We start from the raw sequence: 144,179 nt of genomic DNA on the forward strand, positions 1-144,179 counted from the left end.
TGCCCGCTTGTGTGGCAGCTTTTGCACACGATAAAGCCAACTCTGCTCAATCGTGTGCCCTGCTAGCCGAGATTCGTGCTATGAAGACAAACACACACCACCCTAATCCCCCTGATTCCGTTGCAGCCTGCTGAGTCCGCCCGCTATTAATTGCTTGACTTCATACACGCACACACGATACCCCGGCTCGCGAACTGGTGCCATATGAGGCCTTCAGAGCCCACAAAATCTGCCTCTCCAGGGCTGGTGCAAGGTGAGGGTGCCCCAAGAGAACACACACACACACACATCTTAGATCAACCCCTTGCATTTCGCCTGCCGCCCTACCCTGGTTCGTAGCTCATCGACAGAGATTTTCGCTTCCATTTGAAGCTCTCGTACCTCCATGCGAGCTATGGATTCCTGGTCTATCTCTCTCCCTTCCCCAGCCCGTTGCAGCCCCACCTGCCCCGTCGATGAGCGTAGCAGACAATTAAAGAAATTAAAAAGTCGTTATATTTTTCTCAAGAAGAGGTTCCCGCCACAAGCCCATTGGGAGTGAGTAAAATCTTTTATTAAAAAAAAAAACCAAAAAAATATTCAGCAGTTTAAGTGGGGAAACAATGCCTTGGCTCAAACTCGAGAGTCAACAAGGGAGAGAAAATAATTTTTTAGATCTTGTGACAAACGCTTGAAATAACAAAAAACATCACCAATTGGGACCACTTGAGGGAGCTTTTTAAACTCGTTTCTCTGATATGTATGTCATATTTGCTATGTAAGAGCAAGCAGGAAGGCGTCGAATGTGTGCTATGATTTTATAATCATTTCCATACATACATGAACTTGCATTGCACCAAATTTTGGCTTGTGAATGGTTTAGTGCTTGGTTTCATTGGCATTATTGTTGCACTGAAAGAAAAATTCTTTTTGGCATGCACTATGAAATCATTTGAGAGTTACATTGATGATATGTTCATGCTTGATGGAGACTTTGTGTTTGGACTTGATTAGCTTGTTGCGTGTTAGTATCTGATTTGAATGCAAAATTCACTACATAACACTAACCATTGAAATTGCTCAAAGGACCATTGAATTATGAATGAGCATGATGTGGTGTTTGGTTTGGTCAAGAGCTATTTACACTAAAAGACAAGTTCATTTTTACATGCATGTAAGCTTCACTTTTGAGAAAATGATGCATTGATACTTGGTCTTGAGTGTGTGCATTGTTGGATACAATTTTAGTGTTTAATTCCAAAGAAAATTTCTTGCATAGCACTAACCATCATGCTATTTTGGTGACCATCAGATATTAAAAATATTGGCCTTGTGATTGAGCATGCTTTTAGTGCTTGTGTTGAATTTCCAAGCACTTAAGAGCACTAATGATTTGAATTGTTTTGAAGGGTTGTGGGTAGAAGTGTACTTTCATCGATCCAAGAAGGGGTCATCATTGCAAAATATTGCAAAATTTGGCTACTTAGAGCCATTCCAATTGTTTGGATTAAAAGTTGTATACATGCTAGCTCGTAGCTTGGTCAAAAGTTAAATTTTTTCATTTGAGCTAGTGTTTAGCCAACTTTTTTGAGAGCTTTCAAGTACAAAAATTGGCTATTAAGAGCCATTCATTTACATTTCATCAAGATGAAGTCATCTCTAGCTCATAGCTTGCTCTAAAAAATGTAAAATTTCATGTGAGCTATTTGTTAGCCAACTTGTTTGGAGCTTTAAATTGTAAAATTTGGCTATCGATTGCCACTTCATTTCATCAAAGTTGCATTATTTTTCAGCTCTTGGCTTGTTTTTAACTCCATATTTCATTGAGCTAGAAACTAATCAACTTTTGAATCATGCATGAAAGGTTGTAAAATTTGTAAATTTTGCTTATGTAGAAGCTCATTTTATCTCTCATGGTTGTTATGTATGCATAAATTTTCTACAAAGAGCATCATGTGCATAACCAAAGGTACTTTTTTCCCTTGGGTTTTTTCCCTTTGGCAAGACCCTAGCTTTAGGTTTTCATTAACGTTTTTTGTGTGCTTTTTGCTTTCAATAATTAGCTTTTGTAGCTTGTGTTTACACTTAGCTTCAAAAAGCTTCTTTTGAAAATAAAAAGATCAAGAGACTTCTCTACACAAAGGGGATGCTTGCTCAAGGATACTCAAAAGAGCATGAATAGGTGTATTCCTTCCATGTTTTTGCTCTTTTGTTCATCTCTTCATTCTCTATGCTTGGCTTAAGTAATTTTTGCTTTTAAGCTATGGTTTTTTCATGTTCAAAGGCTAGGCATCCTAAAGTTTCAACACTTTGCTTTGTGAATATTAACTCATCAAAAAATTAGGTTTTATGTGTGCTAATTATAAGTAATTGTCCTTGACCTTAGATTAATGTACGTTCATTTCTCATTAGTCCTACACTCTTAGTGATAGTCTTAACACTCCATTCATTTTAACATGACCTAGTACTATGATTAGGCTTTAGTCTTTTAGTCCAATTGCCATAAGCATCTCATAATGGAAGCAATAAAAAGTGCTAAAAAAATGAATCAATGAAGCAAAAAAGTGTCAAGAAAAAGTAACAAAAATGCTACTAGACACATGAAAATCAAAATTTTTATGTTATGTTGTGTCTTTGTGAGGCCTAGCGCTTTATTGGCACTTGGCAGGCGAGGGGAATCACCTTGGCTCGCTTGGTCAAGGCCCTAAACCAATGCCTTGGGCTGCTAGGGGTTAGCCATCACCTGGTAGGCTAGTAGGCTTTTGGAACACCTTCTTGAGGGTTCAAGGAGCCGAGAGTCGCACCTAGACTTGCCTTGGGGAGGTAGCCTTGTATTGTGCTTTACTTTTTTCAATGAATGACAAAAACAAAACTTCCATGAGGTTCAAAATGCTTTGACAATGTACTAATAGATAAAGAGATTTTTTATAGCCTGTAGACATGATAGACTTGAATGATTTATTAATATTGGTCACATAGTTTTTAGGCTAGTAGGTTTATGAACTTGCATTAGCCTAGGGTCATAATTGATTGCTTGTGTTTCATGCATAAAACTAAAATTTCAAGTGGTATAATCTTCACGATAGTTTATGTGTTTTCTTGCTTCATGTTGTCTAGTTTTTTACTATGATTCACCCATCTTTTAGAAGCAAAAAATTCACTTTGCATGATTGTTCATTGTACTTTATGTTTTGTATCCTTGTTGGCCTTTGATGCTCATTACTTGTTCTTATGATTTACAGTTCAACATTTCTTCCATGGACTTGCTTTCTACCATGTCACTGTGTCTTGCTTCACCGGCACACGAGGACATGCGCCAAATTAGGAAGGGGGGAATGTTAGCAGAGACTAAAATAGGCTACACCGAATATGCATCAAGCGAGAGATATCTATGGATGTCACAATATTTCCCACTCACTTTGTATAAGTCTTGGGCTCACTTGAGTTCCAAAGTTGTATATGGTAGTTTGAGGGCTCAAGCTTAAACCCATAGTAGAAGGGATTGTGGTGAAAGGCCTTAAAAGGAAGCTTTTAGGCAAGGAGGCTTCATTCTTGAGTATCCACTCTTGAGGATCCACTTTTGAGAGCTCCCTCTCTCTTGAGTGTTCACTCTTTGGCCTAGCCTTGAGCTGAATGCCTATGCTTGAGAGGCTAGTGCTAACCATTGTAATTAGAGTAGGCTCTTCTTGATTAATCTAATCCTTATTTTCTCATTAGTCTACTTCTTCTCTACATTTTATCTTGTCATGAAGTAATATTACACTTTCATTATTCTAGATTTGAGAGATGTATGTACTTCTTGCTAGTAACCACTCCTCTTCTTCCATAAGCATTTCGATTTGTGATATTTAGCATCACTAACTAGGTTGATTAAGTTGGGTCTTAATCTTGTAATTAGAGTGTGTGCCCTATTGTTTGCTTGTGTGTAGATAGGTTTTATGAAGCTCTAGCACCATTCACTTTGTGTGTGTAGCTATTTATGAAGTGCCGTGATTGACATGTGGTAATTAGCGTGTGATTATCATTAGTGTGCTTGGGATTTCTAGTCTATGGTAAGTCGGACTTTAGGGGACTTGATGTGTGTAGGAGTTGTTAGATTAGTGATTAGAGAATGATAAGAGTTAGTCTTGCCATGGCTAATCTCTACTTGCATTGGAGAGGTGATCTCTTGAATCCTCTATTCCTGTTCATCCGATGCTTGTGCTTCCATGCCATCGCCGGGTTGCCGATCCACGGATTTGATAATTTTGTGTGGGTTGCAATTAGGTCCTGCTACAACGCCTCCCAACATTGCTCCAGGAGATCGCTACTATAGGTGGCTAATATCGCTTCTACAAATCTACCTGTAGGCCTCTTGAAATTGTTCCTGACTTTTAGATACTTTTCCTACCCGACTGCTTGGTAGTTACTGTAGACTCTTTCCACGTGTAGATGGTGTACCTCATGCCATAACATCATACTTGAGTCCATGTTGACTCACTTCCATTATGCCTTTATCCTTAGCCCTTGTTCACACATGTAGTAGAGATGATGTGAACTTGCATATTGCAACTTGAAGTGCTTGCTAGTGCCCCATGAGCAAAACAAGAGGGAATTTTTGAGAAATGTTATTACACTCCTTGAAAGTGGCAAGCAAATTAATCCCTCAACCCGGCCTAGCACCTTTGACCTCTCTCTTTGTCTAAACGGTGCCCATAGAGTGCGGTACAACATTGTAATAGTTTCTGGTCTATGACTAGCTGATGACTAATGTAAAAATAAAATCATGATTTGTCGATCTTTGTCTTGCATCTCGTGGCAATGTAAATTATATAATTGAATAAGTGATTTTATCTCTGTCTTGTAACATGATGTTAGATATAATTGAATAAGTGATTTCACAACGATGACATGTTGACTTGATCGTTCAAAACTCTAATCATGAAATGTTAAATTGATTTGAACATATAGAAGAAGAACTCAACCATGCTGAAGCCTGAGATATTTAAAGAAGAGAGAGAGAGAGAGAGAGAGAGAGAGAGAGAGAGAGAGAGATGGGAAAGAGGAGGACCTCGCACCTATTGCCAACATTGAAGAGGATGAATATTGGTTGCAAGGCAAGCCACTAAGCCTCAAGGAGTGCACTAAGCTTTTCCCAAATCACTTTGTGCAATAGCAATTATTTTGAATCAGTAGCAAAGCAAAAGATACATCTCTATTGAAGCTATCAAATTTGGCAACACAAAGGGCTAGCACGAGTATTGCATTACGAAGATTCATAAGATGAGAAACATGTATGCCAAACAACCACCAAATGGTAGTCTACTTCATATAGCAATGCTATGTCTACCACACCCTAGGGAGGTGGGTTGATTGGTCGAATTGCCTAGGGGCTGCTAGCATTGGCCATGGTCGCATTCCAAAAAACGTGGTAGCACGCAATGCAAATAACCCAATGCCTCCATGCAAGCGGCCTATAGTTCTACTTCCTAAAGAGTCAAAGACACTGATTGATTTAGCCATCCAAGGACAAGACCTTGCAAGCCAAGGGGAGACACTAGACATGCTACATGGTTGAATCCTTGAGCTTGAGATAGAGCTAGCAGAAGCCCAAGTGAGGCTTAATGAAAAAGAGGCAAAGATTCAACAATATGCCTCCTTCTATGGACCCCTGCCAGACAAGGGTGGTACTTCCGCAACAAACACATGCAAACCAATACTCTCAGCTTGGAAGTTCAGAGTTTCACATAGATGACATACTAGAAAAACTGGCACGACCAATAGCTTAAGTCTCAAAACTCACAACTACACTTTTAACCCCTCACCTCCTTGTATCTATTTTCTCAAAATGTAAGACCTAGGGGACTAAGATGTAGGATCCTCCTCCCTACCGGCCTTTATATAGGCCTAGCTCCTAGCTCTTGCCCTAAGCGGATCCCTAGTCCACACTGGTCCAGTCCAGGCCCTTGGCCTAGGTCCCTGACCCCCTAGGTTGGGCCTTGCCCCGTAGGACCCTTGTCCTGACATTACTCCCCCCTTAAGGAAGAGTTTTCTTCCTTGAAAACAAAAGTGGGAAGGTTTTTCTGAAGAACACTAATGTTCTCTCAAGTGGCATCCTTCATGGATCCAAGTGTTTGGTTGACCGGAACGCAGTTCCGCAGGAGGTTCAATGAAACCAAGAGTAACATCTTGGATTTCCACATTGTTGTCCATTTGTAACCATGTAGTGTGTAGACTCCATTTAGAACGCACATGAGCATACTAATTAAACGAGTTATCACGACAAAGATATACGTGAAAGAGTATCGCTTTTCACTTTCTGTGAAGTAACTTGCTGACCTAAATCATCAGCCAAGTGTAAGTCCTTGACTTGTTCTCAAATTGCATCAGTAAACAACCCCACCTTAACGAGTGTCAAGGTTGAGAACCTGACTTATACATGAAGAGACTACCGAGTCGCAACATGCATTAACTGATAGTAAGTAAACTCCAAGAAGAGCAATAAATGCTTACTAACTGGATCGCTTGGTGCTAATGTACGCACTTTGCTTATCCTTCAGCACAAGATTACTCTTTGTAATCTGCCTATCCCCTTGGATAACTGACAGTACTAAGGTGTGTTTTCCTCACGGTTACAGACAGTCGCCCCAGATGACTGGTAAACGGGGAATCACAGTAGTGTATAACATCGGTGAGGATTCAACAATGTCTGAAATAACCATCGAGGTTAACTTGGAAAAATCCACAAACACCCAAACCGAGCCATGGCCTCTATTGGTGATTAGTAGACCCAAAAGTAATCTCCTAGAGATATTGCACTTAGAGTGCAAAATGCTTCATAAGCAACAACTTGAGGAATATGTATGCCGTTCCAAATCAGCCTTTGCTAAACACTAGGGCCCATAACACCTAGTGTGCATGCATTTAGCAAAAAGCAGATCCGAACCTGTATATCCATGATCATCCTTGCCAATATTTATGGCAAATGTGATGCGCCTGGCACACATTAAAAAGGAATGTAAATAGTTCTGAAGAGTAACTAAATACTTTCAGGTGCAAGCTTTTGCAAGCCTTGCTGAAACGTCTAAATCACAGACAATGAAACTTTTTCATTAACAACTTATAGCCTTGCTATATGTATAAACAACTATCTGTAATGTTGTTTAGTAGTACTTGCAACTGAACAAGTCATTCTAAGTATCCGAAAAAAAATTTCCACTGAAATTGCTCCTGATACGTCGTGCTGAAAATGGTCTAGAAAGCAGACGTGACCAGCACCTAGGGACTTTGTCGTGACACATATTTGAAATAGGGGGCGCCAATGTTAGTCCCAGAGACTTATATTCGCCACATGTGGAATATGTCTCAACTAAGGATGTCTGAAAAAGAACATCTTTAAGTAAAAAGATTATTGCTCATGGTTAATAAACCTCAAGCTAGACATCCTTAGAAAGTTTTCCTCCAAACCATATAAGACCAGAACATCTGGTGCAAAAAACCAGTAAAAGATACTTCAATAGAATGTGGACCTGAGAAGCACCATCCTTTTCTACTAGCTCCATGGTTTAGACGGTAGGCAAGCCTCCACGAAAGCCCTCAAATCTCTCTTTACTCCAACACAAACACCACGCAAAAGACAAGACTGAGTGAGGGGCTTAGGGCCATCCTCACCTTATATAGTACTCCATCAATGGGAAGGAGTGATGAGGCAGACCTTCATATATGATTCCATTTGAATTCTACTCAGCTCCCAAAGCGCATGGCTATAGATGGAAACCGCCATGGCCCTCTACATAAGTGATAGAGTGGGAGAGAAGAGAGGAAAAAAACATCATCATGCAGCGTGCAGGTGCACAGAGATCATTCGGCAGCAAGGCCGTGAGGTAGAGAAGGTAAGGGGACGAGCGTGAAATTCTTACTCGATGCATACTACAGTCATTTAATTCGGTATCCAAGTAATGAAGCACCATTTACCCTATTTTGGGGTAGTGTCCCATATTTCATGCGCCCTATGAAGGGTAAGGGACCATATATGCTTGAGAGGCCAAAAAAAACTTGTCAAAGAGGTGTGGGAGGGACCAGTCCTGAGGAGGGGGGGGGGGGGGATTTGTTTTGAGGGGTTGCAGGGGTCAAAAAATACCAATCCTAAACCAAACCTAGTATAGAGTCAGCCTTTGTACTAGGTTAATATTAGCTGTATAAGAAGTGTGTGTGTGTGTGTGTGTGTGTGTGTGTGTGTGTGTGTGTGTTGCAAGGTCATGGTACAACACGAGAGCATGTTGCAGTGAAAACATATCTTATGCTCCTCGTGTTGTGCAATAGGGAGTCGCGCCCAATGCGGTGAGTTGTGAAATGCTAGATATACCCATGGCACATCGCGTTGTGGTGTGACTGCCACATGGCAGTAGCACCACAATGCGATGAGCCATGGATATGTTGAACATCTGACACCTCATCACGTTATGGCACGACTGCCACGTGTGCTAGTCACACCACAACGCAATGGGCTGTGGGTATGTTGAACATCTCACACCTCATCATGTTGCGGCACGACTACAACGTGTACCAGTCGTGCCACAATGCGATGGGCCATGGGTCTGTTTAACAACTCACTCGCCATTGCCTTGTAGCACGACTGCCACCTGTATTTTCAAAAAGCAAAGATTTCTCTAAAAGTGGCCAAATAGCATTTTTTAACAAAAGGATCTTGGATTGTGTATATCCATAGCATTTAGAACATGCATGCAAGATTCCAAGCTGTTTGAATCACAAATCTCTAAAATTAGGCCAAAAAGAGAGAAAAAAAACATAGTTTATGGGAAAAAAGGCAATTCTCTCCTAATGTGGTCGATACATAATGTTTTTCAAATTTGATAAGTTTTTATGTATATGCATAGTACGTAGGCCTAGCACACCAAATATCAAGTCAATCAGACACCAGAATCTCCAAATTTGGGTTGAAAAGTGAAAAAATCAAAGAAAAGCTGAGATTTCTCTTAAACGTGACCAAATGGGTTTTTTTGACAATGTGATCTTGGATTGTGTATATCCAATGCATTTAGAATATGCATGCAACATCCCAAGCAGCTTTGATCGCAAAATCTTTGAAATTAAGCCGAAAACAAAAACAAAGCAGTTTTTTAGAAAAACAACAATTCACTCCTAATGTGATCAAGGCATAACTTTTTCCAAGTTTGATGAATGTTGATGTATATCGATAGTAGACAAGCCTAACATACCAAATATCAAGTCTTGAAAGTTAGACCACGTAAGACAATAGTGCGCCATACCAACTGTAAAACAGTAGTGCGCCATCCCTACGGCATGCTCAAGATGCTCGCCCAATTGTGCCTCTTACTTGGCTTGATACCAACTAATGGCAACACCCAAAAGATACATGGTAGTAGTCAAAAATTTATCGTTACTATTTTTCTTGTTAGTAGCAAAATATGCATTGAATTGATGCAACCAAGAATAAAAGATAGAAGCATCCACGTTGCAGAGAAAGAGAGCAAGCAAACCATACATTCAAGAATGAGATAAGAGTTAGGGTTCAAAGCCCTTATGTGAGTCGTCAACCACACTTGGGCACCCACACTTGGATGACGGTCAGTATGCTCTCTCTCTCTCTCTCTCTCTCTCTCTCTCTCTCTCTCTCTCTCTCTCTCTCTCTCTCTCTCTCTACTAAATGTGGCGTGCGCCTATCATCGGTGATCACCCATGAATACATGTGTGGAGCCAACAAGCCCAGTCCATAGCTCAATAATAATAATGAAGACAACCAAAGTTAACAATCTGATAGTGCTATTGGGTTCTTTTTCTGTTGCAATGTTTGGTGAGAGCAATTTGAAGCATTGCATTGAATTTAACTCAAAGCTGAACAGCGTTACAGAAGGAAGTACATATCGTTGGCTTCTTTTGGAGCGTTGCATGAAGAGAGAGTAAGACTCCTCATGTGTGAGCAGGTGAGAGAGAGAGAGAGAGAGAGAGAGAGAGAGAGAGAGAGAGAGAGAGAGAGAGAGAGAGAGAGAGAATTTCTCATCAGCATGTGTGCGTAGAGAGAGAGAGAGAGAGAGAGAGATTTCTAGTCATGTGTGTGTGTAGAGAGCAGAAATATCACCACACATAGTGTGTGTGGACTTCTCCAACATCGGCTTTGTCTCTTTGACTCCAAACTCTCCAACATTGAGTCCGACTTCTCCAGCTCCGACATTGACACACACAACGTGTGCATGCACATCTTAGCTTTCGGCATCGACTCTACTCGATCTCAGCTTTTCGGCATCAACTCCACTCGATCTCAGTTTTCGGCATTGACTCTACTCGATCTCAATTTTTTCGACATCGACTCTACTCGATCTCAGTTTTTCGGCATCGACTCTACTCGATCTCAGCTTTCGGCATCAACTCTCATCGATCTTGATTTTCGGCATCAACTCTCATTGACATCGATTTTTACTGCATCGACATCATTCTCAGACACAGACAAAGATTGGATGTATGTCTTTTGTGGTTTATTGATGCATACACATGTGGATTTTGCATGAGTCCACAATGCCCACTACGAGCCAGACTTTTGCTTGATTAGTGGGACATGGAGAGCAGCTACTCTCTGGCGATCTCTCCAGAGACGCAATTTCTTGAGCACGCTGTTCAGAGGCGTAAATTTGGCATCGACACTACATATGGTGTTAGCGTTGGACATCCATCACAGATCACTTTTTTTGGTCAAGACATAGCATTCTACATCGACATTGCAGGTGGAGTCTTACAGGTTTTTTGATACGCACAAGTACAACGTCTTTCAGGCACTCTTGGCAGTCATTTTGGCACCAGTTTCTCTGCCTGATGGTCATTCATTGAGGGATGCATATTTTCTTGAGCATACACAATGCTATTGAGCTCTTTTGAGAGCAGATATCCTCATAAGGATTTTTGCATGCAGCAGTTTTCGAGCACCTATTTGTGCGTGATTTCTCATGTACGTCGAGTTGCGGTTACTGCCTATTGTACATCGTGTGGAACCATTTTTTGGTGATTTTGGCATTTTTCTTGGCCAATCTTGAGACTCGGACTGGAAGAGCCCTTTTTGAGGCAGTGGCTAGTCTTGAGTGTGCTTAGCCTTTGGAGGGTCGTTTACGTGAGGTTTTCTTGAGTGGTGGGGTGTTCTCAAATTTTGAAACACTTTCTTTGATACAGGTTGTTGGAGTACCCCTCTTTCGGTATCCTCATCATAGGCTATGTATCTGGACGGATATTTCTGCTTTTGATGTCGAGTTGACGATCAGATGACAATTTGTTACATCAATCTTATGCCAGTGGTTGCTTTTGTCAGTTTATGCGTTGATTGTCTTATCAGGTTTGAGACTTTTCTCCTCGTACAGAGGAGACTCTGCCAAATTTTTTCCGCGAGTCGACCATATGCGTTCTTGGCACATTTGACTGCTTGCAACCAGTGATTTTGACACATTTTGTCTTTAGTTTCTACTCCTATCTTAGGGAAATGGCTGCAAATATTCTCCCATCAATTTTTGCCATAAATCTTTGGTCATTTTCTCTTGACTTATGGATGCTATTAGTGCTTCAAAAAGGGAAGACTACTACATAAAGAAGTTCGATGGCAAAAATTTTACGGTTTGTAAGCAATGTATGCTTGATGGCTTGGTCAACAAGGGCCTGTTAGCACCATTGAAAGAGCATAGAGAGAATACTTACACTAATGATCAGTGGGAAAGCTGGATGCACGTGCTATGGCCACAATTAGATTACATCTTGGTGAGATCATATTCTTCACAGTTATGGACAAGACTACAACACAAGAGCTTTGGGACTCTCTATGTGCAGCTTAGGATGGAAAAACTACTTCTAACAAAGTTTTCTTGATGAAGAAACTTATGCGTTTGAATATGAAAGAAGGTAGCAGTGTTAATGCACACTTGAATGAGTTCAATAGCACATTTTCTTAGCTGACATCAAAAGGGTTGGATTTTGATGATGAAATAAAGGCCATTTTCTTGTTATGCTCGTTGCCTTCTTCTTGGGATGCATTCAATACTACGATTAGTAACTCCACACCAGGTGGTAAACTGAAGTTCAATGATGTTATTAGTGCATTGCTCAGTGAAGAGATTAGACATCAATCTCTCGATAGTGGTGGGCATGGAGATGCATATATGGCAAGTGGCCATAATCGCTATAGGCAAAGAGGTGGACGTAATCACAGTCACGGTCGTTCACATGATCGTAAGGATCGCCACAATCGTAAGCAAGAGTCGAGGTTTTTTTTGCACCGACATTGTAGTGCCTTAATTGTTACAAAGTTTGCATTTTACGAGAGACTGATCAGCCCATGTCGGACACTCCTGAGATTGAGGTTGAAGATGTTGGCCGAATTGTCATCTATCTCAAATAGGGACATCTTGCAGGTAGTTGCTATCGCTATGGAAAAGTTGGGCACTTCTCAAAGAATTGTCCCACGTTGATGGTAACCAACGCCGACCTCATCCCCTTGTACCTAGGAAGTAAGCATATGGTCCCCAGGGAGAAATTTTTTGGTAAACTGAATGCCACATCTATTGGGGATCACAGTCCCCACACCCCCTTCAAGTCAAAAACCCGCCTCTTATGCTCACCCTCTAGGAGGCAAACCAGTAGCACAATGTGTGCCTAAAGCTATGTCGCATGCAGGTAACAAGGAATCTTCATTGAGATCCCCAAACCTGGAAATTGACATTGATGGTTTTCAACTTGCTAAATGGAACCTTCAAAGTTAGGAATACATAGACAACCTACATCTTGTCTACCATGTATGATGTACTACATGACATCCCTTCCCCAAAAACATTTGTTGCCATTGACTCTTTGGTTAGTAAATACAAACCATTCAAGACAACTGATCCCTCACGTATTAACTAAGAAGTCATGATGAATGAAGTGGAAGAGGACACACAAGTTGTTCTTTCCACTAGCCCTAGTACCCTACATGTTTAATCCATGAAGGTTTGCACCTATAATGTAAGGGGTTTGAACTACCCCGATGAATAAGACACTTCCTTCACATGATGGATGTCAACAACGAATGTGGATGTCATTTGTATCCAATAAACTACACAAGCAGGCAGGAAGGATGATGCATTACAAAGGATATCATATGTTTTATTTGGGTGGTATTGACAGGTATTCAGGTGTCTTGACATGTATTAAAGCTTCACGTAAACCACAATGTCTCCTAGACTATGCAAATGTGGGATTGGCTAAGTTCTTTGCAATTGAATGCATACATCCTAGATGGGGACTTTAATGTAGTTGTGAAAAAGGAGGACTCCACATCCATTGGCTTAGTAATAAATTGAGAGATGGCGATGTGTGGGACAGTTGGCCTTCGCTCTTCAACTACAAGATGCTTGGCTAGGATCTTCTCACAAAAGTCTTGGTTTTGCTTTTCACTTGGATACTCATGGCTCCTCCTAGTCAAGATTGGATTGGAGGTACTAAATGAAGGACTCGTGCTTACCTTCAAGGAACAATATGGAAGTTGATGTTTCTATGGTCCTTTTTTATCGTTTCCCTTTGAATCTGTAACTCTCACATAATGACCCCCGTTCACAACCTAGAACACAGCTCCGGAGACCTCTTATGGTTAATAACTCTCTCTGTAAGCATGCATTGTTTAAACAACATGTTTATGTACTTGATATGTATTGTGACGACTACATACGGTAATCCCTTGCTAGCCTGGATACACCACATCTAGAATGCAGGAATGTATTCGGTGAGTTGGCAAACATGCACTTGAGAAGAGACATAAGATAGAGAGGCACTGGCTAGTATCAAGCAAGTTTCTCTTAAGGTAAATCTCATAGCATTGACATCCAAGGATGTTCATGATTACAAAAGGTCGGAGATATAATAAAAAATGAGAGATGTAATAAAAAAATGTGGAATAGAAGTGCTAAAGAAAGCAAGATTTTTATGCAGGCACCATGCACTTAGAGACGCTAATGATGTATCTAAAGGATTCTTTATGAAGCTTAAATCTAAACACTCATCTTTGGGAGAATTGCATACTGAAGGCGGGACTGTATTGTCCACACATGCGGACATTTTCTGTTATATTCTTGGGCATAAGGAAGTGATATCTTCACACAAGCAGAATTCTTTTAACACTCTATTGGCCACGGTTAATCCATGTATCGAGGTCTCTAATGCCGAGCAATTGGAACAAATTTTTGGTTATATTCTTAGGCATAAAATAGTGATGTCTTCACACAAGCAAAATTCTTTTAACACTCTATTGGCCACGGTTAATCCATGTATCAAGGTCTCTAATGCCGAGCAATTGGAACAATTTTTTTGCCAAGGAGGAACTCCACTTTGCTCTAAGCAAATTGCCTAATGACAAAACTCTAGGACTTTGTGGTCTATCAAAGGAGCTCTTGCTATAATTTTGGCCTTCTCTCAAGGCAATGGTAGTATCTGTCATTAATGCATCTTGGAGATCTCAATGTTTAGATCCATGTCTCAAAGATGTTAGATTTACACCACTCTGCTCCACATAGGTCTATGGCATACTTGTACGGCTTGTAATTGTCCAAGTTGGCCACCCATGTATAGGTTGCACTTTTGTCCAGCCACCCAGGTTTGGGGCAGACATCCACCTAGTGTGGGCTCCCTTGGGCACTCATATATATGGGGCCAGGGGAGTACCCACTTCTCAGTCTATACCCCCCTCTCAATCTGACATCCGATTGTACTGATCTCTTGTTTTGGTAGTCACGGGGGGCTGATCGCCCCCTCTTTCCCTACACTAGCGTTTGTTGTGTCTATACTCTCTCTCTCTCTCTCTCTCTCTCTCTCTCTCTCTCTCTCTCTCTCTCTCTCTCTCTCTCTCTCTCTCTCTCTCTCTCTCTCTCTCTCTCTCTCTCTCTCTCTCTCTCTCTCTCTCTCTCGCACACATGCACTCTCACATGGTATCAGAGCTTAGGCTCTCCATGGTCTGTGCACCTTCTGCATCCCTCCCAAGAAGAAGATTAGCCATAGTTTTTTTGCAGATTTGCCATCATTTTGCAAAAGCCATGCATGCAATGGAATGTGGAGTTTTCTGTCATAGAGGACCCCACCTCCACTTGCATTTTTATCTCCACAAATAGCGATCACTAGTTCTTGCTGTCAATGCTACCCTTTTGGGCACTTTCCTTGCGAAAACCCCCTCCCTCCACCTGCACTTTTTGGCCAGATCTGTGTTTTTGATTGATTCACCAGTGTTTTTGCAAGAGAGGTGGAGTGCTAGCCACACCCATCTGGATCTTGCCTTCCTACCCAGCTTGGCATCCGATGCCTTGCCGGTGAGAATCCTCTTCATGTGCTACAGATTTCAGCTATATACACCTACTATTTTTCTCTATTTTCAGCCCACCTAAAGTTGTTACTTTGATTCCCCACCCTCCCCACACCCTCTGCACCACTCCGAACCATGCCGGGGGCATACGAGCATGTTCAAAATTGTTGGACAATGGCCTTTTCATCACTTCAAATTTGCATTTTTGGGTGGACAGTAGCCACATGGCTTGTGTTTTTCATAGAGGATGAACTTACCTCCTGCCAAGACACCATTCGATGGTGGTATGTGTGGTCTCTCAGTTGCACTGGGTTGTAGGTTCATGCATTGACAGGCTTCCGGTCATTCTCATGATGGTTCTTGGAATTCCCCATTTTCTCTAGACGGTTTGACTATAGACACCACAGATCCTTGGGGCAGGACACTTGCAGGTCTATTGGCACTTCTTTCACAACAAGGAGTTGTTTTCACACTGAGTTTGGGACCTTCATGCAATATCTTCACACTACATTAGCAAAGTACAACAGTTTGCTACACTGCTTGTGATGACACTTTACCGTGGAGATCTCTTGGAGGTTGGGACACCCCATATTGCTGCTACACTCATGGAGTATCCTTCACTGGACATTGCAGCCGGCATCTTCATCATTTGCCCCACATCTTTGGCTTCATGCGGTTTGTTCAACATCCGGTGTTGAGAGGGGGTGTTAGATTTACACCACTCTATCGCTTCGCATAGGTCTAGGACATACTTGTATATATGGGGCCAAGGGGGGTACCCACTTCTCAGTATGACATACGATTGTACTGGTCTCTTGTTCTGGTAGTCGTGGGGTCTTTCCCTACACCAGCATTTGTTGTGTCTACTCTCTCTCTCTCTCTCTCTCTCTCTCTCTCTCTCTCTCTCTCACACACACACACACACACACACACACACACATGCACACTCTCACATAGTATCAGAGCTTAGGCTCTCCATGGTCTGCGCACCTTCTACATCAGGTTCTCCCTCTCAAGAAGAAGATCAGCCATCATTTTGCAAAAGCCATGCATGCAATGGAATGTGGAGTTTTTTGTCGCAGAGGACCCCACCTCCACTTGCGTTTTTATCTCCACACATAGTGATCACTAGTTCTGGCTGCCAATGCTACCCTTTTGGGCACTTTCCTCGCAAAAACCCCCTCCCTCCACCTGCATTTTTTGCCAAATCTATGTTTTTCATTGATTCACCAGTGTTTTTGCAAGAGAGGGGAGTGCTAGCCACACCCATCTAGATCTTGCCATCCTACCCAGCTTGGCATCCGATGCCTTGCCGGTGAGAATCCTCTTCATCTGCTATAGATTTCAGCCATATACACATGCTGTTTTTCTCTAGCCCATCTGAAGTTGTTACTTTGATTCCCCACCCTCCCCATACTCTCTGCACCACTCCGGACCATGCCGGGGGTGTACGAGCATGTTGAAAATTGTTGGATAGTGGCGTTTTCATCACTTCAAAGTTGCATTTTTGGGTGGACAGCAGCCACATGGCTTGTGTTTTTCATAGAGGATTAACTTACCTCCTGCCAAGACACCATTCGATGGTGGTATGTGCGGTCTCTCGGCTGCACTGGGTTGCAGGTTCATGCATTAACAGGCTTTCGATCATCCTCATGATGGTTCTTGGGTTCCCCATTTTCTCCAGATGGTTTGACTATAGACACCACAGATCCTTTGGGCAGGGCACTTGCAGGTCTATTGGCACTTCTTTCACGACAAGGAGTTGTTTTCACACTCAGTTTGGGACCTTCATGCAATATCTTCACACTGCATTAGCAAAGTACAACAGTTTGCTACATTGCTTGTGACGACACTTTACCATGGAGATCTTTTGGAGGTTGGGACACCCCATACTGCTGCTACACTCATGGAGTATCCTTCAGTGTACAGTGCAGCAGGCATAATTCATCATTTGCCGCACATCTTTGGCTTCATGCGGTTTGTTCAGCATCCGGTGTTGAGAGGGGGTGTTAGATTTACACCACTTTGTTTCTTCACATAGGTCTACAACATACTTGTATATATGGGGCCAAGGGGGGGGGGGGCGGGGGGGGGGGGGGGGGGGGGGGGGTACCCACTTCTCAATATGACATACAATTGTACTGGTCTCTTGTTCTAGTAGTCGTAGGAGGTTGATTCGCCCCTCTTTCCCTACACGTGCATTTGTTGTGTCTTCTCTCTCTCTCTCTGTCTCTCTCTCTCTCTCTCTCTCTCTCTCTCTCTCTCTCTCACACACACACACACACACACACACACACACACACACACACACACACACACACACACATGTGCACTCTCACAAAAGAGGGTGTCGTCAAGTTACTTTTTTCCCAAGAAAATGACTGAATGGAGACCCATCAATGGGGATAGTGTACAAGATCTTTGCTAAAGCTTTGGCACTTAGGCTCTCATATTTTCTCAAAAAGCATGTACACAAAAGCCAATCAGGATTTATTGCTGGTAAATCCATATATCACAATATTCTTACAGTCAAACTGGATGTTGAACATGCTTTAGATTAGGCCAAGATATGTTGTCATGAGTTATTAAGAGGTAAATAGTGTTGACATTGGTCTCCAAATTGAGAACCTAGTGATCATATTAGTTTATGTGTCTATGTAGCATAATAATCATTTCAAAAAGTCTTTGACTCTACATTTATTATATGAACACTAGGTCCCTCACAATTGCCAATGCGCTATGACGATCGATGAAAATGGTGATGGCACCATCACCCAAATCATTCATAAGGCATCAAAGCCAAACTCAATTGTAGCTATTAAAGCTTTCATGTACTCACCTCCACACTAGAAGTGACAACAACAGGTTGCTTCTTGCTCAACCACAGTATGCATGAGTTACCAAGCATGAAGCAAAAACCACTCGTGGACACATGAGTATCATAGCAAGCAACCCAATCTATGGAAATGGTCCGCCCTTGCGATAGGACAACCCAAGACATAAAGCTCCACTCAAATATTGCTTCATAGTCTAGTAATGCTTAAACCCTAGGGTATGCACAAATCTGCTCTCTCAATTTTCTTAGACCCAGCACGAGGAGCTTGCTTCAAACCATGCAAATCCTTTTTCAATATGCATACATCAATCTCTTGGTTTATTGGAAGAAAAATCACAAGACTATAATACATATACTTCCTCGTCTAGATCATCATTCAAAAGCATAGTATTTATGTCCAACTAATGTATTTCAAGCCATCATGAGCTATAACGGCATAAATGTTATAAATAGCAGGTATATAGTTAGTAGGTATATATTTATGTCCAACTAATGTATTTCAAGCCATCATGAGCTATAACGGCATAAATGTTATAAATAGTAGGTATATAGTTAGTGGGAGAAAAAGTATCGCCAAAAGAAACTCCTTAATGTCTTGCACATAAACTTTTCCTACAAGTCTAGCCTTATAGCGATCAATGTTTCCATCCACGTTATGTTTCAACATAGAGACCTAATTATTATTAATGGCCATTTTGCCTAAAGGCAAATCACACAAAGACCAAGTTTCATTCTTCAAAATAGCATCGTACTTAGTTTGCATAGTTCTATCCAATTTTTTAAATATTTGTCTTGTCAAACAAAATAGGCTCCTCCACATCACACGTTTTCTTTAAAAAAAAGCATAACAATCTCATGCATAAGAGGGCTACACTAGCCATTTTCACATACTTCTAGTGGGATGTTGGCAACAGGTGTCTCCATGGTCGGCCATCTATGAGTAGCTCTATCAAGATCTCCTCTCTAACCCATAAGCCTAAAATCGGGCTAATCTTCATCCAATCATCCTAGATATATTCATGTCGTATATATAGCCCTTTCTTCCAGCATCCCTTCTTGAGGGGTCTGATAAGGGTTATCATATGGTATCATGTGAGTGTAAGAGAGAGGGGGTTGAGAAAGGGAGGAAAGGTATATCTACAAAGCGTGGTCTCATATATAGGGGTAAACTAGGGGCATCCATTGCATGTAAGTGATGTCTTATTTATTGTCACTAATGAATCCACTCTACACACACGCCTTAGAGTGATGTCTCCGATAGGCCCCTTGTTCTAATACAATCATTCCCTTGATAAAAGTTTACAATCACTCCCTTCTATAAAAGTTTTTGTCCTTAGAAACAAAAGTAAGAAATCTCTTCTTGAGAACGTTGAGGTTTTCTCAAGTGGAACCTTGCTTAAGTCGGTCTTTCCATTTGACAAGCACCTGCTTTCTTATATCACGTTGTGTATGCTACTCATGGTAATCCAGAATACATTTTAACCCATAGGTTTGAACTAGAGGCTCAATAAAATCTATGACATGTGTGTGTTACCACATTGTGTATTATGCTAAGCCATTTCCTTGAATGACTCACACGGAACATTAGATGGGCATAAGGGTTAGCAAGCAATTGTAACTGGTTGATAGTTTCACCTAATTTTAAAACTATTCGAAAATGTTCATAAGTGTATTTCTCTGGTCTTCATATTTTTGACCCTGATTGCCTTTGTCAAAGATAATAGGTCTTCTGTTCTCATTCGCATATCATTTGTAAGGCCTTTTCTTGCCACACATTGTGACGAACAATGCATAACATATCCATATGCTCCATGGAGAAAATACTTTAAATTGTTGGATCTTCTCTGTGGCTAACCCCTTGTGACAAATGATGTAGATTGAAAGTCATCCTTTAGCATAATTGGACTAAAGCTTGTCATTACTATCAAATTTGATGATGCAAAAGCGTTGAACCAAGGAGAGAAACACGAGAGAGAGAGAGAGAGAGAGAGAGAGAGAGAGAGAGAGAGAGAGAGAGAGAGAGAGACTTCTCAACAAACCAAACTTGGCAATGCATTATTATGTTTTACAATGGGGGCTAGGTGTGCTTATTTGCTCACCTTAGCAAATTTTCCCTACCAGAGATTTGACAAATAGTAAAAATATATACCTAAAGCAAAAATAAATATTTGGATCACAATGGGCTATTCACTCGAGATGTTGTAAACTTCAACACCCTCTTTGCAACTCATAGATGACATAAATAATGAGCCCAAGTCAATGAAGAAGCTACCATGGACACTCCAGCAACAACTATCATTTTGGATACACCTTGGATTTGCTATTATCAATGTGTCACTTGAGAAGAATGCCGTTTTGAGCACCAATTGCCTTGTAAAAATTGTAGACCACACTACATCCACAAGTCCCCATTCGTTAATTGTGATCACATCACTCTTTTTGAGAAAGGTACAACAACCTCTTCTTATGGTCATGAGTAATCCGCATACCCGAAATGTGATTGGCTTCACCCAAATCTTTCATGTCAAATTGACTTTTCAGCTTGGTTTTCAAGTCAGCAATGTCCTTCTTAGAATGACCAACAAATAAGCATGTCATCTACATAAAGAATAAGCATAATAAGTTGTCCATTGGGTTGTCTTTTCACGTAAAGACCCATATCCTCATTATTGTGCTTATAGCCTAGGGAATGCATAAATGCATCAAACTTTTGATACCATTGTCTGGATGATTGCTTCAAGCCATAGAGACTTTTCAGAAGCTTACAGACCAAATGTTCCTTGCCCTTTAGAACAAAACCTTCATGTTGCTACATATAAACCTCTTTCTCGAGATCACCATGTAAGAAAGCTCTAATGACATCCATTTGATCAAGCTCCATATCTTCAGTGGCAACCAAAGCAAAGACCCAAACATGCCGCGTTGCATCGTCAATGAATGTAACATAATAGGACGCATCACCATGGGATTTAGAAGGCATAGGCCCACATAAATCATTGTGCACAAGCTCTAAGGGTTTTCTTTCCTTGTCAAAAGAATGTGTACGTGTCCGTGTTTGCTTTCCATATCGACAATGTTCACAAAAGGGAAAACAAAAAAATGACAAAGACAGTAAGTATCCCAAACGAGAGTGTCTCCATTCCCTTCTTTGATATATGCCCTAACCGGCTGTGCCACAAAGCAACGATTGACAGCTCGGTTACAGAAAGAACACTGTTTTTATCAGATACATAAAGAGGATAAAGTGAACCAACTTTAGAACCATGGGCTATAATAAGACGACCCTTCGCAACTCGCCAAGACTACTGATGAAAAGTGACTTTGTAACCCAAGTCATCAAAACGTCCGACCGAGATCAGATTGCATATCAAGGCTGGAACATGAAGCACATTATGATGATAAGCTTCACCCCATTTGCCATAACCATGACAATATCACCTACGCCAACAATGTCACAAGAGTAAATGTCACCAAGTGTAACAGAGCCAATGATTTCCTCGTATGTAGTAAACCAATGCCTATGAGGTGAGACATGCAACGTAGCACCCAAATCAAGAATCCATGTATGGGATACTTCACCACTAACAAGGAGTTCAGTTGGCATATAACTCTACAAAGATAGAGTTTCCTGTGCATCATAAAAGACATCATTATTTTCAGTCAACATATTAATGTCTTGCACATCACTGTCATCCTGAACTATGTTTAGCTCTTCAATCTTAACCGAACTCTTTGGTTTCTCCTCTTTATCATCATGATCTTTGCCTTTATCATTGCCCTTCTCTTTGTCACGCTTCCAAGCATAACAATCCTTCTTTATGTGACCAAACTTATCACAATAATGTTAGGAAATAAGACGTAGCTAAATAGATAATTGAGTAGATTACTTAATGGAGAGAGACAGATTTATATACACGAGATTATAGAGTAGAGAGAGAGAGAGAGAGAGTACACACGATATACGTGGTTCACCCAATGTGGGCTATGTCCACGGGAAAGCAGCCACTCAATGGCTTTAGTACTTCAAAACAAGAAGTAGCTTACAAAGGGATTATACCCTTAATGGAGCTCCCGCCTTGCTTCACTCTCACCACCTCACACTCACCTTGTTGCATCAACTTCACACTATGAAATGTGTGTAGAAATGGCCTCCTTTTATAGGCCAAAAGGGCTGCCCTCTCTTATGAGAGACAGCCATGTGTAGCCGCCCTTGTGCGAATAAGTCCAAATCGGACCCTCCAATCCGCCCATGTGTGGCCGCCCTTGAGAAGACAAGTCCGCTTTTGAATTCGGCCACCGGCCATTGACTTCCGACCACCGGCCACTGGCCAACCGACTGGTTGTTTTTCGACCACTTTTCGGCCGCCGTCCGGCCATAATATTCCGGCGAAACAAAAAGTCTCGGGGGCCTCCGCCCCCGAGGCCTTTAAAGTTGCCCCTGATTCTTGTCCGTGAAAATTTTGGTTTCCGGTGAGTGATTTTCCTTCACGCACGATGGCTTCTCCTCATAATGGGGGCCTTACAAATGTGCGCTTTTACCACAGAAAATTACAAGGGTAAATCAGGCTCCATACTTAACAAATAATGGCATTGAACATTGCGGCGACCACGAGACTTTGATCTACCCTTTGATGCATCTCTATTGCCCTCTTTCTTGGACTCATGTTGCAAAGAATGGCCCTTGCATTTCTTATCATCCCTTTGCACATAATGAGCTTCACCATAGTGCGAGCTAATCATGGTCTTTCGACGCATCTCCTCTGACAAAAGTGCACGAGTAACATCATCGTACTTTAGCGTACCATTAGGAGCAGAGTTATTAATAGTTGTGCAAAAGATATCCCAAGAGGGTGGCAACGAGCAAAGAAAAAAGATTTCTTTCATCTCATCATCAATGGTCATGTGTTGTGCACGAATCTGGGCAAAAAGAGAATCAAAATCATTGAGATGGTTGGCAATGCTAGCTGACTCCTTCATACGAAGGTTGAAAAGTTTTCACATCAGGAAAACCTTAATGCTAGCCGTATCCTTTTTGTAAGTGTCGCATAATTTTTGCCATAAAGCATGAGCAATCTCGCATTTTAACACTGAAAAGTACACCGACTCACCAAGGTATAGTCTAATCGCAGACCTGCATAGCTCATCAAGCTCCTCCCACTGAAACTGAGTCATATGCATATCTTTAGTTCTAGCCGCATAGGCAATAAGCAACTTTTGCTTCTTTTGGACAAGCACATCATGCATTTGGTTCTTCCAAAGCTGAAAATTAGTGCCATCAAACTTCTTTATGTCATAAATGTCATGGTCTTTGCTAGTAGACATGGTGACAAAACTACAAAAAGATTTTGGGAAAATTTTGACAAAGCCTCCTTTGTATTTGGACTATGTCAACCAAAAAACGAGACAAAATGACCAAGTATGTCACTCACAAAGCATAAAAGAGGGCAATGCCTCTCAAAAACACACTGTATAGAGACCAATTGAGGCACATATATTGTCAAACTGACCATAGACCGCCAACTCGGCGTCCAAAAGCACCTATACCACTCTATACATGTCCTATGGCGAGGCCTCGTAAGAGATGCTCCAACTACCTGTATCACCGAAGGTATTTCCACATTGAGAATACCCCAGCTCAATGAAAACCTCATGCTATCGACCCTCAACAACGTAGGTTATGCAGCAAAACGTATAGCCAAGTCTTAGAAATGGCTATCATCCGGACCAAGTTTAGAAATGGTCAAGACTGCCGTACTAGCCAAAAGATGGCTCCACAAAAGCGTACAATGGCAACATCCACAAAGACGTACAAGTCTAACATGACGCTCAAACAAGCGCCAAAAGCATGTGCATGCAAAGAAATATCCCTGTGAGGAGTCAAACTGCTCTCAAAAGATCTCAAACACTGTCAAAAGTGCCAACATATGCATGTACGCATGAAAAATTGCTCCCACTGGAACCAGAATATCACAAGCACTGAAACTTGTAGCCTGTGAGTCGATGCCTATGCCTATGCCGAAGCCAAAATCGAGGTCGAGAAGCACAGAGAAAGCTAACCAAGCCGCTCTATGTACCTGTACCTGTATCTGTAGTCGAAGAAGACAATGTCGTTAAACTCCCACTCTATGTATGTGTATGAGACCACTCTGAAAGAGGCTACACACTCCTGAATGAGCCGTGTGCTCTCGTAGATGGAAGAGACTGCGACAATGGTACCTATAATGTCTATGGAAGCTCTGTAGCACAAATTACCAAAAGAAGGCTGAAAAATGCAGATCCTGAACCATAGCTCGAATGAGGTTTCTGATGGCACGAATGGCTCTGAAAGGGGGGTAAAACTATAGGACACTTGCTGGAAATGCTCTCGAAATGCTGAATTTACCGATGCCGAAGCCGGAACCCTGTTTGCACTCTTAAAAGTCGTGCACGCGGAAGCGATTTCGAGAATGAAACAACTCTGATACCAGATGAAGGAGAGGAGCTAGGAGCACAACGGAAGAGGAAGATGAATCACGCACACACACACACACACACACCACCACCACCATAGCCTCACACACATGTTGGAGGGGGAGAGCCAACACACACTGTGTGCCCCCTTTCTTTCTTCTCTATCTTATGCACTAAGGCACAATACACGCTATACTTAGTGTTAGTGGCTCACACAAGTGTATAGCTGTACACTTAGGGTTAGTAACAGTTAGTGATGGGTGGTTGGCCACATGGCCATTAAACCTAACAATCCACAAATCCCCATTCGTTAACTGTGAACACATCACGTCCAAACTTTCCTACACAATGAAATTTGAAACACATACTGTTCATAATCTAGCCAACAAAATGAATTGGCATGCACATCCATAGTGTTTTAGTAGATACGTCGCATTGGTCCCTTGCCAAATGCATGTGCATTGAACTCCGACACGGGTTCAAATACCAATAACTTGAAGTCCAACACATGGGTTCAAATTATTTGTAGGGAGCATTGTTTGCCCCTCTCTGCCACTCTGAAGCTAGTCGCGGCAACGACATCCACTTGACTAGAAGCCTAGAGTCCTTGCTAGTGTAGTCACACCAACAAACTCCTAATTTCCATTACTTGAGTCATTAGCACCACTTGACTAGAAGCCTAGAGTCCTTGCTAGTGTAGTCACACCAACATACTCCTAATTTCCATTACTTGAGTCATTAGCACAACTTCCCTCATCATGCTTGCCTTTGTCTTTGTCCTTTGTAGAGCTTTTTTCTATGCCTTTGGATGTGCAATGCAAGGCGTTGTAGCTTCACAAATACACATTTGATGCAATCCAATGCCTATTTTGCAGCCTAATGAACATTAATCTATGGTAAGCTACATTTTTATCTACCGTTACTTTGTTGTACTTGGATAACTAGCATGGTAATTTGGAAAATTTAATCTCTGTAGATATTTACATACTTCCTTCCCACAATTTTTGGTTAAGGATGGTTGACATGCAATGTTTGGAGAAATAAATTAAAATGGCATTTTACAAAATGATATACTTCTGTCAGTACGAGGCTCCTTTTCCTTTTGCTCACACCAAGTCATGAGTTTAAGACTCTTAGTCTAGGGTTCCTTTTCCTGTTGCTCTTGCACATGATGTCTTAAGGTCATGACTGGTTGGATAGATCTTTGAGGTCTCTTGGGATGGAACCTCTGATGTTATAAACTCTCTTTCCTACTCAAAGGGAATTGAGGCAAAAAATTTCCAACTGCAAGTCTCTCGAGCCTTCCTTTTGTTAAAAAAATGCATTTAAGTTGTTTTAGGTCAAGTCTGCCTGGTGAGAGGAAGGATCGATCACTATACCTTAGGCCCAATTTAGACGAGGCAGAGGCAAAAGAAGGCTTTGCAAGGTGGAGCAAAAGTATTAGAGAATTAGAGAACGAGAGACTTTCGAACCCACCATCTTACTCCCCCCCCCCCCCCCCCCCCCCCTTTTCGAAAGAGCGAGCTATTGTGCTGATGACACTAGAGTGCCCATCTGTTGTGCCAACAAGGCTTGAGGCTACTATCTAGACCAGTAGTCATTATCAATATAGTGCCCATCTATTGTGCCAATAAGGCTTGAGGCTGCTACCTAGACCTACGGATGGAAAACCATCTTTGTTGCTCAACATATCCGCTCTGCTCGTCCAACACTAATCCTTTGAAAGTCTCACCTGCCTTTCAAGTTTTAAAGGGCCCTTCCAACATTTCCAAGCTCAAAGTCTAGGTCTCTTCTCTAGCATGGACGGCTTCGGCTCTTCTGCAGGCGGCTCCCCTCCACTCTCGCCGGAGGCTGTTATGGAAGAGCTTAATATGAAGCTCGCAGAATTATATGCGCAGAAGACTTTCGAGGTTTGTTTCTTCTCTCTCCGTTCTCCCACGAGAGAGAGAGAGAGAGAGAGAGAGAGAGAGAGAGAGAGAGATGCGTGTGTGTGCGCGCGCGCATGTGGTTGCCTCTTGCTCGTGATTGTGCGAACTTAGATGAAGGGTGCCTTGATGGAGCACACAATCTAGATAGTTGGGAATGTAGTTACTCTTCGTCTAGATGTTTGAGCTCTTTTTCTCCACATGTGTCCCTTCATACATGCCATGAGTGTTTTGGTACTTGCTAAGCTCAAAGTAGCATAAAAGTGCAATTAAAATCAGTAACATCGTAGTGTTGCATCATAGATTAACTAGCTAAACATTTTTACTTCTTATGCTGTTGCTCAATAAGCAGTCATGAGGTGCTTTTCTTTAGCATATTTTGACCAAGAAGGTTGCTCCAGTGGATTGAGGTTGCCCTTTATTTTGAACTTTCATAGACATTATCTGGTACCTTTCTTGATTTCACGTGCCAAATTGAATCTGGTCACCATGATGAAATTTTCTTGGACTCATGGATCAAAGAAAATAAGCATTGAGTGTGATCACTTATTTTGCCCCAAACCTTTGTTAGGCTTCTTGGATGCAAAAGAGGGGACGGAGAGAGAGAGAGAGAGAGAGAGAGAGAGAGAGAGAGAGAGAGAGAGAGAGAGAGAGAGAGAGAGAGAGAGAGAGAGAGGTGCTGCTGCTGCTGCTGCTCTGCACACTGCTTGCCTTGCCCGGCATGCTTGGCATGCTCTTTCCTTCCCTTTAGTCACCTGGGGTTTTCAACCTTCTTCGGGTGACTTTGGCCCAACAATGCATACTCTTGGGCCTGCAACAAACATTGGCAATATAGGTGTCTAAATTGAGTCCCTTTTTACTGGTTTTTGTGGAGGTGCAACAATTGCTCAACCTGACGAACGCCCAATATAGGTTGATGGATTGGTTTGCTTTCTTTTTGCCTGCTTTGTTTGTTACTGGGTTTTTACTTGCTTTTCTATACTCTGCTTTATGTGTGTGGGATGTATATATAGAGTTTGGTTCTGCAAGCTTTGTTTTCCTCGTGCTCTATAAACTGACTTTTGGGGGTGTGAATGTTTGTGTGTGTGTGTGTGAGTGGATGCAAAGACCAACAAATTTTGCATACTGTGGGACCCTGATAAATCCACCTCTGAAGGCATGATGTTGAATTGTGGTGATTCGATTCTTGGTAAAAGACCATTCAAGCTGAAACGGGGAAAGTTTATAGGAGCATGTTTTAAATGTCGAAAATTTGGTTATATGCAGTTTGAATGTTCTAAACTTGATATGCAGCCTCCACCTTCTGCCATTCCTTCTAGTATTAAGACAAATAATGAGGCTTATTTTGTTCCCATTGATGAGATAGCCTTGGGATCAAGGATAAGGCCTGGTGAATCTTCTATGCAATCTATGCTACAAAGTAGATGGCAGGAAGTTTCTTTCAATTGCAAGTCCTCAACTCTAAACAGTTTCAAATGACTAAACTTGTAAAGACATGCCTTTAGAATTCACATTTTGATTTGATTGAGCCTCAGATTGCTTGCCTTTACCTCTGTCAACTTGTACCAAAGGAAAGTCATCGGCTACCTTAGATACAATTGTAAAGGATAATAAGGTTTTAGCAGAAGCTTTGAGTGATTACACCCTCACATAAAGTGATCTTGTTAATGGTCTCGTGATGCTCGAGAGAAAGCCCATGTGATTGAGCAAACATCGGTGTCCATTGATCCAAAGCAATTTGCTTTACCTAGATAGGAACCGTTTGTGAATGGTCAAGGGAGTGATGAATAGACTATGTGTTAGACCCTTACATTACCTACTTCATATCTTGTCTATTTTGGAGGTGGCTCAATGTTTCAAGCTATTGTTGGACCTTCTATAGGTTTGGGAGGTTATATGGTAGGGAATGTGTTTGGGACAATGCAACTAGTCATGGTTAACCCTATGTATGAGAACATAGGTGTCCAACCAGGTTTTCAGGGTGCCTATGGTCCTTTATGCTTGGAGCACAATTTGGTACGTCTGATTTTTCACAGCCATATGCCCAAAATGCAAATATGACAGGTACAATAGGTGATGCGAGTGCTCGAATGGTCAATTCTGGAGCACCACTTTTACGGACACCTGTTTATGACAATTGACTCCTTTGAGCCATCCCAAGGATCCTAAGGATTACAAGGAAAGTGGGCAGGCAGTGAAGTTTAAAACTTTCAAGGGAATCGAGGATCAATTGAAGGCTTTGACCTTCATAAATCAATTTGATGCAAAAAACGCGAGCTCGCTACTGCTGCTCCACCTGCGCACGCCTAGCTTCACACACCCCCCCCCCCCCCAGCCCGCATCCTCCCCGTTGCCCGCCCCCGCGTTGCCTGTCTATCTGCCCCGCCCGCCCACTGCCTGCCCGCGTTGCCTCCAGTCCGCCCGTTGCTTGCCCTTTGCCGCCCTTTGCCGCCCCCCCCCCCCCCCCCCCCCCCCCCCCCCCCCCCCCCCCCCCCCTTGTCACCCCCTCCTCCTGCTGCCGCCAACATTTCCGCCTTCCCCAACCCGCTGCCCCCCCCCTCCCCCTCCCTCGGTTTCTCCTCGTCAACCACTGCAGTTCGGCCTCCTCGGCATTGCTTCCTTTTTTGGGGCAGTGTCTCCTGTGCTTGATTGCAGTGTCCGTCCGTCGACCTCTTCTTACGACACAGCAGTAGACACAGATGGAGGCTCCAGCTTTGCCAGAGAGGGACTCGCCAGAAGCCCCCTCGCCCGACCCGGCTGAGCCCACCATTTGACTTGCTCTATCGCCGACAGAGCAAGCGAGCCTATCCGCTGAGGTAGTGTGATTGCAGGCGACTTCGATCATCTGCAAAATTCTCGGCACCCGACCTAGCAGAGGAGAGCTGCGAGACCTTCTCCAGGCCCGCCTTCTCGCAGAGGTGGGCAAGATCTTGGATGTCCAGATTCTCGGACGGGGATACTATCAGATCGAGTTCGAGACCTCCGAGATGGCTTCCAAGGTCATAGCTATGAGTCCACTGGCCATCCGAGCATCACGCGCGTCCACTTTCGACAGTGGCGACATGGTTTTGACCCGACTTCGGATGTGCTAGTAGAGGAGGCAGACATCCCCATCTCAGTCTGCTTTCCGGGTTTATGGAGGGAGTACCTACCACTTCTTTCCAGGATTGGCTCCGCCATCGGGACTGTCCTGGAGACACCTCGTACGGCAGCATCAGTAGCTGCCAAGGCGGCTGACATCCCCTCAGTTCGAGTTTTGGTCAGAGATACCCACACGCTCCCGAAGGTCATTCTTCTGCCTCGGGTGAGTGGGGGTTGGTTTAGACAAAGTGTGGAGCATAGTGGTCTCGTACAGTCCCGTACATTTTGTACACGTACGATGATGTGCGGTACTAAACGAACTAAAAAATATTAAGATGTACGATGACGTTACGTACGTTCAAAATAAAAAAACAAAGAATTCTTACGTCTAAGGCTTAGGCCCTTGGGTTTAAACTTTACACTTAAAGAAACTTGACGTTATGAGATCTTCAATGGGAGCTTGAGAGGGAGAACCCAATGGAGAGAAGATGGAGAGGCAAGACTCTAGTCTCTAGAGCTTGTCACTTGAGAGCTAGAACATGGAAGCATTGAGCATTGAGAGCTTGAGAGCAATGAGCATTGAGAGCTTGGAAGTGTTGGAGAACAAGATGGAGAGGCATTGCTTAAATAGGAAGAGGCTAGAGCATGAGAGAGAGAGAGCATGGATGATGACTCTTGATGAGAGAGGGAGAGCGTGGGGGAGAGGGAGAGCATAAGAGAAGTGGAGCCCTAGCACATAGAATCCAATGTTTGAATGTGGCTTAAGTGCTTGAATTGGCGCTCCAAAATGGCCCCAAAAGTTGCCCTCAATGGCCCTTAGTCAACAGTCAAGAGCTGCCAATGGCTATAAACAGCCATTTAAATTTTTTTGGGTTGCTCAATATAATCCACTCACAATTGTGAGTTTTGCTTTTTTTTTTTAAAATTAAAAAAAAAAAAAAACGTACAGAACGTACTAAACGAACGAGACGGTACGTGACCCGCAGTACGGAACAAGACGTTCCGTACGTCGTACGAAAACTACCCTGGTGTGGAGTACTTGGGTCTCCCGAACCAATGCTTCATTTGTTGACAGATGGGCCACCTAGCGAAGGCCTGTCCACGGAGGAGGCCACGACATGCACCCCAGCCTCAGCCTCAGCCTCAGCCTCAGCCTCAGCCCCAGCCTGCTAAGGCTGGGCCGCAACCACAGTCAGCGGCACAACGCACAGATTCAGAGCCACCCTCCGAGCCCGGGGCTCCAGCGGAGGAGGGGTGGCGTAGGCGCGTGGCCGTCGATGCCAGGGGCCACAGCGACAGCCTGGCACTCAGGTGCCTACTCAGCAGCAGTGGGTTCCCTCGGGGAACCGCTTTGGTCCTCTTGAGCAGGAGGAGTCCCCTACACCAGCCTCCACCTCCGCTTCACCCTCGACAGCCGCTCCCCCTTCAGAGTTCCCCTCCTCCTCCTCATCCTCCCCCCACCCTTTGCTCTCGTCCCCTCTCCACCTCGCCCCTCTACCTCTGTCGACCCACCCCGCTCCTCTTCCCCTCCGCTCCCCCCAGCTCCTTCTCCCCCCCCTCCTGCTCCAGTTCCACAGTCGACTCAGGAGACTGGTCCCTCGCTGGCGGCTAGGAGATCTCTTGGCAGCGCGTTTGCCACGAGTCGCCTAGCGAGAGAGGGTCGGCCCTTCTTGCGGCCCCCTCTACAGATTCAGACATCTTCCCTTGCAGCTATCCCTTGTGGTCTGACGAGCATTGACCTCTGACGCCGCTGGGATTTCTTCGACTACGGGTTCACTCGCTTTCTCGGCGATTCCGTTGCAGACCACGAGGCAGCCTGCTCAAGGTCCATGCTTTGTTCCTCGCCGCTAGGGGGACAGAGGCCTTGGACTCAATAGTGGTTTCTCCTTCCCCCTCTGTGGTAAGGCCGAGACAGAGTGGTCCCTCGACTCAGTGTTGGGATGGTTGCATACACAGGTTCTCGAGTTCTCTCATCACATGGGAGAACTTGGAGTTATAGATTTGCTGCAGACTTTGTGGCCACTGGCCAAGTTTGTGGTGACGCCCCCAGACTCAACAGGATGTAGGCACATTGTGGTGTACTTTTTTGCTGATACGCAGTGTTTGCCTTGCTATGTATACATTCATGAGGACTCCTGGACAGAGGAGGTTGCTTTACGCACGGCTCGCTCTGCTTGGGCTTGGGCTAGGCATTCACTGCAGTCTCGCCTATCTAGAGGACGCTCGGATGCGGATTACTCCCCATCCAAGCCAACCTCGAAGATAGCCCGTCTTGCTGCTGCAGCAACATCTGTTCTCTCTCGCTCCCCATGAGGATCGTCTCGTGGAACGTGCAGGGACTAGGTGGGTTCCAGTTTCAACGACAACGAGCCGATTGCGTCAGGAGCTTCAGCGTTGCCTTGTGGGAGGAGAGATTGATCTCCTTATGCTTCAGGAGCACCATCTATGTGAGAGCCGTATTCGACGATGTGGTCAGATTTTGCGTGGACGATATGATACCTTTTGGTCAGTTGCTTTTGGACCTGGAGGCATCCAGGGTGGGGTATGTATGACTATTGCGGTTTCATTGTAGCAGGCCATTGTGGGCAGAGGGATTATTGTGCCAGGCAGGGCTCAGTGGATTACTATGCAGGTTTAGGGTAGCCTTGTGGGCTTTCTGAACATCTATGCGCCCAATGTGGCGAGTGCTCGTGCAGAGCTTTGGTCAAAGATTGTTGAGTCTTTGCCGCAGGCTGACCATTGGTGTGTAGGAGGGGACTTCAACATGTTGGAGGATCCTTCTGACAGGATTGGAGGCAGCCATGCTACTGTGCATGGAGTCGAGTTAGCAGCTTGGGAAAGGTTGTGTATGACTTTGAGGGTCTCGGATACATGGCAGCACTTGGCTTTGTGAGGCCTCCAGCCAGTCTTGCCTTCTCTAGATCAGATCGCAGAGTGGGAAGAGTGAATCTATCGCGGATAGATCGCTTCTACACTAGTGACCACTTTAGTGACTTGGGGGGATCAATGGACATCCTGGCAGGGACATCCTACTCGGACCATGCACCAGTGATCCTCACAGTGGCAGACAGACAGAGGAGTGGGAGCACGATGCTTCGCATACTAGAGCGGGTCTTGTTGGACTCAGCACTCAGAGAGAGGGTAGAGGCTCTCTGGACAGAGGGCATGGACAGTCTGGTTCTACCTGCAGACAGAGTGGCCTTAGGCCTAGCTCAGCTTAGCCACTTTTTTCTCCAGGAGTCTCTGGCTCGCCGGGCTGCAGCGAGAGAGGAGGAGCAGTGTCTCAGACGAGGCATTGCTTCACTACAGAGGATGCAGGAGCAACATCCAGACAGTCCATGGTTGGAGGAGCAGTTACAGCAGGCTCGACAGGAGCTTGCTAGCACAGAGGAGAGGCGTCATGAGTTTGCCTTTCACCGACAAGCATCTCAGTGGACTCAGGTGGGTGACAGAGTGACAGGTGCTTTTTTTGAGACAGTGGGACCTCAGCACTCGCATGCCAAGGTCAATCAGTTGAGGAGACTCGATGGGTCAGTTTTCTGTGAGCTCGAGGATATGCGTGTAGTTGCTATTGACTTCTACTGTGAGTTATTGTCGGCTGAGCCCCAGTGAGAGTGACAGGATGCATGCAGGGAGCAGGTTTGGGCACAGATGCCTTGTCTTGTGACTGAGGAGATGCGCCAGAGGCCAGAGATGCCACTTCAGCTTGAGGAGCTACACACGGCTCTTAGGGCCCTCCCTCGTGGTAGCTGTCCAGGTGAGGATGGACTGACTCCCAGCTTTTTCTTGGAGTACTGGGATCTGCTTGGCCCAGATCTTTGTAGTGCCTTTCAGTACATTTTGCACACAGGAGTGATGTCGGATAGCATGAGTGAGGGCCTGATTTACCTCATTCCAAAGGAGGGTGGCTCCTTGGATGAGATTCGACAGTGGCGCCCCATCACCATCCTCAACTCAGCCTACAAAATTCTTGCCAAGGCTCTGAGTTTGAGGATTCAGCCACTCTAGGAGAGCCTTATACATGGGACTCAGACAGGTTTTGTCAAGGAACGCAGTATCCTTGACAACATCTTCACTTTCTGGGAGGCTTTTGCCCTAGCACGGCTCCGTGGTAAGGACCTTGTGATTCTTCTTCTCGATTTTGAGAAGGCGTACGACAGAGTTGATTGGGACTTTCTAGAGGGCACTCTACGCAGGATGGGCTTCTCAGATGCTTGGATCAGAGGGGTGTCAGCTTTGTACAGACAGGCTCACAGTCAGGTGCTTTCGGCAGGAGGTAGAGGTGAGCGCTTCATGCTCACACGCTCGGTCAGACAGGGTTGTCCTCTTGCCCCCTTTCTCTTTCTGTTCTATGCGGAGGCGATGAGCAGATTTTTGGTGTCACAGCAGGTTGGTCTGAGGGGCTTAGCATTCCCTATTCGGGGAGATGAGCTACTGGACATTGAGTTTGCCGATGACTCAGCCTTGTACTTAGAGGGCTAGGAGTCCAATCTACACAGATGTGAGCAGGCTTTGGAGACCTTCTGTTGTGCATTGGGCGCACTGATCAACTGGAGAAAGACAGTGGCTTTCTCGGTTGGCAATGCTCCTGTGCCAGATTGGATGCTAGGAGAGGGTTTCAGGTGGATTCCCCCAGGGACTGCAGTTCGGTACTTGGGTTGTCAGGTTGGTTTGGACTTGTCCCCCGAGCAGCAGATTGCTCCTCTTCTCCTGTCCATCAAGAGAAAGCTGTTACATTGGAGCTCAACACGACTTTCGCTGGCTGGTAGAGTAGTAGTTGCCAACCAGATGTTGTTGGCGACTATGTGGTACATCACTTCTTGCTGGATCTTCTCGAGTTCTTGTATCAGCCAGGTAGAGAGGCTGATCAGGAACTTCCTTTGGTCAGGTCGTGACACTCAGATTGCCCGAGCCAAGGTGGCTTGGTCGGTAATCACATTTCCTTGTTCTCAGGGAGGGCTTGGGATCATTGATCCAGCACAGCAGAGCAGAGCCCTTCTTGGGAAGTTCGTAGTCAGAGGACTTCTTTCAGGAGAGGAGCCTTGGAAAGAGTTCTTGCTTCTGCAGAGGCTTCGTGCCAGGGTGCCTCAGTCAGGAGGCCCTTGGCAACCTTCGACCAGGTGGATCTTTACAGAGTTGCGCCGAGTTGGTTTGAGCAGGAGACTGGAGGACCGCTTTGCTGTGAGTTTGCTTCGATCTGGGGAGCTCTTATGGCGTGGCCTAGAGCAGAGATAGCCGACGTGCACGGAGGAGCGCCTACGGCAGCCCCTCGTCTGGAATACCATGGTTAGCACTCAGAGAGGCCACTTGGTTTGTAGTCGGCCTCATGTTTCTTGGGGTCCCATGGCAGCAGGTCCAGCGCGCTCTCTAGGTGACTGGCTAGAGTTCGTAGGTTTGTTAGAGGAGGTGCAGGGTTTCCAGCTACAGGGCATGAGAGGGGTGCAGAGCATGTGTCAGGACATCTCAGAGTCAGTTCTAGCTGAGTGGCTCATGCCTCTCGAGCCAGTAGCACCCCGGTGGATGGGAGCCTTCACACGACTGGAGGTTTTCATTTCAGTCAAGGTCTGCTCAGAGTTTGTCTCAGCCCTGTTCTTCGAGCTTCAGGGTGGGGGACGACTACAGCGAGTTGCAATAGAGGCCCCGCAGGTTGCAGAGTGCTGTTTTCAGAGGATCCGAGTAGTGGGCATCTGTGGACGGACCTGCGGCAGACCTTGACCCAACAGTTCTTGAGACGACACTGGAGGCTATGGGCTTGGGAGCATTGTCCGTTGGCACGAGTAGAGTGGGATCCTGGTAAGTGGCTATGGAGGGACCCCTTCTCTTCTGCAGACCACCTTGGAGTCCCGTTCTTTCAGTACACTGTTCGACTGGGACGTCATATACTAGCAGCACAGAGAGAGGCCCTCCCCGCTGCAGCACGTCATTGGCAGGAGGAGGGTCTCACAGTCGAGTTCTTGGCAGACATTTGGGAGAGGTTGTGGGACTCCAGACAGCCGAGGCGAGTCACCTTGTTTCAGTGGTTGGTCGCACATAGAGCCACAGCAGTAGGGAGCTGGCTAGTGCATAGTGGTCTCTCGGCCACATGTGCAGCTTGTGACCATTTGGTGGAGAGTCAGCGTCACTGTCTTTGGGACTGTCCCTCGGCCCAGCAGGTGTGGCTACGAGTTCTTCGGCTGATGCCTGCTCTCTCCACGGCTCGACAGTACACTTGGGGGGCAGCGGCTTGGTCCACCCTCACGGGCCTTGCACTTCAGTTTGAGCTATCTTCCACCAGCAGGATGATAGTGATGCAGGGGGGGCGACCTACACTCAAGCCTGCTACAGAGCTTACTCCACAGGAGTGGTGCAGTGAGAGAGAGGAGTGTTGGGAGCTCATCAGTGGCCTGACACTTTGTTCATCTGGCGGGCCCGCTGTTTCCGCATCTTTGAGGCTCGCCCTGTGCCACCAGCAGAGACTGTTCGTGACTTTTGGCTAGAGCTGATCCATACTCTCAGAGGACAGCTTGAGGGACTATAGGGCAGCTCCGACCGCATGCGGGAGCGTCGCAAGGCTTTCCTTTGACTCTGGCGCCCTGGGCCTTTTTACACCATAGTCCAGGGGGTGCTCAGATGGCACTACTGTCCACCTGTGTGGCTCTTCCCTCCTCCCATCTCTTGATTTAGCCTCATTGTATATTTGCTGTTTTTTCATTGGGAGAGTCTCCCCATCATGCTTGTTGTAGCCCTCTCTTGCAGAGGTGGTTGTAGCCCTATGGGCAGTTTTCATTAGCTAATAGAAGGATCTTTTTCTCGGATTTTTTTTTAATCAATTTGATGCAGCTTATGTTGCAGGAAACTTATCAGATTCTTCAAATATAAGCAAGGTTGCCACTTTCTTGAAAGGAAATGTTTGTAGTGGTGGATCGCATTGCCGAACCAAGGTCAAGCACGTACAACATGGGTCCAATGCAAATAACTTTTTTGCACGTACATGGCTTACCAACACTTTTGAAGTGGATGTGATGACAGCATGGCACTTGGAGTTAAATGTGGCTAAGTGTGTGAAACTTGAAGAGTACAATAAGCCGCCTTGTTGCCAGTAAGCTTCTACAAGTTTGTGCCATTGTCAGAACAGATATAAAAGTATTGTTGTGGAATGCCCAACAGAATCAACGACTACTGTACAAAGACTAGTGTCATGAATATACGCTCTGCCACGTTAGCAAGTCAGAGCAAAAAGCGCGATTTCCGTACAGCCTGCCACGTCAGCAAATGTCAACGCCAGACGCGAAAATCTGTACTACCACGTCAGCGTGTCAATGCATTATCCGAGCGTCTGTATTGTTGCCACATTAGCATGCTTGTGGTGTGTGTGTGTATGTCCGTGTGGTTGCCACTCCATCAGTTTGTGACAGTTCTAGTGCAGAATGGCCGTGTAGAGCAGAATTCTCTCGAAGACTGAAAAGAACTTACAAGTTGATTTTTGATTCTTTTGTGTAGTTTTCAAGAGCATAATTGGTCAAATTGTTGCAGGAGCTTTAAAGCTTTCTTCCGATCTCTCACTCCCGAAAAGGTGAAAAATTTTACTGTATAAGTCCTTGGATTGATGCGGTGCAAGTCCCAGAGGTGGATAATAGGGGCAGGCATACCAAGGGGTGGTGGCAACGGTAGCGGCTAAGGAGGTTGCATCGGGTAGAAGTGGGATGGTTGCACCATATATCTAAATACTCTTCCGATCGGAAAAGAAGACTGTGTAGGTTTTCAAGAAGAGGTCCTTGTACTTTCTAGTACCGGAGGAGGAAAAGTGTGAGGCAATAGAGGTGGCAACATGTAATTCAGAAACTATTGGAAGCTCTACAGAATTGGGAGGTTATGTTGAGGGTGCTTCGAGAGTACGTCGCAGAGTTCAAGACTTTGTAGAATCAAGAAGCGCCATCTTGTTGTGTCTGTTTGGGAAGGGATCGATGTGCTCTCAGAAGAGTAGACACCTGAAGCTTCGATACCACTGTAACATGAGGGCACCTCATGTCAACGAGAGAGAGAGAGGTGGGCCTTGGACACAGTGGATTGATTTTCCACTGTGACGAACGGCTCCCCACCTTAAGCAACCACTGTACTTTTACCTACGGTGGTCGCCTAAGGTTTTCTGAACCGCAAATGCTCTACTTGGCTGCGTTCACCAGATATTGTTCCCCTCTTATGTCATGTACGCAGCTTGGGTTGGTTTCTTTCCTTTCCTTTTGTTTGCTTTTCTTACGCAGGTATTTTTCTTTGTTTCTCATGGTTTCTATATGCTAGCTTGCTTGCTTGTATGTGCCGTCACAAGACGGGGCACCACCTGCCAACGGAAAAGAACAAACTTTTAGCACTTCAATAACAACTAAACTGAAATAGAGAGACGACACAGAGAGTGGCGAAGTTCCACTCCAGAGAGTATTGGCCCCAAACCTTGGCGCCCCTTTTGGTATTTCTTTATATTACTTGAACTCAATACAATGCCGATACTCCACCCTCTGCACCTTTGTACTGAAGCATGCCAGAGAATGAGCCCTTGGCTCATATTTAAAGGCCCTTGGCCATAAAAAGTAGTTACATGAAAATCTTTCAAACTCAAAAGTGACCGGTCTTCAAAAGTAGGTGCTCAAAAGCAGAAATCTGTACAACTTTTCCACATCAGCAACCAGCGTGAAACGCGAAATTCCGTACAATTTGCCACATTAGTAGGCCAACGCAAAATGTGGAATTCCGTACAATGTGCCACGTCTCCAAGCCAACGCAAAATCCGAAAATCCGTACAACAGTTGCCCCGTCATCAAGCTACTCGCTTTTTGTATGTGTGTGTGGGTTGCTTTACTCTAGGCCCCATCGGACGTAAACCTTAAGTTGGTTGGATCTTCTTTTGCTGCTTCTGTGCTTCTCTTAGGGTCTGGGCTCCTCGGTCGAGATCTGTAGGTTGGCTCCATTCTTTAGTGGCTTGACACATCAGCAATTTGTGACACGTGTCTTATTTCTATTATGTGTGATGTATGTGCTTGTGGATCTTCATTTGCTTGGGGTGAGTGCGTTCTACATGATTGCTTGTGGTTGAGGTGTGTGCGCGTGTATGTTTGCCTGTTCTGCTTGTTTATTTCTTTTTTTTCTCTTGTTTGATGGGTGATTCAGGTTTGGAACTAGTTTGGTGAGTGTGGGTTGGTGGGTGTGTTGGGCAGTTCCGACCTCGCCTTCAAATTTGCACCATATACTACTTCTACTTGCAGGTTGAAGAATGTCATAGGCTTGTTGATCATTGCCAGGATGGCTAGAGGCTATCTCTTTCCTGGATTTTTGGTGCAGAGCTGGTGATGTCTCTTGTGCTGGGATGTGTTGATGTATACGGCCTTGGCGATCTGAAGCTGGCTATCGGAGATTCTTTGGTGGAGTTTTCGGCCTCCTCTCGACGTCATGGTGGCCTGTTTTTGCTTCAACACTACTGCTTTCTTCCCTCACTCCTGTGCTCCTAGCTTTTGTTGTATCACCCATCTTTTGTAACTTGCATCAATGATCGTTTTTCCCCTATGGTTTGTAATCATTGAATATCTCAGGGGTTTTTTTCACTATCAGATCCGTTATGTGTATATGCCTACGGGCATATCATGCCAAAATATTGTAAGATAGTCCCTTTCCAATGTGAATCAACCCCAAAATCTCTTCTACACTAGACACAAGGGCCAATAAGCAATCGTATCATGCCAAAATATTGTAAGAGAGCCCTTTTTCAAGGTGAATCACCATTCCATAGATCAGTAATGTACTTTCAGAGAAAACTTCTAGAAAGACTAGGAAGCATACTCTAATATAGTAAGAAGGAATTTTTTTTGTTAGCATGACATTAAATAATAACTATTCAGCCAGAGAGAGTTCAATCTCCCAAGCTTCCAAACGAAAAAATATCAAAATACCCAGTCAACAAAATAATACAAGTGTTCGAGATTTTTTGCAAATGTTAGTCCCAGCAGCAAATCAAAGTACAATACAAAAGAAGCATTAACTTAGAGATCTTAAGAGTGAGACCAAACGAATGTCAATAGAAAATCCAAGTAACTTTAAATCAAGAATTACCTACTAGTGTTACCTACTGGTGATTATCAAAGCTACCACATCAAGGCCAAGCATCAGAATCCAATAGAGTCCTCATGCAAGATCTTTTCCTAAGAAGAAGATAAAGGGTAGTATTACCACCAAGAGCTCAAGAAGAGGGGACAATTTTATATAAGCATGCCCATAGATCTACATGGAGATCTCCAAGCGAGGAGAAGAGACGAAAAGGGAGATTGTACTATTTTGCATGCTATAATGAGATGGTAGCTCACCTATTTGGCCATTTATGGCCCATGCTTACTCTTTTCACGGACTGTTGTTTGACTTCTGTGTGTCGAAGCCTCTTTCAAAGTACTAAACTAGAACTTTGGGAGTTCTGTAGACATGAAGTAGCTTGTCCACGTACATATAGGGTTAGATTTGCATGTGACATCCCCTCCATTTTAAAGTGAGGTATTGGTACCGATCTGTATGGCGTCGAGGGAGATCGCCAACATCGTTTGGAATCTTAGAAAGGACTCTTCGCCGGCCCACTCTGATGCGTGGGTCATGCGATACTTGAGCTTCATAAAAGTCTGCAACGCTTGCTTCTTTGGGCCGCGCCGAAAGCGACACAAAGTCATTTGTGACTCCTTCAATGCTTCAACTTCGTCTATAGTCACGCGTCTACGCTCTTCAAGAATCTCCGAGGATGAAAATTCCTAAAACCATTTCCAACGCAAAAACATAAACATACCCATTCCATGTAAAGTGATTGGAAAAATTCTAGTCTTCTTGAAAGACTGTGCATGCAATGTAGATGAACATATAGACGGAGTGCCAAACCGTTTATCAAACACATGCAAACAATGGAATCGAAACTTGTCTTTTTGATCTAAATCAATCAACTGTGGCAAATCACACTGGAAATGCCGATGCTTGATGCTCAATCCTTCTTGTGCTCTTTTGGATCTGTGTCATGCCAAGGAAGAGACATGGAATGTGAATTCCTTGAATGCAAACATTTCAGCTTTTCATGAGTAATCCGCATACATCCGTGCTCATTCATGAGTGAATCGTATTTATCGTGCAATATAGCATGCCCGTGAAAAAGGATCACATAAGGACGGTGACTAAAATACAAGAAAGCATCACGAATGAAACACTCGAAAAATGTGTGCTGACTAATCATTCGCACACATAATACTTCTTGTGGGGATTCTTTGGACCTCGACTCGAGAGCCAAGATCGGTTCTTCGTGATTGATCGAATCTGCAATGAGGTTAGCTTCACTAGACAAAGTATCAACTAAACCATCATCCTTGTGAACAATCACATCTTTATCCTTTAATTCATTATGCTTGTGAATAATCACATTATTATCATGCAATTCATCATGCTTGTGAATAATCACATCTTGATTATGCAAATCATCATGCTCGTGAATAATCACATCTTGATCATGCAAATCATGTATGTCGTGCTTTGGAGAAGAAAAGACTGAGAAGGTTTCCTTCTCCTGATTCTTTTCAATCTGCGCCTGCACATTAGAAAATAGTAGGACCAACTCTTGCATGTGTTGGTCTCTTTGTGCTTCACGCTCTAACTCCAAGGCCGCTCGTCTATCTTCGGCCACCAAGCGCACTTGTTGGCGCTCACGCTCTAGGGCTGCCATTCGTTCTTCGTGTTCACGATCCCATTCTACCTTTCTTTCTTCGCGCCACGCTTCTTGTTGTCTCATCATGTCCATCATCGTCTTGACCAAAGCCTCCATAGGATTTGGTGCAATCCTTGGCGTAGATGGGTAAGGGGAAGGGTTGGAAAAACCTCCTGGTGAGGAAAATTCTTCTTCGCCACCTCCATGCTCATCACCTCCATGCGAATTATCCATTCCGCTTTGAGTGATGACCATACACTGAAGTCTTGAGTTCTTAAGTTCACGAGGAACTTAGTTTCCTGTGGTTCTTGGGTTCTTGAGGTTCTTGGGGGTCTTCAGGTTCTTGAGGGTCTTCAGGTTCTTGAGGGTCTTTCTTTAGCTTGCAACCTGTGTTAGAGAAGGATCTTCTCTTACCCGAGCTCTTCTCTTTCCCGCGGGCGCACCCCTTAGCGGCCTTGCGCTCACACCAAGGTTGCTTTTTCCCACCTCACGTCGATTGGCCGGCCGCTAAGTGCACGGTCCGCTATCAATGAGTGAAAAGAGAAACAAGAGGAGGTTGGACAAGCCCTTCTTTCTTGGGTTTTTTGTCACTCTTCACAAACATGATTAGGAATCGACACGCCCAAGTGGACTTGGGTTACGTGTGATCGCAGCAAGCAAAAAAATTCTTGTGGTTCTTTTTTCGAGTGATACAGAACATTGCCAAAGCTCTGATACTAATGTAAGGTGCAGTGGAAGTGAATGTTGAACTTTGCTCAAGATGAGTGCTCCGAATTGTGGAGCCTTCCGTTCCTTTAGTGAGAGAGTGCAAATGATCACAAACAAAGTGGATAAACACTGTGAATGAAGGTGCTGAGACTGAGAGATAGAGAGAGAAGAATACGACACCAGAATGTTGTCAAACCCTCCTCCTAAGGCCCCACTCTCTATGGTGAGAGCGGTCTACTATTGATTGCACAAATCTCTACAATGCAATGGACTTGCCAACGATGTCGACGACGATGAGGACGACGACAAGACGGACTGAAATCTGAAAACTCTATGGGTTGAAATCTGCAAATCTTGTATCTGTTGAATTTTGACTCTTTGTCGATGACGACGGGGATGCGCTGAAAACACAGATGCTGAAATCTGCGAATAGCGGGCTGAATCTGCAAACTCTTGCCGATCTGACTGTGTGGCGAGGATCTGTTGCAGGAAGGTGAGATATGCGAAGTTAGGGGGCTGCGATACGGAATCGTAATGCTGAAATCTGAAAACGCTGATGCAGAAAAGCTGAACTATCGCCGGGAATCTGCAAAACGCTAGGTGCTCTGCTGTCCCAAAAACGCTAGGGCTAGTCTGATGTCTGATGCAAAAACGCTATGGATTCTGCTGTGTCTTGCTATTGCTAGGCTGATCTGCAAATGCAAACGCTGGGCTGATCTGCAATGCTGAAAAACGCTAGGTTACTTGCCGGGGGGTCTTGTTGAGAAGGTGCACTGTCGGACGCCTGGTCCCTGCTGCCTCTTCTCAGCAAGAAAGTGCTAGCGCTAGGTTTCCTTATATATTTGCTCAGCCAATTTGCCCTACCCAGTTTCCCAACAAAGTCACTTATTAGGCTGAAATATCGAAAATAGGTTCTGTGCACTGTAAAAATGCTCCTGATGGGTTCTAATGGTAATCTGATGATCATGCTGTGTGCAACCAGAGGATATGCATCTACTCTAAGTGCTTCGGCATGCATGGTCTGCGAACAGACTCACAAAAGTGCCAGAACACTTCCTAAGCTAAGCTAACTGAACTGAACCCTAGACATGAAGTAGCTTGTCCACGTACACAAAGGGTTAGATGTGCATGTGACAAACTATCCTCAAAGGCACCTACATCAAGGCGTAGAGATCCATTAGAGTTCTAGTCGGCCACCTTTAATTTAGTCCCATAGGTTACGCACCGTCATGTGGAGCGTCGCTCCATTATCACGACCCTCCCATCTCTATAAAAAGCAGTCTTCCCTTTTTCCCTTGCCACTTCAATCTTTGCATTACCTTCTTCATTTGAGCAATCTGCGAGAGTGTGAGGCCGTCCCAAGAAAAATACCGTTTCTTGTTAAGAGTCTGTCTTTTCTTCAAAAAATCCTTCTTTGCTTTGAGAGATGGGAAGCGGAGGATAAGCGCTCTTCCTTGGAAGTTTCCCCCTTGCTTTCACTTCTCTTATTACCTACTTGCCAGTAGAAACATGAGCTTGTTGACCTCTTCCGCAACATTATTTTGGTCTTTTGAGGCCGGTAATCCTCACATGTAAGGAACGCAGATGCCTCCTTTGCTCCTCTGCTAGAGAGAGAGAGATTGAATAACTGTCCGCAGAGGCCAAAGGCAACTGGTCTATGAGATAAAACCTTGTACAAACTGTCGGTGTGATTTGGATGCCATCAGATACAATAAAAAGAGTCTCCGCAATGATGTAGCTATGCCAGACTGTGGATGGGGTTTTGGGTATGGGTAGTATACAAGGCTTAAAATGGTGTGGGGGGTACTCAAGGGCAGGATGCAGCTCTACTCAATTATCAGAAGGGTCTTTTTTGCAAGGTCTTTTCCATCTTACATTTGTCCTCGTGCGGGTAAGTATCGCCATTGGAGGCGAGTTAAAGGCTACCTGTGGTCTTTCACAGACCAGCGTATAGGCTCTTTCTTGGCTGCTGGTGGTGACATTGCTGATCTTTGAATCGATCCCTCTAGGCACAACCGTGAGCTCTACATGACACATTGACATGCAAAAGGGTGCATTCTGAAGTTCAAATAACACATATTCTGAAGTTCAAATAACATACTGTCTTCAAGGCTAACTATATTTTGCTACATTGTCTCTGTGTTCTTATCCGACCTCCGGCATATGGATCGTACACATATCGACAGGGCTTATCGCTTAAGGAATATGTCCACCAAGGAACTCACATTCTTTTAAACCATTAATGTCGTTTAAGGTCAACAAAATTTTAAAAACCTCATGATGCATACGTTGTTGCCATGCCTATGTAAATTGAGCTTATTTACTGTGCAGGAAGGAGTGTGAAAGCGAAGTGTGTAAAATCACAACCTTGCACAAACAGATTACTGTATTGGCCAAATTCTCTATGCTTCGCTTATCACCTGCCCATGAGCACATGGCTTTACCCATATGCACATTTTTATTCAAGTGAGATGAGGTAGTGTCGATCTATGATTTCAAGAGACGGTGCACATGGATTAAAAATTTTATGCAGTGGGTAGTGATTAAAGAGTTGAAAGCCTGTACTGACGCCTTGGGTCAATGCTCTTTTTGTGAACAGACAATCCTTGACAAGTGTTATTCAAAGTGTGTAACAAAGCCCAGTTCAAGTTTGAGTAGCAGTGAGAGTGGCTGTGTTTCAAAGTGTTCAGAGCGTTACATAGAAGCCATTAGCATCATAAGCAAGGAAATTATGAGTCGAGGGCTTCAGTAAGTGGGCTTGTGAACTTACTTTTACCACAAGGTGGCAATTTCATGGAGTACATCTTGGACTCAGCTGTGACTGGCTATATGGCATTAAATGTGCACCAAAATTGTTGTTACCATGCAAATTTTGCTATTGCAAGAAATATTTCTGATGAGAAGAGTGAATATTGAGGATCTGATGTTCCTAGTTTCAAAGTGTCAAGGCTAATAAGGAATGTTCTCGTTATACCTTGAGTAAACTTTGAAGGTGTAGATCGAAGCAATTTTTCTTTCATCAAGAGTATCTGGGATATCTCTGGTTCGCCTAGTCTTCCCATTTTTTTGTTTAAATTTGTACAAGTTTTACTCGTGCTTCGTATCAGTGTCAATTTTGGATGAGCTTAAGCCCGTACAAGGAAAGATTAGAGCCAGTGAATTAGCCAACGTCAAAGAAGCAAGAAGGAATGGAAAGTGGGCAGTATGTAGAGGGGCTTTGCATGTTGGTCCTCGTAAGAGCTTTTCAAATAACATTTTTTCTTTACCACCAACTCGTGGCACCTTGTGGGAAGTGGAGTAAATGGCAATTGTCCAAGTTTATATATCAGGTTGTTGTCTTTTACTTTTCCTTCCCACCTACAATCGTATGTGGTCTGGCAATACTGCTGAATGGCTGATTGTTGAGGCAATTTTACCGCGTGGAAAGATAATGGTATTTCTTCTCCAAGTTCTCTTTGCCACTAATTACTGGCACCTTGTGGGTAGTGCTGCAATGCTAATGTGAAATCTTGTGGCAGCATAGCTCATAAGAAAGATTTTGGCATTTATCTGGTAACTTTTAGAGTTTGTACACTGGCATAGTAACTAAGACTTTTGTTCTTCCCGTTAGGGTTGAAGAGGGTTGTGGTCGAAGCTCAAAAAAAGTTAGACCTTATGCTATCTTCATATTTCATGTACACCCTTAATAAGCCTTCAGTTTCAAATCAGCACCAGCATTCAATATTCTTACATTGAAAGTCACCTTGATTGCTACTTTCGAGTTGAGTGATAATGTGCAGCACAACTGATTTCAAAATTTTCCTTAGTTTGTGTGTGTGTGTGTGTGAGAGAGAGAGAGAGAGAGAGAGAGAGAGAGAGAGAGAGAGAGAGCTTTTTAACATCTATGTTAGGCCGAAGTTGGCCTATGAGACAAATCGAATATACATGCCTGTCCTCTGTCTATTGGAAAAGACAATAGTTCAAACTGGAACATGATGGAGCTAGCTAGATCGATGCATTTGCATGGTTGTACTACCCTGAGCATATAGACACACATTTCCCTAGTACTAGAGCTCCACCCATCCCCATAGATCCCATCATCCACCAGAATTCCTTGGCAACAGGTAGTCCCTTGCCTCTATCAATGTTTCGTTCTTGGCTTTACCTTAATCCAAAACAAAAGTGCTCTTTATTGTAGGTTTTGAATAAAATGTTGTGCACATCTGAGAAAGAATCCTTGTTAGAACCCTCTTGTACATTAACCATAGTATCTCTAAAAGATAGGTTACCTGTATAAGGTAGCCTCCCAAGTATTGATGTGACCAAACTTTAACTATTGGAAGATTGTTTCAAAAGGTTAGCTTCTTAAACAATGTAGGAAGTTTGTTATATTGCATGGGTTCATAGCAAAAATTTCATACACGAGTATCTACAGACATGTTCCTTACATCAAGTTGGCATCTTGCTATGTAAGGGACTTCATAGTGGCCAAAACAAATAAGTCCTTTGCCTAAGGTGTAGCGGGCTGATCAAAATAGCGGGCAAGCAATGTGGCATTGGTAACTCCATGCAACAGGTCTGCCAACAGTGAGGAACATACCCCTCTTATTGGATGCCAGAGCCAATGCCAAATATGGGCAGCCTTGAAGTGCCGTCCAAAATCATTGAGAATTTGGCACTTGCTTGGCTACCAGCAGAAATTTCATCGTGCGCCATTTCACAGTGTAGCGCTGAGGTCGCCAATTTCCCCGAGGTGCATTGTGTAAAGGTTCTAAACATCTAACATTGCCAAAATTGTGCAAATGAGAACTTTTTGTCACCATCATTAAATCAAGGAATTAATTGACATGACTACCATATGTTTAACTGAGGCGATTGCAAATTGTAGGATTTAAGAGAGATTTTTTCTTTTTCAGTATCTATTCATCAATGAGGATTCAAATGATCATGTCAAGTACAAAATTTCCAAAAGCAAAAATTATTTTTTCAGAAAATAAAAAGTCGTAAACCTCTTGATGTAGTATTACTGACCTAGAAGAATATTATTAATACTTTTTTTCATCATCAGCTACGACGATTAGGATTTCAAGCATGATCTTTTCTCTGTCTATTACTAGGAATTCATATAAACATGTCAATTACAATTTTCAGAAGTACAGCTGCTGTCTCTTGAGAATCAAAGCCCCCCCCCCCTTCCCACCTCACTACCATCCGATGCCTCACCTACGCCATTAAAGATCCCTCTACTCGCACTAACAGAGCTGCCCACAATTCCCACCGTCGTTACTCCAGCCGTGTTGAACTGACATGCTGTATACTGCCTGCATTGCCCTCCACCTGTGTGCAAATTTGTGCGTTGCCTTCACCAACACCTGCTTTGCTGCATGGCCACACAGGCCCTTGAGCATCTGCCCCCACCAAACACCTTACGACTCTGGCTAATAACTCTGCGGGACGAGCCAGAGAGAGAGAGAGAGAGAGAGAGAGAGAGAGAGAGAGAGAGAGAGAGAAATGAAATGTAATATTAATGTCTTCAAAAAGCCAAAATGACCTATGAGACCAAAAGGTTACATGTGGTGAATCTAATACAAGGTCTGGGTACAAAAAGTACAAAGGATTGAAAAGAAAATAGTGGGCAGAGGTGGGGTGAAAGCTGATACAAAGGGAATACAAAGGGTGAGCCGATACAATGGAGCTCTCTGACAATTGAGGCATCATATACATATACATCAGTATCTGGGACAGCTTCTATGTCGCGCTAGTATAGTATGGATCCTCTCTCGCAATTTGCGTCGATATCGAGAGGGCCCCCTCATCCGTGGGCGACGGGGCCGCCCCAACTCTATCGCCCAATCAAGCAGTATGCCTCTGGTGTTGTTATGCTGTGGGGGCTGCTCGAACTCCTCTGTCTGTGACTGAAAGAAATCTGTAATCTTCCGCTGTTGCTGGATCTGTCTCATTGTGCCCCTCTTCGTCCTCTCTGTGTTTGCGAATCTCCAGTAAGTATAATCCGAGGCATTTTTGATCCTGGTATCTCATGACTCTCGTATCTCATAGTATACTGGGTAGTGACATATGTAATGTAGCTCTGTCTCTAGCTCTATTTGGCACACCTAACAAATCCTAGACTCAGCGGGTACTACTCTAAATCTGCCTATCTCGATCTCTAGCTGATATGAGGATGTGCGTATCTGACCAATAGCACATCATATCCCATGGGATAGATGAGTATCCATGTATCCTGGTTTGATCACAAAACCATCCTCTGTGAGTTGGAGAAGATACTCTCTATAGAAAGTCATCTTCGTACCTAGCTCATGTGTGGGCTGTATCCATGTCCTCTTCGTAACCAACTGAATCAAGTCTTGTCTGATGACCCTGGTAATCTCTGCCCTAGTGAGGGAGATGGAGGGTGCATCTAGAGTATACTGAAATGGGGGTAGCCGGTCCATACTAAAGCCATGTAACTGAAACCAAGATGCCATCTCTGCATACCAACATGATCTATCTCCCTATAACGAGAGAGAGAGAGAGAGAGAGAGAGAGAGAGAGAGGCAAAATCAACAAGCGTCATCTAGAGATGAACTACCAATCTACCATGCAAAGAAGTCTGCACACATAACCAATCAAACTGCAGTGAGTAAAAAATGGGACCTAGCAAGATTCCACTGCAAATTTATTTTTGGAAAAACCGCCCATGGGTACCCTCTTTATGTAAAGTTCACTGAATTTAGCCTTACCAAATGGTTTGACATAATCAATATTCTACCAATAAAGGAAAGGCAAACTTTTACTGCCACTGCAAATAAATACTGTGCGGCCGATATAAAGCACACAAAATGAAAGGGCAAGTTCAAGAGCTCTGCATCAATATGTATGAAGTGTGAAGAGCAATGTTAGAAAAACACAAGTGGAGGCTTACTGCGCATTTAGGTTAACATTCTTCATATTAGTTTGACAAGCAGGAAATGGTGATTCTCGATATCACTGCCTGACACGGTACAAGAAATCAGTCTCTGTTATGAACCCATTTGCATAAACTACTAATATTGAACACGTTACATTACCCACTACTATCCAGACACTAGATGAAATGTCACGTAATTACAGCCTACTCTAAAGAGACCTTTGTGATGCCTAATTTTGGGACCACTTCAGCTAGATTAGTCCCAAGCAATTGATGAAGATTTCACAATTTTCTTGCTTAGCTGTGGTATATTATACACAGAAGGGCGACTTAGTAAAAGTATCATAAAAATCAGCTCGATGACCTCCTAGCAAAAGCCTTGCTGGCTCATGAACTTCCTATGGCTTCCATGGACTCGGGCAAAAATAGACCACCAATTTATTTGATGGTTATGTACCTGTTAGTACCATGCTTTGCCCAATAGTTTCTCAGATCTACAGGTTCTGAAATGTCCACCCCCTCTGTGACGAGCCTTTCTAGAAGCTTGCTGAACGCACCGCCACTCATCTTGCGACCTGGTACCCGCGAGTTTCGCTTTGTTGTACTCATTGGAAGCGGGTACATGGAGAGGAAGTTGGTGCAGCATGCTGATTGCCACCCCCCTTTACCCCACCTATAGCATTGCTGATTGGATCCTGTGCAAGAGCAGTAAGGATGGGGAGGGGCACCGGATAGGAAGAAGGGAGCCATTGCATCAGAAACGTTACCTACAATGGCTTCTTGACCATCCTTTCCAGATGCAGTTATTACATCTTGAAGAGCTTTTTGCTTCCGCTTCCTCTTTGATTGTGGTGTCAAATCTTTGCTCCCTTGACCTGCAGCTGTGATTCGCTGGGTCTCCTTATTACCATCCTGTTTCTTTCCGTGACCAGTGGCGGCCATTGGGATCCCCTGTCCATTATTCTCTTTTCCAACTCTCATCATTGCAAGAACTGCGTATGCTGCATCACGCTCATTCAATGCTACAGTTCTATCAGCATATGCCACCTCTCTTTGCAGGAAAGCGGCATCCCTCTCAACAAGAGCAGTCTTCTTTTCTGCCATTGCTGTATCACGCACCGCAACGGCAGCATCTCGCTCTGCCACCATGTCCATTAATTTCATTGCAGGGTGATCCTTCAGACAATCTTTTAAGTGAGAGCAGTCGAAGCCGGCCCAATGCTGCATACTCATTCTTCCTGACTCATTCATGATAGCAAGACCATTACATAGGCCACTTGTAAAAAGGTCACTGGCCAGATCTGCCTGGGAAATCGTGCCCAGTCGTAACCTTGTAGCCCTTTTCTTGTCAAAACCACAAACCCCCCTGCAAAAATTCAAACATTAAAAAAATTCAAGTCAATGAACTGGAATGACATTCAATCAACTGCCTCTTGTGTCAGGCTTTGTGCCGTGCATGCGAATCTGGTAATACCACAAGTATTCGTGAATTTTTTGCCTATGTCTATTGCAGATTGAGAATGAAAACAGTGTGACCATCAATCGGGCCAAACTTATCACATGACATCGAAGAATCACCAACTGAATTCAGTGATGCACTGAAGGACCAACCAGGAGGGATGGACCCTTTTCGCTGCAGTCAGCACCGAATCTGCTTTGGTACTCAGGGATTTTCATCGATGGCATTAAGTACAAGGAATCAAATATGACCCCAATGTAGTCCAGTTCAGAACCCAAATTCTGAGCATTTCACCAAGTTTGCAAAATGCTGACCATCAAACTATAGTGCCCAATTTTCACGTCGAGTTTCACTTGACGTGGACAAATTTAGGGCACAGGCGAGTTCAAATATGATATTTTGTGCTGCCTTTATATAGTGACCCTTCTAATTATTGCATGTCCGATTGCTTTGGATGGTATCAAGGTGGATAGGTACGATAAATATGGTGGCAATCACTACCAGTACGCAAAACACACTAAAAACTGATTACAAATAGACGTCATGTCTGCTTATGCATGGTTGTATACATGTAAATCTGCATGCATACACACTGACATACATGCATGTATGTGTACTAGTGAATGCGCATAAGTAACAACCAGTATGTTCAGTACTAATACCAGTACGTGTATTTATCTTACAGTATGGAAAGAATGATAAGTACCGAGTTTGGAATGCAACCTTGCATACCATTGTTATTAATGCATAGTTACTCCTTGCAACTTTGAAGAGGATGCCCTCTAGTTTCAAACTCAATGTGGCACCATGCTTGCACTTTGTTTCAACACGATATATTTCTTGTGGCCTTCACGACACAGGAAAAGAGGATAATGAAGCAAGACTAATCCAAAATTAATCTCATTTGTTTGAACTTTAAAAACCAACAAATAGACGTAGCAACTACTTAAGAATGACTTTAGACAACAGATCTAACATAATAGAAAGAAGTTACCATGCCAAATTTTAAAGACATTCACAACAAGGACAAGATGATGCAACAACATAATTCCTACATTTCAAACTCATACAGCAACACAAAGTTCAAACACAAGACAAACGATCAAAATTTTATTAAATGCTAAGTATTGCTTGTTCTTTGAGATAACATCTCTATTCTAGAGACCACATCCTGCATCGTTACACCTGGCGTACCAGTCAAACTCAGCAAAGATCCTGAATAGCCACTAGCCCATTGCATGCTTGGTGAGACCACCTCCGTGCGCAACTTGCACACTCATGCACGAATAAAAGATGGAAACCCTCCTGTGGAACAGTGTACGTTGAAGGAATGCATCCACCCTTTGCGGTCCGGGATTAGCTCCATAGTGCATCACTGTGATTAGGAATCGCCGAAAGAGAAAACCACAATGTCGCTACATGTTGGACAAAAGATCCTTCGGAGGTCTCATGTGCCGAGAGGCACCACTATCAAGAATCCAATCGTGACCCTCCAAATGCAATAATGGTCTCAACCTCTGATGTCGTAGGAGAAGTCTTAAGAGGGAATCTTGACTGCACTCAAAGAAGGGGACTCTCCAGCACACTTCGGACACATCCACCCATAATGGCCTTTCTCGCGACAATTGTAGCAATGTTGCTCAGATTTCAAAGCTTCTTGCTTACCATTTATCTTCTTGTTGTTGTTGTTGTTGCTCCTTTTCTTCTCTGCCTTTTGCTTCCCTTTTGAAGAAGAACCACTGTAGGCTTTGAAGCCAGGCCTCTTGGCTGCATTGGCCTGCTCCTCTTGGCCCAATCCTAGAGTTATCGTACAATAAAGTACGGTGTGGTTTTGTACGGATAAATACCATGCAATCTATATCGTACAAGTGTGTTCTTTTGAAAAACTATTAAGAACCATCAAAATATTTTGCAGATTACCTCATGACTTAGGACTGGCTAAGGTTAAAGGGCCTACAAACTTATAAAAAATGGCCTAGGTAGGGGGCTCCAAGAGCCAATACTTCGGGCACAACCTGCAAATTTCATTATAAAAAAGACAAACCATTTTTTGCATCCGTATGGCCGTACGGTAGGACATCCGTATAATGTATGAACTTTCATGTCCAATACCATTAAGAATACTATCTCCTTGCAAGTAATCGTATTCAATCGTCCACTGTTGATCAAACGAAGAATAGAGGTTGGTACAGCAAGGAGGCAATTGAGCCAAAACCTAATGGCAATGTCCTTTGAATTCAACTAATTCCTCACGTGAAGTATCTCAAGTATCTCCTGCTGGAGCTCTTGCATCTTGTTGATGTGTTCCCTCATGGTTGTTTTGATTGGCATCCAGGCAAGGTCCTCAATTGCACCTCCAAAGCAGCCCGCCTCATTGGAGCCACTAGATTATATAAGGTAGCAAGTCAATTCCAAACCATCTTCACATCCTGATGTGATTGATGACCAATGGCGTACTGTTTAGGATAATTGTAATGTACAGCGGAAGTGATTGATGGTGAATGCTCAAGATGAGTGCTCAATGCATACTCAAGGTTCCATGTACTTCATGAGAGATATGCAAAGACTAGAGAAAAAAGAGAGAATGATACTATGAATGAAGGTTCAGAGAGAGAGAGAGTGTAACCGGCTTGTTCAATCCAAAAAGGGCGGTAGACTTTACTTCAAACCTTGATTTAGCTTTCACCCATTATTAGTCGTCTATTATACCTGCGCTATAGTGACACAAGAGAGGGGAATGGGATACAGATGCTAGAATGCACCTGTATGAGAAGACCGACACTAGATTGGCCCCTAACTTAGGCGCCCCTTTCGGTATTTCTTTATTCTTCCAAAGAGGGAATAAACGCTGTGGATCCCTACAAGCTGCCCCGCACAAACTTGGCTGAATTTCAACTGTTCCGGCCCGATTTTGGCAACATAACTGTACTAGGACCCTTCACAGTCAGTATTCCCACGCATTGAGTGACTTTCCCGACGCATACGGGCACTTTGCAAGACTTGGCGAGAATCTGCAGCACGCTGAATTCTCTGTTTTCAGCCCCGAAAATGCGCCAGATCGCCTGTACAACGGTCCCCTTGCGTCCCCGAACCTCCTGGGGGTCTTAGGGTCCGTTCAGGGCCAAAACCCTAAACCTGCAAAAATACACAGCAGGCTGTAATTCACTGTTTCGGGCTCCGTTTCGCGTGCCGGTCGCATCCGTAGCAAGTCCTCGAGCTCCTGCACCTGTAGGGCTACTTGCCCTTTGAATCGGACGAGATTTCTGGCGTGAAACCTCTCCGAATTCACCTGTACCTGCGGGGGGATTAGCCGCTAGCTAATCCAGTACCCGTGCAAGAGGCTCTTGCCTCGGCAATCGCGCATGAACCCACACAACTGTACATTGGTCAAATGAAGAGCCCACTAGAGGGGCATAACATACTGCCAAAGGGGAGAGAGAGGGCAATGCGTAGCGTGCAGGGCATCACTCCTGGCACCGCACTGTGCATAAGAGGGAAAGCAAGCACTCCATAGCTCTTAACCTGTGACAAATTCTGAAAATCAGCCTCCTCTCTCATTTTAGGCGCCCCCTCTCTGGCCAGGAGTAGCAGAATGCTCACAGAGTGCCACATGGCACATTTTCCGACTTTGGGCATTCCCAGCTAAAAATATCTCAACTTTTTTAGCTCAACTGGTGCGTCAGTTGACTTTGCAGCAGAGCAAGAAAATGTTCCCTTTGTCATTCCGGAGGTAATGACGTCCACACATTTTCAGGTCTCAAAATAGCAGTTCCCTAAATTTTAGGAGATGCTGCCATTGTATCTTTCTAGGTCATCCGACCCTCTTTGTACACTGCGGCCACATCCAGAACTGAAATGTAGCCTCTGTAGCAAAGGACCACTTTGGCTAGTTAATAACCCCACTTGGCTAACCATAGTCCTTGTCCAACCTTAGTGCTCTCTTGCCCTCAGGCCTGGACTCCCTCTAGACAGTTCCACACTAGCTATGCAATGCAGGGCAGTTAGATTTCCCGAGGGGTGTTTCCAAAAAGTGAAAGTAAATAGATAATAAGAAAGAAATCAACAAAAAGGATAGATAGTAGTCACACGCGGGTGACATACCCCCCTCTTGAAATCTTAAACGTCCTCGTTTGCATCTATGTCGTACATGCTCCTAGTCAACACTGATGTATTCAACACCTGTCGACACATGTACGACACATACATGCTCATTGTCAACCCTGGTGTATTCAACACCTCGTCAACACATGTATTGCCTACGTGTGAACCCTGTCCCAATGACATAGTGGTAGCTTCGCACTCTACCATTGCTTTGAGTCACTAACTTTCCAATGACAAAATGGTAGCTGCACATTTTGCCACTGTCTTATAGTACACGTTGGATCCCGTAACACTTTCGAGCATACCCAAACCGGCAGTTTAAGAATGCAGTTACACATGTACTCTTAAATAGAAGCAACTATTGTATCCTTGACAAACTGACAAGAAATACTCACTTCTATAGCACTAACCAAACTTTTGGACATTCCATAAGAGCAATTGCCAAATTGACAATCTGTACAGCTCTAACATTCATGTAACAGGTATTTCATTTGAGCTCACTTTAAATACCATGTACATCATTTGTTTCAAAAGCCATTGTCACACTGACAATCCATGTAGCTCTGAAACTCATGGGGTCAAGGTAGGTTGCAAACCGAAGGCTTCAAGGTAAAGTGATAACACAGTTGGTGACTCTGCAAGTTCACCTTCTTCCATCCACTTAGCATCCATTGGTGGATAGTTTCTGAACTTTACCAAGTAACGCCTAGCAACCTTGCCTTTCACTTTCCTTTCTTTGTGTGCCAAAATCTATTCAGGGACCAAGATCTCGTCAAGTTCCTCGACTTCTGGCTGATCTTCAGCTGGCATATCTTCTGGCACATCACCCACATAGGGTCTGAGAAGACTCACATGAAACGCATTGTGTATCTTCCAACTGTCAGGCAATTTCAGCCTATATGCAACATCACTGATTATGTCGCACACTTGAAAAGGCCCATAGTAACGCATGCTGAGCTTTGGAAACGGTCTTTCCTTGCCCTTCATCTTCTTTAACCTTGCCTTTTCAAAGCGTAAAAGCACCCAATTACCAAGTGAATATACCACTTCACGACGGTGACGATCAGCTGCTTTCTTTTGCTTTGCCTGAGTCTTTTCCAAGGCCACTTTGACCTTCTTGTACATTTCATCCATGTCCTGAACATACTTATCGGCTTCAAATATCTTGTCCTTTGTATGTAGTATGGGAGGAACTTTCTTGCCACCTTCAACTATCTCAAAAGGTGCCTTGCCAATTGATGAATGCACTGTATTATTGTATGCATACTCCACCAATGGCAAATACTGCTCCCACTTTCCTTTATGCTCTGACACATAACACTTCAGCAGATCTAGGACAATAGAATTTGCCTCTTCTGACTGCCCATCTGTTTGAGGATGAAATGATGAAGAGAATTTGAGCGTTGTGCCCATATTCTCAAACAAGCCTCTCCAGAACAAACTTGTCATGCGTGGATCACGATCGCTAACAATCGACTGTGGCATGCCATGATACTTGAAAATATTGCTCATAAACAAGCGTGCCATCTGATCTGGCTTTATCTTCTTCCTGACACGAATAAAATGAGCCTGTTTGCTGAATCTGCAAATGATGGTCCAAATACCATCGTTTCCTGTCTGCGTTCTCGGAAGATCAAAGATAAAATCCATAGCAATACTTTCCCATGGTTTATCTGGAATAGGTAGTGGTTGCAATAACCCTGGTGCCTTTTGCTTGTCAAACTTGACCTTTTGGCATATTAGGCATTCTCGCACAAAGGCATCCACATCTCTTCTCAATGTAGGCCAATAGAAGAATGTCTCAACCGCTTTAACTGTAGCATCGATGCCACGATGCCCTGCATACGGTGGGACATGACTCTCTTCCATAACTTTGCGTCGCAATGGCTTTGTGACACACAATCTGCCATGCATCATCATGAACCCATCTTTGAGAAGATAGTGTTCATGACGTTGTCCTTGCATTAGTTGCTCGAAGACCCTTGCAAAATCTTCATCATTTTCTTACTGTTCTCTCATATCATCAAGTTCATGATGATAAGGAATTGACACAGCTGAAATTTGTGGCTTCCTAGACAAGGCATCAGCCACAACATTCTTCTTGCCTTCCACATGCACAATCTGAAAATGGAACATGGACAAGATATTTGCCCATCGCATATGCTTCTCAGATAACTTTGTCTGTGTCAAGAAGTACCGCAAGGTCTGATGGTCCGTTTGGACAACGAAATCTGCACCTAGCAAGTAGTGTTTCCAACTTAAGAGCGCATGAATCACAGCCAGTAACTCTTTCTCATAGACCTGCATGGTCATCTCTGGCCCTTGCAAAATTCTGCTCTCATAGGCTACTACCCTGCCATCTTGCATTAGCACTGCACCAATGCTACTACCACAGGCATCGCACTGGACCACAAATGACTTCCTAAGATCTGGCAACACAATGATTGGATCTGAAGTCATCTTTTCCTTTAAGAGATTAAAAGCTGAAATCTCTTTCTGTGTCCATCTAAAGGTGACTGCCTTCTTTTGAAGAGCATGTAAAGGTGAAGCAACCTCAGCGAAATTTCGGATAAACCTTCTGTAATAGGAGCATAGTCCCAAGAAGCTTCGGACATCATGCACCGTCTTCAAATTTGGCCATGACTTGATCGCTTCAACTTTTGCAGGATCCATTCTGACACCATCCTTTGAGACAATGTCTCCCAGAAAGTGAATCTCTTCCAGAAAAAACTTACTTTTCTTTGCATTGATGAGCAACCTATGACTGCATAGCTCTTTGAACACAATGGCCAAGTGATGCCTATGCTCCTCTTCATTCTTTGAGTAGACTATCATGTCATCAAAGAATGTACCAACAAACTGTTGGTGTGGATGGAAAATTCTGGCCATCATCCTATTGAACGTAGCAGGAGCATTTGTGAGACCAAAGGGCATCACTAAAAATTCGTAAAGGCCAAACGTCGTTCTAAAAGCAGTCTTGTGCACATCCTCTGATCTAATGCGGATCTGATGGTACCCACTCTTTAGATCTATCCTGCTAAACATAGCTGCTCCTTCTAATTTGTCCATAATATCATCAATTCTAGGTATAGGGAACCTATTCTTGATGGTATTCTTGTTCAGTGCACGGTAGTCTATGCACATACGCCATGAGCCGTCCTTTTTCTGCACCAACAACACTGGAGAACAGAATGGAGATGAACTGGGCTGAATCAGCCCCTTTTCTAACAACTCCTGTACTTGGCCCATTATCTCTTTCTGCTGAGCCGCACTAACCCTGTACGGAGGCTTATTTGGTGGGCTACTGCCTGGCACCAAATCTATCGCATGGTCCTCGGGTCTCTCTGGCAGTAATTGAGACGGTAATGAATCGGAAAAGCAGTCACTATACTGTTGTAAAAACATTGACCTTTCTTTATCTAGCACAGATAAATTTGATTCATCACAATCTGACACTTCACGTGCAAAAACCAAGTACGCAGAAAGATGCTTTTTCATTACAGAAGTAATAGCAGAAGCTGATACAGTGGGAATAGACTCCCCTTTAAGCTTTACATCCAGAATGTGAGTCTTTCCCCTGCTCTGTACAGTGATCTTTTTGTTGTAGGCATCCATGATTCCCTGTACACGAAACAACCAAGGAATACCTAACAACACATCACATCCGTCCAGTGGCATGATGTAAAATTCTTCAGCATCTACATAGGACTCGATGTGTAGACGCAACTTTCCAATGATGGGTGTCACAGCCTCTGTATGGCCAGGACATGCCAAACCTGCCTCTGCTGTATACCCCATCTCTTCAGGTCTGATTCCCAACTTTGAAGCCAATTCTGGGGAAATGAAGTTGGCTTTGGCACCTGGATCAAAGAAGATAAGCACTGTTTGATCCCTGACCTTTCCCCATGCTCTGCAAAGCTCACTTGCATCTGAATTTGGCTTGTCGCCCACCATATCTGGCACTAGACCAGCCATGGGCTTCTTTCCTTTCTTGTCTTCCTTGTCATTAGAATCAGCTGGCCTTTTCTTTGTAGGACAATTGTAAGCAATGTGGCCACGCTGTGTCCTCAGGACCTTCTTTTGCTCTTCTGACTTGCGAGGAAAATGTCTTTTCCATTTCTTTGCTGGTCCCTTTTCTAATTCAGCCATAGGTTTATCTTTCCCTGCGTTGGCCGACTCCTGAGTCCCTTTAGGAGCCTCATTGGGAACGTGCTTCTTGGCTGAATTTTTCTTGCCTGATCCTGCCTTGACGCCAGTGTTAAATTCACAGTCTTCTCCCTTGAGCAAACCATTGCCAGTGTTTGCTACCTCGATGAGCTGCGTCAAAGTAGTGACTTTTGTCTTCGTACAGTACTTTCTCAATCCTTTAGGTAGGCCACAACAGTATTTTTCAATCTGTTCTGTCAATGGCACAAACCTATAGGAAGTTACTGGAAGTAGAAATTTCCAAAACTTCCGATTGTAATCATCCAGATTTCTGCAAGTGGCAGCATTAAGCTGGTGCCATTCTGACATGACATCTGCTTCAAAGTCATTAGATAACCATGCTGCTGCAAAAATCTGCTTGAAGTAAATCCATGTGGACGGAGCTTGCCCTTGAAGCAATAAAGTTGTCCACCATTGTCCCGCATTCCCTGTCAAGAAAGTGGTTGCCTTGCGGACCTTTGAAGCCTCTGTAAAGTTTCCCCCTGCATAGGCCTTGTCAAACTACTGGAGGAATGAGAGAGCCTTCTTCCTGTCATCAAACCCTGTAAAGGTCGTGAATGACACACCTTTGCCACCTTCTTTGTACGGAGTTGGCCTCTCCAGCGGCGTTAAATTGTCATATGGAAGTGACTGAAACATGGGAACACTATTAGGGTTCATCTGTGTTCCTTGGCCGCTATTAACTTGACTTGGAAATGCCATTTTTGGCTGCTGATTTGTAATTCCAGCCATACCAAAATTTGCCTGCGGCATCCCAAATTGGCCCTGAGTGCTCTGAAACCCTGGTAGCATGCCCGTGACACAAGGCATGGGGTTAGGCATCATCGTTTGAGCACCCCCGAACACTGTTCCTGGCGTGTAAAACTGATTTCCAGGTGCATGACCAGCCATGCTCTGGAATACCGATCCACCTCCAAAATAGCCAGGGTGTACTGAAGGTGGTGGGAAGACCTGTTGCATAGCTTGTAGGTTGCTTCCCTGCCCATTAGAACCAGCTATAGGCTGCTGAAAGGTGGCGGGCTGAACTGGTACAGCTTGAAAGACTGGCATCTCAGCCACCTGTTCTTGCACCTTAGGCACAGGTTGTGGAGACTGCATGTTCTCCGTCAAGTGTACAGGTGTTTCCATTGACTGTGCGGTATGAATCACCTGTGCTCGAGCCTTGACAGGCTTTTGAATACGATCTAGTGACCCAACTTGCCGAGACGGAACAGGAGGTTGCAGAAAGGCTAAAAACCTCGGGTTCTGCATTACTTGTGTGAACATAGCCACAGCAGTAGCCAACTGGGTCCTGAATATATCGTCATCTGTCTGTGGTGGCCTTGAGGACTCACCCACTTCATGTGTCTGTTGACCCTGTGAAGAGGAAACCTCTTCAGTCACATCATCTGGTCTGTCAGCCATAATTGCAATTCCCTGTGTCTGGTCTATGATCCCCTGTGTCTTCAAGCCCAAAACTGACCAAGGCTCACTTCTATGGGAAAAAGTGATTTAATCCTGTTGATGGAACCATGTAACCGGCCTGTTCAATCCAAAAAGGGCAGTAGACTTTACTTCAAACCTTGATTTAGCTTTCACCCATTATTAGTCGTCTATTATACCTGCGCTATAGTGACACAAGAGAGGGGAATGGGATACAGATGCTAGAATGCACCTGTATGAGAAGACCGACACTAGATTGGCCCCTAACTTAGGCACCCCTTTCGGTATTTCTTTATTCTTCCAAAGAGGGAATAAACGCAGTGGATCCCTACAAGCTGCCCCGCACAAACTTGGCTGAATTTCAACTGTTCCGGCCCGATTTCGGAAACATAACTGTACTAGGACCCTTCACAGTCAGTATTCCCACGCATTGAGTGACTTTCCCGACGCATACGGGCACTTTGTAAGACCTGGCGAGAATCTGCAGCACGCTAAATTCTCTGTTTTCAGCCCCGAAAATGCGCTAGATCGCCTGTACAACGGTCCCCTTGCGTCCCCGAACCTCCTGGGGGTATTAGGGTCCGTTTAGGGCCAAAACCCTAAACCTGCAAAAATACACAGCAGGCTGTAATTCACTGTTTCGGGCTCCGTTTCGCGTGCCGGTCGCATCCGTAGCAAGTCCTCGAGCTCCTGCACCTGTAGGGCTACTTGCCCTTTGAATCGGACGAGATTTCTGGCGTGAAACCTCTCCGAATTCACCTGTACCTGCGGGGGGATTAGCCGCTAGCTAATCCAGTACCCGTGCAAGAGGCTCTTGCCTCGGCAATCGCGCATGAACCCACACAACTGTACATTGGTCAAATGAAGAGCCCACTAGAGGGGCATAACATACTGCCAAAGGGGAGAGAGAGGGCAATGCGTAGCGTGCAGGGCATCACTCCTGGCACCGCACTATGCATAAGAGGGAAAGCAAGCACTCCATAGCTCTTAACCTGTGACAAATTCTGAAAATCAGCCTCCTCTCTCATTTTAGGCACCCCCTCTCTGGCCAGGAGTAGCAGAATGCTCACAGAGTGCCACATGGCACATTTTCCGACTTTGGGCATTCCCAGCTAAAAATATCTCAACTGGTGCGTCAGTTGACTTTGCAGCAGAGCAAGAAAATGTTCCCTTTGTCATTCTGGAGGTAATGACGTCAACACATTTTCAGGTCCCAAAATAGCAGTTCCCTAAATTTTAGGAGATGCTGCCATTGTATCTTTCTAGGTCATCCCACCCTCTTTGTACACTGCGGCCACATCCAGAACTGAAATGTAGCCTCTGTAGCAAAGGATTCCACTTTGGCTAGTCAATAACCCCACTTGGCTAACCATAGTCCTTGTCCAACCTTAGTGCTCTCTTGCCCTCAGGCCTGGACTCCCTCTGGATAGTTCCACACTAGCTATGCAATGCAGGGCAGTTAGATTTCCCGAGGGGTGTTTCCAAAAAGTGAAAGTAAATAGATAATAAGAAAGAAATCAACAAAAAGGATAGATAGTAGTCACACGCTGGTGACAGAGAGAGAGAGAGACTAACACCAAATGGGGTCCCAAATCCCTCTCCAAGGGCCACCCTGTCACAAAACGGCAGCGTACACGAGCACTTGAAAATCTGAAAATTAAAATACTTTGCAAATGTGAGAGAAGGGAGAAGATCGACACAGTATTGGGGACCAGAAGATGGGCTGGTCCCCCCCCCCGTTAAGAGTATTCTTTTATTCAGGGAGAATTCGTATACAAGCACGAGAACCCGAGGAAACCCCTCCGTTCTGTAATCTTAGACCCGAAGGTCGTGCTTTCCCGTAAAGGGCTTGGGCACAAGGCCGTTCCTTCCCGTATGGGACTTAGGCGCGAAGCCGTACTTTCCCGTAAGGGACTTAGGCGTGAAGCCGTACTTCCCGTGAAGGGCCTTCCCGTAAGACGGGAGATTCCTGCAAAACAAACCACACAAACACGCGACAACAATTCGTATGGCGAATCCACAATAGATACCTGTTGTTCTTGCGCGGGAAAAGCGACTTCCGTGCTTCGTAGTCTCGCGATCTCTTGCGGCAGAGTCTTCTCTTGCTGATGTTGGTACCTCCTGTGAGTGAGGGCATGTGGTGCTTTTATAGCTCCCTGGCCACGGCACGAATAGCTGCTTGCGTAGAGATCGCGGCCGGGTTTTTTTTTTTTTTTTGGCGCTGTTCTACCCGAAATAGGGAGAGAGAATTCGCTGTCTGGTTTTGTTGCTTTATCTTCTAAGTAGCTGCCCACTTATTAAGTGGGCGGCCGGCATATTTTAAAATTGGTCTGAACCTGCCCAAAAACTCAATAAAACCTTATAAGTTAAAACCAATGCATTTCACAACACTTCCCAGGCGTCCCTGGATGCAACCACATGCACGAATGCAATGCAAACATAGATTCCTCGCGGGAAAGCGTCTGCCTTCCCGCAATTGTTCCTGCTTTTCGTAAAAAGCTTCATTGAACCCATCTTTATTCTTGTGCTTGCCTTCTTAGTACTTACGCGTATTTTCTTACTCAGTTCGGATTTCCTCCTTAGCCTGCGGGATGCCCCCTTACTGATGCACCCGTCACCCATCATGTGACGCATCAGGGGCACTCGTAACCCGGCCCTTTCCACCGAACTTACGGAAACTCCTTCGCGATGTTTACCGTCACCCATCAAATGACACATCAGAGTTGTCCGTTTCTGATGGCAGTTCCTGTAGCTACAATCTTTTTAACAGTTCTTAGTGCACATAATAAAATATCCTTAAAAAAAGATTAATCATTAAAAATAAGAAAATAGTCCAATTAGCAACACACCCTCTCTATCGCTAGAGAGGTATTTGCTTTAGATTGCACAAATGCTGATACAATGGTCCTAGGTGTTGAGATGCTGATGGGATCTTGCTGTGAATGCTTCGTTTTGCGAGAATGCAAAACGATAGGGATTCTGACTGGAATCTGCAATCTTGACAAGGCTATGTGCTGATTTGCTATGGCCGACGTCAAGGATGGGCCGAAACCTGAAAATGCTGGCTGATCTGAGGGTTGAGTCTGAAAACGCTGGCTGATCTACTGTCTTGGGCTGAAAACTGAAAATGCTAGTACTGATTGCTGGATCTGCAACGGTACGCCAGGTTCTAGCTGAAATCTGAAAACACTGGTGCTGATGGGATGTTGTAGGTTAATCTGGTGCAAAAACGCCAAAGGTGTTGAGGTACACTGGTGCTGATGGGATGTTGTAGGTTGATTTGGTGCAAAAACGCCAAAGGTGTTGAGGTACTGCGGGTACTCGGTGTTGGTACTGAGGGTACTGACTTATGCTTGAGAAGTGACTCCTAGGGTCACTTAGTACTAGTGCAACTGTATGGAACCACTCCCCAATGCCTATATGCAGCAGACAGTGTCACAAGACGGGCACCACGTGCCAATAGAAAAGAACAGATTGAACAGACTTTTAGCACTTCAATAACAACTGAACTGAAAGAGAGAGAGACGACACGTGTCACGCGACACGGAGTGGCGGAATTCCACCCCAGAGAGTATTGCCCCCAAACCTTGGCGCCCCTTTCAGTATTTCTTTATATTGCATCAACAAAGTACAAGCCGGTACTCCAGACTCTGCACATTCTCCAGGAAGCATGCCAGAGAATGAGCCCTAGCCTCATATTTAAAGGCCCTTGGCTTGAAAAGCAGTTCCAGTAAAAAGCATTTAAAACTCAAAAGCTTCTGTCCAAAAGCAAAGCCAAAAAGCTACCAACGTAAATCACGGAAATCCGTACAGCCTGCCACGTCATCAACCAACGCAATTTTCAGAAATCTCCCTGTTGCCCTTAGGGTTAGGGTTAGGGTTTCTACAGTTTTAGGGTTTTTTAGCAACAAAATTAGGGTTTGCAGGTTTTAGGGTTAGGGTTTTCAAAATTAGGATTTGCAGGTTTTAGGGTTAGGGTTTCCAGAATTAGGGTTTCAACAGTTAGGGTTTTTGGTAAAAATTAGGGTTAGGGTTTTTGCTCTCGGGCAGCGACGTCAAGGCAACCACGTCATCACTTTGTGACAATTTAGGCCCCTCGGCCACATCTGTAAGTTGGCTCCATTCTTTAGGCTTTGACACGTCAGCAGTTTGTTACATCTCCCCTTCTTGAAAGAGAGTAATCGTCCGCGATTACAGCATATCTGCAAAACAACTCAAGTTAGCTCAAAAATTTCCGAGGATCATTCCGAGAAACAATCAGTTTGCTCTTTTTATTAAGGAGTTAGCTTCTTCTTTCTGCTCCTTTGATCAAGGAGTTAGCTTCTCCTTTCTGCTCTTTTGATCAAGGAGTTTCTCCTTTCGTCCACATCGGAACTCTTGATATTCCGGCGCAGTAAAATTAGACATCACACCCAGACCGTACTAATCTTCCATGGGTGTCTTGATGCACTAAAATTACATACCCGGGCAATCTCATCCAATTAGGAATATTCAGTAGCTGGCACATCACAATGCAACACAAATGCTTACATATGCATGTTACAAGACATAGAAACATAAAGCCGTCAATGAACACTCCTCCCGCATAACCTAACAAGGTCCAAGCCGGGAGATATTCAACGACTCCCTCGTCACTCCTCCCACATAACCTAAAAAGGTCCGGGCCGGGAGATATAGAGAGGCCTTTTACAACCAAACGCCCCCCAGACCGCAACCTGCGTCGTTTGGAGGTGTTGAGAGTAACCACTGCTCAGACTTCTTAATACTCCTCCCGCATAACCATCCAGGTTTGGGCCGTGAGTCACAACAACAATTATTTTACAAGCATACAACCAAACGCTCCCCAGGCATCGGCCTGCGTCGTTCGGAGGTTTTCAAACATACAACGAAACGCTCCCCACGCATCGGCCTGCGTCGTTCCAAGGTTCATACAATACCAAAACAGTATTTCTCACTTCTCCACCCGGGAGTAAAATTACCAACCCTTGAAACCAGTATCAAACCAGAGTCAAACAATTCAAATCGGCACCAAAACAGGTTCAAAACAGATACTATCCATTTCAAACAAATTTCGAACAGGACCACCAAACAAGTTCTCAAACAGATTTTAAAATTAAAAAGCAATCTCGACATTAGTCGAGCTCGAAAAGTCGACTGACTTTCCATTTTGAAACCTGCATAAAAAATTAGGGTTAGGTTCATTCCATAGAGTTGTAGCTGAGCACAACATGGTCCATCAGCTCTTGGACACACAGTGTTTCTTTGGCGGCGATGGTAGTCCCAAGATAGCAATCACACTAAACCTCCAAGGTCATCTACTGAGAGATGTCGAGAAATTTCAAGTTATAATCTGCTAGGGTTCCATGGCAAAGCATTTCAGGATACCCCACTCTGCCAGAAGTTGCACTCCGAAGGAAGATGTCAGAAACCATATAACTTCGGGCAAATTCTTTATTGAAAGCTTGCCAAGTACTTGGAGTATGCTGCTGGGTAGCTATCACATCTGCATGGCAACGCCTCTGAGAAAAACAGCAGCTCGAAACAAATCTTGGATCCTTCTCTTGCAAGTGATCTTAATGGCTTATGCCCTGTAAGACATGAGCGGTGAAGACGGGAGCACGCCCGATGCGCGATGAAGTAAGGATGGGAGTGGCTAATAAGTCCGGGTTGGAGGGCGAAGATACCTCAAATAAAAATTCCAATAGCTATGTCTGCTCTTTTGTAGGACCGGTATGCTTTCAGAAAAGCACACGCCTGATGCTCTAATACCATTGTCACAAGGCAGGCACCACGTGCCAATAGAAAAGAACAGATTGAATAGACTTTTAGCACTTCAATAACAACTTAACTCAAAGAGAGAGAGACGACACAAAGTGGCGGAATTCCACCCTAGAGAGTATCGGCCCCAACCCTTGGCGCCCCTTTTGGTATTTCTTTATACTGCATCATCAAAGTACAAGCCGGTACTCCAGACTTTGCACCACGCCTGTGGACCACGTGCATTTGATGCGAAAGTTGGTGGATATGCACTTGATGACTCGAAGTCAGCTTCTGAGCATTTGAGTGCTTTTATAGGTGTGTTGAGTCAGTTGCAAGATAGTGGGCTTTAACAATTTGATGATAAGCTGAAAGCTATTTTCCTGCTTATGACATTGTCACATACTTGGGAAACATTGGTTGTCTCCGTGAGTAACAGTCCCACCCTCACGTATGACGGTGTGAGAGGGTCTATTCTCAATGAAGAGATTAGACGCAAGTCTAGTGGGGAAGGTGGCAGTTCTACCTACACTGCAAGAGGTAGAAATCAAAAGCATGATGCGTGCAATAGGACTCAAAATAGAAGTAAGAGCAAGACAAAGGATAAGGATGTCACTTGTTATCAATGTGGCGAAAAGGGTCACAAGAAACCCGATTGCAAGTATTTCAAGAAAGAGCAAGAAAGGAAGAAAGAAACACAAGATAAGAAGAAGAAAGATGCGAAGAAAGGGGAAAATCAGTAGGTGATTCCTCTAGGGATGCTGAGAATGCAAATGTATCCTCTAGTGTGGTCATTGAGGAGTTGTCAGACGTTGAGGAATGTTGCGGCTTCATGCCCCTCAGATTTGGTGATAGCTAATGTAGAAGACATGCGTATCTCGAAGAAAGATGTCATTGATGCATTGCTTAGTGCTAATGATGGCCTATCCCAGTCATGGATAGTGGATTTTGGTGCTTCATTCCATGTGACTCCATCTTTGGAGTGTTTTGCTACATATGCTGCAGGCAATTATGGCAAGGTGTACCTTGGTGATAATTTTGCTTACAACATTGAGGGAATGGGTACCATGCGTTTGGCAATTAACAATGGTCATGAGCTTGTGTTGAATGATGTCAAGTTTGTACCAAGCATTAAGAAAAGTCTGCTATCCGTTGGCCAATTGGATGCACATGGTTATACGACTATTTTTGTTGGGGGTTCATGGAAGTTGCTCAAGGGCTTTATGCTTGTTACAAAAGGGTCTAAAAGAGGTACTTTGTACTATCTTCGATGCAAAGCTTTGCCTAGCTAGAGTACTCTACTGAGGCTAAATACATTTCAACCACAGAGGCTTCAAAGGAGGCCATTTGGTTGGGCAGACTTGCAAAAGAACTTGGCATGTTTGCTCATACACCCGTGTTACGTTGTGATAGCCAGAGTGTTGTCTACTTAGCCAAAAATGCCATGTTTCATGCGCGTACCAAACACATAGATGTGCGGTACCACTTCATACGCCAGGTATTGGAGGATGGTCTAGTCACCTTGACCAAGATCCATACACAGGATAACCCTGTAGATGTTCTCACCAAGAGTCTTGCTAAGGCTCAACATCAACATTGCATACAGCTGGTGGGAGTTGGTTAACTTAAAGGCGTCATTTATGCCTTTAAGTGGGAGGTTGTTGGGTTGAAGGCCCTAAATGACCTTTATTGTATATTTTGAACCTGGACACATTTTTTAAAGTCACTTATAATAAAAGTGGGAAAACCCAAAAACTTACTAATTCACTTTTCTCCAAATTGTACGAGCTCTCTCTCTCTCTCTCTCTCTCTCTCTCTCTCTCTCTCTCTCTCTCTCTCTCCGCTTCGATCTCTAGCGATAGCTCTCTGTTGCGTTGTGCCTCCAGCTTCTTGCCCCAATCCTGCACTACATTGCGACGCGCACCTACCGGTACCCTCTGCTTCGCGCTTTCACATCCAGGACACACCTACTTCCCTTATCGTTAGACTGGCATGTTATCTTGTACACGTGGATAGTGGTCCTTCTTGAACTTAGAACCAATTACAGTTAGCCATGGCATTCTTTACAGTTGGGGAGATGTTCTTCTCAGTTCTTCTAGATTTGGTTTAAGGTTCCACAGGTATATTTTCATTCGGATTCACCTATCTCGGGTGACCCAGTTACACATGTAGAGACTGTTGGAGAGTTATAACAGTTATCCATGGTTCGGGTGTTCTCCCTTTAGAGAAAGATGTGAGCCAACTTGGGAGTCAGTTTGTGCATCCTTACAATTCTTGTGCGCGCTCTATTTGGTGGTTTTCTATAGCACCTTGTTCTTCTCTTACAGAGCTTGGGTGCAAGTTCTCTTGATCTTGTAGTGTTAGCTGTAGTCTCAGTATTGTTGTTGTTCCTTTTTGTTGGATGTTACTTCCCGATTCAATCTGAGTGGGGTGATATTCTCTTGGGCAGTGTTCTGTACGGACATAGATCAGTAGCAATTTTCACTCTAGTTCCAATGAAGTTCCTTCACATACAGTTTGTAGTTCATCATCATATATGATGGCTGGTGTAGTTCTTTGGTTCTTCGTCATCAAACAATAATAGCTTTGGTTGTCCCATTCTTTGGACTTCTTGTAGCAGCTTGGAGATTCTGGCATGTGGTGTATGATCAGAGGTGCAAATTTCTAACTCTTTCCTCGAGGGTGGAGCACTTTAAAGTTGGAAAATGGTCTGGATACCGGTAGTTTATGCCTTTACCCTTAGTAATGATGCATTCTCTTGGAGCGATTAGCAACAGTATCTTCTGCAGATGCTGGTTGTGCGACTTGTGAGTCGATTGGCTTGAGGAGATTCTTGATAGAGCTAGATTTACTTTCAGCACATAGCATTTTACTTCTTGGACGCCTTCGGGGGTAGCAATTAGATTGTATACAGCAAGATACTTTTCTACTACGAAGTTTGTAGCAAATATCCTCGTCCACGAAACCCTTTCTTTACAGTTGCAGATTGCTCACTCCAGCTTCCTCGTCAACTTCCTTTCCACGAGTTGAGAGGGGGTGTTAAGAGTTCAGGCCTCTCTCTTGATTGTATAGTCGGTCCTAGTTTCTCCCAAGGATAGGTGTTAGGGAGTGAGGGCTGTTTTGTGGCTGTGCCAGGGCAATGTGAGCATGTTTAGCCTTGGGTTTTGGCTTGGTTCCATGGCCATTAGGCTCCTACACGTGGGGGGCATTCTTCCTAGCCTTGTCGCTATTTAGGGATCCGGTGCCTATTCCTGCTATTTTCTCCTCTCTCTGTCTTGGGGGCTAGTGGACAGTTGGCTGAGACCCAGGCTTATAGAGGTATATTGGCAGGAGCAAGGACACTAGGAGAGTACACAATGCACAGGTCTTGGAGGTTGTAGGGTGTCCCTAGGGGGCAGCCCTAGCATGGGCGATGTGCAGTTCTGCCTAAGCGTTTTTCACATATCAGCCTAGCGTTTTTCATCCCCAGCATGAGGCCAGCACTATGACGCAGTTAATGGGCAGCAGGAGGGTTTCTCCTAGCGTTTTCAATTCAAGGCATCTATGAGGAGACGAGGTGATCATGCAGATGCAAAGCACCACATGAGATAGAGACATGGAGTGGAGATGTCCCATGCTTTCTCGACGGCACCCTTGCCATGAGGCATGTCCCTCTTTTCTCTAGATTAGTCCTCTTGCCAGGAGATATCGCCAGAGCCTCACTTTCTCAGGAGGCTAGGGCAGCCCATGCGTTGATCGTGTCAGTGGTCTCATGTGCAAGAGCAGTTGGCAATGTCAGTAGCAGTCGCAATTGTGTGTACCTCGGGTCTATCCAGTTGGCATGTTAATTCTATGCTGGACCACCCTTGGTCACTTGTACAAGCAAATTGTTATCAGTATAGAGAGCCCTTCCCATCTCTCTCTCTCTCTCTCTCTCTCTCTCTCCATGCCTGCCCGCCACCGTCCTCGCTAGCCCTGCCCCACTGCGCAGCCCCTGTACCCCTTGTAGTTGTTGTAGCTGCGTGGACCCCCGCCACTGCTGTGGTTCACCCCTGTGCGCACCATTGTAGCAAGTGTCTAGACTCATATGAATGAGTGAACCGGTTAACTTGCGGGTATCGAGAAGTGGGCTGTCCGTGCGATCGTCACCGACAAGAAACATGACGAATGCAAAGGATAAACAAACACCCCCCATCCAAGATGGATACAGGTACAGGTACAAATACACGGATAGGTAAAGACAAGTGCAGGAACCGAGAAATCTATGGTATGCTCGATGCAAGACATTTGGGGCTTTATCTCATCCTTACAGGAAATGGTGATGAGGCAGGGTGAGGACATTAAAAACCTTGCACTAAAGAATCAAGAGTTGGAGCATACAATCCAAATACAGAATATGAAAATGCAACATCAAGATGAGAAAATTCAGGCACTGCAAGATGCATTAAGCAAATAGGTCTCCAATGTGCAAGACACTCTAGCTACACACGATGAGAAGCTTGCACACATGAGTGATAATGCAACAGGAAATATAACCTCCTGGCCACATGTAGTAAGAAGTACTCCAAATGCTATGCCGCAAACACATGAGACGTATGCAAATGTATATGACACAGAGTATAATGAGCGAGAGAAACGCAGTATGAATATTGTGATTCGAGGCATACCCGAATCTGACAATGAGAAAGTACTCATGTTGAATACGGAGGTCACGTATAACCGGCCTGTACAACGTAGAGGGTGGTACTATTTCAATTACCTGTTAACTTTACATAGAGCACTGAGAAGGAAAGAGAACACAGTTGCGTCCAACGACTAGAATGTCACTGCGCAAACGAGACCGACACCCTGTAGGCCCCAAAGACTGGCGCCCCTTTCGGTATTTCTTTATTCAAATTAAGGTAGACGATCCGACCACTTAGCACAAGCTTTCACAAAGCTGTCCAAACTTGGCGAGGGCTGAAAACGCAGGTTTTCAACCTGATTTTGGCAGCATAACGGCGCAAAAACCCCTGTAGGTCAAAAGCACCTTTCTAGGACAGATTCCCTCGCTATCTGGAAGCTTTCTGGTGAGCTGTCACAGAAATTCAGCGGGCTGTAATTCGCTGTTTTTCACTGCCGGGTGCCCAAAAGCCTGTACACGCATCCCAAGGCTCTCACGAGGCTCCCCCGGTGTTCCCTTGCAGTTTAGGTGCGAAACCCTAAACCTGCAGAAAAACACAGCAGGCTGTAATTTGCTGTTTCGGATCGTTTTTAGCGGAGCGAACACGCCTACGCGTGTCCCAAGGCCTCCTGTACTCAATGGGACAGTTCCCCTGTGAATTTGACGAGTTTTCACGCGAGAAAACTCTCCGAACTCGCAATTTCTCGCGATGGAACTGTGCGTACCGGTGGGGAATTAGCAATTAGCTAATCCGGTTCCTGTTCAGAAGGCTCTTGCCTTGGCAAACGCGCATAAACCCCCAGAACTGTACATGTTCATCTGAGTAGCCCAACTAGTGGGGCATTACCACATGTGCCAAAGGGGAGAGAGAGATGCACGAGAGCAAGTCATCGCGCTACATGAGACAGAGGAGAAGGCAAGCTTTCCATTAAAGCTGTAGACCTGCACCCACTACTCACACACACACTGTAGCTCACTTATGATAAAAAATCAGCCTCCTCTCTCAAATTGGGCGCCCCCTCTTCATGCTGGAAGTGGCAAAACTGCCTGGAGCCGCCATGTGTCCAGTTTGCCCCTTTTGAGTTAATTCTCTAGTTCCCATTGACTTATAAAGTTATAAGTGACTTTCCGAGTGGCCCAGACTTCATTTGGCGTGCACAGGCTTCCATACTCATCAGAATTCAGTGCTAATTGGCCCGACCAGTCCCAGACTGACCGACCCAAACTCCCGCTGTGAGAAACCTATTCGACCGCAGCCGTTTCACACTGGCCATGCAATGTCCACTTGCACCTTTTCAAGGGTTCCGGGGAAAACAAGTAAAAATAAAATAAATAAAAATATCTAGTACTTATTTACGAAAGGCAACAGGAAAAATACACCTCGTGGTGACATCACGGACCTCCTTGCAAACAAATTTGGCATGCATGATGTAGTGGTGTATAGGGCACACCGTGTGGGTAAGCCGAGGCCTAAGAACAATCGCGCAATTGTATGCACAATGTTGGATGCACGTAAAAGAGCCATCATACTCGAAAATGCTCGCATTTATCTAAGGGACAGCCCAATTTACATCAATGAAGACAGGACACCCGTGCAACAAAAAGAAAGAAGACAGGCATATGAAGAACGAATGAAAACGAACACCATCCCCATAGAGACAACATCACCAGAAGCATGGCAGGGGGAAACCCATGGGACCACGAACATACACATCACAAGTTGGAATTGCCGAGGTTTCCCTTGGCACAAAGGGGAAGGATTGACAGAGGTTCTACCACAAGCAGACATACTTTTTCTACTTGAAACGTGAGAACAGGACACATGTAGACTGCCAAGTATTCAAGGATATATTACACACTCGGTTTGGTGGTCTGGTACCAAGATGCGCGGGCAAGGGGGTGTTGCTATAATGTACAAGGAGGAAATGCAAAATCGGGTTAAGATATGCAAGATAGATGAACACAAACGATACATATGGGCTGAGATATGTACATCAGGGAGGTCGATGTTCATTGCGGGATGCTATATCCCACATCGGGAATCCCCGTTCTATGATCTGCATAATCTCTGCAAGAATGATCCTTTTGCCAACTTATATGCAGATATTGCAACCTACACACAAAAGGGGGCAGTGATGATACTCGAGGATATTAATGCTCGCATAGCCAACATACAGGTTCAATTGGTTGACTACTCAATCCATCCCACAGACAGAGATGGCGATCTTGTATTAGATGCAATGTGGGATAGATGCTCATGCGATCACCTCATGAATAAACAAGGTTCGGCTTTGATATCTATGATGAATTCTATGCAACTTGTAGTCATGAATGGCACCAAGAAATTTGCAAGCTCCGGAGCATACACATGCTATACATCAAACCATGGAAGAAGCACTAATGATTATGCGTTAGTTAGCCACAATGCATTGGATTTAATTGGACACTTTAAAATTGGTGCTCGGTCACCGAACTCGGACCATACTCTAATTCATGTATGTTTAGACCTCCCACACATGCCTACACAACGCCTCCAAAAGGCGACAAGTTGGGCATATCGAATGCAAGTTACAAAGAAATTTTGATTATGCCACTTTTCTGGACAACCTATTGAGTAGACAATGCATATCCCAGAACATTTCAGAAAATTGGGCTACCTTTCGTCAAGCAATAGAAGAGGCAGCAGAGGTCACTATGGGGCGATCTAAAAGAAACCAACAAGTGAAGGGTCTCCCTCATAACCCATGGTTTGATGAAGAGTGTAAAGCAACCAAACGCAAGCTAAAGTGCTTCAATAAGTCCACGAAGGAGTGCGAAAATGCAGCCAAGGAATACAGAATGCTGAAAAGGAAAAAGAGAAGGATGCATGAACTTTTGAAGGAGGAGCAAGAGGTGATTCGATTTAAGAAAGAACCCAAGAAAGCATGGCGCAACATGAAAGGTAAAAGGGAGGATATACTGGGAAATTTCAGCATGGACGAAATGTATGTATATGCACAAACACTCTATGCTCCCACCGATGCGCAAATAATGATGAATGCTGAAATTCAGGTTGACACTAAGGAGCCTATAACTTTTGCAGCGGCTATGAGAGGTTTGAAAAAACTAGCCACTGGGAAAGCCTCTGAGATTTTGCACTTCAACTCCGAAATGTTGAAATGGTCGGGTAATGAAGCTAAGAAATGGATACACTAAGCTATTCACCAAGGTATGCCTGAAGATTGGCAAGAGAATTGGGTCAAAGCTTTGTTTAAAGGAGGAGACCGTAACCTACTCACGAACTACCGCACCATCATGGTGGGTTCTTGCATGGCAAAACTTTTTGGGAGTCTAATAGAAAAAGATATTAGCACATGGGCTGAAAACAGTGGAAAGAGGGCTATCGGTCAAGCAAGTTTTAGAGCAAAACATAGTACCATAGACCGCTTGATTACAATCCGGATTATGATGGAAGAGGCGCGACTCAAAGGGGAAACTATGTACTGCTGTTTTGTGGACTTTAAGAAAGCGTTTGATACGGTATCTCGTCATGGGTTATGGTCCCGCATGGAGACCATTGGGGTTCCCATGCATTTGAGGGTTGCGGTGGCACGCCTATACCATGCAGTTCGATGTAAACTGAAAACGCAAACAGGCTTCTCCAAAGAGTTTTTTAGCACAATGGGCGTCAAACAAGGATGTCCTTTGTCTCCAACATTCTTTGGGCTATGCATAGATGAGCTTGAGGACTTTATATGCCAAATGACGCAAGATAATGAAGATGCACCAAACATAGGTCTCATTACTTTGCTACTCCTCATTTATGCTGATGATGTGGTTCTTTTAGCGCATAGCATATCTCTTTTTGCAAAAACTTTTGGATGCGGTACATGCTTTCTGCGAAGCTACAGGCCTCTCAGTGAATGTCACAAAAACAAAATGTATGGCGACTTGTACACACAAATCAAAGGATCAGCCCGTCCTTATGTATGATGGGCAAGAGATTCAAGCAGTTGACAGCTTTAAATACCTGGGCATCATTATACCTTCGAATCATAGATGGGGGCAATGTGCAAAAACAAGAATTGAGGCAGCACAAGCAAGGTATTACGAGTTTGAAAACATGTGCAAACAAAGCGTCACTAGAAGGTGGGAAATAAAGTCCATGGCTTTCAATGCGTGTGTGGTCCAAACGCTATTGTATGGGGTAGAGGTATAGGGACCAAGTATTCCGGCCAGCACATGGAATGACATTGAGAAAATTTAGAAAAAGTTCTTATGTAGACATATGGGGATAAAAACCACAACACCATACTCAGTGATGCTATTGGAGACTAGAAAAAGACCATTGGAAATGCTTGCTTTGCAAAGAATGCATAGATATCTCTTGAAGGTGAAGTTGATGCCTAATAACCGTTTCCCTCACATAGCATGGGAGGTAGGATGTAAGCTGCAAAAGAACCACAATAAAAAGTTTCTCACCTCTAGCCTTGTTGAGGACATCAGGAAATGGTTCTCTAACTGGAATGTGGGAGCATATGTGGACATGCACGTAGAGGAAGCTACCGAGCATGAGCACGAGCTGAATTTTGAAATACAATTACTTGAGGCCCTTCATAGCAAATGGAAGAATGCAATGCACAGGTCCAAGTTTGAATACTATTGCAAGCACATAAACACACGATACTGGGAAGAATACAAAACCGGGGAAACCCAAATACATATCAGGACACCCATGTCCTACCGTGCAAGACGGGCCATCACCTTGATGCAGACAAGATCACACATGCTCAAAAGTGAAACGGGAGGATGGCTGAATATTGATGCAAACATGAGGAGATGCACTCAATGCAACTTGAATTCATTGGAAATGAGGCACATGTAACCCTTGAGTGTCCAGCATATGCGCACATTCGGGTCGACTTTCCTCAACTTATTCAAGGATGTACTACATTTGAGGAGCTTCTCTCAAGAACACATCCCTCTCCAATAGCACTAGGCATCTATCTTGCCAAAGTGCTAGAACATCACACCACACTCACAAACAAGATCACCACACAATCATGACAAGCCCCCCATAGTTATAGGGGATGGGGGGGACGGGCCCTAGGGCCAAGGGACGGCCGTAACCGGGTCAGGAACGGAAGGGGACGGGGTGGGACGGCTGGATTTCGGGCCGGACGGGCGGGTCGCAGGGGGGACGGACCGGGAACGGCAGTAGAAGTTACCGTTTATGACCGTTTTTAACGGCTCTGTGCAACCCAACTGCCACATTTTGGGGGGCCTTGGCCCTTGGGAGGCTATAAAAGGCTCCCTTGGGCCTCTTAATACTCATAGTCTCATTCCAATTGGCAATTTCCCTCAAGCTCAAGCTTTCCTCTCTACTAAATGCTCATTGCTCAAGCCTCATAGCCTCATTGAGTCATTGCTCAAGGCTCAAGCATGACCATTGACTACTCTACACTCTAGTATCTACCCTTGAAAGTTGAGTCTCCACTCTCAAGTCTCTCCCTCTTCTACCCACTTTGAAGTTTGAACTTTGAAGCTCTCCTCTCCCTCTTCTACCCACTTTGAAGCTCTCCTCTACTCTCTCTCCACACAAGCTCTCAACTCCTCTAACTTCTAAGCTCTACTCTCTCGAGTCTCTCCACCATCATGTCATCTCAAGCCAACTCCACTTCTCAAGCCGGTTCTTCTCGAAGGAGGCCCGCCGTGCAAACGTGGTCGTGGTGGGATGAAGTCGACTTTAGCACGCATGGCAAAGGTGGTGGTGCAAGACCATGGACATGCAAGCTATGTCCATACAAGAGAACGGGTGGTTCAAACAAAGTGCGAGCCTATCTTCTTCATGAACCCGGTCACAAGGTGAAGTTTTGCCCTCATGTAGCTCCCAAGAAGAGGTTGGATCTTCTTGAGAAGCTCACGGTGTATGAGGTTGCGGAAGCGGCCAAGAGGGGCCGTTTTGTTGCCGTTGATCCCTCCGCCACGGCGACACCGCGAGAGCAAAGGGAAGCCAACCTTGACGACATCTCTCGAAGCTTCAAGAGCCATGCATCTACACCGTCCTCTTCCGTTCCGCATCGCCAAAGCACTCTCAACGAAAATTGGAATCCTAAATTGAAGGAAGAGGTGGATAGGTCGGTTGCCCGATTCTTCTTCCACGACCACATTGCCTTCCATGCTTCGCGGTGAGTTTCCCTTGGCATATGCACATTGCAATCTTCCATTTTGTATTCATAATGGGTTATAACTTCTCGACTCTCGACTCTCCATACTAACACAACATGCTCTATTTTGTGTGGATAGGTCTCCATACTTTCGAACCATGGTTACGAAAATAGGGGAATATGGCTTCTCTTATGTGCCACCTTCATCGGAGAGGCTTCGCACCACCCTCCTTGACAAAGAGAAGCTTGCCGTGGAGCAAGCGGCCCAAGCAACAAAGGATTTGTGGGAGACCAATGGCGTCTCTCTCCTTGTAGATGGATGGAGCGACACCCGCAAGCAGTCCATCCACGGGGTGGTGGCCTACTCTCGGGGGGAGATGTACTTTGTGGAGTCACATGATGTGTCCGATAGTGGCAAGGCCGCCGAGATGCTTGCTGCAGAGTGGACAAGCACCATAGAGATCACCGGCCCCGAGAATGTCCTTTGTATGGTTGCAGATGGAGAGGCGTCAAATAGGGCAGCCGGAGCTATCATTGAGGGCATGTATCCGAGCATCCATGTCACATTTTGCATGGCGCATTGCCTCAATAACCTCCTCAAGGACATAGGGAACTTGTCATGGATTTCACCCACCATTGGTGACGCCTCTTGAATTGTCTCCTTTGTGCTCAACCATCAGAAAGTGCGCCATGAATTCTCAAAGAGGAGCCACTTGTCCTTGCTCAAATATTCAGAGACAAGATTTGCATTCAATTGGCTTATGCTAGGCCGCTTGTCTACATGTGGCGGAGCCTTAAGGGGCCTCTTTCTCAGTGATGAGTTCCAGGCCATGCCGGAGTCTACATCAGCAGTAGGATTGAAATGCCGAGAATGGGCCGACGACGCCGCTTGGTGGGAGGAGGTGAAGACTCTTGACGCCATGGCCAAGCCTATTCTACACCTACTTCGAGTGGTGGATGGCTTGTGGCCATGCATTGGCAAAGTCTACGAAGCCATGGATCGAATGATAAAGGCACTTGAGAAGCTTGTGCCTGACCCTGTTCAGTATGCGGAGATTCATGGCTTGTGTGAGTCGAGGTGGAATGGATACTACTCTCACTTCATGCGGCAGCTTATGTGCTTCACCCTGAGTTTCAGGGAAGGCGTCAAGAGACCGACAAGGAGGTGAGCAAAGGATGGCGGCTTGCATTGGAGCGCCTTGAGCCTAGCAGTGACATTAGGCGCAAGATTAGAGACGAGCTACTCAACTACACGCAAAAGATGGGCTCCTATGGATGTGTAGATGCACAGCTTGATCGCAACAAGATTGGCTCGGTTTTGTGGTGGGAGGACTATGGAGGAGATGGCCCACATTTGCAGCGCTTGGCTGTTCGTGTCCTTGGCCAAGCATGTACCACTAGTTGCTTGGAGCAACTATGGAGTCTAAGAAGAGGAATCACCTTGGGGTTCAGAGGGCCAATGATTTGGTGTTTGTGAGCGCTAACTTGCGCATGCTTGCCAAGAGCGTCACACACAAGGCAGATCCTTTCACTGAGTCGGAGATGGCACAAGAGAATCCATTTATGGCCGATACTCTTTTGGAGGAGCTAGAGGAGGACTTCGAGCCTCAATGCGAGCCTCCCGAGCCCTCATACGTCGCTGACGACCTCGACTACGACGACGATATGGAGATTCAACAGGCGAGCACTTCTTGAGTTTGATGATCATTGATCAGTCGACTCTCGAGTCTAGACTCTTGAGTCTACGACTCTACCTACTACATAGCCCTTTGTAATTTTTGTTATCCTTGAGGCCTCAGGCTTGTCCTAAGTCCTTTAGGCTTTTTGACTCTTGAGCCCTTGTGGCATGCACTTCTCATTTTGTATCCATTGATCATCGATGTTTTATTAGCACATTTCAGCCTATATGACTCGTGTTCTTTGGTCTATTTAGTGTAAATTTATGGTCAAAGTGATGCTCTATGTGTGTGGCATGTGTGTAGGTCAAAAAATGCCAAAAAAACTCTCTTTTTTTTTGCCGTTCCGACCCCGTCCCCGTTTCCTGACTTTTGCCGTCCCATCCCGTCCCCGTTCCCGACCCCGACCCGCCGTCCCATGTAACTATGCTTCGAGCCTCAATGCGAGCCTCCCGAGCCCTCATACGTCGCTGACGACCTCGACTACGACGACGATATGGAGATTCAGCAGGCGAGCACTTCTTGAGTTTGATGATCATTGATCACTCGACTCTCGAGTCTAGACTCTCGAGTCTAGACTCTCGAGTCTAGACTCTTGAGTCTACGACTCTACCTACTACATAGCCCTTTGTACTTTTTGTTATCCTTGAGGCCTCAGGCTTGTCCTAAGTCCTTTAGGCTTTTTGACTCTTGAGCCCTTGTGGCATGCACTTCTCATTTTGTATCCATCGATCATCGATATTTTATTAGCACATTTCAGCCTATATGACTCGTGTTCTTTGGTCTATTTAGTGTAAATTTATGGTCAAAGTGATGCTCTATGTGTGTGGCATGTGTGTAGGTCAAAAAATGCCAAAAAAACTCTCTTTTTTTTTTGCCGTTCCCACCCCGTCCCCGTTTCCTGACTTTTGCCATTCCGACCCCGTTCCCGACCCCGACCCACCGTCCCATGTAACTATGACGCCCCCTCCTTCACATGGGAAGGGGGGAGTCTCATATATGAGATTTCGGGTCCCATGGGTCATTCTGGCCCCCCGAGGACGTAAATACATCATCATCATCATCATCATCATCTCTCTCTCTCTCTCTCTCTCTCTCTCTCTCTCTCTCTCAAATGTCCTCTCTTTCTACCTCAGTAATCTCTCTTCTCCACAGGTGTGCCATGTTCATGTGTTTGGCTTTGCAGGTGTTCTAGATCAGAGTCGAGGTGCCACCAAATCACAAGCCGGTTCTTGTCTTCATTGCATCTTCCGCTACCACCTTTGACACAGTCGCCTCGAAAGTTGATTTCCGGCCTAATCCTTTGATTTGCTTTCCATGTATCTTTGTACTCTAGGGCGTGTGTAATGGGTTGTGTGTGTACGTTGTGTGTGAGTGGAGCTTCTTTGTCTGTGTGCATTGTTATCATTTCCTAGTACTAATTGGTGGGCCTATTTGAATGGCTGCCAAGGCAGCTAGTTCCTTCCTTGCCAATACCAGGCAAGGTTGTCCACGTCCAACGAACGGATCACTACGTCCGACCAGTTGAGTCATGTACGGACGTCCAAACTAGTGCTTTAGGCATCAATTTGATCCTCGACTCACTCGTTGTTGTTTTGGGTAAAGGCCATGGACTGAGGCCTCCATGAGTCAAGGATGTGGGGCCAAAGTTCAAGCCTCATATGCTGCAAAGATGCCATTTGGGCCTTTCAACTTTGGTATCCTAAGCCCTTGTCTAGACTCTCAGATGTGTCAACCCTGGCCAATGCTAATGGTGGTCCTCAACACAAATGTAACAGGTTGAGCTTTTGCATTTTCATATACGGTCAAGTTTCACGTATTAAAAAGGCCTTATCCTTGTCTTAAAAGTAATCTGTAGCACAAAGCAAGCTATTCTGACAATGCTTCCATATACCATGTCCGAAGTCTAGATTCGAAGAAACTAGTGCCATGCTCTCAAGCACTAACAATATGCAGCTGATGGATTTCGAAATGTACTAGAAAAGTAGGGAGCATGGGTACTTCCTTTAACATGTGAAAAAAGTAGCCAACACAAAGCCCAAGAAGTGGACGCAAGCACTCCAAAATCAAGAAATCCATCATAACATTAGGTCAAGATCAATCAGAAGGACGTTCAAAAGGATCAAAACAGCTGATGGGACGGAAAGTTTTAATCCCTATGTCCCAAGCTTTCGACTTCCAAGGCACAGAGTTAAATCGATGGACACTGCCATGACCAAATTGTAATTAACAAGCATGTTCCTTATACTCAGCTTTAAACAAGCAAAGCTTTTACAACAAAGAGATTGCCAACACCAATGTAAACAAAATTTAAGCAAATAGAGACATACTTGGCTCTACATGTCTGTAAATAAGTCATCGGAAAGTATGTCGCTGCATCAGCCACTTGTCATAAAGCGGAAAACATGCAACTTATCATGTAAACATGCAATGTCTTCTCAACTTTCCCGGCTGAGTTTCTCAATAGTACACCTGTCCCTTCCGGCATGCACAGGCACACACACAACGGAATATTTCAGAGACACATGCAAAATATACCTAGACGTGCATGACATGAATGCAGTTCCACATATTGTACCCGTGCAGCTATTGACAAGCCTTTGCATGCATCCAATTCAAAAAAATGCTACTTGATATGCACTCCAAACAATTAACAACATGAGAAAGCAGTCTCAAGCTAGGTCCTTGTTGCTTTTTTTGGCAGGAAGTGGAGAAACCGGGGAGAATTGACAGTTCAAACGGAAATAGTTATGCGCCTGAATAAAATCTGTCTAATTTTTCATGTAATTCGCATCTTTCTGCTCAAAAACTACAAAGAAAACTACTCCATTTTGCCTGAATTAAATCTGTCTAATTTTAAGTCGCATCTTTCTGCTCAAAAACTACAAAGAAAACTACTCCATTACAAAATTTATCCAAAAAAATTCTCGCCTTGAGAAAACATTTTCAACACAGGAAAATTGTCGGAGGAAGAAAAAGACAGAGCCATTCCGTGTGTGTGTGTGTGTGTGTGTGTGGAGGGAGAGAGAGAGAGAGAGAGAGAGAGGGGGAGGGGGGGGGGGGGGGGGGGGGGGGGGGGAGAGGAAAGGACGGAGAGAGAGCGAGAGAATTGCCTGCTAGGTTTGTTACTTCACCATAGCCTCGGCCCTCGACTTTCGAGCAGATCACAGCACGTAGGTAATCCACAGTCCCAAATTACTAATCGACATGCCAAAATGACTCCCATTAAAAGTCGCTTATGTTGAGGGGTTCGAAGCTCACGAGTTGTGTTCTCTTGGGTGTTCTAGCAATGTGCAATTGTGAATACATTATATGTGTAAAGTTTATCCCTGCTACCTTCACCATGCCCAAAGAGTGCTTCGTTAGCCGCATTTGTATTGAATTGATGTGAGTTTGAGGGTAAGAGAAAACAAGAACCTAGAAGAGAAAAGCTTGGGGGGGGGGGGGAGAGAGAGAGAGAGAGAGAGAGAGCTTGTGCTTTGTTTTCCACAAATCCTACTACCGTTTACAACGCCATGATATTCTCTCAATTTTGATATGTTTAAATATGTCCTTAGCTTTTAGATTGTATACATTCTTTGATTCAATCTCTCTAGATTATGTGCATTGTTATCATTTGTGTAAGTGTGGTTGTGTCGTTTGCAGATTCAACGAGAGTATACATCCCTCGAGAAGAAAATGGAGAGAGAGAGAGAGAGAGAGAGAGAAGCTTGTTACCTTTCATCAAAGCAAGTGTTTTAGAAGGGTTAGAATTTATATAAAGCGATGATATGGATCATTTGAAATATGTTCACTTTTAGATGTTGTTCCCTTTTTCAGGTTTGGAAAAAAAAGAAAAAGAAAACATGCAAGTCTCCTTGCACGAGGGAGTTTACACAGTCCTCCCCAATCTTATAAAATACGAGGGAACGTGCCATTCTCACGGCAACATGCAAATTTCGGTGTATTCGTTAACTGAGTTCTAGTGTTCAAAACAAAAAAGTGGTAGAGCTTACTCACTATGTGTTCTGATGTCCTTCACTGATAAACACACCTTGCCTTTGACCTCTCGTGTAGTTTCTATTCTTGTAAGAGTTTAACATCACTATAAACTAGGTTGTTAAAGTCCAATGGCATAGATAAGTGCATCTAGAGAGAATGCGTAGCTTCACAATCAATGCAAACATAATATATACGCACCGCCAAGCACGGTATGTTATTCCAATAGCCATCGAGTAGCAATCTTATAAAAATGACTCATTGCTTTTGACTTCTCATCTTCCTCTTACTACATATGCTTGACTTGTGTAGTGAATATTGCTTCATCGATGGACACTTAACCAAGGCTGTGCTGCATCAAACAAAAACAGTTGAGAGGTTCCTTGTAGCAATCTCATAATTATGACTCATATTGAATGAAGAACTGAAAATGTTAACCCTCACGGGTCACGGACACCCTATCACCTACAACGGACGTTCTAACCTACGGCAGACATTGTATTATTTATTTGGTAGAGTCAGGTACCGGGCTTGTCGGTCCAATAGGAAAAGGGTAAGAGTGATCGCCGATGAGAGGCGCACTCTAACTGGAACATTCAAGGGATTAGTTGGCTAAGCATGGGCGCCCAAGTGTGAATTGGGCGAGCTCATATAAAAGTCAACTAAACCTAAAAATCACTCATTCTCTCATTTGTGCAATTGAAGAGTGCTCTTGCTCCATCTCCTTCTTCTTCTTCTTCATCTCTTTGTGTGTGTGTGAGAGAGAGAGAGAGAGTGAGAGAGGGAGTGTGTGGGCGATCGAGCATTACGAAGGCACGACGGCGGTGAAGCGGTTGAGCGCGGCGTAGCGGCGTCTCCTTCTTCTTCACGGCGAGGAATCCTCCACGAAGCAAACGTAGAGCGGTGAGTGACACACCATCACCTTCTTTGAGCTTACTAGTTTAGGCTTGTTGTGTGCTTGGAGCCATTTGTGGCTCGCACACGGTGTATCGGCAAGTTCCTTGCATTGACACGTGCGACATAAGCGCACATTTTTGGCGCCGCTGCCGGGGAATGCCATACATGAAGCTCGAGTAGCACTCTATGCTTCTCCGTGGTGCAATTTCTATTGTAGGAAAGGTAAGGAAGGAGTGTGTGTGTGTTGAGAAGAGGGATTTGGTGTTATACTGTGTGTTTTTTTAATTAATGGAGTTTTCAAAGGTTCTGTGTTTATTCTCTGTGTATTAAGGTAGTTAGTTTTCTTTGTTAATAGAGATTTCAAAGGTTCTGTGTTTATTCTTTGTGTATTAAGGTAGTTAGTTTTCTGTGTACAGTAAGTAGGAAGTAGATTAGTGAGAGTTAATAGAGTGTGTTAGTGTGTAAGAGTAGGTGTATTAGTTAGAAGTAGGTAGAGAAAGTGTGTGTGTGCTCTCGCGCAGGCCGCGGCGGCCTTATCCTTAAATTATATATATATATATATATATATATATATATATATATATATATTAAAGGTAGGACCGGGATCGGGAATATCTCCCAGATCCAAGCCCAGACCTAAGCCCAAGCTCACGCTCAGGCCTCGGCCTCAGTCGCCTTTAAAAAAAACGAATTTTAGCTTCACACGTAGCTAAAAATTGATTTTTGAGGACCAACGGAACGTCAGATGCCCGAAAATTGTGCTATAAAGCACACAGTGACCCTTTAAGTGATACGCTCGTTTCGAGCTATCACACACTTCAATCAAAAAAATCAAACATTAAAAAAACATTCAAAAAACATCAAAAACAAGAAAAAATCAAGTAGAAAACGGGGTGCAAAACAGCCACAAAACAAAGCAAGTAACCTTTGAGGGTACTTGCCGACACTTGTAGGGCACCCAAAGCACATGTATCTACGCTCTGGTCGTGTGCTAGAGTCAGAACAACTAGCTAGTGCTTCGATTTACGGGGGTACTCACTATCCTTCCATGCTAGGGTCTACGCCCTCGGCGGGGACCCAAGGTAGTGCAACCCAAGACCCAAATATAGCGGCTAGCGACTCTTCCTCTGACTACGATATTATGGAAGAGCATCTTACACAAAGCCCCGGGGGAACAAATGAAACCGTACCTAGCTGGGCCCAACAACCTGGAACTAGTGTTTTTACGTTTGATGGAAACTTTTAGTAGAGCTACGCGCTCTGAACCTACGGCTAGTGAAGTAAACGAAGGGGGTAGGGAAGTAGAATCACCATTCACATCTCCTGTAGACCCCACACTCCCTCAGAGTGTCCACGTGGACATTCTACCTACCTCATTTAATGAGGGCCCTATCAAGCTACCACCTTCCAAAGTCGCCTCTAAGGTAGCGGTGACTAAAAGTCAAAACACGGGAAGCAACAGTGCATCCACCTCACGGCAACCCTCTAGTACACCAAGTTTGGACGGGGTATTTCTCAATGAAAATTGGGAATATGACCTACACACGGAGACTTTGACCGACCTATACATGGGCTACACATACCATGTGGGTTGGTTAGAAGTTGTACAATCCACATCTAGTGCCACTAGTCTAGAGGAACAACAACACATGATCTGCAATGTCATCCATAGGATTATCCGGTCCAAGAGGCAAAATCGAGGAATAAACATACCTTCAACGCAATTTTTAGACACGGGCAAAGGGAAACAACCCACTCTATCACAAATGGAGACTCCCCCAATGAGTCCCATCGATCCCCCATATGTTGTTTCGCCAGGGGTCTCAATGCAATCTGAGCCCACAAGTGATAGCTTTACTTTTCCAAGTCTAGCTCATCTTTCCGTTGATGACACCGCGGCTACCATGCCTACCCCAATGATGGGCATGCCAAGAAACACGCCATGGACCTCGTTTGTTAGTAAAGCACCGCTACATGGTAGCTCAATGCCTGCAATAGTACCTACAAGTGCGAACCAATCATATGCACCTATGGGTCCACGTACTCATGTAGTCCCTACCCCTCCCATTGTTTCAACTACCTATGCTCCACAACCACAATACACAAGTTCTTATTCCCATGGGACTATACCGGCTAGCATTAGCATGTCACATCCGATGTCTGCTATGCCTAGGGCCACTCATATGAACTATGGACCACCACATGGCACAACATCGTACCCAACGTGGAACCCAAGGGCTTCCCAAGCCCAATGCCAATACCTACTCCACATGTAGTCTCTGGAGCGCCTTCACCCACGGTGCCTTCTCACTTAGGTGACTTGGCAACATTTGCTCAAGCTATTGGTCGATCTATTGCTGAGAATATGCGTAACACGCTTGATAGAGAGCCTAGAAGTAAGGCAGTACAAATAGCCAAGCTCACACAAAAATTTAGTGGAGACGGGGATGTGAGAAAGCATATCGAAGTGTTTGAACAAATATGCGATTCTCTAGGAGAACACAATGACCTACATAAGAGCAATGCTTTAAGCCTAACCTTAAGTGGAAAGGCTGGGGATTGGTATAGAACCCTAAGGGTGGAAGAAAAAACGATTTACCCTACTCTTAGGAGACTGTTCTTAAAGGAATACATACGAGAGGGAGTGCTTTGGGGTGTAGCCTCTCAGCTCCAGAAAGCCCAACAAGAAGAAGGAGAGTCGGTGAGAGACTTTATAAGTCGCTTGAAGCATTTGAATTCTCATTGTAATCCAAATGAGCACTTCAACAATAACCAATTGCTTGATAGATTCATTAGGGGATTACGACATGAGGATATCTACAATGGCCTAGTCATTAGAGGTATCACCACTTGGGAAGCAGTCACCACCAATGCGATCCAATTGGAGGATAATTTAATGATTCAAGGAGAAAGAGTGTCTGTTGAGCCTAAATCTATTAGCTCGCAAGCATCAGGGCATCAGCCAATGACCCTAAAGCCTATTGCTAAGGAGCCAAAGATATCTGAGATGACTTTAGCAGATCTCACCAAGGCTGTTCAAGAGAGTCTTAGAGACAATCATGCTCCGCAAAACATTCATATGTATCCAAGAAGGGAGCAGCAATGGTGCTCAGTATGCTATGGACCGCATAGTACCAGTGAATGCCCTACTTTTAGAGTAAAATTCAATGGGAACTGCAATGCATGTGGGAGGTATGGTCATCAAGCTAAGGATTGCATAGTATTTAAGCGCGCGATGGCCAATAGACCAACCTTAGCATGGACAGACACACCTCGAGTGCCTGCATTGATGCCTTCCCCACCTCTTGAACAAACAGCACAACACATGGTCCCTAGGGCCCAAAATGTTGTTCAAACAACACCCTTACCACCTCCAGTGCTAGGACCGCAACCACCACATCCGAGAATCACTTCTGTGAATCAAGTGAGTTGTGAGTCATTATTTCTTGTTTGGAAGGCTATGAGGAAGATATAGATCCTAATATCGCCTATGGGATGGATGTGCTTGAAGAAAGTCCACAATACTACATGGAGGACTATTGGGGACAAGTCAAACCTGTATATCAAGTAGCTGCTCTTGCGGCAAGAGGCCAAAATATCAATTACACCGCTAAGAGACCACCTCTTCAATGCTATGAGTGTGGAGGTCCACATCGTGTAGCCGAGTGTCCTATTAGGCTACAAAAGAACGCCACACTTATGCAAACCAATCAAGCGAGCACGTCTACAATGCCGATACTCATGTGTAATCGATGTGGCATAGATCATTTGATTGCCCAATGTCCAAATAATCCAAATGCACCGAAGATCACGCCATTAAACTTGATTGAAGTTATCGAGGAGCCATCACCAAGTACACCCGTGGTACCAATAAACGTACTCACACGATCGATGCTCCAAAAACAAAATTATATTCTTGAGGAAAGAGACACGGTATCAATTGCCCAATCTCAGAAAAAGAAGAAAACACGAGGAAAGAGATCTCACAAAGCAGCGAAGTCAGACCCCAGTTCAAAGACCAACATAGGGACTGGTGATGACTCCGTATATATGAACGACGCTGAAGAAGATTCTGATTCAGGTGAAACCATGGAGACCAAAACGACCACTAACATAGAAACCAACAAGGAAGATCTTCATGAGCCACAATGGTCAGGATCCAAAAAGAAGATAGGAACTTACCCAAACCCTACAGAGGAGATTGAGTGAGTCAAGCAATTAAGGAGTTTGGTAGAAGATACCCAAAGGGATCTAGAACCAGCACCTAGGAAGATCCAGATTACAGACACTGTGTTCCCTACGCAACAACAACCTCACCAAGTCCATAGACCCTTGGACATACCTAGTGTCATCCAAGAAGAAAGTGACTTAAAGTCATGGGAAAGTGGGCGTACTCACGTCTTGATGGAAAGAATGTTTACACAGGGACTACCCGATCCTATCGAAGAAATGGATATCCCATCTTCCCCACGTCAAGGGACTCAAGGCCAAAAGGTGCCGTTAAACATTGCCAAATTGATGGATTTCATGTCTTCGGAGGTTAGAACCACCATCATGTCCAAACTATATAAAGACCCCGAGCTAGTCTCAGCTCTTCGAGCCTTCCTCAATGGAGAACTGAAGTTTGGGCTACCACAATGTGCACAGATGGATGGAGCTGGGGAGATGCCAATAGAGGAGGAATACATAGATCCACAACCCAACCTAGATGAGAACCTTGTTATAGAAATAACTGTTAACAAGTTGGGACAATACTTTGAGGGTGATGAATCCAATGCGACCATACCAATCACTACTAAGGGATTAACTGTGAAGGGAATCCTTGATGGTGGCGCTGGGGTTAGCATTGTGACTAAAAATTGCTGGGAAACTATGGGAAGACCTCACCTTGCGACCACAACCATAGTAGTGAAGATGGCCAATGGGCCTATTGTTAAACCTATTGGGATGCTAGAAGATCTCAAGATCAAGGTCTTTGGGCATAAAATAAGGATTACCTTTATTGTTATGGATTTCTCCAAACACACTATGGCATTGGAGATGATCTTAGGACGTCCTTTCATGAGGGAAGCAAAAATGGTGCATGACTGGTCTAAAAACCATGTCTACCTGCAGTTCCAAGATTCTGTCATTCGAGTGGATCTTGTGACGGGTCGAGCACATCCTCTAGGAAACAGGTTTATAATTAATCATAGATCTGACACCACAGTTCACTTGGCCCCATTGCAGTATTGTTATACATGTAAAGCGGACACTGATGTTGGGGAAGATTCTCCTTATATGGATGTACTACCTGGGATGACTGAGTCAGACAATGTGGATTGGGTCCACCTAGCAGCAACCATAGACACTTGGAGAAATAGGGGGACGACCTGGGTAACACCTGAGGGGGATGAAATGCCCGTACCCTTAAATATGCTACAAGCAATGCATATAGCTTCTGACAAGACTCATCCTAATGTAACAAAGAAAACATTCAAGTGGGTCTCTAAATCTTCTTTAGCGACCATGGATGATGCTAAAAAATAGAAGCCTTGTAAGAAACGTACCGCTCGCTCCAAGAAAAGTAAGAAAACGTGGCGTTGGATCCCTAAACGATTATTGGAAGCCCAAGGCTACTATCAAGGAAATGATCAAATTTGGGTGCCAAAACGTAGATTGTGTTCTTACCTGTCACCTGATCGATATGAACCCACTCCTGTAGCTCCAAAAAAAATCGACAATTGCGGAAATAAAAAAATCACAGAATGCTACACACCCGCTCCAGAGCTAGTTTGGGTACCAAAGAAAGAACAATTTGTTCCACCTAGCTCAGGAAGGGGGGAGTCCCATGAAGCTTCTAGCTCCTCATGTAATGCATCCATAGAGATAAAAGCTTCTCCACAGCTTCCACCTACAATAGTGGACCTCCATAAAGCTACAAAGGAATCCACACCTCCCAGTGTTCAAGAATCACCTGATGAACCACTTCAAGTTCGATCCTGGGAGAGCACCTTACCACCCTTGCAACTCGATGAGGCACCTAAGGTAATAGAAAACTATTGGCAAAAATCCTCACCTATTATCGACTGGAGCAATTGGTTTCAAATGGTGACGAGCACATTTCAAACGATATGATCTACCCAAGGAAGGGGGGAATGTTTGCTGACAATCATCATTCACTCACTCCCCTCTCAACCTTGTTTCCATGACCTCTCAATCACCAATCTTAGGGAATGTATATACATAAAGCCTTATACTCACAAAAAAAATAAAAAAATAAAGAGCAAGAGCAATAAGCAAACGAGTATGCACAATAAAAGTCAAAACATTGACTCAGACCTACACATTCACATCCGGTACATTGAAACAGAAACCTATGCCATAAAACACCTTTGATCCTCATCACTCGAGTGATGGAGGGTAGGTAGGATTAATACAATAAGAGTGTTTCTGTTTTAGAGTTGAGTGATTAGCAAAGTTCTTTTTTCCCACTGATGTGTCTTCTAGAGGTATTCCTTGTGTTTCCTAGTGTGTACAGGAGCGTGTTGCTGTTGTTAGGATCTGGACCTTCATGGAATCTTTATCTCAATTCACTCTTCAAATCAAGCGCGACCATCGACACAAACAGGTGTTTCTTGTCCATTAGCATTGCCCCTTATCTTTTTTTTTGCATCTATGTTTGTCTGCTTTGATGGTGATTGGTAGCATAATATTCAGCGCATTTGCTTAGTAACAAACATTTAATTCAATGTAATTTTTTGTCATAATCACTTGTCTAGGTTTAAAAATCAAGCAGGCCGACTAAGCTAGTTTGACCAAGTTAGGTGTTAGAGATCTTCTCTTAATACCATGGGGAATGCCTTCCTAATAATCAATGGTTACTTAGGTTCTTAATCCGATTTAGGCAGCATTGTGTGAAATGTACTAGGGCTTTCTCGTGGGCTTGACCCTATTGACCTTTAGCTTAAGTATTATAAAGGGAGTTTACTTATGTGATGAGCCTGGGGAGGTGTATCAGTGTTATATGACCCCCCAAAGTTACAAAATTAAAATGCTGAAAATGAACAAACAAAAAATCAAAGTGCCACAATGTAAAATCTTAAGCTGGAAGAGAAATCTCAGCTTGATTGGGTACTTCACTCACATGTATCGCCTATGGTACTAGAGCCCTAGAGGTTCCCAGTGTGGGCGCTTTTCCTTGAAAAGCAAAAAACCCAAGGCATACAAAATAAGCACACACATCAAAATTGAATCACTGTGAAAAGACTTTGGGGGGTCAAAGAAAAGGTAATCAGTCAGGCGATGATTTCATGAGAAATTCCTTTTATCGTAGCTTAACTACAAGGTCTTCTAGGTATAGCCTCTAGTCAGCCCTCGAACATGAAATACTTGGCTCTCGCGATTAAACAACTTAATTGACCAGAGAAAATTAAGAAACTTACCCATGGTATTGTCGATCTCTAGTGCCTTTCGATCGTTAAATTAGCGACCCCAGACTTGTTTAATTTTTTACCTTTACATTTGTTTATACATTTGATTACATTGCAATTTAATGTTTATTGCTGACATATTGTTTAAAATTCTGTTACCAATCAATTTGTCTGCCTAAAACTGCATATGCTTTTTAATCGCTTATGAGAATGCAATTACTGTGCCAATGTTTTTTGATTTTGCAGTGACTGAAGAAGGCTAAGGACATTCATATCAAATGCTCTTCCACCTCGACCAACGAGCTTCAACTCAATAGCTTCCGAGGACGGAATCTACATCAGGAAGGGGGACATGTTAACCCTCACGGCTCACGGACACCCTATCACCTACAACGGACGTTCTAACCTACGGCGGATATTGTATTATTTATTTGGTAGAGTCAGGTACCGGGCTTGTCGGTCCAATAGGAAAAGGGTAAGAGTGATCGCCGATGAGAGGCTCACTCTAACTGGAACATTCAAGGGATTAGTTGGCTAAGCATGGGCGCCCAAGTGTGAATTGGGCGAGCTCATATAAAAGTCAACTAAACCTAAAAATCACTCATTCTCTCATTTGTGCAATTGAAGAGTGCTCTTGCTCCATCTCCTTCTTCTTCTTCTTCATCTCTTTGTGTGTGAGAGAGAGAGAGAGAGTGAGAGAGGGAGAGAGAGGGAGTGTGTGGGCGATCGAGCATTACGAAGGCATGACGGCGGTGAAGCGGTTGAGCGCGGCGTAGCGGCGTCTCCTTCTTCTTCGCGGAGAGGAATCCTCCACGAAGCAAACGTAGAGCGGTGAGTGACACACCATCGCCTTCTTTGAGCTTACTAGTTTAGGCTTGTTGTTTGCTTGGAGCCATTTGTGGCTCGTACACGGTGTATCGGCAAGTTCCTTGCATTGACACGTGCGACATAAGCGCACAAAAAAACTTTTACGTACCTTTTTATTTTGACGCTCATTTGTTGATTGTCCTAACCAATGCAATGTTGTCAATTGAACCTTTCTCATTGAGCTTGCTGGCATGCTTACAAATCTCCTCCCACTACTATATCCCTACAATCAAATACAGTCAAGAAGATCTCTCTTTCAGTAGATATATGTCAATCAAAACATGGCTAACATAACCTCTTTTCTGAAGGACCCCTTGACTAACAATCTCATGGTGACTTGGATTGACAACACTCTCTTTGAAATAAGGAAACTTACCTCAAGAATGCAAGGGTGAAGTCATGTTTCATCACATTTTGGGCTAGCCCCTTGCTGGGCAAACCCGCATATTAGAGGATACAAAGAGGTTTTTTCAAGTGCAAGAACCCCTCACTTCGCGTCTGGTATAACAACACGAAGCTTCCTTGTGACACCAGCGTTTCACACATTCTGCAATCAGTTCACTCCAAGAGACAACATTTCACACAAAACTATCTTTATGTGCTTCCTTAAGGGCACCACACTTGGTATACATATCGACCAAATCATCTCCAAGCACGATATGCTCTTTGAACAGCCCCTGAGTAGCAATCTCATAAATATGGCTCATTTTTTGACTCTTCATGCTCTTCCAGTATATGCTTGACTTGTGTATCAAATATTGCTTCTTCGATGGACACTTACCAAGGTTGTATTTAATTCAACAAAAACAATTTAAAGGCTCCTCGGCCTGCCCTTGCTACGTATATCCTCCAATTAGAGCGTGCCAAGAGACTTCATCTGGTGAAAAACCCTCACTCTGCATCTTGTTATAACAGCCGTAGCTTCCTTGCCACAACTATGGCTGGCATATCTTGCAATCAATGCACTTCAAAAGATGAAATTTCACATGATTATCAAGAACTCTTTGTGATTTCCAAAGGGAACCAAAGCACCGCCAAGAAGTGCGTGCTCTTCCAGCAGCCCCTGACCAGCAATCTCATCATGAATTCCCTCACGCATGTGAAGGTCTTTCATAAGGCCACATGCCTTCAAGGTGCAAGCATAGGTGATTGCATTTGGAGAAAGGACTTCCTAATGAATAGGCATCTTTGTAAAGTAACTCGTTATTATGGGGTTGTATGTATCATGCTGATTTGGTACAAACCCTTCTTTGGAGCTCTGTGTATCTTGCTGACTTGGTACAAAATCTTTGTTTTGAGCACAGGATTTTAGTCCGGTCAAGAAAAAGAATCATGTTCCTGTTGAATTCTCACCATGCTCTTGCTGCAATCTATCCTTGACTTGTGTACGTAACATGGCTTCTTCCTTGGATTTGTCACAATAGATTTGTTGTTACCTTGTGGACACAAACCGGTGTGAAATTAGTCTTTACCTTTGTTTGCCCACTTCGATGTGTGCAATGATGCCACAATCAATACATCATTACATGCCCTAGCTCTCCAGTTTGGAATGAACGGAGAGCTTCAATAGGTTATCGTGTTTGGGAGGAAATTAGTCAAGATCTTTCTGGTCCTGTCCATGAGTGGCGTCAGGGTTGACACGTACGATCACGTATGACGGGCACACGTACGAAGACGTGTGGTACTAATCGAACTAAACAAAATTAGACATACGGTGACATAACGTACGATGCAAAAAAAAAACATGCGTCTTACACACTACAAGAGAGACTAAACCAAGAAGTTTTCAAACTCAGAAGTTAGAACATGATAGATCATATGAGTCATGACATAGATGAGAGACCTTAGTACTTAGTACTAAATACTTGTAACTTAAGTCTTACAAGTTAGAACATGAAAGATCTGTCCATGGACATTGGAAACGGCAATGTCTGAAGAAAGAAGAATCATGATCTCCAAAGTGGTGGCAGCCATAGTAGATACGCTACCCGAGCCTCGTCGCACATAGGTCGTGATTGTTTGAGCCAATGCAGCCATTGGGCTCTTGGTCAAATTCAGTCGAGATGCAAAACAATCCCACACCACAAATCACCCCCGCAAAAAAATAATAATAAAAAATGGACGGATCATGTATAGAACGTACGAGTCGTACGGTACGTACGGAACGTCCCGTACGTCGAACGTGGACAACCCTAAGTGGCGTGATGCAACATGCCTTCACAACGCGAGCATAGGCAATTGCGGTTTGAGAGAAGTTCTAGCACTACATTTATAAGAACAGTGACAAGCTTTCATAGTTGAGTGGCCAAAGACTTGGGAAGTCCATAGCTGAGGCACAAGAAGCCATTCCTGTAGTTTATGATCCCAAACCTCTTAGGAGCATTCACTCTCTTTATCCTAGGCACTTACAGCTTTCCATCCATTGCGATCGGTGCCACACCGGCACAACTATATTGCATGTCTGACAACCTTTCCCATTTTAACATATGAGTGTAATCCAACCTTTCAACAGTCTTGAGAGGGCCACCATTGTTGTTAAAGTGATAACCCCGGGCTCTACCACCATGGATGTAGCCACCAGCAATATACATAAGACTGTAATGAAGTAATCATTGTAGATGTAAGCAATGACGGAGGACGGCTAGACATGCGTCTGCGAAACAAATCAAAGCAAGTGGAATCAATGCCCTCAAGGAAGAGGACCTTCCCTGGAGTGGTGGTAGCAATGGATCTAAATTGTTTCGATCCTCCATCCCTCTTCATCGAGGGGGTACCCATCGGACATACTTACATCATCCCATAACTTGATCCCAAAACCAAGAAAGCTTATCCAATATCTTTCACTTAACCTTATCCCGAATTAGCATAACAAGCTACCTTGTTGCCTCTGCCAATTCCTCCTTTTTGGCCAATGTAAGTTTCAGTAGAATGGCATCCTCGTTCCAAACCTGGGTCCCCTTTCCCGAGTCCCAACCCACCAAATTTGGCTATTCACCATCACGTAAATACCCTTCTTGTTTCCATTGATGTCACGCATCTGATACTCCTTGGGCCCACCAACCATACCAACTCACAACCGTAAACATTTTTACGCATCCAGGGTTTTTGCAATACATCGTCATGCTCCCACTCTGGTTCAGAGAGTCCTCCATACACATTCAAAGACACTTACATGCAATCCTGCATACAAGCCTCATATAACTTGATCGTCTCATCATCATACTTCACAAGCACGTGCCATGCTGAGAAAAGTCTCATCGACTCAAAGACCAAGTGACACCTTTGGGCCTAGAGTACCCGTACCCGCATAAGTTGAAGGGCGCCTCAACCTGTAAATCACAAAAGGGATAGTTGCAGGCCCTGCCAAGCCTTTAGATCATTTACCAACCCAAGCATGACATCCTTCACCAAGAGCATTGGACCAGGTATCTTCTTGTTCTTACTCTCACCCATGTCAACGACTCGCATAAGGACAATGACCTTCAAGGTGCGAGCATATGCATTCACACTGACTTTGGAGAGATGCATTCGCTGAAAACAGGCTGGAGCTTTCTTGTGCTGCTCCTGTCGTGTGTATCCTGCAATCAGTGCATTCCAAGAGATGACATTTTAGACAGAAATCTCCTCAAGCACTTTTTGTGCTTTCTCAAGTGCACCACATTTGGCATCCATAGGGATCAAGGCAATGTCAAGCATGACATCTTTTTTCAACAACCTCTGACTAACATCCATGACCTTTGATGTTGAAGCCTTGATTCTCATCTGCCATTCCAGAGCCTCGAGCATACTTCAGTAGGAAGCTCTACACAGACTTCACAAATGAGTGCTTTGTTGTCAGAACCTTGGGTTTTGTAAGGAGAGCAGAGATGAGTGTGCAGGTAGAAAAAGGAACGACGCTATGAGAAATGTTGGGTTTCAGGCCCTGTGGCTGGATATGGCCGGCCCACTTATTCTTTGATATGGTTATAATGAGACATAAGGAGAGTGAGTAGTTAGTCTCACAAGCTCCACTAAACAGAGGGTCTATTGTCTTCCTTTCCCCTTCCCCTTCTCCGTTGCACTCTCCGCATCATAGGTCCATCAATTTGTATTAGAGCTTGGGTTGCCTCGGCATCTCCCCTCCCCTACCCACCCGTGCAAGGATCCCTATCGGAAATCTTGGAGAGCTTTGGCAAGCTCTACTAAGAGGACAGTTGGTCGAGCAAAATCGAGCAAGGAGTTGGAAAGCCTTGCAATTGGAGGTAAATCGGGTAGCGGGATGGGATTTTGTAGGGCAAGTCGAGCGGACCTTGAAGCTCACGAGCAGTAAATTTAAGCAATCAGAGCTTGGGAGATAGTGCAGGCATGAGAAGGCAAGCCAATCAAAATCGGGCAGCAGCAGCTAGAGAGTAGAGCATGAATTGAAGTCGCCAAGCGAGCTTGGGAGCTTGCAGGTGAATCGACATCGAGGGGCAGCGAGAGATTACAGTGCTTGGGGGAACTTGCAAAGAGCAAGAAAAGGGGGAGAGTCGAGAATCGATTGCAGACCATCGGGCAACACTAGAGCTGAGAAGCAAGGGGCAACAAGCAGGCTTTCAATAGCACTGTTGAGAGAGCTACTGTGAGCGAGAAGCCATGCCACTACACACTCGTTAGACAGTCAGGCTTTCTCCCCTCTCTTTGTCTGTGCAGCAGTGAATGGATTTTTTTAATAAAAAACAAACCTTAACACACTTGGCACTTCTAGCTATTCTTACACAATGATTGTACTACATTTTGGTTTCAGTTTTTGCTCCTATTCTAGGGGAAACTCTCCGAAATTGTCCCATGCAATTCTCCATAAAGTTGTTGGCTACATTCTCTTAATCATTGTTGCGAGTAATGCTTTCGAAAGAGAAGAGTACTACATCAAAAAGTTTGATGGCTCAAACTTTGTCATCTGGCGACAGCGTATGCAAGATGTTTTGATCAACAAAGGCTTGATAGCATCCTTGCGTGCAAGAAGAGAGAATGCATACACTAATGATGAGTGGGATGACTTGAATGAGCATGCTATGGTGACCATTTGCTTGCACCTTGGTGAATCCATTTACTTTACCATAATGGATAAGACCAATACCAAACATTTGTCGGATGCTCTATGTTAGGCTTGGGATGGCAACAATGCCTTGAACAAGGTTTTCTTGATGAAGAAATTGATGTGCATGAACTTGAAAGAAGGCAGTAATGTTAGATCTCACTTGAACGCGTTCAACAACTTATTTTCATTGCTTACTTCAGAAGGCCTCAATTTTGATGATGAAATGAAGGCTCTTTTATTGCTATGTTCACTACCATCATCATGGGATACTTTCAACACAGCCATAATCAATTATGCACCCAATAGCAAGCTAGATTTCAATAGTGTTGCTGGTGCGTTGCTCACCAAGGAGATTCTATGTCAATTTCTTGATGCGAGTGGGCATGGTGATGCATATGTGGCTAGTGGCAATCGTGACAAGCAAAACCATCGTGGTCATAGCCGCGGTCATTCACAGGATTGCGGGCAAGGTCGTAGCAAGAGTCGCGGCAAAGACATGCGAAGTGTAGAGCGTTACTACCCCGGGGAGTCCACTATGTAAAAATTGCATGTAGCACGTGCGAACAAGAGGTACTTAAATAATCCCTTACCTATATATTTTCAAGTATCATATGTACCCCTTATGTATGCATTTTTGTAAAAATACTAACCCTTATGTATGAAATTTCTCACTTTCTCAATTAAAAAAACCCTTATGTAAGTATATTTTTCTATAAATGTACCTAATTATAAATCCCTTATTTTGTTCGCACATGCTATCTTACATATTTTCTAGTGGACGCCCCGGGGTTACTACTGCCATAAAAAGGGACACTTGAAGAAGATTGCTGCACAATGTAGTGTGATAAGGGCAAGGAAAAAGCGAAGCCTGACAAACCTAAAAGTAGCGTGAAGATTGAAGAGCTTAATGTGGTTGAGTCTCCAGCCATTGAAAAAATTTCTGAAGTGTCAAATTATGTGTTGATTTTCACATTGGATTTGAGTCCTGATGCATTGTTAGCTCACGATGAGTGTTATGCGCAGAATTGGATTGTGGACTCAGGTGCTAGCTTTCATGTGACTCCTCACAAGGAGTGGTTTTCCGTACACTACCACACATGGCACAGTGAAGCTAGACAATTCATATGAGCTTGATATATGCGGTATGGACATCGTCAAGTTTTCTATGCGTAATGGCACTGAGTTTATGCTACATAATGTCAGACATGTACCCAAATTGACAAAGAGTTTGATGTCAGTTGGACAGCTGGATGATTTGGGTTACTCTACCATATTTGCTTATGGTTCTTGGATTATCAAGAAGGGAAAATTGGTCATGCTTAAAGGCCAGAAGTGTGGCTCATTGTACTCACTTTATGTCTCTTCTATGAAAGAGAAATCTATTTGTCTAGCCGAGCTGCCATCTACAAATTTGTGGCATAGCCGGCTAGGACATATGAGTCAAAAGGGAATGAAACTCTTGCAGCATTCTGATATATTCTTGTGTTAGATGACTTGAACTTCTCTTTATGTGAGCATTGTATCCATGGCAAACAGACCAGGTTGACATCAGCACCTTTGGACAAGGAGTTAGGGAGTCCTCTAGATCTCATACATAGCAATTTGTGCAGACCTATGCCAGTCAAGTCTCTAGGGGGAGCGTTATACTTCCTAGCGTTCATAGCCGACTCTACTAGAAAGGTGTGGGTTTATCTCTTGAAGCAAAAGGGTGATGTCTTTAGTGTCTTATAGAAGTTCTTAGCATTGGTCAAGAACCAATCGAGTAGAAAGCTTAAAGCTTTGTGCAGTGACAATGGAGGCTAGTACATATCCTCTAAGTTCAAGGACTTTTGCAGTAAAGAGGCATTAAAAGAAAATTTACCACGCCTTACACACCCGCCCAAAACAATGTGGCTAAGAGGATGAATAGAACCATTCAGGAACGGGTCACTTCTATGTTGTCTACGGCCAACTTACCTCAAGAATTTTGGGGAGAAGCTGTTAGAACCATTGCTTACTCGATCAATCAGTCACCTAGTATACCACTAAAGTACAAGGTTCCGTAGGAGATGTGGACGGGCAAAGAGCCCAATTATGACAGATTACGTGTATTTGGGTGTGAGGCATTCTCACGTGTGCCAAAAGCGCTTAGACAAAAGCTGGACCTCAAATCACACAAGTGCATCTTCATTGGATATGATGTAGACAGAGAGATGGGATATCATCTCTAGCACCCAAAATTTAAGAAGGTTCTATGCAACTCATAGGTGATATTCGATGAGTTTAAGATGCATAAAAATCCAGTGAAAGACATTGAGTATCGCAGAGTACGGTTTGAGGATGTCTCCTCACCACCAGTTACACAGAATGTTGGACGTGCTAGTGATGCACCTTCCACTAGTACACACACACACATGTTGCTCCAACAAGAGTGGAATCCAACACTCAGGTACTTCGGAGATCTTCTTGTACATCTCATGCACCTGAGCGATTTGAGCCAGTATTAGACTACTTGCTAGTCATTGATTGCAGTGGAACCACTTGCTACAAAGAGGCCATTCAAATGGATGATAACATAAAATGGGAGGAGGCTATGCAATCTGAGTATAGATTGATCTTAGCAAATGAAACTTGGGAATTGACAGAGTTACCAGCGTGTAAATAGGCATTGCCATGCAAATGGGTGTACAAGAAGTATATCACGGATGATCCCGAGTCTAAGTATAAGGCAAGATTGGTTGCTAAAGGTGTCAAGAAAATGAAAGGCATGGATTTCAGTGAAATCTTTTCTCTAGTGGTCAAGATGACTACATTGCATCTTGTGCTTGGTCTAGTAGCCATCGAGGACTTGGAATTGGTCCAAATGGATGTGAAGACATCGTTTCTTCATGGGACCTTGAAGAGGATGTTTACATGAAACATCCAGAGAGTTTTGTGATAAAGCCTGAGAAGCCAACACGGGTAGAACTGGTGTGTAGACTCAAGAAAGATTTGTATGGATTAAAGCAAGGCTCAAGGCAATGGTACATCAAGTTTGATAAGTACATTTAGTCCCAGGGTTACGTAAAGAGCCAAGAGGATCACTGCTTGTACACAAAGAGGTTGAACGATGGTTCCCTCATCATTCTGATTTTGTATATGGATGATATGCTCATAGCCAAAAAGTCAAAAGATGAGATTGCACTTCTCAAGGATGCCTTAAGCAAGCAGTTTGCTATGAAAGATTTTGAGCGTTGCACATCATTTTCTTGGTATGCGTATCAAGAGAGATTGCAAACTGGTATATTTGAACTTTCACAAGAAGAGTATATTCACAAGGTCTTGCAACGTTTTAATATGCAAAGGGGGAAAGCATTGAGTACCCCAATGGCACCATACGAAAAACTTAGCGAGCATGATTGTCCCAAATCGGATGTTGAAAAGGCAGAGATGGCAAAGGTGATGTATTCTTTGGCAGTTGGCAGTCTTATGCTCACCATGGTTAGCACACGGCGAGACATTGCATATGCACTGGGAGTGGTGAGCAGGTTTATGGCAAATCTAGGCAGCAAGCATTGGGAAGCAGTGAAGCACATCTTGAGCTACGTCAAGGGCTCAACTAGCAAGTGCTTACACTTTGGGAACAATGATGCATCCATAGTTGGATACATTGATTCGGATTATGTGTGTTGTGTGGACACTAGGCGATCCACATTTGGCTATGTTTTCTTGTTCGTTGGAGCGGCAGTCTTTTGGAGGTCATGTATCCAAAATTTCACTTCGTATTCCACAATTGAGGTAGAGTATATTGCAGTTTCTAGTTCCAATAAGGAAGCTGTGTGGTTATCTTGTCTAGCGGGAGACTTTAGTATACACTAGACTCTAGTGCTACATTGTGACAGTCAAAGTGCAATTGCGTTAGCAAAGAACCCCGTGTTTCACTCCAAGTCGAAACACATAGAGGTCAGATATCATGTGGTAAGGAATATTTTGGCTAGAAAACACATTGAGTTAGTCAAAGTTCACACGGATGAAAACCTAGTGGATGCTCTAATAAAGAGCTTAGCTTCATAGCGGTTTGCACATTGCATAGAGATGATGGGCGTAGGGTGAAGCTACAGTCATGCTTCACGGTTTTGTACATTTGTATATAGTAGCCCCTACATTCTTTAGCCACTTGGGCCACGTTGACCTTCAAGTGGGAGATTGTTGGGTTTCAGGCCCCGTGGCCGCATCGTCCACTTATTCTTTGATATGGTTATAATGAGAAATAAGGAGAGTGAGTAGTTAGTCTAACAAGCTCCACTAAACAGAGGGTCTAATGTCTTCCTTTCCCCTTCCCCTTCTCCCTTTCACTCTCCGCATCACAGGTCCATCAAGAAAAACAAGGGACTGACCAAGAAGGTGGTTTCTTGTCTACCTGTGAGGATCCATAGATTGCTACAACTTGCCATGGCTCTTGTAAGTGCAAGAGCTCTTCTCTCTCTCCATTCCTCACTCTAGAGTCCATATGCTTGAGAGAACATATGCATTCAGATTGAATTTGGAGAGATGCATCCATCGAAAAAATCTTCAAGATTTTTGGCCTTGCTCTTATCACATGTATCCTGCAATCAGTGCATTCCAAGAGATGAAATTTCAGACAAAAAGCTCCTCAAGCACTTTTTATGCTTTCTTGAGTGCACCACATTTGGCATACATATCGACCAAGATAGTGCCAATCATGACAATTTTTTTCAATAGCCTCTGACTAACATCCATGACCTTTGATGTTGAAGCCTTGATGGTCATGTTCTCTTCTTCATCCCAGAGCCTCAACCACACTTCAATAGGAAGCTGTGCAAGGACTTCGTGCTTTGCTGCCCTAGAACCTTGAGTTTTGTAGGCAAAAACTTGGAGCTCAAGGAGAGCAGAGATGAGGCTGCGAACAAAAAAACCTCGTCTACCTCTAAGGACCCATGGATTGCTATGGCTTTCCATGGCTCTTGTCAGTGCATGAGCTCTTATCTCTCTTCGTCCCTCACTGCTGTAGAGTCCATGTGCTTCAGAAAGTTGCAATTTGAAAAAGGGCGGTGTAGATATAGATAAAGCAGGTGATTGCCATTTCAAAAGCTCTGCCATGTGGGTTACTGAGAAGCCAGATTTTTGAGTGTCAATATGCTAACAATGTAACAAGTTTTAGTGTAAATTAGCAAGTAAATTCCTTTACTCTTGCTACTTGAAAGAGAGCTTTCCACTTGAAGAAGTTCAAGGAAGAAGGAAAAACCATAACGTTCCTCTCCTATGATGGGAATTTGGAAACATTGCCAAGGTTCTTAGTTTCATCTATCAATTTGAAGTGACATACAAAGATGAAGAATTCATGGAATCTTCAAAACTTAGGCATGTTTCTATGTGCCTCCAATGAGCCTCCAAACTTTGGCTAGTCTTCAATCCAACAGCAATTGTCCTAACGACTGTTGAATGATTTGTAAGGTTGTTAATCCTCAAATTTGCATTTGTATCCATAAGGGAATTTCTATATAATGAAACTTCTTTTGATGTTTTGAAGACATTCATGACATATCAAAAGCATCTGAGTGATTCTCAAAATTGGAGAACAAAAACATCACAAAGGTATACTCATTGTGGACTTTGGAGGGGTTTTTGACTCCTTGTGTGTGCATGAGTGAGGCCCACAATGATAATAAAAGGGATGGCAGATTTTTTAGCCCAAATCAGGTGAGGAGGCTTCCTGGTTTGGGGCACCCATGCATCCTAGCTTTGCTTCCAATTACCTTTTATCCCACTTTTCGGGTTAAACAAACCTTTTTGGGTTGAACTCTCCTTTCACAAGCTTATATGACTTGTTGGGAGAGCCCTAGGCCAATTCACCACCTTATCCCACCTTTCACACCCACTTCCTTCTCACATTTAATTGAGAGACAACAAATGACTCTGTTGGAGTTTTGCTTTCGAGATTGTTCCAACTACTACTCCTTAAGGAACTTTTCATGCACATTCCTTTTATTTTTCTTCTAACTATATTGAGCATAATGGTAAACTTTCCAGGAAAGTTGACATTGTGCTATTGCCCCAAGCTCCCACATTCCAACTTGAATAGTGTGGATCACTCATCACTCATTTCTACCTCATGCTTGATAGCCTCATGTCTCCAAAGGGGTTGACCATTAGAGGCCACCCTCTTTGTTCTTTTCAATGAAGTATCCTACACTCATCCTGCACAAATGGTAATTAGGCAACACACAATAGAGCCTCCTAAAGTGTCACCGCTAGGAAAAAAGCCTTTGAAAAACCATTTCCTTGGGGGCAATTCACTTTTGGAATCATCTAAACTTGAATATGAAGAAGAGAAGAAGGATTCTTATTCCTCTTCCTTTGAGGTTTCTCGTCATCTCCCTCATTACATGAGGAGGACAATTAGGACTTGGTGAACTCTCCTCCTCAGGATGAGAAGGAGATCTCTTCTTTTGGTGTTGCCTTGAATGAACAACCTCCTCATTTGTAGCCTGTGAACTTCCATTTTCATCCACCAAAGGAAATCTCTCACTTGGTGAAAGAGTTTCTCTTATGTGGAGATCTGTATGCCTTGCTTAAAGGACTTCTTTCTCTTCTATAAGGAGAATTTCTTGCACCACTATTTGCAATAATATAAGATTAGTCATGGCTTCCTACAATAATCTGCTAGCAAGAAACTCAACATCACAAACTACATTAGGGAATAGAAGCATCAAAACCAAAGTAAGATTTGTGATCTCTTGAATTGGTATTAGACATGGCAATGGTGCTTTGTAGATCTAGGCTTCTTTGTGAATGCACATTACTAGGAGAGTGGTTATCAAGTGTCTGATAAGTAATGTACCAAGTCACTATGATTCCATGGCAAAAGGAATGCAATTTGCGATGCGTGGGTGTGGCTTGTGCATCAAAAATATTTCTTAAAATTTTGTGTTTCTTGTTGGGGAAATCAAGGAGCATCCACTAATATGTAGAAATCCATTGTTAAAAGCATGTATCTAAAATAGTGCCTAAGATTTCTTGCATACTCTCTATATATGTAATATATTTAATTAATTGAATTTCCTTTTGGCTAGTGTTGGTACATAGATTCTCTTTCTCCTCTCTTTGCTCGTCCTCTCCTTCTTCCAGTTCTCAACTATGGTGGCGAGGCTATGCCAATTCTAACATCACCTAAGTAGCGTTAAGCTAAAAGAAGTCACTTGAACAATGCTAAGAAAAAAGTAAATGTGGAACAAGTGCTCTCTCTCTCTCTCTCACACACACACACACACACACACACACACACAAAAGATGTGAAAAATATATTTGCACAAACATACTCACAAACGCACCCATAGTAGTATAGCATTCACAATAACCAAGTAATTTTCCAATCCATCAAACAAGGAATCTAACCCTAGCCTAGAGCACATAAGCTATTTACACACACCACTACACTGGTGGTCTTGAGAGGTGCAAAGAGAATGCATTGAAAGCTCTACCATTCTTACTCATTGACCTACTCAAATTGAATTCAATGGTTGCTCTTTTCAACTTCTGAAATGCTCATTAACTTGAGTGCTTAATGAACTCTCACCCAATGCAACCTACAGTGATGTAGTTACTCCATGTGTGCACCAAGGAGACAATGTGTGTGCAAGAATGAACAACCAAGCATTGTCAGAGTGTGTGGCTTTCTAGGGGAGATCGGGTAGGCATCGAGCCTCTGGCTGTGGATGCAGAATAGGTTAAAGCTAGAAACCAAGAGTTTAGGGGTAAGATAAGGATAATCAATGCTAATAATGATGATTTTGGAATGATTGCAAGAGATAATAGATATTTAGAAAATAGATCAAGGTTAAGAGCAGTAGGAAATGAGAGTCGACATAGAATTTAGGCCTGTAAACAAGATACACTTCTAGTTGTTGATCTCTGATAAACCAAATTTATAGCTTGATAGCACACGTAATTGTCAATGTATACCTTGATTTGAATCCTCCAAATAAAAAATATTGAACCCAAATGGATTGGTAGGCTCATCCCCTTCAAAAGAAATCTGCTTGACAAGCATAGATTCGAAACGATCCTCGGCTCACAAAATCCCCCAAAACCAATGAAGGACAATGTGTCAACCGAAGGCAATCGCCTTTCTTGATGCAGAAAACCCCAAGTTGAAGAGCAAGAGCAAAAAGATTCTAAAAATCCTCCCCTCACTTGTCGTCTTCCTCGCCACTGAAATCTGCTTCCTCTTCTTCATGATATGCACACACAAAAATCTTCTCTTTTTGCCTTCTTGCTCTTTAAAAACAACTCTCCAAAATCGCCCCATAGATTGTCAAAAAGCTGTCCCTTATTGCCTAGTTTTGCATGTTATCCAAAAAGAAAAAACGTTGCTTTTCTTTTACTACTTTTAGCAACTCACGGCTTCACAAGACTCGTTAACACTTTTAACTGCATGAGCCACCCCTTGGCCACTTCCACATGAGCCGCTTCTTACCCCATGTGTGAAACCCACCCCCCTCCTTTCTCTAGCAAGCTCGCTAGTAGGGGTGTTAGGCCTAAGGTAGGTCCGGGTAGTAGGCCAAGGTCGGGGATGCTCATGTGTTTTAGTGGCTTATATTTGGTAGGCCAAGGGCCTATATATAGCGTGGTTGGGTGGAGAGTTGCATGTGCTAGCTCTGAGTCTCCTGATATTGGCATCATAGCTTGGAGTAGAAGGGCAACTATGGAGGAGGGGAAGGACGTAGGGCATGGACTCTAGTTCTCTCTCTCTCTCTCTCTCTCTCTCTCTCTCTCTCTCTCTCTCTCTCTCTCTCTCTCTCTCTCTCTCTCTCTCTCTCTCTCTCTCTCTCTCCCCATGAAGCATAGAGGCATGGATTTCCCTCGGTGATCTTTCTTTCTCTCTCGTTCTCTCTCGCTATGGAGGCCAAGCCGAGGAAATGCAAAAGGGGCATGGGACGTGCAGCTACAAGCTTTGGAAGCTCGCCCTGAATGCGCAGGAAACACCCTTTGTGAGCAAAGCTCAACTAGATGATGCAACCCCAAATTGAGTGTTGTTTGGCTCAGTAAACTCGTGTTGCTGAGTGTGAGAGTTTTTATCACTGCTAATGGGCATTTGCAACTTGTAGCAAGCGGGCCATCAACCTTCATCTACGCCTCGCTTGGTAGAGTCTACATCGCCATAGCCATCATTTTCAAAGGACTCTATATATTTTTATACAGGGATGGGGTGCTTAATTTTGGGCACCCTTCCCTGTCAAGGTGAAATCCCACACAAGGTTTTTGATAGGACCTCATCCGCGGGTCCTCATAGCTATAGAAGACGAGGAAGGCTGCATTCATGGAATTGACACAAGCTACGATTAGTAATCGACAACCGCCAACAACATACGCAAGTTGCAAATATTTGCAGCAATTGCCGACACGAAGGATCTTTAGCTACATAAAATTTCATGGCTTTAAACTTGTTTCAAAGTTGGAAGTCTGAGGCACCTTTTCTGGGATTCTCAGTGTGGAAGTAAAGGGATTAGGAAAGTGCAGAAATGTATGTAATGCAGCATAGAAGTCTCCAAAGTTTGGAATATACTTTTAGTATACAAACTTAGAGAAACTTGGCAACTTGTCTACCCGATGTTTTTCTTAGAGGTCGGTATGGACCAAGCCACGAGGGCATGAAGGGTACATCCGACACCTCAAAATTTCTCAGTATGCATACCTACGAGCCAACTTCAAGTGAAGGCAACTATTCTCAGAGGGAGGGCAAGGTTAGCCAATTTCAAGTTCTACTTTTTTTTCTATCTTTAACATTTTATTTGAAAAATATTTCTCTGTTGTGCAAAGCATAGTGGTTTAATAGACATAGAGCAAAGCAAGGCTTCTATTCCGTGCCAAAGTAATATCCATTGACTTGGGATCAAGGATGATGGAACATAGGTTTAGTAAATGGGCAATAATAGGATATAACCATGGTTGTGGTAATGACCAACTGTGATTTATCCATACCTATACAAATTGTGCAAGGCCTGTATGCCATCGTCTCAAATTGTTGAGACCGTCATTGAAGCCAAGGGCTTATCACACTATTTTTTTGATATTCATGCTGGAGTAGGGGTATCGAGCGAGCTTTTTGAGTAAGCTTTCGAGGGAGATTTTTATGGAGAATAGACAGGTTGGAAAAATAATCAAGTTTGTGATGGATTTCCTAATCTTCTGTAAAAATCTCACTTTGCCAAATGAGTGATAGCCACTGATCACCTACTCCATGCACTTCTCTTTCCCAATTTCTCCCCCCTCCCCCCCCCCCCCGCCCTCCCTCTCTCTCTCTCTCTGTGTGTGTGTGTGTGTGTGTGTGTGTGTGTGTGTGTGTGTGTGTGTGTGTGTGTGTGTGTTTGGCACACACCAAGTTTATATCTCTCTCTCATAGTTCACAACAAGGGTTACACGAACTTAAAAGATCCATTTAATTTCAAGATCAGACCACTTGAGATTAAACATACCTCTATTCAAGAGCATGTTAAAAGCGACTGTTCATAACTGTTTACAAAAAAGATCATTTTCTACACAATGTGAGGTGCAGCCTAAAATGTCTACTCTAAGTCATGGGCTGGTGGATATAGCTCCACAATGTTTGAAAGCGGCCCCAACAAAGATGCTGCCTTCAGGGCACGATCCATCTCATTTGCATGTCTCTTGTCTCGCTCCCGCATCTCTCTAAGTTGACGAGCTTGCATTTCCAAAACGGTGAGCAGTTTGATGGAGAACTCTTTGTTGCTCTCGAATATTGTCATCAGACGGCCCATCTCACTCCCCAACAAAGCCAACACCCCACAGTCTCCTCCGTACTGGATGACAACGTTGTCTTATTTGTATACTGCATGAGTAATTTCCAAACAAACCATTGCCCCCATTCCATACCTCCTGCACAACAAACGAAAGTCAAAGCAAGTAGAAAAACATTATTTTTAGATAGAATGTGCCAAATTATACTTTGCATAGGTGTCCCATCTTCCTCTTTTGTCCAATCATCCTCCTCTAGCGAATCGAACCAGGCGTCGTCCGACGGTATGTCAATGGCCTCTGATGTCCTAGTGTGTTCTTTCCTCATTATGGACACCAATATTGTGTGCACAGTCCTACTTTCTTTCTTACAGAATGGTGTCTTACAAACAACTACATTTAGGTGGTCTTCACGCCATCCAACAACATCAGCAGTATCATGAACCATGCCATAATTGTATGACTGGTAGACCACTACAAACACATCTTTGTCATTGGATGTTGCAAGCACGAGTTGAGCGAGTTGTCCAAACTGGCATACTTCCATTTTATTCCAATATGGCACATCAAAATTAAAAAGCCCATACACAGGAGTACTGGATGGCAAAAATAGAATAGAAGGGTTCATTGTAGACTCAATGGCCGACCCATCACAGAACTGACAAAGGAATTTCTCCACAATATGTGGCTTCACAGTGCTTAACAAAGCATTCTTCAACTCATCATTTATCTTGTCCGAGTTGAAATGTGCAATCTGAATATGGCCGTTGTTGCTATCTGCAGAAATCCTCAAATAAACCAAGCAAGATCCTAATCTACACGACAAATTCCATTCATGAAGGCCACTTACCGATTGATGAGTATGTAACTAATGACAGGTCCGAAACATGCAATATTTTTGTTTCTAGACTCGTTGCAAAGTCAATTACTTCCTTTGCAGACATTCCACTCCTTTTTCCTGAACACCACAAAGATAGCAATAAAAAAGTGAATCATGCTTTCTAATTCCATGAGCAGCAACACAACTCACATTTGTCCTTGATACGAGTCGGTCCTTGCGAGCTTGAAGCTTCCCCAAAATGCTCCATTTGCACAACATTATCAAAATGGTTGTTGAAAAGTAACTCGCATGAAGATACAGGGAAAAAGGTCGGTCCTTGCGAGCTTGAAGCTCCCCAAAATGCTCTATCTGCACAATTGCGTCCACCATTGCCTTGCACACCTAGATTGCAGTCCTTTTTTCACAAGACCTAGATCATAAGCAAAGGTCTTGCCCCTATACAACTGTTTAGCGTGCTTGAGGAACGAGTCAAGGTCAAGACCAGGCATTGATTTCAAATGTATCCTCCGGATGGTGCTATAGACGTTCTCTTACTCTTTTACAATTGACAACTACAAAACCTCGATCCGCAACCAGACTCAAAAGACAATAGGTTCTCTTGTATCAATTAGACATTATATATTTCAAATATTTTCTCTACCTAATTAGAGAACAACAATGTTGAGAGTTGATATACTTACCAATTTGAGATATGTCCAAACTCTTCACATTTGCTGGATCACTAGAAGCCATTGCAGAGAGAATGTCACTTTTTTTGATAGCAAGAAGGTCCACACAAGCCAACCATGTACAATCGTTCCTCCGTCACCCCTTCGGATGGTTGGTCCACTTGATTGTGCGAAATGTCCTTCATGGACATCCATATGGATCAATATCAAATTTTACTCTTGGCATATTTTCTTATACCAGTAGAGAATTAGAAACAACCAACCTCCACCAATCATTTCCTAAGGCTGGATCAAAAATGGCCAATGCATGTTTTGTCATTTTTTTGGATGGCCCGTTGGTTTCAAACAATGCTTTTTTGTATTGGGCTTGAAACTCTAAGGAAAGCATTCTATCCTTCTCCGGTATAATCTTATTCAAGGCAAGGGTATGCTTTTGCTACACACATGGTGCCAATGATGATTATATTCTTTGATAGTAAAAATTTGTGCTAATTACTGATTGAACACTTCGATGCCACTTACATGATGAAGAAGCTATGGCAAAAGAGTGACGGGCACATTGTTCAATGATTCTTTCCTACTTTCCTCTCAATGTCTGCGTGTATCTAGCTATAGACTACACGGTAGTTTCTCCATGATAGCCTCCTTTAAAGCAAGGCCCATTGCCCACACCATCCAAAGCATGTCTCTGTAAGAGGTAGCCACGTATCCTGTCTCATTCAATCTTCATGGGATTGAAAAAAAAAACATCAAGACAATTTGATAATAAAACTAGATGCCTATGCAACTAAAATGAAAGGATCATCCTTGTTTATACACCTAACAACTCTCATCACATCAGCCTCGTTTGAAGAATCTATTGTCATTAGTTCAACTCGAGCTCTTGGGTGTAGATTGACGTCTTTCTCATAGGCAACACCTAAAACCAAAGAGAAGGACACATAATAACTGCATTTAAGAACGCACAAGAAAATCAAAATCATTAACAACAGAACTTAATCTCTTAAAGAGCTCCCATCCATGTGGCTGGCATATGATTGCCATCCCAATTATACAACATTTTCCGCACAAGTCACCCCAGCAAGTGTTTTTAATTTCAGCCTCGAACTCCTTGTTAGCTAGTCGCCACAAGGAATCCCATGTCTGCAAAATATCATCATCTACATTGATGGAAGGATGGCACAATGCATCAAGTGAGCATGTAAAGCATCCTTTGGGCTCATAATACCCCTCCAACAAGAATGTATCGGCCAATGGTTGTAGTCGCTTGGGGTCCCAGCTAACATGTCTTGCTTTCTCCAGCTTTATCAAATGGCAAAGAGGAACCCAAGGCAATGGAATATCGTGTTGTACCTTTGTTGTTCAAAATATGTTGAAGCCCAAACTTTGCAATAGTTATTGCTTCTTTATACTCAAATTCTCTTATGTACCTTCAAATTTCCAAGATGTTTTGACAACATATCTCGGCAAACTGTAACATCTTCATTAATTGGGAATTCACCTCCAACATTTTCCCCTGTTGTCATGTATGCCTCCATTTCTCTGTCATCGCTCTCTTCTTCAAGTTGTCAACATCGGCTACAACTCTAGGTGATGCTCCTTCCTGCACTTTTGCTTTTCCTTTTGCTCCCTTTTTAGATTTTTTCGATGTCGCAATAGGTTGCTATGGCATAGTGCTAATTGGCCTGCTCCTGGATAGGGATATAGTAGTAGATGGAGACATTTCTTGTGGTCCTTTCCTTGCAGTTTTGGTAGCTCAATGATAAACAAACAATATAATAATGGTCATTTAACAAACAATTTTGTAAGGGATATTTTAACGGATTACACTCAAAGAGAAGTCAATCTAACACCAATCGAGATGGAGCCAAAAAATAATAGATCGCTTTTAGGCCACGCAAATAAGACTTTTTATTGCCTTCTTCATGGTGATCATTTCTTCGTTTGTAGAATGGACATGAGGACAGGAGCATCCTTGCCATCATATACTTCTAACACTAACGAAAGAGCAACCCAATGGAAATCTTCTCTCTCTCTCTCTCTCTCTCTCTCTCTCTCCCCCCCTTTCCCCCCTCTTCCTCTCCCTCTCTTTCTCTCTCCCAATGCCCTCTCTCTCCCCTCCTCTCTCTCTCTCTCTCTCTCTCTCTCCAGTTACACCCGCCACCCCCTGCCCTTCTCTCCCCTTCCCTCTCTCACTCCTATTCTACCTCTCCCTATGACTCTCTCTCTCTCTCTCTCTCTCTTATTCTATCCATCCCCATCTGTATCTCTCTCTCTCTCTCTCTATCACTCTTCACACTCTCTACTCCTCTCTTTCTCTATCTCTGTCCCCCTTTTCCCCCTCCTTCTCTCTCTCTCTCTCTCTCTCTCTCTCTCTTTGTCCCTCTTTCTATCCTTCTTTCCCTTGCTTTCTCTCATCTCTGCCTCCCCCGTCTCTATCTGTCACTTTTCCCAATATTCCCCCCCCCCCCCCCCCCCCCCTCTCTCTCTCTCTCTCTCTCTCTCTCTCTCTCTCTCATACACACTTCTCTCCCTCCCTCCCTCCCTCCTCCTTGAGCATTTTTTAGCGAACGCTTTTTTGGAAGGCAACAAGAAGATTCCAACAAGATTCTCTCTCTCTCTCTCTCTCTCTCTCTCTCTCTCTCTCTCTCTCTCTCTCTCTCTCTCTCTCTCTCTCTCTAGTGCAGTCGTTTTTGACCTAGTAGACAACAAATCACTCTTTTGATCATAACTTTTTTTTTGTGAACTTTGATTTGGGTGATCTATAGCCTCAATTGAAGAGCACGACGCCCTCTACATATTGATATAAAGACATAAATTTTTAGAGTTATGGAAGACGTTTTTGTAGTAGCATTTCTGAAGTGAACATGTTAGAAAAGTTTGCTCATCTCTTATTTTACATACAATGTCTTCCGGCACTCACAAGGGTTCTTCTTCTTCAACAAGGTCCACAATCATTGTAGAAAATGATCCATAATCTCCTAAGTGTGGAGATAGAAACACAAACACTCAACCAACGACATCGAAAATCATGATAATGGCATACTTGGTATCGTTGCAAAAGACCATAAACAAACAAGGTGAAGACTTATGGGCACTTGCAATGGAAAATGGCATGCTAAGGGTTCTTGTGGTTGGGAATGAGAATCTCAAGTGGACACTTGATATGCAAACAACACGTTTGATGCAACTTGAAGAGGAAGTCAAGGAATGTAAACGCTTTCTTGTGGACTTGAATGCTTTGAAGAAGCGCATGAGCAAAGTAGAGCATGACCATGCATTGAAAGAGGAGAATTTTGACACCATGACCTGGGATGTATGCGACATGAACAATGTATGCATAAACAAGCCTTGGACTAATGTATATGGTAGCAATGTGGTTCCTAATTCCTCCCTCATGCAAGATATGGCTCAAACAAAGAATGTTGAGAATGTGGATGTGGAGGAGTTGAAGGAACAGGAATGACTTTACAAGAGCATTGTTATTCATGGAATTCCCAAAGAGAGATTTAGAGACACCTCCTTCTCTTGACATTATTATCAAAGATTTCTTCAAAACCCACTTTTTCATGTCCAGAGTTATGGTCTATGGAGCACAAAGAGTGGGTAAGCAATGGATCTATTTAAGGGATTCAAAATGTTTTGTATGCGAAGATCGCACTATTAAGAAAAATATGCGTTGCAAGGTATATGAGGAGAGGAATAAGAAAAACAAGGAGATATCTTACGTAGAGAATGAGCCCAAGGAGGAGGCAAGTCCCTCGAGCAAATAGAAATGTGCGACCTATGAGGCCGAGTTTCAATTGAAAATATGCTTTTGGAATTGCAATGGGTACCCATGGAATGCAGGGTTGACATTGATGAACTAAGAAGTAAAACCGATGTTGTACTTCTTGTTAAAACTTGGCAGCATGATACACAAAGGATAAACGACTTGGAGGATTACAATATACATTCATTGATGTGGTCAAATAATATCAAGCAATAAAGAGGGCAAGGAGGGTTAGCATGTATGGTTAAGAAAGGATTTGAGGATTTTGTATCAATTGTGAAAGATGACAAGTACAAACATTATGTATGGCTGAAAAATTATGACACCAAAAAGAGCACCCGCACCCATTTTTTAGCCGGTTACTACATTCCTCATCAGGATTCCCCCTTTTATGCTTGCATGGATAGAGAACAAACATTTTTTGATTTAGAAGAGGACATTAATTATTTCAAAGGCGAAGGCGATGTTATTGTCTTTGTAGATATGAATTCTCACACAAAAACATTGCAACATGATACTCAACAATTTGATATGCCATACATTTCAAGGAATTTGGAGGAAGTTCACTTGTATGATCGTACTTCAATGGATGAGAAAGAGCCGGATCACTATGGAGAGTTACTTTTACACATGTGTAATAGCACATGTATGATCATTGCCAATGGTGTATCTTTGTGGAGTGAAACTAATGGATTTACATGCAGAAAACATAATGGGGATAGTGTGATTGACTATATGCTACTCTCCGAAGCCATCATGTATTGCATAAAGAGTTTTATGTTTGGCCAATGGACACGGAACTTGCATGTGGAGAAGCAACTAAGCATGATAGTCTCAGCCAAAGGGAAGATAAGTTATCGGTATGTATGGATTTCAAACGGGCACCAATGTACATCAAAATGGTTGAGCAAAAGTTATGAATGACAACGCTTCAATATGACGCACCATTGGAAACTAAATGGGAAGCTTTCAAGAAAGTTATTTGTTCTTGTGCCGAAGAATGCTTCCATGAAGCATGTCAATGACAAAGTTTCAATATGAAGCACCATTGGAAACTAAATGAGAAGCTTTTAAGAAAGTTATTTACTCTTGTGCCTAAGAATGCTTTGCCATAAAGCATGTCCATGGTATCAACAAAGATAGATCACGCAAAAGGTGGTTTGATAAAGAATGTCAAGATGCTGAAAAGTCCTTGATAAAGCTTGATGCAACTATGGACAAAGACAATTATCAAAGTCATTTGCATGCATACAAGGCATTGATTCAAAAGAAGAGAAGAAGATCGGAAGTAAAGCAACAATTTTTTCAAGCCCAAGAAAAGACACGTGCATGTGGAAGATTTTGGAGAAACTTGAGGGACAAGCGCGTTGAGAATTTTGGTAACTTGAGTCTTGTGGATTTGTACACACATTGTAGGCAACTATATGAGCAACCAAATGGCTAAAAAAATGCATTTTTTATAGTTTACTCCCATGTATGCCCTCTTTTTTTTTACTATTGAGGATGTATGCGGTGGGCTTGAAAAGCTGGCTACTCGCAAAGCGGGAGCTCTTCAAGGTATCAAGCCAGAGATGATTAAATGGATGGGTCAAGTCTTTGCATAAAGAGGGGATGTAAGAATGTAAACAACTAATGGACCATAATGATTGAGTCTCTTATGGCAAAGTTTTTTGGGTGCATAATGGAGATGAAATTGAGTGATTGGGATGAAGAGAATGACAAGTGTGCAAAAGGACAATCAAGTTTTTGTTCTTGTCACTCTTCTTGTTCTCATGGAGGAAATTTGGTTGAAAGGAAAGTGATTGTATTGTTGTTTTGTGGACTTTAAGAAAGTCTTTGATATTATTTCAGGTAACAATTTGTGGATAAGTATGGAAGAACTTCAAGTGCTAAGTGATTTTATGCTTGCGGTTTGTCGAATCTATGAAAAGGTGATGTGTCAATTGTGTATGGGAAGAGGAATTTTAAAAAAACTTGCAAGCACTATTGGGGTTAAACAAGGATGTCCGTTGTCATCAACTCTCTTTGGTCTATGCATTGATCAATTGGAACAAATGATACTTGACTTTATGCAAGAAGAAGGCATTGAAGAGGTCACTATTTGCAATGCAATAATCATGCTTTTGATGTATACAGATGATCTAGTGCTTCTAGCACACACTTTAGAAGATACACAAAAGCTTATGGTTGTCCTTGAGAACATTTGCTTGCATAGTAGGCTGATTTTGAATGAATCCAAAAACAAAGGTTATGCTTGTGAAAACCAACCATAAGGAGAAGCCATGCATTGTGTACAAGAATGAGACACTTGAAGTTGTTGAGAGATTTAAGTACCTTGGCCTTGAGGTTCCGGCCAATCACAAGTGGCATGAATGTGTTATGCGTCATTTGGAAGCGAGAAAGAGAGCATACTATGCATTTGAGAACATGTGTAATGTGGGAAACATCAAGTGTTGGGTTCTCAAGAGGTACCTTTTTGACACATTGGTGACACCAGTTCTTCTTTATGGAGATGAAGTGTGGGGTGGGAGCATCTCAAAGTCTACTTAGAAAGAGCTTGAGAATGTCCAAAAGCATTTTCTGACAAGCTTTCTCCAAGTTAAGACACAAACACCATGTATACTCCTACTTCTTGAGTCGAGATCTCTTCCAATTGAGGTTATGGGCATGGAAAGGGTTGGGGAGTACATGATAAAAATGCGTCAAAACCCCTCACATCGACTTCCTACAATTGCATGGGAAGCAAGCAAAAAAGTTCAAAAGACGCATAAAAGCAAGATCTTGAGCACGTGATGGATGCAAGACATAAAGAAGTGGTTTGGGAGATGGGATGCATTACACTTGCTACATGATGGCTCAATTGACTCGCAAATGAATGAAGCTTTTCTACAATGCCAATGTATTACAGTTTGGGAGGAATCCGGTGGGTCATGCTTCATATATTACACCACCCATATTGCCCTCAACTACAAAACCATCTTCTTGGCTGAAAGGGGAAACCTTACTCACACTACATGCTTGAGTCTATCCCCTTGTTAGTGATTCGCACTATTGCAGCCGTTTGGCTTAGTTCCCACTCCCTTCAATGTGAGACAGGGTGTGGGGGCAATGGAGAAGAGTCAAATTGATTGTGCACATTATGCTCACTGCAAGTTCGAGAGTCTGAGTACCACACACTACTAAAGTGCTCAACTTTTGATCACATTCGAACTTGCTTCCCTCACATTTTTAGCCATGACTTAGACCTACACTTCCTCTTCCAACCACAATGTGGGCTCTCCATTGTGACTTTCATCACCACATTTTTGGAGCATTGAAAGTCACTCATTAGCCACACACATACTACATCACATGTAACTTTGGTCCCATAGGTCATATTTGACCTTCGAGGATGATAATAAAATCTGTGTGTGTGTGTGTGTGTGTGTGTGTGTGTGTACAAAGACATGCAAGAAGATGGGGTAGATAAAGACCACCCAAAGTGGAGGTTAAGCTGGTTGAACAATAATTCGAGATACCTGATTCTGTTCAGAAGAGCACCTTCTGTGTGTGTGTGTGTGTGTGTACAAAGACATGCAAGAAGATGGGGCAGATAAAGACCACCCAAAGTGGAGGTTAAGCTGGTTGAACAAGAATTCAAGATACCTAATTCTGTTCAGAAGAGCACCTTCAACCCTTCAAAGAGGTCCAACTTTTTGTCATGTACCTAGAGTAAGGACATGGCAAGAGCATGAAGCACTGACAAAGAAGAGGCCAACTTGCCTTAACTACCCAAGACTGCCAACTCCAGAGAGAGGACAAGCAACAGAGGAATACAAGGTGAAAACCCTAACGGGCGCCATGTATTTCTTCAAGAGTCTACCAGATCTCTCCTATGCCATGTTATATAACATCTGCAGAATGTTGCTCACATGCAACCAAGTTTTGAATGAGCCTGAGAAAACAGGAGCCCCATGGATATCATTTTTAGAAGGTAACAAAGGCTTATGCTACGATCTGAGTGGGAAGCCTTCGGAAGAAGTCCTTTACAGCTTCTATGCCAAATGTATGTTCTTGCCATTGAATAATATCTTGGCCTTTGAAGAAGCTTTCTACACTGGATTCTTCACCTGGTGAACGAAGATATTTGCGCCGGTGATCGGCAACCTTACATCCAGGTTTGTAGGCTACTTAGCGGTGGAGCTGAAGAATAAAGTAACCATGCAATTTCTGCAAGTGCCAGACAAAGAAAGAAAAATCAGATACCAGAAGGCACTGGATGCGCTTAAAGACCACCTCGCCAGCCGTCAACCCGAAGACTATTTCACCCCATAAAGCTATGTCAAGGGACGACACATGCGAGGAGGGGCGGAATGTTAGCAACAAGCTAACACGGACATCATTTTTCGGAGTTCTCTTTGTAAAACATTTATTATTTTGATAAATTGAGAATATTGTAACTCCTATTTTCTTGGATAAAATCTGTAATTAATGAGCCGGGGCTACAAGCTTCCAGATTATATCAGCCAGTCATTACCCAGCTTTGGTAGAACTCCAGATTATTAGTTTTGACCACCCAAAAACCTTGGCTAAGGTATAAAAGCCAATTTTTGTAAGTTTTTTATAAGTTTTGGATAAGAAATACACAGCGTGAGCTAACGACGCTCACTTCTCTCCTTCTCGCACTCCCTACTCCCTCTCCAGTTGTCACATTGTAATTGCGTTTGTTGCATTGCAACCGTAGGTAAGAGCTCTACACATTGACGTGAACACATCACAATATTTCGTAGCTTTTGGCGTCGCCCACCCGTGGCCTAATTTCATCATAACTAGGAATTTACATGTTCAAATAAAAAACTAAGCATAGGTGGGATATTGGGGCATTATTGCTAAGCATTTAGATGCATTCTGGGTCGGAAACGACTAGGTCAAAAATCCACTGCTGTTAATAATCTCGATTTTGGAACTTGACCTAAAGTGGGGTTTGAGACCATTAGCATGTGTGCTTAGGTCTTATAAACATGTCCTAGAAGTTTCGTTTTGTTTGGATGTCATTTGATGTTGTAACGGATGTGATTTGTTTGCCGAGCGATTGGCTTTTGGTGATTTCAGACACTTGAGTGTAGCTTGAGTTAAATGAGAGTTGTTAGTTGTGTTTCAAGATATTGACAACCTCTTGTAGCCTCCATGCACTAGTCGAGTCAGCTTCGTCCCATGGTTTGACAAATTAATCGTGGTTCTTGCTAATACTGCAATAAGATAGGATGGTGAGGTTAGATATGCGTCCCACACTCACTGCTCGCCAAAAGCACCTCACTATGTCCCAAATCAAGTCGTTGTCTCCTAAGGTGTCCAACACGCAAGCTGGGCCAATGAATACACAACACACGAGAACTGATCTGAGAAATACCCATGATGGTGTATCTACCACCGCTGTGGTGAGTGTGCAACAAGCTGTAAGTGGATCCTTAGAGCTTCGTTGGGATAGTGCAATGTAAGAGTGCTTGAAAATATCTACAACTGTTATTGTAACCCGACGAGTCCTCGGAGTACGGATCTCGATAGTTGTGCGGGCCTCAATGACACAAGGGTGTCGCAACAAATGATCAAGCATCTGAGTACACGAGGGAAGATCGATATAGTTGAAGTAGGTCCGCACAATGTTGCCTGCACAATATCTGGCTTTATATGCGCTAAGTGAGTGTCCCATTACCAAAGGACCATGCTCCAAAGCTAAAGGATAGGGTCTACATATGCCTCCATGCCAACTCTAGAGGGTGCTCCAAGAGCAAGCGAGAGGGATCCACTCGAAGAAATGAGGCTAGTGCACTATGTTGATGGACTACTAAAATGCTCCACAGTTGATGATACCATTTGAGACTCACCAAATGCACCCACTATGGGAGGTGTGAGCTCGCCAACTGGTGCCTCTCCTGGTGGGACTGTCGATATTGAGCCAATGGTACAGGGACCAAGGAAGGGGAAGAGGGCAAATAGCTAGGCAATAGAGGGAGAGAAGAAGTGTCACCCTCATACGGTGATACATGCATGTGAACATCCTAGATTCCTCAATCCTAGGGAGAGTAATGGGTTCTTGCGGCACATCCGCACGTAGTCTTTCTCTAGAGCATTGTTTGCGTTCTCGAGCTTTTTGCCAATTTTCTTTTGTCAACAATCACGTGTGCATCTTGAACTTTGTGGATGGGATCTTTGTGATGTCTATCATGCTTTTGAGACCTTTGTGACAGTGAAGCCATGCTTAGCTAGGGAAATGAGTGTTAGAATAGTTGGTAATTGAATCAAAGAGGTATAAAGGCTCCAAAACTCACTCACTCTGAAATGCTCAAATGAAGTGAACTCAAAATAAAGGGTATATATATGTTTTCACCGTAGTGAATCTTAAACAGTAAATCTTGATAAGATCACACCAATCAAACTATAAAAAATTAATTTACATAAAACATTAATTATTTCTTGAGTTATATGACATAAGTAAAGTGAAAATATTAAAAAAAAATTCATAGTGTTTAAGTTCTCATCCAATAATAATTTAGATAAACAGAATTTTGATAATATTTTATAATATCATAAATATAATTTAAATAATAAATGAGAATTAATTATTTTGAGTGACACTTTAATAATTAAGCTAGATTATCTTTTTTTAACTCATTTGTAGTACTTTATTAAAGTTAAAAAATGATGTGGCGGTTGAGGTGGCCATACATGGATAACATGGTTCTCTATGTGGCGGGGTGGTGTGGATGATTGATGACATGCTTTGTATACATAAGAATAAGAAGCACCTCAATCACTAGTTCTAAAGGTTGCTCCACCCACACCGTCTCGTGCTTTTCCCCTTCCCCGCACACACTACACCGCACCAGGCACGCACGCATGAACACACACGCACACGCACACGCACACGCACACGTGGTATCAGAGCTACGACGGCAAACCGTGCGTCCAACCTCTTTTCGGTGACATACTCGAAAGCGACCAGCTCACCGACTGTGGTGGAGCTCAGAGCTCAAGCTTGAGCTTGGCTGTGGAAGCAGATCCGACACAGATCGGAGCTTGATCGGAGGAGATTGGGCGGATCTCGACCCCCGACACGTGCAACCCCTCTTGGCTTGGAGGGGGATCTTGATGATTCTTAGTAGAGAATAGAGCAAGAAACATGGCATCTACAGAGAAATGGATGAAGGTCTTGAGAGGATGTTTTTTAGCTTGTTAAAAATCACAAGTTTTGGACCAAATAAGGTTTAAAAAAATTATTGTTTTGCTCTCTCGCCTTTTATCACCAACACTTCTCTCCCTCTCTCCTAACATTCTCTCTCTACCTCTCTTTCACCTGTAATAATTCCACTTTGATGAGAGGGTATGGCAGGGATTGCTGATGCCATTGAGCATTGATCTGATTGGGAGTGAGTTGAGTGACGTTGGCAGAGTGTAAAACTCTCAACTCCCAATCCATTGCGGCTTTCCACTGCTCATCAACCTCTTGGGTGATCTTCTCTTTCAGTGGATCTTCTTCAGCTTTTGACAGCTAGACCATTGGCACTGTGTCTGCATCTGTGATTGTGATCTGAAAATCCTCATCACCACTCGGCTCTGCTGTGGCTTGTGTCTCAAACTCAGCAAATGAGACCGAGGGTATGTCTATCTGCGAGATGGCTCTGAAGTGCCTGCCTCGTCTTGCGTGTCTGGTTTCCCATCTCTCAGGAGTTGGTTAACTCTCTTGAGCTCTGCTATTTCCTTTATGAGCTCTTCTTCTCTCTAAACCCGCATCAGTGCCAGGTTCCTGCGTTGTGATTGTTCCAGCTTTAATTCCAATTCAAGATCTTTGTTCTTCTTTTCAAGTGCCTTGTATACTTCGTCAGTCCCTTTGATTCAGGCCACGGCTAGATTTTCTCTGATTTGTCGTAAGAATATTGCCTGATCATTTATTCTCTGTTCAAAGTATTGCAGAGAAGCATTGGCAACATCTAATTGCACTTGAATTTTTTGAGCTGACATAGATGTCGTACGAAGTTCATTCGTAACTTCTGTCAATTGCTCGTCTTTTGCTTTGCAAGCATCGGATAGTTTGGTGAGCAGATCACCTAACTCCTCCATTTCTTTTTGCTGCAGATCTCTAGCTAGTTGGTGTTGTTTAGCTTCTGCTTTCATCTCTTGCACTTGCCTCTGAAGATTGGTGATGATAGTCATCCTGTCTTCTAACTCTCCTTGGAGAGCGTCAATCACCATCTCAAGCTCTTTGGCCTTTGTGCTGTAGCTTAGTGCTGCTGAACGGAGTATCTCCATCATTTCTTGCATCTGTCGTACATATTCATTTACTTGTACTATTACCTTGTCGTTGGACTGCCAATCATCTTGTCTTGCAAGCTGAGATGTGCCTGCAGCCTCATGTGTGTCTTTGTGTTGCGTCGTAGTTGCTGGTTGCTCTTGTGTGGAGGTAGAGGGTCGGTCTTCTTCTTTGTCATCCTGAGGCTTTGGTGCCTTGGCGGTTTCTGGCCGAGTAGAAGTAGAGGGTGCTCCATCCTTCTCTTGCTGTGCTGCAGTAGAGGGTTTTGGCTCAGATCTTGTTGTCTATTTTGGTGCCGGACTTGCTTCCTTCTCTGGCTCGGGTTCTTTCTCTTGTGCAGTGGTAGCTTCCTTTTCTGGCTCTGCTTCTTTATCTTTCTCTTTCTCTTGTTGGTCCGCCTCTTGTGCAGATTCTGTTTCTTTGTTGGATTCAGATTCATTTGTTTTCTCTGTCTCAGGTGATGGTGGTGGGCTTGGCATGGGATAGTCCTGTTGTTCTGTAGGTGGTGAGGTGGGTCTGGGAGATTCGTATCCTTGCTCTTGTGTTTCTTCTCTAGCCGTCTCCTCCGCTTGTCTTTGTTCTTCTGCCTCTTTGGATTTCCTTGCCGCGTCTTTTGCCTCCTTTAGCTTGAGGGCTTCAACTTCTTAGTACATTCTTTCCAAACGCTCTGTCGGATCTTCAACCTCTTTTCTTGTATGATGCTTCGTCCTTGGGCCTTTGAGTCCAGCAGGCACCAATTTCTCTGGGTCCTTCCCTTGTGCTTGTCTACTGCGCTAGTAGGCCCGTTTCTCTCTTTCAAAACGTGCTTGTTTTTGGGCTGGCTCTTCTTGGTGTGCGGCCACCACTTTTCTTTTCATTTCTTCTCTACGAGCTCTCTTTTCCTCGTTGTTAGAGATCTCGCTGCTGTGCCTTTCCGGCGAGCTGTCAGCTGATTCTTCATCGGATTTATAGGATCTTTTTCTTGACCTTGTAGCTCTTGGAGAGGGTTGTGTTGCCAATATCCAGGTGTTTTGGTCAGGAGCAGGCGGTAGATTGTCGGCCATGCCAATGGCATGGTATGCTATCCTCGTCAAGACCTCTAGCGCACCCAAATAAGTGATTTTGTCTTCCTTCTTGGTGCCCTTCAAAGTGGTCAAGACACGTGGTCCACTGGTTGCCTTGATGTCGACTTGAGAACTTGAGTGAATGTGGTCACCACAACGTGATTTGGCGTAGTGTACCTTGGTGGCCTTTTTGCCGAGAAATGAAAGTGCTGGTGGTACAAGCGGGCTGGCTCTTCCACTTGTTTGTGAATTAAATCCGCGAATGTAGTTGCGACTATCTCTTTGGTAAAGGTTCTGGCTATTTTCCTGTCCTTGATAGCATGGCCATTCCTTCTGTGGGCAGTATGAGTGCCTCTACCACTATATGTTTAGTTATCACTACTTCAACCTTGTTCCCTTGAGTGTCAGATATCTGTGAGGTTCCATCTTCTTTTATTGTGGATAGAAGCTCGTAAGCCTTATGAAAATCCACTCCGCAAGGCTCCTGTTCGTAGAAATCCCTGAGGCCCAACCTGCGGTTAGCCTCTTTTGTCTCTGGCTTTGCGGCTACATCATAGACTTCCTTGGGTAGGAGTTGCAACTCCACCTGATGCCCCTCTTCACTTTGAACCTGCCAACGAAGACTGTAGTGTGATGCTCTTCTAACTGTTCTCTGGAGAGATATGATGCCTTGGCTGCTTTGACAGACTTTGGATCCAAATGATATGCAGGCAGTTCCTATAGCTTTTCCTTTTGGTTGAGCTTCTTCTTGGCCCTCTTCGCTGCTTGCATGGCTCCTGTTCAGTGAATAGAGTGCAAAGTTAGCAGATTTGTTGGAATTTTCTTTGAAAGCTCCTTTAGGCTGAAATGTTGACAATTTTGGTCCAATTCACTTCAAATCAATTTTTGAACAAGCAAAGATGCATAAAAACATGCAAGGAACAAAACTGTGAAGTCAAAAAAATATTTGCAACCAAAGTGAATAATCGTGATTATTTACAGCTGAGGAAATTTTTCAACTTTTTGCAAACTTGGCTTCATAGGCTTGAAGTATATACCAAATACATGCTTTGAGTGAAATATGGGCTCATTTGGATGCATAGGGTGAAAATGGTACCAGATTTTGGCTTTAGGTCTCTGAAACAGTAGATATAAAGGAAATTTGAGATTTTGAGCTCCAAATTGGTTCAAACTTGGCTAGTGGGCTTAACACATCATGTACTTTGGATGTATGATGGAAAAATACTAAAACTCCCCAATTTTGACCAGAAAGAAAATAATCGCGATTATTAACTTTTCTTCCAAAATTGACATTTTTTGGTTACCATTACTGGGTCCAGTGTCTAATGCTTCAAATCTGCCTCAAAAGTTGAATTGTTTCACATTCAAATAATCTCAAAAAAATTGATTTTGGTATCATTAGATTCCACCTTTCATGAGGAATCTCGTGCAATTGCATATTGAAAAATGAGAGCATTTGCCCACAAGTCTACATCACCCATTTCCACAAAACGCCTGTAAACTGGCTCCCTTACCCTATAGATCCTGTATATGAGATATAAAGTGATTTGGATCAAGAAATGTGGTCCATAACCAAGAAATAGACTTGCAAAGACTTCTTTGCGTTTTTTGACAATTTTCCATTTTGGCTCATACTTGATTTTTGGCATGTTATAGGTGTGTACACATGATAGGTGAGGTGAGGTGACAGTTTCCAAGTAAAACTGATGCAAAAGTAAATAATTGCTATTATTTACAACAGTGACAATTTCTTTGCAAAACTCACAAATTTTGACCTAGACATATTCTATACACCTAATACAAGTCCTAAATTGAATTTGGTCAAGTTTGGTTATGCCAGCATCACTTTGTGCTTTGTCGACTTTGAAATCACCGTTTTTTGTGACTACACTGCCTGTTGAGTTGGTCGGTCAACTTTGAGGCTTTGGACTTGTCCGCAACATAGTCGTGAAGCAACCTGTCCAACTTTGGCTCATTTGGACTCAGTTTGACCCCGTATATCGAATTTGACGCTTTGTAACCTTCGAGCCGTTTTCTGCTTTTCGAGGGCTTTGCTTGATAAACTTCACCAAACCAATCATATACATTGTATATGAACCTCATAAGCAAGCCATATGTGGAGTCAGATCGGAATTCTGAAATTTGCCAAAAACCTAGCTTTTCTGTTGGGGACCCCCTTGATCCCTGCCGAATGGTCAACTGATGATATAAAAAGGTTTTATTATGTTAGGGCATGTTATGGTTCAAATCCCATTTGATTTGGTCGAGCTGACAGGCCGCTACGGTCAGTTTTAGGTCGTAGTTCTTCGTGTACTGCTCGATTTCTAGGGTTTTTTCTACGGCTTTAGACTAGCAATTGGCCGTACAAAATGGATCATTGACGAGTAAAGAACTTATCCCTCATGTCTCGTGTGAGACGGCGCTGAAAATGGTCAACTGTGGGCTCCAGAAAAGTCGCGCGAAAGAGGCCGAAATCTCTCTTTGCAAAGGTTCCAAGTGGAAATGAGGTGGTTTTAGCCTACCTTGGATATCTATACCCGGACTTCCCGAACCAATTTTCCTCAGATTCCCCCATTAGTCCTACTAGGCCGTGAAATCTATGTTAGACTCAAAAATTTCCCTGATTGGATTCATGTAGCTCATTTTGCAAGAATTTTGCAAAAGTAGGCGTAGTAGCCTAATTTAGGCTTCCCACTTCCATCTTTTGATTTCATTAGAAATTTTTGTGCTTGTCCGCCTTGTCTTTCGGATCACCGTTGTGTCTTCTGTTTTTTCATCTGAGCTTCCCTGCTATTTATTATTAGTTTTTGACCTGTTTATTTGAAAAAATCAAAGAAAATAGCAAAATGCTCTAAAAAAAGTAAAGTAAAAATCCAATAATTAAGAAAATCCATTGAAAAACATAGATTTATTGTTTTTTGTTGGATTTTTCTATTTTCAAGTCTCCTATCAATAAAAATGATAAAAAATATCCAAAAAAGGACTATTTTTGATGATTTTTGATAATAATTAATACACTATTTATATTCATTTATCGGGAAGAATTATCAGTGAATTTTTCCCTTGATGATGAATATAAGGGCATTATTAGGTAATTTTTTACAAAAAATCACACGTTAACATCAACTTTTTCCTCCCTCTTCAAACATTGCCCTTAATTACTTAGTAACTTAGTGATTGCCCCTTCCACCCCCTCCTAGATGGCGTACTCCTGGACGACTGTGTGCATGGGTATGTGACAATTGTGTCTATGCTCATAGCCGTGGTTTGGCTCTACCATGCTATGAAAGATTAATGCAATTCAAACCCATATGCTGTGCAAGAGCTGGGTCTTGAGTAATTAACTCAAGGGTTTTTGATGTCGAGGTTTGCTGCTGATAGTCTTCCAAAGAGAAAAATATTGTAGCTTGTGTGCGCTCTGTTTGATTGTACCATCATCGATGTTTTAGCACATTGATTTCTTGAAGTGTTTGGTAGCACCTTTGACTGTTGTCGAGCTTTTTCCTCCATTGGTAGCTTGGTCCCGCTTGGTGCTGGCATGTGTTGTGGTGAGTCGTATTGAGACTTAAGACTCCACTTCTCGCCATTTCTTGATTGGTTTTAATATGTTGTGGAGATAGATAAGTGTTTGATATGATTCTCTTGCTTCTTGTCTTTGTCTCCTTTTCTTTTGTTCAAACCATTTTCCATGTTAGGTTCCTTGCTCGGAGATGCTCGTTCTCTGTGTTTTTGAGACTGCCCCTTTTTTAGGTCCCTTGGAACCCCCTCTGTGTTTTTCCTCCTTTTGTTTTGTCGGTGAAGTTTTAGGCACCCAGATCTGAATTGGTTTATCCCTAAGCTGTGCTTTTGGTACCCAAATTTTCCTGACTCCTTGCATGCTACTTGTAGCATTTGATTGTCGAGGGAATGGAGAAGATTGACTACTTCGTGGTTTGGTATGCTGATTGCTTCTTTTCCATTCCTCCTTGCTTGGTGCAATTGGAACAATGAGTTGCCCTCCTTTAGGTGATAGCTTTAGCTGATTTGTATCCCAATCTGGTACTGCTTTGTATGTTCGTATCCAGGGAATTCCAATAATCATCATCTCATTCATGTGTTCATCTGGTAAGCATAAAACAAATTGATGAGGATATGAACATCCATGTACTATCACGTTCAAGTTGGCTACTCCCAATGTTGGAGTTGGGTTCTTGTTGCATCCTTTGATTGTCGCTATTCTTCCATCAATGCTTGACTTGTTGTCTTCTTGTATGTGGAATAACTGACTGCATTTACTCTAGCTCCTGTGTTAACCAAAGCATTGGTGCTATGATTGTTGAGCTGTTCTTTGATGTGTAGGTCCATTCCATCTAACCAGTCATCATCTGTTGAAATTGGTCTTTAGGTAATTCCCATTTTCGGTCATCTATTTCCAGAGTGTTGATGGGAATCGGTATCTGTTGATTCTTGAGAGCAGTTTTCCGCTTGAGTACTCAAAGCCGAGCTTCCTCTTGGGCTTCATCAATAATCTGATGTCGTTTGATCTTCCTTTGTTTGGTTGCAGGCATTCTTTCTAGAAATTCATTGGTTAGTGGTAAATTGTATTTCTTTAAACGGCATCCACTAATCCAATTAGCCATTGGTTCACCATCTAGGGTGGACAATTTTACTACTCCACTTGGAGATACATCTTCAATGATAAATGGTCCGTTTCCCTTTTTCTTAAACTTGGGAATGTGTTGCTTAAGGGAATAGACAAAAACTAAGTCCCCTTTCTTGAAGATTTTTGTGATTAAGTGGGAATCAAAAAACTGTTTTTGTTTCCGCTTTTGTGCATAGATATGAGCTACAGCAGTTAGCCTTTGCTCATCTAGCTTTTCTAAATCTTCAAGTCTTTCTGACAATTCATGTCCAGTCCACTCAAGATTCTGTGCTAGCCTTAATGTCGGCAAATTCTATTGAAAGTATGGCATCAAGACCATAAAAAAGGTTAAAGGGTGTAGCATTTAAAGCTGTTTTGAATGAAACTCGATAAGCCCATAGAGCAGCATGGAGATCCATTTCCCAGTCTGTCCTTCCTGAACTAACCACTTTAGTCATCACCGAGCTAAGATTTTAATTCGTATGCTCACCTTGTTCATTTGCTTGTGGGTGATAGGGAGCTGATTTGTTATGAATGACCATAAACTCATAAAGCAAATACTCGATTACCTCATTGAGAAAATGAGTTTCCCGATCAATGACAATCTCTATTGGCAATCCATATCTCGTGAATACATACTCATATAAGAATGCAGCAGTGGTTCTGGCGTCATTCTTTTGAGCTGCTTTAGCCTCGGCCCACTTGGTCAAATAGTTCATAGCTACAATGATATATTGAGCTTGGGTTCTATAAGCAGGTGGCCGTATTGGTCCAACAAAATCTATACCCTATTTTGCGAAAGCTCTAGCCCCCATCATCGGTCTTAAGGGCATGCTATCTACTCGTGTTGGCCTTTTTGCTCGTTGACAAGCATCACACCTTCGAACATATTCTTTGGCATCTGGAAAAGTGTTGGCCACCATATGCATGCCATCAAGATTGCTCTTGCAGTGGTTTCACTAGAAAATAAACCTCCAGCTAATCTAGCATGTGCTTGTTCTATAATCGAAATATACTCGTTTTCATTTGCACAAAGACGCAAATGTTGATCTTTACCTATCCGATACAATTGATTCCCAATAAGAGCATAGTCTCTTGCTTCAATTTCAATTGCTCTTTGACGGCGTTTACTCATATTCTCAAGAAATGTTTGGCTCGATAAGTAAGTAACCAGATAATTACTCCACTTAGGAACATGTGACATTTGAAACAATGTTACATGAGGTATGGGTGTTTGTTTTTGACATTGAGGGCAATCCTTTAGAAAAGATCGAACATCTCTCCTCATAGTCGGCCAAAATACTCCCAGTCTCAAGATTCGTTGCATAGTTTGGTCTTCCGCAATGAAGTACTACTGTGGTAACATGTGCTTGACTTAGGTATTGTTATTTTTCTTCAGGATTAATGCATAAGAGTAATATCCCGTCTCGATTTCTTTTGTATAGCCTGCCAGCTACTAATTGATACATAGCCAATTGCTCGATTAATGTGATCGTGATACAAAGTGATATTTGTGAATCCACTTGAGCTATTGTCATCAATGACACAATGTTTTCCGACCATCTAGGTATCATTTCCACGGAGAACAAATAGGCATCTGGTAGATGATCGTCTACCCCTGTAGATGATTCCCCTGAAACAATCCTCGACAAATGATCTGCTCGTTGATGTGTAGTGCCCTTTTTTACAACCACAGTGAAATCAAATTCGAGAATAATGGCGAATTCTCCCTGTGCTGCATGGCTTGTTGACCAAATACAACAAAGCTTGGTGGTCCACAAAGAACACAAACTGGTTAGCTAATAGTTAATGTCTATAATTTTTAACGGCATAGATCATTCCTAATCCTTCTCTTTCGGTGGTGGTGTAATTCTTTTCCGCCATGTTCAATTGTCGGCTAGCATAAGAAATAGGAAAGTCAATTTTTCCATCTCCTGGTTGAGCTAGTATACAACTGATAGCAAAATTGGAAGCATCTACATGTACGTGGAATACCTTATTCCAATCTCGTGCTTTCAATATTGGAGATGAGGTGAGAGCTTGTTGAAGCTTCATGAAGGATTATTCACATGCCTCGGTCCATTCAAAGTGTGTAATCAAGCTATACATGGGTTTTGCAATTATAGCATACATATAGATGGACCGTCGAAAATATCCACAATGCCCCATGAAGGCTTGTACCCCCTTGACTGTTGTTGGTCTACGCGAATCATCAATGACATGAATCTTCTCAATATCAGTAGCAATGCCATTTTTAAACACTATATGTCCAAGAATTTTTCCTTGTCTACCCATGAATGTGCACTTTTCAGGATTTAAGCAAATCATATAACGTCTACATTGTTTGATTACCTTTTTGAGGTGTTCAAAATGATCAGCCCGGATTGATGAATATATGCATAGATCATTCATATATACTTCTAAGAATTTCCTAAGATATTCTTTGAAAGCATGACTCATCAACCTTTGAAACGTGGCTGGAGCATTAGTTAACCCAAACGGCATAACCCAATAGGCAAATATACCCCAATCTGTTGCAAAAGCAGTTTTATGCTGATCTTTTGGGTCAACCAAAAGTTGATTGTATCCCGAAAAGTCGTCCAAGAAGCTGTAAGCTTCTTTTCCTGCAACTCATTCTAAAACATGCTCAATTATCGGAAGAGGAAAGTTGTCTCTAATGGTAGCTGCATTCACCTTTTTGAGATTGACACACACTCGTAATTCTCCATTCTTCTTGGGTACTACCACAATTGGAGACACCCAATCTGTATGTTCAATTTCATAAATGAATTCGGCTTCCTTTAGTTTTTCAATCTCTTCTTTTATCTTCTTGGAAAATGTTTCGTTATACGTGTATGGCCTTTGTCTACTTGGTTTCGCATCATCTCTCATGGGTATGGTATGTTGACAAATTTCTGGATCAACACCCTTGAGATCCTTGTAAGACCAAGCGAAGATATTTTGGTATTCCTTTAACAAGCTTAGCAAAATATTTTCTTGTTAGGTCATTCACGATATAAGCACGTCTAGGCTCTTCTCGTGGTTCAGCCAAGTCTATCTTTTTAGCGTTTTCAGGCCCTTCGTAAGACTGGCCCTGTTTTTATAGTTCCCTAACAGGTTGTTCGACTATAATTTTTCGATCTTGGAGAGTATACTTTTTGTAATGGGATGGAACATACATTACATCCTTACCATCCTCTTCTATGGTTTCCATTTCGGTTGTGTATATCTCCTCTAGAGCTTTTTTCAACTCTTGATATTTCTTTTTTGGCTCGACTCTATTGATGAGTGGCTTCTTATCCTGTGGGTTTGCTTGAGTACCCTTCCTTGTTTTGCTCGATGTTTGAGACATTTCTGAGTTTTTGTTTGGAGGATATCTACCATTTATTTTGTCCTTGACACAATCATTTGCATCTATCTGCATCAGGAATTGTGTTTTAATGGAGATTGATGGCATAGTTCGTGTTTTCACAATTCTGGTGTCTCTCTTTCGTCTATACCATTTTTGTCTTCTTGATTTCTGGTTTGGAAAGTCAAAAAACTTTTCCTCCCCTCCTTTTAAGAGTAACTTAGCTCTCATATGCTCTTTTTCTGACCCCGAATCTTTTGAGGTAGCTGAGTGTTCATCTAACTCATCTGTTGCATCGTAATAGAGGTCTGAAAAGACTTGTTGAGCTTTCATTAAGTCTTTGGGTTCCTCATCTTCGTCTTCAATGTTGAGGATTGAAATCATTTGGATGGGAATTATATCGTAGCCATCCTCATTGCTAAATTGAGTAGGCATAGATGTATTCACATATACACCCATTGTCGCTAAAATTTGAGTCCACTCGAATGGCTCAAACAAACGCTCTGGAAAGGGTTCAGGTACGTAGGCTTCGTTTGTGCTGTCCCTTTCTAGGATACATTCATCTCGTCTTAAGCTTCCGTTTTCTGAAGCTCCACACATCCAAATAGGAGTGTCTTTGTTTAACCAGGATGGGAGTTTAGTTTCAGCCGAAGAGAGTGAATCAAACTCTTGGATGGGTGTTTTCAAGACATCTCTATAAGTGTGATCGTTTAGATTTACTCTTGTTATAGATCCCACTTGCTTTAAGTACAGATAGTTGTTTCCCCAATCTTAGAGAAGCTGTACTTGTCGCATGAAAGGTCTTCCCAATATGATTTCATAGTTGATTTTTTCCCAAAAAGTCTACTATGGCAAAAGTGTGTTAATATTCAATTCCACAGGAATTGACTATCACTTTTTCAAGCAGCCCTAATGGTCTCTCAATGTGTCCGTCAGCCAACTGCAATTTCATTCGAGTTTGTCTAATGGCTGGTTGTCCCCAAGATTCCCATACTATTTTAGTGGCTATGGCTATGCCAGCTCCACTATCCAGTATTGCCATGGTTTCAATGTCATTATATTTCACTGGGAGGGTGGTGTTTCCTTCTTCCCCTTCATAATATTCTCTGACTTTCTTCATGGGAACCGATCGAATCTCTTTGTTGTCCATTTCATTTTTCAATTTTTTCAAATTCTTTGAGATTAACCCAGTTATTCCCACCTTCTCTAGGGTTTTCTGTAAATCATTCCATAAGTATGGTCTGAGTTTTAACAGTCCTCCCAAGGTAAGAGTGCATTGGATGGGTGTAGACATGATCGAATGAATGTTGTCTACTTCTACAGTCTGTTAAGCTCTTTTTACTTGAGGGGTCTTACACACGATGGATTCATCTTCATTATCTCCCAAGTAAGAAGGTAACTTGTTTTTAAGGTCAATGGTTTTGACATTCCTGAAGCTTCCGATCCGCAATCCCCGTACAAGGATTGTACATCCATGTTCATATCAGAAGGTAGGTTATCCAACCAGACTTCCTCTATAGGAGTTGACTTCAGAGTTAGGCTCCCATCATTGATCTCTCTTACTTTTTCCCATAAATGTCTTGGCCAGTCTTCCTCTACGAATGGAATTCGGTCTAAGGCATCTTCACTGTCCGGCACTATAAGCTCTGGTTCTTTTGTGTCAAGGTGGGGTTCTACCACCACATCAGATTTTTCTTTCGTTTCTTTAACCACAAGCTTATCAGGTTTTGCAATACTTTTAAGCTTGGGTTTTTGTTTTTCCAGCATTTCTTGCGTGATTCTTACCAAATTTTGATAAGCTTTCAGCTTTGCTGCTTCCAGATCTAGAGAAGGATAGTTTTTCCACTTGTTTTCCATGTTTTGGCATGATTTAAGTCCTGCTTGGTAGGCTTCCAAGGCGGCATTAATAGGCTCAAAATTTTTATCAACCAGATTGGATCCTCCAGATTTCACTGTTGTTTCTTTAAATTCACTTCCAGTTTCTTTCAACTTTTTCTAAACTAGCTTCTTTGCTTTCTCCTCGATTTCAACCCGTTGTTTTGCTTTCTCATCTCATATCTTTTGCTTCTGCTCCTTTTGATTCTTTGAGAAGAAACTTCCGTATTTTCCAAATCATCAAAGGAGTTGTGTTTCTTTTTCTTGGCCTGGGCTCTAGTGATTACCTTGATTGGAACAATCGGTTCACTCTCTGATGAGCTACTAGGTATCACTTGGACTACGTTTACTACAATTTTACCCTTCTTCAAAGGATTTTTTTGACAATCTTTCGGAAAGTATTCTCCCTTTTTACAACATTGTATGCAATAGGCTTCAATTGGTTTGAGGTTTTTGTCAGGCTCTAGGCATTCATTTTTCCAATGATCATCAACACCACAGTTATGACAATTTCCTGTTCTTGGCTTCATTATGGGTCTTGCCATGGGAGGTTTGACACCTTGATTAGCTACATAATACATTGGTGTGAGCTCTGGTGGAGCATAAGTCACTGTTTCTTCCATTGGTGGTGGATGGGGATTATACCAATCTCCTTCTGCCATTACAGCAGAGGAACTAGGCTCTGCATAGGGTGTAACAGGCACTAATGCTTGTTCATCTATGACTCCTTCAGAGTGCATGTACTTTACAGCCACTACATTATGTCCTGGATACGAAGGTTGTTGTCCAACACAGGTTGAGGTCTTTCCATACCCATTGGTGGTCTTTGAGCTTGGGCCATATTAGGATGATATCTGTACATGGGTTGTCCTTGTGGCCACATGGGCACGTACTGAACATTCCCATCATAGTTTGGTCTGAAGTAACACTCGTGGGTCTCATGGTTGGTCCATTTATCCTCGATTGCACACTATTTTTGTGGCCTAATTGGTTGTCCTTGTGGAGGTATCCCTTGTCCTGGTCCCCTCATAGGTGCTTTTTGCATGTTGTTCATCATGTCGTTCATCCTTTTAAGCATATCTTCTATGGCTGAGAGTGGTACTGCAATAGCCGTTCCCACTTGTGTTGGTTTAGTGGATGCTATTTTCTTGCTTTGGTTATCCTTAGGGACATCTTCTTCGTTGAAAATTTTGCAATTGTCTCCTAAGTCAATAGCATCTGACACACACGCTTCTAGGGTTGTATGCTTTTTACTATAGAGTATAGCATGAAGTTCTTTGTTTACCAGTCCCTCCAAGAACAAAGATACAAGTCGTTCTTCTGCAGGTATCTCCAGCTCTGGGCATCTGGAAATGTATTGTTTCATTCGAGTTGCACAATCCCTAACAGACTCACCATGTTTCTGTTTAAAGATGTAGATTTGAGCTACCGTATTATGCTTGATCCCCGTTTTGGAACAAGCAGCTACAAATCCTTGCGCTAATGTGATCAAGTCCATGATTGACCTTGGTGGAATGTTTTGGAACCATGTCAATGCTTTTCCTTCTAATGTCATTCCAAACCCCTCGAATTGAGTATGGAAGTCGAATATACGCTCTGCTCTTAGCACTTGCTTAAAGCTTGCTAAGTGGTCATATGGATCCCCTGATCCACTGTATTTTTTGACCCATTTCTGAAAATCAGCTGGTCTGACGCGTCGTTTTGGTTCAACCCTAGGTCTTCTGGTAGTTGGTCCCGTTCCGAGTCCTTCAAACCAGTCTGTTAAAAATAGTGACTCATGTAGCCCTGGACTGGCCTTAGTGTCACCCGGTTTTCTACGTGATGAGGTGGTTTCTGGTTTCTTTACATTACTCTCAGATGATCTCGCACGGTGTTCATATCTGGGAATTGTTTCTGGTCCTTGTCCCAATATCCAATCCCGTATGGAATACCCTTGGTATTTGGTTTGTTCTACCACCCCAGGAGTCATCATAACAAAGTTCTTGTTATAAAAATCCCTAAACAGGTAGGTTGGTAGGTCCGTTGATCCCTTATCTTTGATCTTGAAGATATAGATGATCTTCATGGCCGTTAATTGTCCTGGTTTGGCATGAGAAGTCCACAAAAGATCTTTTATGTTTCTATCTTCCCAACAATAGACCCCGATCCTAGGATTATCCATACTAAGACGTTTCAAAGGCTTCAAGTCTACTTGATCGTATCCCTCGAATTCTAAAGTTGGTGGTCCTTCTTTTGCTGACATATCTGGAATTATGGTGTTTACTTCTAACCCCCATTTGTCTATCACGTCAGGGTTTTCGCCTTGTAAATACTGAGTTTCGTTTCTGTCCATGTACATTTTTCTTGTTTGTTTGCCCTAACCTCTTCTTCGAACTCAATACCATGGTCATCAATGGGAATAGCATACTCCTTGTTAAGGTCCAAGTAAACCTGGGCTCCATGACGATTAGTCTTGTAAAAAGCTAGTATATGCTTATAGCGCACTGTCGTTCCAGTTTTTGAGTGAGTCGAGTAAGAAGACATTTCGGATGTTGAATCTGAAAAAGTGTCTGAGACTTCTTTAGGAATTGTGTGCAAGGAATTTCCTTGATTCACGCTTTCTTCGGTAGATACTCTACTGGAGGTTTCTCCGAGTATGCCCTAATTTCCTAGTACATGACCAGATCTAAGGTTCATATAGACTTACGAAGCCCTGGATAGAGTACTCACCTTTGGATTGACTTTCGTCAGTTTCCACTTGTTTCAATTGTAACTTTCTGTTAAGCCACTGATTCCTCATCTGCAACCTCATTCCTGTACAAATTTGATCGAGTTAGCTATTCTTCTATAAAGACAATAGAGTTTTTGCTACTCTCGTGATTGGTCTCTGTGTATCACTTCAAATCGAGCTATGGGAGTCAAAAATTTGACTTTCAGATTCGACTTTAGCAAAAATTCAAAGGTTTGATCTGCAAACTGGAAACTGAGTGTACATGTATCAATTTTGATCCGATTGAACCCAAAATTGTCCGGTGGCTTAATATTATGTTGGTCTAACATTGTAGAAGTTCAAAAGTCAAAATTGATGTCTCTGGATAACAAAAGTAAATAATCGCGATTATTTACTTTTGTCAGTTTTTTGCACTTTTTTGATGGGTTTGGCAAGTATACAACTTGTTAAAGTCTCTGGACAAGTTTCAACAAGTTTGGACAAAATCTAATCAAGTTTATCAACTGTTTTGTGTCCGCAGACTCTGATTTCAAGAATCTGGCTTAAGTTTAACTTTTGGGATCCAAATCTCACCAAAATTGATTTGTGAGGTCTACTTGATATGCTTGACCTTGTGGTATACTCAAACTTGCAAATTTCTCAAGTTTTGAAGCAGATGTAAATAATCGCAATTATTTACTCCATCTATAATTTTGCAACTTTTTGCCCCAACTTTGACATAGATCTCTTAAGCACCTTAAGTTAAGGTCACTAGCCAAGTTTCATCAAGTTTGGACAATTTTTGGTCAAATGGTCATCAATTATCTCTCTGCAGACTAACTTTGCAACTTTAGTCACAATTTTCAATCCAGTGATCCAAATCATACCAAATTTGGTTTGTGTGCTTATTACAACATGTTAAAGCTAGTGGTATACCAACTTGATCAAAAAATTTAAAAAATGGGACAGATATAAAATAATCACGATTATTTACTTTTGACAAATTTTTACAAATTTTTGGTCAACTAAGCATGTACACATGTTTATCACATCAACATAAGCCTATGAATTAAATTTCAACAAGTTTGGTTAAATTTTCCCCCAATTTATACTCAAGATTTAAAATATTAGTACAAACTTTCATTTTTACCCAATTTTTTGCCAGTTTAGTGATCCAAATCTCTTGGGCCTTTACAAAAGTTGTTTGTACACATGCTATGAGTCAATGGTATGAACCTTGGTCAATTTAGAGCAGAAAGTTAATAATCACGATTATTAACTTTAGGCTTGAAATGAGCATTTTTTTGCAATTTTTTCAAAGATAGTCTTTATATGAGCTATTTTAAGCCTATAAATCAAGTCAAAACTTAATTTGGCATAGAATATCAAGAAAAAGTAAATAATCTGAGTTTTGGCCAACTCTTAAAAGTTTTACCTCGAAGTATCTTTGAGCTTACCAACTGGTTCAGACAACTCTTAGGCTTAGTCTCCAGTCGGATTGAGTGGTTTCAAGTCTTTTCGAGCTATTTCTAGCCGTAGACCTGAAATTCTGCAACTTCCAATAACAACTCACACTTGATTCTTTCAGACAGAGCAATGTTCTGAAATCCACCTCGGATCCTACTCTTAGATTCTCATTCAATGGGGTTGTGTAAAGTGTCCACAAACACTCGTTTTCTTGTCTTTTATGTTTTTCAGAGCCTTGATCTTAAGACTTGTTTCGCCTTTCAATCATTCTCCAAATCCTAATCTAATTCTACAATCCCACAATCCTAAAGGCACTCGGTAAGTACGATTACTTCCAAGCTACCTCTACACAACAAAAGACGACAATCTTAAGCTATGCGATTTCTAAAAGAAAGTTTTGAGCTCTAGGCGAACCTAGAGGAAGTTAAAGGATAACTTCACAAGACGCTTGTGTTTTTTCCTAGTTTATGTCTCTTCGTTCCCCGGCAATGGCGCCAAATGTGGGACGCATGTCTAACCACACCATCCTATCTTATTGCAGTATTAGCAAGAACCACGATTAATTTGTCAAACCATGGGACGAAGCTGACTCGACTAGTGCATGGAGGCTACAAGAGGTTGTCAATTTCTCGAAAAACAATTAACAACTCGCATCTAACTCAAGCTACACTCAACTGACTGAAATTGCCAAAAGCCAATCGCTCATCGACAAACAAATCACATCAGTTACAGCATCAAATGACATCCAAATGTAACGAAACTTCTAGGACATGTTTATAGGACCTAAGCACACATGCTTATGATTTCAAACCCCACTTTAGGTCAAGTTTCAAAATCGCGATTATTAACAGCAGTGGATGTTTGACCTAGTTGTTTTCGACCCAGAATGCATCTAAATGCTTAGCAATGATGTCCCAATACCCCGCCTATGCTTAGTTTTTTATTTGAACATGTAAATTCCTAGTTATGATGAAATTAGGCCGCAGGTCGGCGACACCAAAAGCTACGAAATACTGTGATGTGTTTACGTCAATGCATAGAGCTCTTACCTGCGGTTGCAATGCAACAAACGCAATTGCAATGTGACAACCGGAGAGGGAGTAGGAAGTGCGAGAAGTGAGCACCGTTAGCTCACGCTGTGTATTTCTTATCCAAAACTTATAAAAAACTTACAAAAATTGGCTTTTATACATCAGCCAAAGTTTTCGGGTGGTCAAAACTAATAAGCTAGAGTTCTACCAAAGCTGGGTAATGACTGGCTGATACAATCTCGAAGCTTGTAGCCCCGGCTCATTAATTACAGAGTATATTCGAGAAAATAGGAGTTATAATACTCCCGATTTATCAAAATAATAAATTTTTTACAAAGAGAACTCCAAAAAATGACGCTCGTGTTAGCTTGCTGATAACAGTGGGCATGCTCCACAATGCTCACATATTTTAGATTCACGCATGAGGGAGCTAATAGGATAGTTTTGGGAGGAGAATCACCTTTCCTTGCCAGACTTCAAAAAGGAAATTCTACATAGGATTGGCCACAAGCAATACATAGAGCATGGTGCTATGATTCTAGTGATTACATAGAGTCAGCTCTTTCATGCATTCCAGGATGCCCACCCCGAGATCATCATTGTTAGTGTTCCTTCGAGGCCTGGAAGCCTTGAACTGTACGATTCATGCGTGAGAGAGAGACATGTTGTTGAAAATACCATGTGCAGTTTCAGATGATGTATGATGTGCTCCATGATCTTTCGGGGCATAGTGGAGAGTACCCAATGGGACCACAAGACTTCATCCACTCTTTGTTGTGTAAGCGGGTAAATGGGGCCTCCTACCATCAGATGTTGTGTGTGGAGCCCAATGTGGGGATCTTTCATGACTTACACCCGTCTTGTGCGATGGTGATGTAATTAAGGTGCGATTACATGGCAGTAGTATGACTACCAGACATACATAGGGATTCGAGGTGGCACATCTCGTAGATTGTATCTTACACCTCATAGTGCACCATGTCCCTTCTTCATGAAGTCTTTTAGGTCCTCTATGTATCCATATGTGCAACGTGCGCATCACACAAATTGGCAAGATCATCAGTTTCGTGCTTGCCTTGCCGCCTTCCCCATTGGCATTGTGGTCTCTATCGTGGATTCAAAGAACTACACCTTTGCCCCACATCAGGAGATTCAGTCCGGGTATTAATTCTTTGAGCAGGTACAAATGATAGTAGTTGGATAAATGTACATTCACTTTGCATTTTTAGCCACAGGACATAAATGCGTTGTTTCATGTACTCTAATCTTTTCAAATGCTCGTAAAGGTGGTGATCCTTGTCCATATATCTTATCGTCATGTAGATGCGGTAGTTGATGGAGTGAAGAGCTCGAAGGACTCGTAGGTGATCATACATGAGTACCATTTCTACATTAGTGACAATTGCTTCCACAATGCACAATTTGTGCAACATTGTTTTCAGCAGCATGATCTTTGCCTTCGTGAGTGTCACATCGTATACTCTTATTAGTATATTTGGTCAGATGGTTGTGGTATGCAATTCAAAAGCGCACGCCAATTCTTTTGGTTATACAAATGGAACCATAGCAGTGGCATACCTATCATTTGGAGGTTCTTTGAGTTGAGCCATGAAAAGGGAAAGCACGACGATATAGGCGCTTGTGTGAAGCACGCTCTTCGTCAATTTCAGCTTCGATGGGACAATGAATGACTCAAAGATGCTAGACAGGTTGTGGAATGGTGCTCACGGCACATGGTGTGTGACTCATGTCTAGCTGGTGGATGCTCAATAAGGAAGTTCTTTGGGTGTATGGATAGCTAGGATAATGATCTCACCACAACTGGGACTGTGACATTGTAGCAGGTACACACCAGTTGCATATCCTTTGAAGCTCTTTAACCAGGGATCCCACCATATTTACTAGGCACCACTCATGCTTTTGCAATGTTTGTGTACATGATGAATAGGAAGATTGCACCATGAGATAGAATGGGCTGATAGGTGGACACTATAACCTCTTTCACAATCACAATGTATGATCACATCGAATAGCTCCATTGAGGGCAAGATCACACAGTTCTTAGATGATGCTGATACTCTCACAAATTAATTGGCAGAGGGAGATGATGTTGCAGTTATTGATGAGGAGGGGAATGTGAAAATAGTTGGCTATTATATTCTTAGATGCACCAATGCAAAGTTTGTGCTTTAGGAATCCACTGTGGATGATTATTGTGAGGAATATGATGCTTGTTACATCTGGCCTTTTGTGCCATGGGTTGTATAAGCTCACTTTGTATGAAAAGTGTGGACAAAATTTTGCAAATGCAGTTGCAGATTCAAGGGCTATTTCAGATGCAAAACTTTGGCATGCACATTTTGGGCATCTGAATTTTGCCAGTTTGCTGCGTTTGTAGAAATAAGATATGGTTGTTTCTTTGCCGCCTCTTGAAGCACCTGTCAAACATGTTTGTGAAGGCTGTATTTTGGGTAAAATGCAGCGTTCTAAGTTTCCAAAGGATGGTTCAGGTAGGGCCACATGCAGGTTGTAGCTTGTGCATAGTGGTGTTTGTGGGTCCATGCAAACTCCATCCTTGGGCAATTACCTGTACTTCGTGACTTTCATTGATGATTACTTTAGGCATGCATGGGTATTTCTGCTTAAGGCAAATTCAGAAGTTTTTATGTGCTTCAAACAATTTCTGGCTATGGTTGAAAATGTATTGAAATGTACTATGGGCACCCTCTGTTCCGATCAAGGGGGGGAGTTAATGTCTCATGAAATTTTATGCATTTTTGGCCAGTCGTGGGATAAAACAACAATGTACAGTGCCTTATACACCTCAACAAAATGGTGTTACTGAGAGGAAAAACAGGTCACTTACAGAAATGGCACGATGTATGATCAAAATTCAAGCTTTGTCGCATTCTTTTTGGGTTGAGGCCATCATGTGTGCCACTTATGTACTTAAAAGGTGTCCTACAAAAGCTTTGCAGTCTATTACTCCATATGAAGCATGGCATGATAGAAAGCCTTGTATTGAGCACATGCGTGTTTTTGGCTGTTTGGCATATGCTTTGGTGCCACAAACATAGCGCAAAAAATTGGATGATAAGGCTATCAAATGTATTTTTGTTGGTTATAGTGCTGAAGGCAAAGGTTACAGGTCCTATCATTCGCAAAACAAAGCGTATTTTGGTTTCACAGGATGTAGTGTTTGTGGAAGATTCTGTTCAGCCCTTGCTGTCATGTACTACAGACAGTAATGTAAGCTCACATGACATTTATGACACTTTGTTGCCTCTTTTCAGTGGTGGAAGTTCGAATGTAAATTCCAATGAGGCAAATGTACAGCCTATGGGGGTTTCCAAAAATGTTACAGATCAGCCTATTACTGATGCAGATGTACATGATGTACTTGATGAGGAAAGGGCTGAAAATGAGCAGACTAGAGGTATGCCAAAATGGCTGGTGCAAACTTTACGTGACAGTAAATTGGATGCACCTTTGTCTAGTCGTACTCGTTCAGGCTCTCGCCATGCATCTTATGCGTATCAGATTGTTATGCTTTGACTGTGTCTAGCTTACATGATGTTGAGGAACCTCTGTCTTTTGATGAAGCACAAAATTCAAAAAATTGGATAGCTGCCATGCAATCAGAATATGACACACTTATAGAAAATGACACATGGACTTTATGTGATGTGCCTCCTTGCAAAAAGGCCATTGGTACGAAGTGGGTTTACAAGTTGAAACGCAAGCCGAATGGTGAGATCGATCACCATAAGGCTCGACTTATTGCAAAGGGTTATGCACAACAAAAAGGCATAGATTATGAAGAGACTTTTTCCCCCACTTGGCATATGACTATTGTGCGTTTTCTATGTGCAATGGCATCTCAATTTGGCAGGGATGTGCATCAATCAGACATTGTTACAACTTTCTTGAATGGTGACATATTTGAGGAAGTTTATGTAACGCAGCCTCGCGATTTTGTCAAGGAAGGACAAGAGGACAAAGTGTGCAAATGTAACAAGACTTTGTATGGGTTGAAGCAATCTCCTCGTGCTTGGTATGAGAAAGCTGACACTCATTTGGTCAAACAAGGCTCTCGTAACAGTCCAACAGAAAGCACATTGTATGTAAAGCGTGAGGGTGATGTACTTCTCATTGTGGTTCTTTATGTAGATGATTTGCTGATCACTGGACCAAATGAGAGACATATTGCTGAATTTAAGGCTGATTTGAATGCTACTTTCAAGATGAAAGATTTGGGGCTGTGCATCACTACTTGGGCATACAGTTTAAGTAGTGTGATGGTGGTATCGCCTTGTGTCAGAAAAGTTACATAGAGACATTGCTATGTAGGGTTTGGCTTGAGGATTGCAAACCTATTGCCACTCCCATGGAAACAGGTTTGAAATTGAGTCTACATGATGCTGGTGATCCTGCAGATGTCACTCTTTACCAAATTGCTGTTGGATGCCTCATTTATGTATGCAACACGAGGCCAGATATTTAGTTTGCAGTCTCACAGGTGAGCAAACTTATGCGTAGCAACAGGGTTTTAAGCATTGGCAGGCTGTCAAGAGGATTTTTTGCTACCTTAGTGGCACTTTACATGTTGGCTTGTTTTATCCCAAGGGATAATCATTGCCGCCAGACTTACATGCTTTTTCGGACTCAGATTAGGCTGGTGGTTTTGACACGCGAGCGTCCACAAGTGGTTTTTGTTTCATGCTTGGCAGTTCATGTATATCATGTTTGAGCAAGAAGCAACTTACTGTGGCCACTTCGAGTTGTGAGGCTGAGTACAGGGCAGTCTTCACAACTACGGTTGAGTGTGTATGGCTCAGACGCCTTATGGCTGATTTGGGTGTTGGACAGGACACTGCCAACACTATCTACACTGACAGTCAGAGTGCATTGGCAGTTGCGAGAAACCCAATTTTTCATGCTCGCACAAAGCACATTGAGGTGCATTACCACTATGTCACGGAGAGGCTCTCAGCAGGAGAGATCAGCTTGGCTTATGTGCCAACACAGGACAACCTTGCAGATCTTTTCACAAAGCCATTGTCTCACGAGAAGCTTGAGTTTTCCGCAAGCTTTGGGCTTACTCCCCTTTGTGGACTGATCATGTCCTCAGGCAAGGCACTTCCATTTACTCATGTGCCAGCTCTCGTTCACCGCATCACTCCAGGGGCGATTTGTTACCATATACATGTGGTAGTGATGTGTGTGAACACAATAGGACCGTCGTGGCATTTTTTTCCTCTTTAGGAGGTTTTTTCCCCCGAGCATTGTATATACGCCCATCACTCTAGGGCTATCTATCTTTCCATTGCACACTAAGTAACACACTCTGTTCACCGCATCACTCCAGGGGCGATTTGTTACCATATACATGTGGTAGTGATGTGTGTGAACACAATAGGACCGTCGCGGCATTTTTTTCCTCTTTAGGAGGTTTTTTCCCCCGAGCATTGTATATATGCCCATCACTCTAGGGCTATCTATCTTTCCATTGCACACTAAGTAACACACTCTCTATTGTGTGCCTTGAGCTTCCTTCATCTTCTCCAAGCTGTGTGCGTTTCTCTGCAACCCTAATTCCAACATTTTCGAAGCGCCTTCAAGTTTGGAGAGTGACGACATCGAGTATCAAGTTGACAGAGAGATGTTTGAGCCAGAGATAGACAATGTTATTGAAATAATCATGGACTCCATAGGCTTCTCTATGATGAGATGAAATGTGAGGCTGCAATACAATCGTATGAGGAAGCCAGAGTGTGTAGATTTTTCACGTACCTTGCACTCTAGTGGTGATGAGGGCAGACGTTGTGGAGGCGGCATCACCCATGCTTCCACCTCGTCTTGCAGCCGTCAGGCGCTTCTATCCACCTTCTCTCTTTCCCACACTTGCCATAGCTTCATAATTTACTTTGGCTTTTGTCTGTTGATACTCTTTGCTTCACACTATTGAACACACTGTTTGACACCCCTCATTTCGGAGCTGCCACCACCCCTGGCTTCATTCATGTCAAGATTGAATGTTGCCTTCCAAGTCTTTCTATTCTCATCCAATTAATCCAATGGCCCCCTTAACTAACTTAAACTTGCACAAGTTTGCCACTTACTTGCTACTCCCAACCCTATTTTAACAAATTTATAAATATACGCCGTAATTTGCTTACTCTCCTATATTTTGTAGTCCAACTAGGCCAACAGCCCCCTAACTAACATCTAAAGTACTCTAATTTTTGCTAAGCATCTTCAACAACAATCCTTTTATAAACAATTTTGACATGTTCACAAATAATAATTTTTCTTTCTCTACTTTATCAATTTTGCAACAATGTTCACCACTTTGAACTCATACAGATTTTAATTTATTTGCAACAACACACATATACCCATTTCATCATGACACAGTGGATTTCACCAACCAAAATGTTTGTATTGAAAATAATCAACTGTTCAATTCCCAGCCCAATGCTTATTCTAAAAATGCATATGCCAACTTTGCATTCATTGCTTTTGACTTACATACTTTTGCCAAATACTTTCAAATAACTAAGTTTGCTTTTGAATTGGAAATAATATTAAAATATGAATCTGCTTGTAAACTTCACTGATGCAAAATGCAAACATTTCATTTATGCTTCCATTTTTGAAAAGTGACAAACAATTATGATTTTACTATTTTAAATTTTTATTTCTTATTTTTTTAAATTCACGACTCGACTAACCACAAATCGCTTTCACCCTCAACGTTAACGTTGCTTTTGTTGTTCACCAAGTTTCAGTTTGGTACATCTTCGTCATCGGCTTCTCTTGCTTATTCGGGAATTGAAATCTCTCTTCCTTTCTCTCAAAATGACTCTTTCTCTCTCTACTCTAACTCTGTTCCTTTCTGTCTTACTCTTATTCTCATACACATATGCAATATCGCAATTACTCACTCAGACTCACCCTCTAACTTTCATTTATTTCTTATAATACTCTCAAGAAACTTTACTACAGAACGAACTTCTTATTCTCTCTCTTAGTCCATGAACACTCACACTAAGTAAATCAATCTCTCTCTGTTTCTGTGCTACAAGCAATAAGCAAGAAGTCTTCCTCTACACACAGAGTATTAACTCCAAACAATGGAATGCATACACACCTCTCAGTTCGGTACATCTTCGTCATCAGCTTCTCTTGCTTATTCGGGAATTGAAATGACTCTCTTCCTTTCTCTCAAAACGACTCTTTCTCTCTCTACTCTAAATCTGTCCCTTTCTGTTTTACTCTTATTCTCATACACAAATGCAATATCA

The 144,179-nt window shown here is 43.2% G+C and overlaps 2 protein-coding genes across 6 annotated transcripts; one reads left to right on the forward strand and one right to left on the reverse strand.

Moving 5' to 3' along the window:
• The first annotated feature begins 26,283 nt into the window (after nt 1–26,283).
• On the forward strand, nt 26,284–45,039 carry LOC147420365 (mitochondrial import inner membrane translocase subunit Tim13-like). Its single transcript, XM_086504016.1, has 2 exons — nt 26,284–26,491; nt 44,587–45,039. Exons 1-2 carry the CDS (start codon nt 26,381–26,383, stop codon nt 44,737–44,739), a joined length of 264 nt encoding a protein of 87 aa, XP_086360142.1. The 5' UTR covers nt 26,284–26,380; the 3' UTR covers nt 44,740–45,039.
• Nucleotides 45,040–48,894: 3,855 nt separating this feature from the next.
• LOC147420366 (protein BASIC PENTACYSTEINE7-like) lies at nt 48,895–81,551 on the reverse strand. Of its 5 annotated transcripts, none has more exons than XM_086504986.1 (3): nt 81,396–81,536; nt 80,613–80,754; nt 48,895–50,239 (listed from the first exon to the last, which is right to left on the reverse strand). In XM_086504986.1, the coding sequence occupies exons 2-3, from the start codon at nt 80,639–80,641 to the stop codon at nt 49,312–49,314; spliced, it is 957 nt and encodes a 318-aa protein (XP_086361112.1). In that variant the 5' UTR covers nt 80,642–80,754; nt 81,396–81,536; the 3' UTR covers nt 48,895–49,311. The 5 variants fall into 5 exon arrangements, with proteins under 5 accessions (XP_086361112.1, XP_086361116.1, XP_086361115.1 ...); XM_086504990.1 differs by lacking the exon at nt 80,613–80,754 and adding an exon at nt 51,065–51,179 and having other exon boundaries at nt 81,396–81,518; XM_086504989.1 differs by having other exon boundaries at nt 80,613–80,626; nt 81,396–81,504.
• Between the last annotated feature and the right edge of the window lie 62,628 nt (nt 81,552–144,179).

This window comes from Adiantum capillus-veneris, chromosome 28, assembly GCF_014529385.1.
Source record: "Adiantum capillus-veneris isolate H3 chromosome 28, ASM1452938v2, whole genome shotgun sequence".
Taxonomy (NCBI): domain Eukaryota; kingdom Viridiplantae; phylum Streptophyta; class Polypodiopsida; order Polypodiales; family Pteridaceae; genus Adiantum; species Adiantum capillus-veneris.

What these genes read in the sequence shown, in the direction of transcription:
- LOC147420365 (XM_086504016.1), top strand. Translation starts at nt 26,381, where the DNA reads ATGGACGGCTTCGGCTCTTCTGCAGGCGGCTCCCCTCCACTCTCGCCG. An exon ending in ATGCGCAGAAGACTTTCGAG is followed by an intron (nt 26,492 to 44,586) that starts GTTTGTTTCTTC and finishes TTTTGTGAACAG; the next exon opens with ACAATCCTTGACAAGTGTTA.
- LOC147420366 (XM_086504986.1), bottom strand. Translation starts at nt 80,641, where the DNA reads ATGACTTATTTACAGACATGTAGAGCCAA. An exon ending in TTACAGACATGTAGAGCCAA is followed by an intron (nt 50,240 to 80,612) that starts GTATGTCTCTAT and finishes GAATTTTTGCAG; the next exon opens with GGGGGTTTGTGGTTTTGACA.